General features: G+C 37.8%; 4 protein-coding genes, 2 long non-coding RNA genes and 2 other non-coding genes across 11 annotated transcripts; 2 read left to right on the top strand and 6 right to left on the bottom strand.

Annotated features, from left to right (window-relative positions):
- Window positions 1–6,676: 6,676 nt before the first annotated feature.
- LOC111895093 (small nucleolar RNA R71) lies at window positions 6,677–6,783 on the bottom strand. The gene has a single exon (XR_008229366.1). It is a non-coding gene; the product is annotated as a small nucleolar RNA R71 (small nucleolar RNA).
- A 990-nt stretch (window positions 6,784–7,773) lies between these two features.
- On the top strand, window positions 7,774–11,694 carry LOC128127903 (uncharacterized). The gene is made up of 3 exons (XM_052766636.1): window positions 7,774–8,586; window positions 10,150–10,343; window positions 11,169–11,694. Exons 1-3 carry the CDS (start codon window positions 7,774–7,776, stop codon window positions 11,692–11,694), a joined length of 1,533 nt encoding a protein of 510 aa, XP_052622596.1.
- A 43,105-nt stretch (window positions 11,695–54,799) lies between these two features.
- LOC128126367 (uncharacterized) lies at window positions 54,800–62,020 on the bottom strand. The gene is made up of 2 exons (XR_008224216.1): window positions 61,730–62,020; window positions 54,800–55,282 (listed from the first exon to the last, which is right to left on the bottom strand). It is a non-coding gene; the product is annotated as an uncharacterized LOC128126367 (long non-coding RNA).
- A 10,979-nt stretch (window positions 62,021–72,999) lies between these two features.
- On the bottom strand, window positions 73,000–74,223 carry LOC111895073 (uncharacterized). The gene has a single exon (XM_023891189.1). The coding sequence runs from the start codon at window positions 74,221–74,223 to the stop codon at window positions 73,000–73,002; it is 1,224 nt and encodes a 407-aa protein (XP_023746957.1).
- On the top strand, window positions 73,778–73,884 carry LOC111895092 (small nucleolar RNA R71). The gene has a single exon (XR_002851418.1). It is a non-coding gene; the product is annotated as a small nucleolar RNA R71 (small nucleolar RNA).
- Window positions 74,224–96,982: 22,759 nt separating the features above from the next.
- Window positions 96,983–102,429, bottom strand: LOC122198281 (uncharacterized). 2 transcript variants are annotated; one of them, XR_006192619.2, is made up of 3 exons: window positions 101,634–101,810; window positions 99,626–100,395; window positions 96,983–97,568 (listed from the first exon to the last, which is right to left on the bottom strand). It is a non-coding gene; the product is annotated as an uncharacterized LOC122198281 (long non-coding RNA). The 2 variants fall into 2 exon arrangements; XR_008224214.1 differs by lacking the exon at window positions 96,983–97,568 and having other exon boundaries at window positions 99,378–100,395; window positions 101,634–102,429.
- A 5,075-nt stretch (window positions 102,430–107,504) lies between these two features.
- On the bottom strand, window positions 107,505–115,250 carry LOC111895084 (protein SUPPRESSOR OF npr1-1, CONSTITUTIVE 1). Of its 3 annotated transcripts, none has more exons than XM_042902738.2 (8): window positions 115,033–115,250; window positions 113,580–114,344; window positions 111,292–112,420; window positions 110,877–111,194; window positions 109,893–110,795; window positions 109,191–109,806; window positions 108,688–108,750; window positions 107,505–108,136 (listed from the first exon to the last, which is right to left on the bottom strand). In XM_042902738.2, exons 4-8 carry the CDS (start codon window positions 111,159–111,161, stop codon window positions 108,132–108,134), a joined length of 1,872 nt encoding a protein of 623 aa, XP_042758672.1. In that variant the 5' UTR covers window positions 111,162–111,194; window positions 111,292–112,420; window positions 113,580–114,344; window positions 115,033–115,250; the 3' UTR covers window positions 107,505–108,131. The 3 variants fall into 3 exon arrangements, with proteins under 3 accessions (XP_042758672.1, XP_042758667.1, XP_042758668.1); XM_042902733.2 differs by having other exon boundaries at window positions 108,683–108,750; window positions 115,033–115,249; XM_042902734.2 differs by lacking the exon at window positions 115,033–115,250 and adding an exon at window positions 114,429–114,695 and having other exon boundaries at window positions 108,683–108,750.
- Window positions 111,337–114,154, bottom strand: LOC122195384 (disease resistance protein RUN1-like). Its single transcript, XM_042897244.1, has 2 exons — window positions 113,580–114,154; window positions 111,337–112,420 (listed from the first exon to the last, which is right to left on the bottom strand). Exons 1-2 carry the CDS (start codon window positions 114,152–114,154, stop codon window positions 111,337–111,339), a joined length of 1,659 nt encoding a protein of 552 aa, XP_042753178.1.
- Window positions 115,251–144,179: the final 28,929 nt, after the last annotated feature.

Here is a 144,179-nt window from a genome sequence, read left to right as displayed (position 1 = left end):
AACAAAAGAGTGCAATTGAGACCCAAAATCTGCTCACAACTCGAAACAAAAAACATAAATCGAAAATTCAGCAAAGTCAAGTGAATCCAAACAAGAAATTCAGCAAAGTGCAAGCAAAGAATAACAGGGGATTTGTATTAGTGTGTGATTGTATGTCTCTTACGCGTCAATAACCAAAATAGAGAGAGGAGTGCGTTGAGACCTAAATCTTGCTTACAACTCGAAACAAAACCCATAAATTTCATCAAAGTGAAGCCAAACAAGAAATTTCAGCAAAATGAAGCCAAAGAAGAAAAATAGTCTTTCAATTTTTTGTGGATTGTTTTGGAGAGACGAGGATGAGAGACTATGGAGGTCTCTTGTTGGAAAAAGAAAGGATGAAGGAAGATGGAGATGAGATGGGGGCATACAAACATTTATATATAATAAAAAAACTAACAAATATATTTAAGCAGAGGTAATTAGTCATTTTACATTACTTTAAAGGCCAAGCATTAACAGCATCCAGATTCCAGCACCATAGGTGCAATAAAAAGAAACCACAGGGAGGTCCGAGTTAAAATAAAGTTTTAGGGATAAGGGATCTGTAACTACGTTGTTAATGAAAAAACAAATGATTATGATGTGAGTTATTAGTAAATGAAATTATCTAGCAGGAAAAACTTTGTTGAAAATCCGATTTCATGGACCAAAATCATTCACAAAATATAGCTCTTCTGTTTGTGGATTTTTAGGACAAATTCAAGTAAACATATTGTTTCTTGGTTCTAGACATCAACACAAGACTAAAGAAATTTAGAAGTGAGGTAAATACTACTCCTAGTAACCTTTAATAAGTTCATAAATAGATCCAAGAGCTTGAAATAGAATTAAATTCGTTTAACACAAAAATCTTGTGTTCATAAAGAGATCCAAGAGCTTGAAATAGAATTATATTCGTTCAATACAAAAGAATCCTATGTATGAGAATATTTTCACGCATTTTGAGGTTATATTTTTAGCAAGAGATATAAAGGCCAAGAACCCGTCGACTTAAAACGAACCAAAACAGAAAATGCCGCTAAACCTCGTTTTCCGGCGGTTTAAGGGTCGTCAGAGGCTGCTCCGGCCTCCACGGTGGCTGGGGAAATTCAAGGGGTGTTGCTAGGTAGGGAATGGGACGCAAACATACCTTGGGGTGGATGGAATCGAGCTCTATGGTTGCTTCTTCCTCCTGAAAACCCTAGCCGACACCCATCACTTTCTCTCTCGTTTTCTTTTGTTTTGAGCTTCAAGGGAGAGACATGTTAGCTTCATATCGTCAAAAAGAGGGGTAAGGATCATCTTACTTTCCAAGAATAAAGGGGTGCAGGTCTTAAAATAAGGAAAAAGACGCATATGTATGTGAGGGTCGTTGAAGAGAAAGAGACAGGTGAGAAGTTTCAAAATAAGGCAGAATTGGCCCTTAATGTTTTGTATGATTACAGATTTAACCCTAACCCAATTTCCATCTTAAATTTGCATATTAGGCCCTAGACTTTTTATCCTTTTTATATTGAGTAAATAGCCAAAAGACACTCGGTTTACATAGAAATTCAATTTTGACACCGTGTTTTTTATGTTAATTTTGACTCTGTGTTATTGATTTTTTACTAAATGTAACCATATGATCTATTACAGTCGGTTAGTCGATTACCTGCCCTTAATACCTCTTCGTGGCATCGTCCATGTTATCCCTTTTCCCCTTATTTAACATGTCATCCCCTCATTTATCATCCTACTAAAATCCATGTCACACAAAAAAAACGACAAAAAGTTTCTACTCTCATTAACTAGGGTTTCTACCCTCTGTAACTTCGAAGAAAGGTGAAAGCTTATGATGAGGAAACCATAACCTAAGATAAGGAGAGCACAACCGTCCGATGAAATGGAAAAGGGACCATATTACGACTCTAATTTTAAAGAAAGTGAATTGGAGCTAGAATCGAAGAGGGAATAAGAAAGGGCATTTGTTGTCGATAAAGAATTGGGTGACTGTAATACAGATGAACACATGACTTTTCCATGCTTGAAGGTACCTTTTGATTCCTTCCTTTATGATTTCTTCAATGTTCCTATTTACAATAAGATGGAAATGTTGATGATGAAGTCATTAGAGAGGAAGGTCATTCTGATAATGAAATTGAAGATGACGAGGATGAGGTTGATCAAGATCCAACCAAATTTAGGTTTTCATGACCCTTTTCACCTTTTGGTCATTGGAAGAAAATTAAACCACATTTAGGTGAAAGTATGCTAATCAAATTGAGTTAAGGTTCTGCCTGACTAACTATGTAGTTCACAATGGTTATCCAATTAAGGTGACCAAATCTTCTAGTACAAGGCTTCTAGCAAAATGTAGTTTAAACAATAAAGGCAAGAGATGTACCTTCAAGCTGTAGGCATCCTGGATGAACAAAGAGAAATCATTTCAAATTAAGGGACTTACTAATAAACATACTTGTGTTAGGGAGTACAAGCATGCCACATTGGTTAATCCTGGCTGGATAGCCAAACAGTTCTTGAAAATTTGTATGTTAGACCAAAAATGAAAGCCAGGGAGATGAAAGAAGAAATCGAGAAGAAATTTTTATGAATTATGTCTAAGGGACAATGTTATAGGGCTAAGAAGAAAGCACTAAAGATTTTAACTAGAAAGTTATCAGAGCATTATGCTCGTATATGGCAATATGGAGGAGAGATCATCAGATCAAACCCTGGTAGTACAGCAAAGGTTGGATTTGATATCAAAGAAGATGGTAGCAGTGTTTTTAAAAGATTATATGTATGTTTTTAGGCTATAAAGGATGGGTGGATTAGGGGTTGCAGGAGAGTCATTGGACTAGATGGTTGTTTTCTAAAAGGGTAATGCAAAGGGGAGCTACCCACTACAATAGGTAGGGATGGGAACAACCATGTATACCTAATAGATTGGGTTGTGATTGATGTTGAAAACAAGGACAACTGGGAGTGGTTTATTAATTTGCTTGTGGAAGACCTTAGCTTAGAGCTAGGTGAAGGGCTAACAATAATTTCTGATCAGCATAAGGTATGCTTACTCTTTTTTGTTTGTTTACGCTTTTATCTATGGTTACTCTTTTTTGTATCTTTATAGTTTTTTGTATGAATGTAGGGCTTAGTAGAAGTTGGATGATTGGTGTAAAGCATTATGTCATTAAAGATGACTAGATGACTAAGATTATTCACTAACATTTGTGTAATTCATGCAATAATCCAATAATGTAGTTCTTTTCAGGTGGACTTTGGAGAAAAATTCTACACTTGTAGATTATGGGAAATATATGGGATTGCATGTGTCCATGCATGTGCAACTATGACCCACACACAACAACAACAACAACCTGAAACACGGATCAGTTCGTGGTTTTTCAAAGAGAAGTTTGTAGAGACTTACAAACGCAATATGAGGGATCTAAATGGTAGTAAAATGTGGGCCAGGACACCATATGCCAAACCACTGCCACCACCTGCAAGGAGGATGCCAGGAAGACCTAAAACCAGAAGAAGGAAACATGTCAGAGAAGGATGGAGAGTACAAGAAGATAAAGTCTGTTGGAGGAACAAAGATATGCCAGAACTGTTGGGAGGATGTAACACCGTAAATTTTCCAAAACAAATTTTTCGTTTAAAATTACATAATTCTCATAACACATTTACAAAAATCTCATTTATTTAATTTACAATTCGCAACTCCATAATTGTTTAATTAAAATCTAGCATCCTCAAAAACATAACTCTTTCACTGGTGTGTACAATCAAACTGGTGCCTTTCCGCATTCTTGAGAAAAACCTGAAACACATAACACGGTAAGCACAAAGCTTAGTGAGTTCCCCAAAATACCACATAAAACACATTAGCCACTCGAGGCTATAACTCTGTAACAACCTCCGGTCTATGTGTCTCAGTGGGACCCTCCAGTTCCATGGCCCGTTGGACCCTCTAGTCTGGTCTTAGTGAGGACCCTCCGGTCTCACACCCTGTTGGACCCTCTGGTTCGGTCTCAATATTACATAATATAACATACATATCACACAGACAAATGCACAACTCAAGTAAGGACATAAGACCCTCTGGTCACAGATAATTACCACTCTAGGTAAAGTATAGTGAGAAGGGCTCACCTTGATAGCAAGCAATTATCTTCGTACTCGAATCTCGAACTAGCCACCGCCTCGCACATAGGGTAATTATCTCAATAAATACTTGACACATACTTAAATACACCAAAGGTTGTTCTCCCCTCTCTATAACTCTTGGAATGGATAAAAGACCATTTTACCCCATGATATGTACATAATTAGTTAATTATTTAGCATACATTTTTATTCATTTTTAACTAATTATGTGAATAATATGGACAAAAGGTACTTAAAACTGTTTAAATTTCGTTTTCAGTCCAAAAGACATGCTTGGGAATGAAAGGGAACAAGGGGAAACAATTAGAGACCAAAGAATGAAGATTGAGAGACAAAAGCTTACCTACTCGGCGAGTACACGAGCCTACTCGGCGAGTCCATTAGAATATTCCAGAAGATAGCCACGACTTCTAATTTGAGACGAATAACTACGAGCCTACTCGGCGAGTTGGGTCTGCTACTCGCTGAGTACACCCTGTTTTGAGATAGCTATAAAAACCGAGCCTTTATCCGATAGGACTACTTTTCTGGCGTTTTTTGAAGATCCAGCTGCGATTGAGAACCCTTGAAGGTGCTGAGGAATTCTAATCTTCAACCTTTTGAAGAATTAAAGCAACTAGGTTAATCATTCCACTTAGCTTTAGGAATTGAGTATGTTTAATCTAGCTAAACTTGTTTTTGTGTTTGTTTTTACTGAAACTATGAGCTAAATATGTTTTTGTTTCTGTTTGGGGAATACCAAGGAACTCATATGGTTTAATTCTTAGCTTTTGGTTAATTGTTTATTGGTGATCTATTAAATTAAGTTTGTTAAAGAACCTTATGCATTAATCACAATTATTTTCTGTTAATTGGAAGACAATTAAGTTGCATGAACATCTCTTAGTTGTTAACCTCATATGTCTATGTGAACACTAAATCATATGCTTAGGAATAATGATTATGAAACTAAGATTAATGAGACAATAGTTAGATTAATGTGTGAGCTTGTTTGAGAAACCATCAAACAAGAGGTTAATTGAACCACTAAATTAATTAACCACTACAAATCTTATTTAATCCAAATTATTAATCTAGGGAATTAATTAGCTTAAACACTTGATCACTGCTTGAATTAATTAATTGTCTAAGGGTTAGGAGTAATGAACATGAACCTAACCACTATAATTGGTAGCTAATAACAATTAATCTATCATAAATACAAAATAACCATAGGAGTGAATTGGTTGAACCTAAATAGAAACATCTTTATCAAATTTGGTGAATTAGTTGTTTGCTTTAGTTACTTAGTTAATTAAGTGTTTTATGGTGTGCTTAAGTTTCTAGTCTTGTAAAACTAGAAGAAAAACCTTTACTTTCATTAATTGCTTAGTTAAAACTAGCCATTAGTTTAATTTTCCGTTCCCTGAGTTCGATACCCTACTTACTCAACTATACCACTAAAAGACAGGTTCACTGCCTTTGTGTGCTAAATTTATTAATAAAAAGTAGGAATAAAACATGTGATTTTACACACATTAAGTTTTTGGCGCCGTTGCCGGGGAACGGTTCTAAATAATTAATCTAATCCCTAAGTTTTTCAATCCTTTGTGTGAGTTTACTGGCACAAAGTTAATTTATTGCAATTTAGTAGTTAGAAATTAGGTTTTAGCATCTGTTTTAGTTTTAAAATTAAGCCTAAAATTTCTTCAAAATTACATTGATACTCGACGAGTGCAGTCGCACCTACTCGGCGAGTACAAGTGTATTTGGCAGATTAATTTTCGATTTTTTTTAGTACATTTTTTTGTTCTTTTTACGTTTTTATCTTGTTTATTTCAGGACTTTCATGACCAAAGGATCAAACACCCCGCTGGTACCCCCATTTGAAGATCCTGAATCCGCATTGAAAAGGAACAAAGGAAAGGACGTGGAGAGCTTGAGTACACCAAAGAAGTCACCTTTGTCCAATTTGAAGACTGTTTTTGGGAAAAAGAAGAGCAGCAAATCAGGAGCATCCAACGCTTCTTTAGTAATCGACGAACCGGTTAAGGAAGATATTGAGTACGAGACCGAGGAAGAAGAGGAGCGTACATACGAGCACGAAACCGATTCCAAGGAAGAGTTAGCTATCACAATGGCTAACATTGATGAAATCCCCATGGGAGAATGGAAGAAGAGGATGCACGACAACACTGGCCCGGGACTTGTGCAACCCACAATTCCCGCGACTGCTACTTTCGAGCTAAAGGGTCATATCCTAGCTTTACTTAAAGAAATACCTTTTTATGGAAAAGACCATGAAGATGCCTACAAGCATTTGGACGAAGTCAATGATGTAGCTGATTACTTCGATGTTCCAAATGTGCCCCGCGAGACTCAACTACTTCGTATGCTTCCAGTGACATTCAAAGGTACTGCAAAAGACTGGCTCAAGTCACTTCCCCCCGGATCAGTCACCACTTGGGCCAAGATGAAAGAAGAATTCATTGATCACTTTTGCCCAACTTCCAAGATAGCCAAGTTGAAGAAGGCCATTGCTAACTTTGAACAACAAGCTGGAGAGTCACTATATGAAGCATGGGAGAGGTACAAGAGCTTACTAAGAAACTGCCCACACCATGACCTAAACAGCCAGCAAGAAGTCTCCATCTTCTATGATGGAGTCAATGTCACAACCAGGCAGTTACTAGACTCGCAAGGCCCGCTCACAAAGAAGCCGCCAGGCAGTTACTAGACTCGCAAGGCCCGCTCACAAAGAAGCCGCCCCCGGTGATCAAAGAATAAGAATTTTCTAAACACTCTAGAGAATACCAAAACCCTAGACATGATGTCACTAGGGGAGCCGCCTATGCAGCTACTGAAGACTTATCCGCGGTCATGGCTATGCTAAAAACCATGGATAGGAGGATGGATAAAATGGATCAAACGATCCATGCTATTCAGGTGGGCTGTGAAAACTGCAATGGGCCTCACCTCACTAGAGACTGTGATTTAGATGAGAATGGCAACAAGAAGGTGCAAGTTTGTTACTCAAGTGGAGACCGATATGATGAAGACTGGCGCAAACAAAAGAAAGAGTGGCTCCCTTATGAAGAGTACAAGAAAGCCAAGGAGGAAAGGTTTAGGCAAAAAGGGAGAGGATTCTACCAAAAGGAGGAGCCAGTGCAAGAGAGGAAGCCAAGCTTGGAAGAAATGCTCACCAAATTTGTAGCTGCTTCAGAAAAAAGACATAATGATCATGATGCTGCAATTCAAGAAACAAGGACCATGCTTAGGAACCAGCAAGCATCTATCCACAATATAGAAACTCAGCTTGGACAACTTGCTTAACAAATCAACCAAAGGTCACCCGGCGAACTTCCTAGCAAAACTGAAAATAACCCACGAGGCGCGCACATAAACATAGTCACAACAAGAAGTGGGAAGATAATCACTCCCCTGGCACCTATTCAGACTGAGGCATCCAAGGAATCACAGAAGGAGGAGGCAGAAAAGCAAGCAGAAAAGCAAAACATACAATCTGACAGCCCTACTCGCCGAGTACCACGTATGGACTCGGCGAGTACACCACCAAATCCGAATGAGCAGGTCCCTGAAAAGCTTTACTAGCCTCCAATGCCATACCCAACCCAAGCTAAGAAGGAGAAGCAGGAAGAGGAGTATCAGAAGTTTCTAGATCATATCGATACTCTTCAAATCAACATACCCTTCATTGAAGCCGTTATGCAAATGCCCAAATATGCAAAGTTCCTTAAGGAACTTCTCACTAATAAAAGGAAGATGGAAGAAGTGGAGAAGGTAGTACTCAATGAAAACTGCTCAGCTGCTATGCTTAAGAAGCTACTAAAGAAGAAAGGTGATCCGGGGAGTTTGACTTTACCTTGCCAATTTGGCAACTTGGCCACCATTCATGCCTTAGCCGATTCGGGAGCAAGTGTGAACCTAATGCCATATTCATTCTTTAAGAAGCTAGATCTCCCAGAACCGAGGCCAATCCGCATGGCAATTCACTTGGCAAACAAGACAGTCACCTTCCCAAGAGGCATATGCGAAGACATACTAGTCAAGGTGGACAAATTCGTCTTTCCCATTGATTTTATCATTCTAGACATGGAGGCGGATCCACAAGTGCCAATCATCCTTGGAAGGCCCTTCCTCAACACGACAAGTGTTATAGTAGACATGAGGGACTCGAAGCTCACCTTGCGGGTAGGAGAGGATTCAGTCACATTTAGGGTAGACCAAGCTATGAAGTATTCAAGGAACAGTGACGACACGACATTCTCAATTGATATGCTTGACAAATTATTGGAGGAATGCATAACTGAAGATTCCAGCAAGTTCACAACTGATGATGAAGAATTTGATCCAGAAAAAGACTTAATGGAAATTGAAAGACTGTTGGAAGAAGCAGATTATGAAGAATTGGTGAAGCAAACTGACAGTCCTACTCGCCGAGTAGGACCGATCTACTCGCCGAGTTCCTCTTTAGAAAAGGCAGAAGTCGTGAATACAGCCACAAACTCGCCGAGTACCCTACCTACACTCGGCGAGTCCAACAGTCAGAACCAAAAATCTGAGCTCAAAACTTTACCAGAACATTTGGAGTACGCTTTCCTTGAAGAAGGCAACCAAAAGCCTGTAATCATAGCCGCTGACCTGTCTAATTCTGAAAAGGAAGAGCTCGTGCAAGTGTTGAAGAAGTGGAAACGGGCCATAGCATGGAGCATCACCGACATCAAGGGAATAAGCCCATCTTAGTGCACCCACAAGATCAATCTGGAAGAAGGAGCAAAGCCAGTTGTACATCACCAAATAAGGTTAAACCCAAACATGCAAGAAGTAGTCAAGAAGGAAGTGGTCAAACTCTTAGATGCGGGAATTATCTATTCCATTTCCGACAGTCCATGGGTGCGTCCGGTCCAAGTGGTGCCCAAGAAAGGAGGTATGGCGGTCATAACCAACGAAAAGAACGAGCTAATTCCGACACAAACGGTAACCGGTTGGAGAGTGTGCATCGATTATCGAAAGCTAAACGATGCCACTCGTAAAGACCATTTTCCCTTACCTTTTTATTGATCAAATGTTAGAAAGACTATCGGGCCATAGCTACTATTGCTTTCTAGATGGATTCTCGGGTTATTTTCAAATACTCATAGACCTAATGGACCAAGAAAAGACCACATTTGCTTGCCCAAGTGGGACTTTTGCTTATAGACGCATGGCTTTTGGGCTATGCAATGCACCCGCGACTTTTCAAAGGTGTATGACAGCAATATTCCACGATATGATGGAAAAATTCATGAAAGTTTTTATGGACGACTTTTCCATTTTTGGATCTTCTTTCCATGATTGTCTCACAAATCTTGACTTAATGCTTGCTAGGTGTGAAAAAACCGACTTGGTCCTCAATTGGGAGAAATGTCACTTTATGGTCAAGGAGGGTATAGTTTTGGGCCACAAGGTTTCCAAAATGGGAATTGAAGTGGATCGGGCAAAGATTGACACCATTGCCAAATTACCCCACCAACTAATGTGAAGGGCATTAGAAGTTTTCTAGGACACGCAGGTTTTTACCGGCGTTTCATAAAAGATTTTTCCAAAATAACTAGACCTCTAACACAATTACTACTAAAAGATGCACCATTTACTTTTACTAAAGAATGTTTTGAGGCATTTGAATGTTTAAAGGAAAAATTAACTAATGCCCCGATCATTATTGCACCAAATTGGAACTTACCCTTTGAGATTATGTGTGATGCTAGTGATTTTGCATTAGGAGCTGTCCTTGGTCAAAGGGTTGATAAGCACTTTCGACCCATATATTATGCTAGCAAGACTCTAAATCCAGCCCAAGAGAATTACACCACCACTGAAAAGGAATTATTAGCTGTGGTGTATGCCTTTGACAAATTCCGCCCTTACTTGGTTTTATCCAAAACTACTGTTTTTACTGACCACTCGGCTATCAAGTATTTGTTTGCAAAATAGGATGCCAAGCCAAGACTGATACGATGGGTGCTACTTCTTCAAGAGTTCGACATAGAGATACGAGACAAGAAGGGAATAGAGAATGTAGCAGCTGACCACTTGTCAAGGCTTGAGAACCCGCAATTGCAAGAAGATAAAGTTGGAGACGACTTCTCGGAAGAGTACATTATGTTGACCGTGGGAGAAGAGCCATGGTTCGCAGATATAGCTAATTATTTAGCTACAAAATACATCCCGAAAGATTTTAGCAGTCAACAAAAGAAGAAATTCTTTTCTGAATTAAAATATTACTTTTGGGACGAGCCATACCTCTTCCGGAGCTGTGCGGATGGGATCATACGAAGATGCGTATTCGGGAAGGAAAGCCGGAAAATATTAGAGCATTGTCATAGCGGGCTCACGGGTGGACATCATGGAGCACACTACACTACAAAGAATATCTTTGACATTGGGTTCTATTGGCCCATAATTTTTAAAGATGCATCCCAATTTGTCAAAGAATGTGATGCTTGTCAAAGAGTGGGAAACATTTCATCTCGAAATGAAATGCCACAACATAGTATCCAAGTGTGCGAGGTGTTTGATGTGTGGGGAATCGATTTCATGGGACCATTTCCCATGTCTAAAGGAAACAAATACATATTAGTGGTGGTGGATTATGTATCCAAATGGGCGGAGGCACAAGCGTTACCAACAAATGACGGTCGGGTGGTGGTGCGGTTTTTAAATAAATTATTTTCACAATTTGGAGTCCCGAAAGCCCTTATAAGTGACCGAGGCACACATTTTGCCAATGACCAATTGGAAAAGGTGTTAAAGAAATATGGGGTAACCCATAAGTTTTCCACATCGTACCATCCACAAACTAGTGGACAAACCGAAGTGACAAATCGAGCTTTAAAGTGAATCTTAGAGAAATCGGTGGGGAGCAATCGCAAGGAATGGTCGGATAAGCTAGATGATGCACTTTGGGCTTTTCGTATAGCTTTCAAAACACCTATTGGTACTACACCATATAGGTTAGTTTATGGAAAGCAATGCCATTTGCCGGTGGAACTAGAGCATAAGGCGTTTTGGGCTTTAAAGAGGTGTAACTTCAACATGGAGGAACTAAAGAGCAACCGGTTGATGCAAATGAATGCTCTTGAGGAGCTGAGAAATGATGCATACTCTAGTTCATGGCTTTATAAAGAGAAGACCAAGATGTGGCATGACAAAAGGATTAAAGATAAAGAAATTCATGAAGGCCAAAAAGTGTTGCTCTTCAATTCACGACTAAAGTTTTTCTCGGGAAAACTCAAGTCAAGATGGGATGGTCCTTTTCTAGTGAAGACGGTGTTTCCACATGGTGCTATAGAGCTATTGTCAAGAGATGGCACGCCTTTCAAGGTCAATGGGCATAGGGTCAAAAAGTATGAAGAAGGAGTCCCCCGGAATGAAGGAATGGAAGAGTTGCTGCTGCTGGAAGGGACTGCAACCACGTGGAAGGGGAGGAGTCCAACTAATGACTCCCTAAAAAGAAGCACTTCTCGGGAGGCAACCTGAGTTTCAAGTTTGCATTTTTTTTTCCTTTTCTTTATTTTTATTTTTTTTTCTTTTCTTCATCTACTTTTAAGAACATAACTGCTTGAGGGCAAGCAATGCCTAGAGTGTGGGGTGGATGGCTTAAAAACATGAGAAAACACATTAATTTTTCAAAATTTTCACAATTTTTTCAATCTGCAAGGTTTACTCGCCGAGTAGGCACGTATACTCGGCGAGTACCTGCCCGAGTAGCCCAATAAAACGCGTAACGGCATTTATACTCGGTGAGTAGAACCTTTCTACTCGGCGAGTAGCCACTTTACACGGATGAGATATAAATCTTTAAAAAAGAGGGTTTTCACCCATTTAACCCCCATACTCGCTGTGCACAACGATCTCTCAAGCAGCCCTGTGATTTTTGCGATTTCTTCAATTCTCTTCGATTTTCCACTTAATCTTCATCATTCAAAGAAAAAGGTAACATCTTTACACTCTAAACTCATCAAAGGTTCAATCTTTATCATAGATTTTCCCCTATTTTGCTTGATTTCGGATTTGGGGGTTTCCTCAATTTCTAGGGTTTTAATTGAGCCATGAATTAGGTAATGTTAGGAGGAATTTCTTTTGGATTTATGGTTAGATAACTCATTACAACAAACCCCTATGAAGAATTTGGAGTTTTGGATAGCCTATACATGTCCGACACCAAACAGTTCCCGAAGTTCATCCTACTCGCCGAGTAGGTCGTGTACTCGGCGAGTAGATGACTATTCAGACCCCATTTCTTCGTTTTTAATTACTGGGTATTGTTTGTTTGCGTGTTTTTGATATTTTTATGCAGGTATCATGGCCAGAAGGGGGTAGTCTTCTCATGGAGGGAGCCAAAGTGATATCCCATGGCTTTCATTCCAACAAATCACTTCCAAGTCATCACAAACTAGGGCCAAAAACCGATTAGAGGCGCTCAAACAAAAGGAAATCCATTTACCAAACGCAGTTGACTGGGGGTGGTTGGGAAATGTGGGATTGGAGGAGGAGCTTACACCTTACTTGGTCAAGGAGTGCAGTTTGGGGTATACCACCATCACATGTGATGGTTGGTTACAATATTCAAGATACAAGAGCCTGTATATGTCGAGCTGTGTTGGGAATTCTTTGCTACCATCTCATTCCGAGGTGGTAGTGAGTATTACAACCCCAACACAATTTCTTTTTCTTTGGGCGGGGAGCTGCGACAATGTAGCATTGCTGAGTTTTCTTGGAGACTGGGCATTTATGACCAGAGCACGATGATGTCTGAAGACTTTGAAGCTTTTTTGGAAAACTGTCATAAGGAACTCCCCAAGGCAGTGGTGGCCTCTACATGGTGGAACACGATCGCTAACCGGGTGTATATCCCTTCCACCGCTCAGGAAGGCCACATTCGCTCGCCAATCCATCGCCTCATTCACCGCTTCGTGGCTAGCACCATCAACATGCAGAAGGATTGGGACAAGGTCCCAACCCTTGATATCTTCTATCTATGGAGTATTATTACTCCCGACGCTTTCTGCAATCTCCCCTATTGCATTGCCAAATTCCTTGCTGAAGGGGCGGTTAAGGAAAAAGTCAACTCAAAAATCAATGGAGGCATGTTTGTTACTAGGTTGGCGAAGTCGTTTGGGGTCCTAGATTTGCAACAAGCTAGGGCACTCACGGTTATCCACCCTCCACCATTCAACACTGCACTATATAGGAGGGCACGGATAGCTGAGAAGTTTGGTGATTCATTCTCCATTCCACATGAAGACGAGCCGACAATTCCCGAGGAGTCGGGAAGGCGGGTCCAACAACGTAGTGAGCGGGTACGAGAAGACCCACCGGTTATTCCGGTGGAGGAGGACAATGATGGATGGAACCAATTGGAGTACCGACGCTACTTGGACGACATTGGAAGAGGGGTGAATTATAACAATCAATCTTTTGAATACCTCTTCCAACAGATGAACATTGCTCCAAGAACCGGACCCGGATATCCATACATTATGAGTTGGGACGAGAGAATGAGGAGAAGAGATGGAGAAGGAGGAAGTGGCGCGAGAGGAGCTGACATGGAAGATGAAGAATGAAGAGTTTTCTTTTATGTTTTGTGTGTTTATGATGTTTTGTTATGTTTTGAACAATTGTCAAACACTTGGATGATTTTTATTTTTGTTGGGATGGTTATTACTTTCACTTTTAGTTGTTTATTTTTCAGGGATAGAAGATTAGGAAGCATACTAAATTGTGAGGGTCAAGTAAGGAATGAGAGGTTTTCAAGAAAAGTATGGAGTCTTGTCCTTAGGATTGCGTCCGTGAGAGTCGAGAGTAATGGAGAGTGTTGCTGCTGAAGGAATTAGAGTGAGGATCAGTGAAATTTCTAATTTCAAAACCTGGGTCGAAGGGAATATCAGTTGGATCAGTTTTGGCAATACAACGCCTACTCGCCGAGTGCACAAACTCTACTCGGCGAGTACATGGGATATTACACGATATAGTGCCAAGTCAAGAGATACTCGCCGAGTCCACGTAACTACTCGCCGAGTAGATCTGCAATCTTCGATTTCCAGAACTGCTTTGAGCACTTTCACTGCAGCATTTATCCAATTTTTGTCAAGAATTGTCACTGGAGATTTTCTAAGAAGCTTGTTCCGTGAAATTTTTGAGCTATCAACCACACGAGACGCATGACACCCAAGCCATGGATGAGCTATTCCCATGGCTAAAGTCAAGAGAAGAAGGAGCTGAAGAAGAGAGTATCAACCTATCGACTGCTACACCAGGGGAGTTTGTTCCAATTCTCTCTATATTTGCATTTTTATTTTTTGTATAATATGCAATGAGGGCATTGTATAAAATAAGTGTGGGGTAGGGGGTTGGTCACATATTAGAAAATTTAGAATCTTAATTTAGGCTAATTTTAAAAATTGTTGCATACCAAAAATATTACTTAGGGATTTAATTTAGAAAATTTTGGTAAAAGCAAATTAGGATTCCATGTTAGAATTGTGTTTATGATTGCATGAAAACCCAAATATTCTAGTGCATTTGTGGCTTCCTTATTCTAGTGAAATCAAGGGACAAAAACACGACCCCGCTCAGCCTGAGGGATGCAATATGTTTAGCAGCCTAAACCTGAAATGTATCCAGGAAAATTATTATCGTTAGCCAATAAAGGTTGAGGTTGAGCGCCCCTGCTTAAGCATGTAGGTTTATTGAGTGAAAAAGTGAGGTACATGTAAAAAAAAAAGAGAATTGCAAGAAAAGTTGAAGAATTTTGGAGCAAATAAAGTGAAGATCAAAAGATCAAAATTCCAAGAAATTCAAAAAGTTGAAGATACCAAAAATCAAACAATAAAGGTGGTATATTCAAAGAGATCAAAGATCAAATTATCAAGGAAGTGTAGAATTCAAAAGAACTCCATAGTGGTATCGAAAAGTTGTAATTCAAGATTATGTATGCTTGGGTTGCTCAATTAAAAATACCTTGAGGGTAAGAGGTTTTCTGCGGATGGATTCGGAGGGTTGCATAAATTGAGCATAGTTCGGGGTGAGTGGGCGAATGTTTATGAGGATTGTGAGTATTTGGAGTATGGGGGGTACTTAGGACAATTTTAGACACAAATGCATGCGTTGCTATCTTGGCATAATGGTTGGGTTAGATTGGAATTGTCATATGTGATTTTAATATGTTTAAAATTCATTTTTGCTTGGGGGCAAGCAAAAGTCAAGTGTAGGGTATTTTGATATGTGCATAATTAGTTAATTATTTAGCATACATTTTTATTCATTTTTAACTAATTATGTGAATAATATGGACAAAAGGTACTTAAAACTATTTAAATTTCATTTTCAGTCCAAAAGACATGCTTGGGAATGAAAGGGAACAAGGGGAAGCAATTAGAGACCAAAGAATGAAGATTGAGGGACAAAAGCTTACCTACTCGGCGAGTACACGAGCCTATTCGGCGAGTCCATTAGAATATTCCAGAAGATAGCCATGACTCCTGATTTAAGACGAATAACTACAAGCCTACTCGGCGAGTTGGGTCTGCTACTCGCTGAGTACACCCTGTTTTGAGATAGCTATAAAAACCGAGCCTTTATCCGATAGGACTACTTTTCTGGCGTTTTTTTGAAGATCCAGCTGCGATTGAGAACCCTTGAAGGCGCTGAGGAATTCTAATCTTCAACCTTTTGAAGAATTAAAGCAACTAGGTTAATCATTCCACTTAGCTTTAGGAATTGAGTATGTTTAATCTAGCTAAACTTGTTTTTGTGTTTGTTTTTACTGCAACTATGAGCTAAATACGTTTTTGTTTCTGTTTGGGGAATACCAAGGAACTCCTATGGTTTAATTCTTAGCTTTTGGTTAATTGTTTATTGGTGATCTATTAAATTAAGTTTGTTAAAGAACCTTATGCATTAATCACAATTATTTTCTGTTAATTGGAAGACAATTAAGTTGCATGAACATCTCTTTGTTGTTAACCTCATATGTCTATGTAAACACTAAATCATATGCTTAGGAATAATGATTATGAAACTAAGATTAATGAGACAATAGTTAGATTAATGTGTGAGCTTGTTTGAGAAACCATCAAACAAGAGGTTAATTGAGCCACTAAATTAATTAACCACTACAAATCTTATTTAATCCAAATTATTAATCTAGGGAATTAATTAGCTTAAACACTTGATCACTGCTTGAATTAATTAATTGTCTAAGGGTTAGGAGTAATGAACATGAACCTAACCACTATAATTGGTAGCCAATAACAATTAATCTATCATAAATACAAAATAACCATAGGAGTGAATTGGTTGAACCTAAATAGAAACATCTTTATCAAATTTGGTGAATTAGTTGTTTGCTTTAGTTACTTAGTTAATTAAGTGTTTTATGGTGTGCTTAAGTTTCTAGTCTTGTAAAACTAGAAGAAAAGCCTTTACTTTCATTAATTGCTTAGTTAAAATTAGCTATTAGTTTAATTTTCCGTTCCTTGAGTTCGATACCCTACTTACTCAACTATACCACTAAAAGACAGGTTCACTGCCTTTGTGTGCTAAATTTATTAATAAAAAGTAGGAATAAAACAAGTGCTTTTACACACATCACCCACCATGGTCTCCATTACTCATGTTGACAAAACCCTAAAGTCAATAGAAGTCAAACTCGAGTCAACAGTCCAAATTCGACCTGACTCGCCGAGTGCACCCATGTGACTCGTCGAGTCCCCTCGTTTTCCTCAGAAGTCTCATGGAGGTTGACTCAGCTCGTCGAGTTGACTCCCAACTCGCCGAGTTATCGCATGGCCGTGAACATTGGAACAAACCCTAACTGACACGTCGAGTCAGCTCATGGACTCGACGAGTCTTCTTAACCTGATTTCTCATTCAGACGATTGAAGGCATATCTATCACTCCAAACACTAGATCTACCATCCTAAGGCTCAACTGTCATGTAAAGTTGCACACTTTACGTTTAAACATGGCATATAAGGCTCATAATGCCAAAACATGCTCCAACAAGGGCTAGATGCACAAGAGCTTGCTTCCAGCTTAATAAATCTTGGGTCTATGGACTCACAAGGCCACTTATAGTCCAGATCTGAGGTTCCAACCTCAAGCCATGCACAAATCACTCCATGACACAAGGTAGATAGAAGAAAACCCTAAAAATTCCTTTAAACAAGATCTCATAAGGAAATGATCAAGCAAGCATCTTTTTACCTCCAACTGAAGCAAAACTCTGAAGAATCTCTGGATCCAAAGCCTCCTCTTGATCCAAGCTATGATACTCTCCACTTCTTCCTCTAAAAGGTCACAAAATTCCCAAAATTATGTCTTTTCTCTCTTTTAGCTCAAAAAGGCGACTAGAGTTTCTCTCAGGGAAGTCGGGCAACTCATGAGCCGCAAATGAGGCTATAAGTTCCCTTATATAGGCCCCAACCCCGGGAAATTAGGGTTTCTTTGCCCAGCACCTACTCGGTGAGTCAAATCTCTAACTCGTCGAGTCCATTAATTAACGACATGCGGACAACTCAACTCTACTCAACGAGTTGGGCTCACAACTCGTCGAGTCACTCCATAAATTTAAAAATTTAAACACACAATAATATACCTGAAAGACCGGATGTTACAGAGGAAGGGAATAACAAAAGAACCTGCAAGAATCCAAGTAAGCCCCAACCTCCAAAAAGAAAAGAAAATAAAGGGTAAGCCACTGACTAGGGATATGGCAATGAAAAAACAACAGCATCCACAATTCAAAAGAGTAAAAAATAGTCAACACACTATGGAAATGGATGGGCAAATGGATGGACAAGCAAGGTGTAACCGTAAAAAAGGTAAGCTTTACTATTTTTATCAAATCTTTAGTGTCTACTATTGTTAACACAATTATTGTTTTATTAACAGGGTAAAGCAAAGGCATCTCAATCTGTTGAAGGGATACAAGAAAGTAATAACAAGGACTTTGAAGATGAAGGGCTGCAAGGGTAGTCTGCTACCGAGAAGCCGAAAGCCACATTGTTTGCTCGGACAGCATGAAATCGAAAATTCTGCAATATTCCCTTGAACAGAACATCTTTGGAAATATTGAGAACTCGAACTATCTTGACCAACGACCATACTTCCTCTTCCCTTTTTCCAAGAACTGCATGGAAGCGAATCTTCAACCGCTTATATTCTTCTTTATCTTCAAATTTATCGACAATTTGATATTGTGCTGCCATGAACATCATCTTGTTTATTCAAAAGCCCAACTGATTAAAATCAGTATTCTCCATTGCAAAACTTTTCTTTGGGACTTTTTCGAAGTCATGCATCTCTCCATACAAGACCATAGCATCTATATTCTCATAACTATATAGCTTCGTTGGATCACCTTTTTCCAAACCAGGTGGATCACTTTGACGTAAACGAAGTATACTTTAGATTTTCCTTTGCTTCTCCATTTCTTCTTCAACTGCATCTTTCTTTTCTTCTTTAGTGAGATCAACACTTATACCCTTCCTCTTGCTTTTATCAGTTTCAGTTGGCTTCGGTGGAGGCGGCTTCGAAGAAGAACTTGACCCTCCAATAACAACTCTTTATGTCAAAGACCTTGTTGTTGTTGTTGTTGTAGAAATTATTGGATCAGAACCCTTAAGCATCGAAGAGGAAATCTGAGTAGATTTGACTTTACCAGCAACTTTCGCATCCTCACCAGGTTTCCCTGAACCACCTTCTCCCTTATCTGTTCTCGAACTCATGCCAACATCTTTCCTTTCTCCCCCTTGCACCCTTGTGTGAACAGGTGGGGCATCCATTGGCATTAGGTTAACAAGCTTCGCAAGCGGGGCCAATTCGTTGTGAATTGTAGACTCTAACAAACGAAATTTATGGGTCAAGAATTCCAAAGTTAACAATGAAGATGAAGAAGACCCAGACTTTGAAACTAAGTCTTTCAAATCACCTAACAACTTATCAAGTTTCTTAAAACTCTGAACATCAACCTCTGCTTTCTTCTTAATCTTAGGAGCCAAAGAAATATACCATTCGATCACCTTGGTCACAGCATCAACATTTATGTCCACCTTCGTGTGAAGAGAAGAATAATTGTGAGTCAAATCTGCTACTTCCTTTGCCATATCATTGCAAAGTTCTTCAATATTGAGATTCACATTCGCACAAACTGTCTTTACCTCTTGAACAAAGAGGACATGACATTCCTGGGCAACTACTTTCAACACCTTAAGATCACCGTTAAACGAATCAGACCGAGCTTTTTCCTGCAACTCATTGCACTTATCCATCTGATCAAGTTTGTTTTGTAAACGGAGTTCTTGAGCCTTGAGCATTACATGAACTTCAATCCCAGAGACCATGTGTTCGACCCCCTGCATTAGCCTAAAGCTGTAACAATGAATTAAGCTTCCAGTTGAGGATCTTAAACTGTTTCCAAAACATCAACATGTGATCAGGAATATTCTCTTCTTCTGGATCAATTCAATGTCAGCAAATGACCCCATAAACTCTCCATCATCAGGAACTGTTTTTGGACCTTCGGTAGATTGGGATTGAAACAATGTTGTAATGGGTTGATTGATGATGTGTTTAAATGTAGGTGATTGAGTGGATTGTGGGAAAGAAGTGATAATTGGTGGTTGGAATGGTAGTAAAGAAGTATAAGTATCAATGGTTGACGTTTCGAAGGATGAAGAAATGTAACGTCGTGAATTTTCAAAACAATTTTTCATTTTTAAAACATATCATGTCTCATAAAGTAAACTCAAAACATCAAATGTATCAAAAGTTATCTCAGAAGAAACATATCCCAGAATCTCAAATACATAATGCATAATAGTCTATCAGTGTGTACAGACCATGCTGGCGCCTTCCCGCGATCCTCGCTGGTACTTGAAACACATATCACATAACAAGGTAAGCATAAATGCTTAGTGAGTTTTCCCAAGATACCACATACAACACATAAGCCACTCGAGGCTATAACTCGGTATGACCCTTCGGTCAATGTGTCTCAGTGGGACCCTCTAGTCCCGTAGCTCGTTGGACCCTCCGGTCCAGTCTGAATCATTGGACCCTCTGGTCCGGTCTGATCGAGGACCCTCTGGCCTCATAAATCGTTGGACCCTCTGGCCCAGTCTATATAACTCATAACATACATATAACACATTGCATATAAATATCAAACCTACACATACACATAAGACCCTCCGGTCTGCACATAGATACCACTCAAGGTAAAGTATATAGTGAGAAGACTCACCTCGGGTAATCTCGGAAAGTCTCGAACTCGAAATACTGATCTAGCCTCTGCCTAATCACATAAGTAATTTACCTCTAATTAACAACGATTCTCAAAGGCTAGACTAATCCCTTCCTATAATATCTCAGAAGGGGAAAAGACCATTTTACCCCTCCAATGGTCCAAATGTCCAATTGTTGACCAACCCTCAAAAGTCAACGAAAGTCAACAGAGGGCAGTACGCGGAGCGTACCAGCTCTGTACGCGGGGCGTACCCCGTGGATATCCAGAATCGGGGAACTCGACCCCCTACGTTGTGCGTACTGAGATTACGCCCAACGTAAGTCCCAGTTTCATGCTTTCACGATTTTAGGTATGAATAGGTTAAGACATAAGCTCATATCTCAGATCCATGCAATCTACTGATTCTTAAACCATAAAGTCGAAACCTTTAAGCCTTTGCATGGCTTTAAAGGTAACCAATCACTTCAAACACATAACCTCTTTCCCCCATTAAGCCCTAAACTCATGCATGACTTAATCTTAACATCCAAGATTGGATTTTTATGGATTTATAACACAATATACACTGAAATGGGGTAGATCCATGCCCATGGAGTTCCCTTGCTCAAAAAGTCTCCACCTTTGGGTCTTAAAACCTAAAATTGCTCCTATATGATGCTCATAACAAAAGAGTAGTAAAGTTTGAAGCTTTTTACCTCTGTGAGAAGCTCCCCGCTCTGTTTAGGTCAGATCTAGAAGCCTGGACTCCAAACCTTCCTCTTAAAGATCTTCTCTTCTTGTTCACAAGCACACAATGACACTTTCAAGCCCAAAAACACACACACACACACAAGCTTAGAACGAAGGTTTAGCTCTCTTAGGGTTTCACTCACTAGAAATGGTGGTTGGGATGGAGGCCATAACATTCATTTTATAGTGCTCATGTCTTATTTAGGGTTTTGATTCTGGGCCCTTTACGCCCCTCGTACACTTTGGTACGCCCCTCGTACTGGGTTAAGTCCACATCAAAGGCACACCCATGGGTACGCGCAGCGTACCCTTCAGTACGCCCAACGTACCCACTTGCCATCATTTTCTATTTTGGGATTCTTTTGACAACTTAGAAAAGAAGAAGGATTAAAGAGATATACCAAATGTTCAGGATGTTACAATTCTCCCCCACTAGAATCAGACTTCGCCCTCGAAGTCTCATGCCATAAATAACTTCGGATGTTGCTCCCGCTTCTCCGACTCCGGCTCCCAAGTCAGCTAGGACCCTCTCCGATGTTGCCACTGGACCTGAACCAGAGGCACCTCCTTGTTCCTCAGAACCTTGATCTTCTTATCCAGTATTGTGATTGGCCTCTCGATGTAATTCAGGCTCGCGTCCACCTGAATATCCCCCAATGGTACAACTGCCGCCTCGTCGGTCACATACTTCCTCAACTAGGATACGTGGAATGTCTTATGAATCTGATTCAAGTCCTCAGGTAGCTCCAAACGGTAAGCTACCTTGCCCACCCTAGCGGCCACCCTGAAAGGACCAATGTATCGGGGCCCCAATTTGCCCCTCTTCCTGAATCGAATCACTCCTTTCCAAGGAGATACCTTTAGGAGTACAAAGTCTCCAACCTGGAACTCGAGATCAGATATCTGCCTATCTGCATAACTCTTCTAGTGGATCTGGGCTGTCAGTAACCTCTTTCTGACCTACTGTATCTGCTCAGTCGTCTTAAGCACTATCTTAGTGCTACCCATCACTTGCTGCCCTACCTCTCCCCAACAGATGGGAGTCCGACACCTCCTCCCATATAAAAGCTCAAAGGGAGGCATACCAATACTCGAATGGTGGCTGTTGTTGTATGAAAACTCAGCCAAAGGTAGGTATGTGTCCCAACTTCCACCGAAGTCCATGACGCATGCTCGAAGCATGTCCTCAAGTGTTTGTATTGTCCGCTCACTCTGTTTATCTGTCTGTGGGTGGTAGGCGGTACTGAAGTGCAATCTCGTACCCAACTCCTCATGAAACTTCTTCCAGAATCTGGAAGTGAAACGCACATCTCGGTCTGACACAATCGAGATCGGCACTTCATGCCATGACGCTACCTCTCTCACATATATCTCTTCTAGCCTCTCTGCATAAGAGCTCTCACTAATAGCGAGGAAGTGAGCGCTCTTCCTCAACCGATCCACAATCACCCAAATTGCATCAACACCCCTCGCGGTCCTCGGCAATTTGGAGATGATATCCATAGAAATTTGTTCCTACTTCCACTGGGGAACCTCTAGCGGCTACAACTTTCCAAGCGGATGCTGGTGCTCGGCCTTAACCCGGCGATAGGTCAAGCACCTCTCAACTATCCACACAACATCCTTCTTCATACAAGGCCACCAGTAATCTCTCTTCAGGTCCAAAAACATCTTAGTGGCCCCGGGATGGATCGAGAACTTCGATCTGTGCGCCTCCTCCTTGAATACGCTACGTGCCCCGCACATAAACGACACCCAAATCCGTCCGTGAAAGGTCATAAGCCCTCAGCTATCGGTAACAAACTCAGACACCTGCCCAATCACCCTCTCTCTCTCTCTCTTGCGGTTCTCCGGTCTCACAGCCTCCTCCTGGGCCTCTCGGATGGTATCCAACACCGGAGTCATCACCGTCATCCTCATGCATATATCTCAAATCGGGGCACTCTCCGCCCTACGGCTCAGAGCATAGGCTACCACATTAGCCTTGCTCGGGTGGTATAGGATCTCACAATCATAATCCTTTACCACATCCAACCATCTCCTCTGGCGCATATTTAGGTTGGGCTGATCCATTAGGTACTTCAAACTCTTGTCGTCCGTGTATATGGTACACCGAACCCCATACAAATAATGGTGCTATATTTTGAGGGAGAACACCACTGCCCCCAACTCCAAATCATGGGTGGGATACCTAGTCTCATGAGGCTTAAACTGCCTCGATGCGTATGCTATCACGTGCCCTCACTGCATAAGCACTGCACCCAACCCTGATAAAGACGCATCACAATACACCACGGAATCCTCCATTCCCTCTGGAAGGGCTAACACTGGGGCTTCGCATAATCTCTGGCGAAGTGTCTCAAACGAGGTCTGCTTCTCTGGACCCCAAGTAAAAGCCACGCCCCTTCCGGGTCAATCTGGTGAGGGGGACGACAATCTTGGAGAAATCCATGATAAACCTCTGATAGTAGCCGGCCAACCCTAGAAAACTCTTGATCTCGATGAGGGATCTCGACACCTCCCAACTCATAACAACCTCAATATTGGCCGGATCGACCAATATCCCATTCTGATTAACAAGGTGCCCCAAGAACTGGACCTCTCGTAACAAGAAATCACACTTGGAGAATTTAGAATAAAGCCTCTCCGATCTCAATACTCCAAGGATATCTCTCAGATGTTCCTCATGTTGCTCTCTGGATCGTGAATCCACTAGAATATCGCCGATGAACACAATCACCGATCGGTCCAACATCAGTTTGCACACTCGGTTCATGAGATCCATGAACGCTGCTGGTGCATCGGTGAGCCCAAAAGGCATCACCACAAACTCGTAATGCCCATAGCGAGTCCTAAACGCCGTCTTCGGGATATCCTCATCACGCACCCTCATCTGATGATACCCAGACCTCAATTCAATCTTGGACAACCAAGATGCACTCTGCAACTGATCGAACATATCGTCGATCCTCGGCAGTGGGTAACGGTTCTTGACCGTCAACTTGTTTAACTCCCGGTAATCAATGCACATCCGGTGTGAACCATCCTTTTTCTTGACAAAAAGGATCGACACTCCCCACGACGAGCTACTCGGTCAGATGAATCCCTTCCCCAACAGCTCCTGAAGCTACGAGGATAACTCCTACATCTCTGGTGGTGCAAGGTGATAGGGTGCCTTGGCAATAGGTGCTTCTCCCAGAACCAAATCAATATGGAATTCCACCTGCCTCTCCGGAGGCACACCCGACAACTCCTCGGGAATAACATCCAAGAACTCACGCACTATCGGAACATCATCGAAAACACTCGGCCTCTCTGTGGCAACTTGTGTATCCATCACATTTGCTACAAACCCCCTACAACCTTGTTGTAGACTCCGTCTCGCTCTAGGAGCCAAGAAAAATGTTGACCCAAATCGGGTACCCTCGCCATACATCGAAAGTACTCCCCCACTAGGGTCTCGTATAGTCATGAACTGACGCTCGCAGTCGATAATAGCTCCAAATCGGCTCAACCAGTCCATGCCCACGATGACACAGACATCCCCCATCGCCATCGTTACCAGATCAATCGGGAATTAAACACCGAAAATTTCGAGTACACATCCTCGAATCACATCAGTAGCAAAAACTGCTTGATCGTCAGCTATAGAAACTCACAGAGGTCGACTCAATGCCTCTCATCGGATACTGATGTGCTAACTAAACGCTAAAGACATGAAAGATCGACTAGCACCCGAGTCAAATAACACCGAAGCAGGTACATAATTTACAAGAAAAGTACCTAAGCATACCACAATATAAGCACAATATCTCAAACTCGGTAATAGTAAATAAAAGAATACATACCAGCCACGACAGCGGGCGTTGCGCGGACCTCCTCTGCTGTCAACTGGAAGGCTCTCCTGCAAGCCTTCGGTGCCTCGGCCTTTGCTGGCTGACCTCAGTAGCTCTAAGAGCAGGTGCAGATCCCTGTGCTAATCCCTGCAGTAGCTATGGGCACTCGGCCTTCCGATGGCCATTCTGGTTGCAGTGAAAGCAAACTACAAATCCCTTGGGGAAATCCCTCGCGAAATGCCCCTCCTTGCCACACATGAAGCACACCCCTGCTCTGTATACTCACTCATGGATCTTGCCGCACTTCGCACAAGTGCAACCCTTCTGTCCTCCAGATCTCGAATCAACGGGCTTTGCACACTTGACTGCCCGATGTGACTGCACTAGTCGTCTGTCCCTCCTCTAAGACTCGGCCTCCTCCCTGGCCTAATTCTCCAGCTTAATCTCCCTCTTTCGGGCTTTTGCCTGGAGCTCGGCAAATGTCCGGTATGTCAAGTTCGCCACAAACTCACAAATGTCTCTCCTCAGTATGCTCAGATATCGGCTCATACGTTCCTGCTCGGTAGACACGTGATCAGGGCAAAACAACGCTCTCTCATGAAACATCTGTGTAATCACAGTCACAGACTCCGTCCCCTGCTTGAGGGACAACAAAACTTACGCCAACCGTTCCCTCTCCACCGGGGGAACATACTCATCTCGGAACATGGTGGTGAACCTCTTCCAGGTCACCGCTGTAATCTCTGCAGGAGTGAAATTAGCCGTCACAAACTTCCACCAGTTTGGTTCTGTGTGCTTCCTCCATGAATAACTCTCTGAATCATCCCTCAATATTAGAGATCCACCTCATCGCTGCTATCGGATCCTGAGTCCCGTCAAAATCTGGTGGCTTCATGTTGCTGAACTCTAGGTACAACAACGAGTCAACCCCTGTGGCCTCGCGGCAGCGACAGCTGCAATGGCTGCAGCAGCAGCCTCCTCAGTAACTGCAACATATCTCTCGTCAAACGTCTCAATCAGCGTGGTCTTGATAGACCCAAACATCTCCGGGATGGCCTCCCGGATCGCCGCTGCCACCTCGTGATGAATCATCCGATGAATCTTCTCTTTGCTTACGCCGCTGCCCCCTGGTATGTGGCGTGTCCCAACCATGATGTCTCTGAAACACAAGATAAAAGAAATCAGGGACTCGCTCGAGTATACTCGCACTCGATACTCAACCCTACTTGTTCCTTAGTACCCTAAGGATTCTTACTTGAACTGCTCACCGATTCGGTGTTTCTAGTAGTACGGGCCCTATATGTCACACCCCGAAAACCGAAGGCGGAAACGTTTCCGGGGTTGACTCCACGTTGAGTATCAAATCCAATGTACATAGTAAGTAAAGTAGAACAACCATTACATTACATATAAAAGTTTTACAATTGTTTTCAAAAGTAAAGTTGAACAGTTGTGATACATAGTATATATATATATATATATATATATATATATATATATATATATATATATATATATATATATATATATATATATATATATATATATATGAACAAAATGAAACGGGTCTTCTGAGCACTCCGACTTTGAGCCAAAAGGATCTTCGGTACCTGTTCTAACGTTGACCTGAGAACACAAGCGGTTTTGAAAATCAGCATAACACTGGTGAGTTCATAAGTAGTTTTGTTTTGTGAAAATGTTCATGCTTCCTTTCTGTTTCTGAAAAATGTAACACATGCCAAGAAAATCCCACATTTTCTTAAAAGTTGATTGTTGTTTCACAATTACAAAGTATAGTAGGTTTATACACTAAAACCACATTACTCATGTGAAAAATGTATAGTTTGATTATCCGGTTTGTTAAACTGTTCTGTTTGAGTTCCAATGTATCCCCAGGAAATTCCTATACTTTCCTGATTGTGAGTTATCATTTGTAAAAGATGTAATGTTATTTGTTTTGCTAGACTTTTCTAGTTATGTATATGTTTCCCCAGGAAGGCCCCATGCTTTCCTGAATGTTGGTTTTTTATTGTAAAGATGTATTCTATTAGACCTGGTTATGTACAAGGTTTCCCAGGGAAGTCCCATATTTTCCTGAAAGTTGGTTATCAATGTAAAAGATGTATAAGTTATTCATTATTACTATAAGTAAATCTCTGTTATCCTAATTGCGAGTTCCATAACCATACTAAAGACTGAACCTGTGGCAATATGTAGTCCACAACCTTATGACTTTCGTCACCCTTGAACCATTTCGGTTCGGCTGTAGCTAGCAGCCAGGTGTGGGGTAGTCAGCCCCGTATAGATCTATACACTCAAGTCACGCTCTCTAAGTCCCAGAGATTCTGGTTACAGGTGTAGTCCTCCACTCGCGTATCTCGATGGAGTGTTCGCCGAGGACGTGTCTCCAATCATACAGGAATAACAAATTTACTAGTAATAATATGATAATCCTCTATTCGCGTATCTCTGTGGAATGTTACCGAGGACAAGACTGTGTACAAATTATATTGTTCATGTGTTCTAATGTCATGCTTTTAACTGATAAAATGTGGAAAACCATTTGTAAAATATATAAAACATAACAGTTTATAAAACCCATTTCACAAATAAATGTTTAGGTGATCTGCATGTTCTACTGGTTATCAGTTGTATATATCAGTATTAAAAGCATATGAAATGTGAAACACACACACACGAAAATAAGTTTTGAGTACAAGAAAACCCTTGTACTTTGCTTGTGTCCCCCCCCTGAAAACAGTGAAAAACAGTGAAAAAGGGTAGGGGTATGAACTCACCGGACTCGGAAATGCGACGGTTTTCGATACTAGACGTTGGTTCGAGGCTTGTTTACTCGCGATGTCCCTATGTAAAATGTAATAATGTCCATATATAACTAATTAGATTTACAATCACTAATCATATGGAACATTACACACCAACGAGGTTAAACACCTCAAAACGAGCGTTTGGAGTGACTCGGGTGACATCTACGGACGTATACTGACATTAGGGACTTAGGACTTGTGTTTACTCCCCAAGAGTAAACATATTACGGAGTTTACAGCCACAAAACACACACACACACACACATGATTTTACGGCCGTAAACTCATGTTGGTGTGATTTTGAGGGTTTAATGGCTTGAATGGACATGGGGATTGTTGGAATGGACTTTTAAAATGCCTTGGATTAATTTGTTTGGATTTATACCATTTAAAAGGGAGTTTACGGCCTTAAACTTGGAGTTTACGGCCGTAAACTCTACTAGGGTCAAGAATAATTCATTTGAGGTACAAAGAACAATCACATGTGATTCTAGTTAATTTTCCAAGCCTTGTTATGAATTTAGGGTACCATTTAACATATTTTTAGGAGTTTACGGCCTAGAGGCATGTTCTATGGCCGTAAACTCTTCTATGCTCATGAAAAATTAGTTTTTGACACTTAAAACAATCACATGTGATTCTAGAAATTTATGCAAGCCTTTGGAGTGAATTAGATGCATCTTTTGACATAGTTTCATGAGTTTACGGCCAAGGGTATGTTCCTAGGCCGTAAACTCCTATATGTGGTATTTTTGATGTGTTTAAGGTCTCTAAACTATTTTTAGATGGTTCTAGGATTTACCACAAAGCTATTGTTTAAGTTTCAAGGCATTCTAACATGTAAAAATGAGTTTATCTCCCATGTTTGAGGAGTTTACGGCCCAAGCACATTTCTTGGCCGTAAACTCTTGTTTGTCCCTCAAAATTTATGTTTTAAATGTTTTAAGTCCCAATTTGCAAGCCTTAAGGTCGTATCTAAGTCCCAACAATGATTTGGAAGGGTTAAATGGCTCAAAAACCCCATTTTTAGGTGTTTACGGCCCAAGCTTGATCCTTGGCCGTAAACACATGTTCTAGGTCCTAAAACTCAATTTAAACATCAAATTGAAGGCTAAAGAGGTTAGATAACAAGTTAAGGATGTTACCTCTTTGATTTGGAGTCTTAATTCTTTGTTTTTGGACCTTTGATTTTGGATGAGGAGAGAGGCTGGAAGTGATTATGGAAGAATTGGCCAAAAGCTTCAAATGAAAGCTTTGAATCACTTATATAGTGCTTGGGAATTGGACACGACGGAATTCTACCCGATACCAGCGTTAGGCGGGGCTTCTGGTCATACCCGACCAATTTGTCGTAGCTCGATATGGTCGATTCTAGAATTATTCCGATAACTATAATGGGGTGTTAGAATGATTCCTAATGGCATTAAGACACCCATTAAGTCATTTTAAATCGATATATGTTAATGACTTAATTTAATGATGAAATCGGAAACGGATTTGGAAACAACGTTTGGTTGATCGAATTGGATTACAATTTGAGTTACAAGATGTGATATGAAATTTCGGGTTGTTACATTATCCCCCCGTTAGAGGGAATTTCGTCTCGAAATTCAAGACAAGATACAAGATAAAATATAAATCATGGATCTAGAAAGAGTTGTGGATACTTCTATTTCATCGAGTCTTCCCGCTCCCAAGTGAACTCCGGTCTCCGCTTGGCATTCCAACGAACCTTCACTAACGGGATGTGACTTTGTTTAGTACGCTTGACTTCTCGATCCATGATTTTGATCGGTTCCTCTACGAAGTTGAGGTTTTCATCGATCTCGATCTCGTCTAACGGAATCACTAGGGTTTCATCAGATAGGCATTTCTTGAGATTTGAAACATGGAAGACAGGATGGATGTTACTGAGTTCGTGAGGTAAACGAAGTTTATAGGCTACCGGACCAATCCTGGCGAGGATCTCAAAAGGTCCAATGTACCTCGGATTAAGTTTCCCTCGCTTACCAAAGCGTACAGTGCCTTTCCAGGGCAAGACCTTCAACAGGACACGGTCTCCAACCTGGAATTCCAGTGGTTTCCGACGGTTATCAGCGTAACTCTTCTGGCGATCACGTGAAGCTTTCAGTCGTTCTCGTGTTTGGATGATCTTCTCGGTGGTTTCACGGATGATCTCAGGACTAGTGAGAGCACTGTCGGGGACTCGACTCTTGGCTAGCTGTGTATCTCCCACCTCGGCCCAGCACAGAGGGGATCTGCACTTACGACCGTATAGGGCTTCGAACGGGGCAGCCCTAATGCTGGTGTGATAACTGTTGTTGTACAAGAATTCGATCAAAGGTAGATGTGCGTCCCACGACTTTCCAAAGTCAATGACACATGCCCTAAGCATGTCCTCCAGAGTTTGGATTGTTCTATCACTTTGTCCATCGGTCTGAGGATTATACGTTGTGCTCATGTCTAGTTTGGTTCCAAGAGCTTTCTGGAGAGACTGCCAAAATCAGGAGGTAAACCTGCTATCTCGATCAGAGATAATGGATGCAAGTACACCGTACAGTCGGACTACCTCCTGGATATAAATCCACGCGAGTCTTTCCATCTTGTATGATTCTTTGATTGGAACGAAGTGAGCTGACTTTGTCAAACGATCGACAATCACCCAAATGGTATCGTACCCACTCGAGCACCTGGGTAGTTTGGTGATGAAATCCATGGTAATCATCTCCCATTTCCATTCGGGTATCTCGGGTTGCTGGAGCAGACCCGAGGGTTTCTGGTGCTCAACTTTTACCTTGGCGCAAGTCAGACACTTGCCCACAAACGTAGCTATCTCAGCCTTCATGTTTGGCCACCAATATTGTTTCTTGAGATCTAAGTACATCTTGTCAGAGCCCGGCTGAACAGAGTATTTGGTTCTATGTGCTTCCTCCATGACTAACTCTCTGAATCCTACGGACTTGGGAATCCAGATTCGATCCATAAAATAATGAACTCCGTCACCTCTGATCTCAGGTTTCTTTTCCATTCCTCTTAAGGTTTCGGTCGACGCATTCTCGGGTTTGAGTGCTTCTAATTGAGCTTCTCGGATTTGTATAGGTAGGTTGGAATGGATAGTCATCGTCTGGTTCTTCACCTTGCGGCCTGCACTCTCCTTTCGGCTAAGGGCATCTGCTACCACATTGGCCTTGCCGGGATGGTAACGGATTTCACACTGATAATCACTGAGTAGTTCTACCCATCGTCTTTGCCTCATGTTCAAGTCTTTCTGATCAAAGATGTGTTGCAGGCTCTTGTGATCGGTGAAGATCGTGCACTTGGTTCCGTAGAGGTAATGTCTCCAAATCTTCAACGCAAAGACCACGGCTCCTAGTTCCAAGTCGTGTGTGGTATAGCTGACCTCGTGTGTTTTCAACTGTCTAGAAGCATAGGCAATTACTTTTCCTCTTTGCATAAGCACACATCCTAGGCCTTGATTAGACGCATCGCAGTAGACAACGAAGTCCTCTGTCCCTTCGGGTAGGGACAGAACAGGCGCGCTGCACAAGGCTTTCTTCAGCATCTGAAATGCAGTTTCTTGTTTATCACTCCAACAAAAGGGTACACCTTTCTGTGTTAGAGTGGTTAGAGGTTTTGCGATTCTGGAAAAGTTCTGGATGAATCTCCGATAATAGCCAACGAGACCCAAGAATTGCCGGATTTCTGTGGGTGTCTTCGGTGCTGACCAATTCTCTATCGCCTTTATCTTGGAAGGATCCACATGAATACCCTCCTCGCTTACCACATGACCGAGGAAAGTTACCTTCCGAATCCAGAACTCGCATTTGGAAAATTTCGCGTACAACTTCTCAGATCGCAGGGTCTCCAACACTAGCCTCAAGTGTTGTTTGTGGTCTTCTTCACTTCTGGAGTAGACAAGTATGTCATCAATGAACATAATGACAAACTTGTCTAGATAAGGATGACACACCCGGTTCATCAGGTCCATGAACACTGCCGGTGCGTTGGTTAGACCAAAGGGCATCACTACGAACTCGTAGTGTCCATATCGAGTCCTGAAAGTTGTTTTGGACACATCACTTTCATGAACTCGTAGCTGATGGTACCCTGATCGAAGGTCTATCTTGGAGAAGTAACTGGCTCCCTGGAGTTGATCGAAGAGATCATCTATTCGCGGAAGAGGATATCGGTTTTTAACAGTTAACTTGTTCAGCTCGCGATAATCGATACACATACGAAAGGATCCATCTTTCTTCTTGACAAACAACCGGAGCTCCCCAAGGTGAGGAACTCGGTCTAATGAATCCTTTGCTGAGCAATTCGTTAAGTTGACTGGATAACTCCTGCATCTCTGCTGGAGCTAAGCGATACAGAGACTTCGCTACGGGAGTAGCTCCAGGAATTAGGTCAATATGGAACTCGACCTGGCACTCGGGAGGGATTCCTGGAAGCTCTTCGGGAAACACATCAGGAAAGTGACAGACTTCGGGGATGCTCGCGGGGTCTTTAACTTCCTGCTTCTCGTTGATTACATGGGCCAAGAATGCAATACACTCCTTTCGCAGGAGTTTCTGAGCTTTGATGCAGGAAATGATACGAAGATTGGAACCGAGTTTATCGCCATAGATTACTAGAGTTTGACCCGAAGGAAGGTTGAGACGGATGGATTTTTCGAAACAAAGGATATCCACATGATTGGGACTCAACCAATCCATGCCAATGATAACATCAAAGCTCTTTATGGATACTGGCATAAGATCGATAGGAAACGAATGGTCGTTCAGGGTAAGGGTACAACCTACGAACACCTCGCTAGCGTTTTCCTTCTCTCCGTTATCCATCTCGACGGTAAATATTTCGGTTAAAGGTTGGGAATTATGTTTTAGGTTATGTTTGAATGCATGACTAATAAAGCTCCTCTCAGCACCCGAATCGAAAAGAATATTAGCATATGAGTTGTCGAGAAGGAACGTACCCGAGACAACAGTGGGATCGGCGACCGTTTCCTCCCGTCCCATGGCGAGGACCCTTCCGGTGTTATCAACAGTAGACTTTTTTGGGGCAGTTTCTTTTAAAGTGCCCAGCCTCACCACAATTGTAGCAGGCTTGACCAACGCCTGCTCCCAAAGATTGGTTGGCCGATTGGGCCGGAGCTTTGCAGAATCGGACTGTGTGCCCCTTCTTACCACAATTGGTACAGGAAAGTTCTCGACAGGGGCCAGGGTTGTGATGATACTTGCACTTGTCACATAGAGGAAGATTACCAGCATACCGGCTGGTAGGAGTTGGAGCTGTGGATCCCACAACAGAAGCAGCAGCAACGGGGGTAGTAGCAGCATCGACTGCTACTGTTTGTTGTCTTTTGGAGGAGCCTTGGGAAGATTGACCCTTCTTCTTCTTCCAGAATTTTCTTTTCTCACCACTGTTTTTAGTCAACTCAGGGGCAGCGGTGGCTTCCTCGACATCATCGTTGTGATCAATTATGGCTTGGGCTAAAGTCTTAGCACTATCATATGTGTCCGGGCGAGCAGCTAAGACATGACCTTTTGTTGGATTGGTTAGCCCCCAAATAAACCTCTCAATCTTTTTGCTTTCAGGAGTGACCAAACTAGGGCAGAGAAGGGCAAGATCATCGAATCGGGAAGTGTATGCAGCAATGTCGGAACCTTTCATCTTCAGGTTCCAGAGCTCATGCTCTAGCTTCTGCATTTCACCACGGGGACAGTATTCGGCAAGGAGGAGTTCTTTCATGGCGTTCCAGCCCATGGCATTGGCTACGGGTATGGTCAAGGATTTGACTCGGCTATTCCACCAAGTCAAGGCTTTATTACTGAAGGTACAGGCTGCAAATTTGACCTTATCAGACTCAGCACAGGCACAAATTTCGAAGATGGATTCGATTTTCTCGAACCATCGGGATAGGGAAATGACACCTCCAGTGCCATCAAAGGATGTTGGTTTTGCATTCATGAAATCCTTATAGGAACTTCGATGTCCCTGATTGCTTTCTTGATCTTGAGTACCACCTCCTGAACCACCGGAACGGCCGGTGTTCAATTGGGACATGGCAACTGCCACCGCGGCGGTAACAGCTGTTTGGAATAACACGAGATCAATTTCAGGAGGAGGTGGTGGCGGAGGGTTGTTGGTCTTTGAGCTGGGTCTCTTTCTGGGTGGCATCTTGATCTAATAAGATCAAGAAAAATAGGATGATAAGTCCTCTGAATTGAATCGAGAGATATAACAGATATTTATTCCAAATAAGCGATAAAGCAGGAAAGAGTTATTGAAGCAGGTAAACTATCGCTAATGGAATGATCGAGGATCTATACGTGAATGAGGATTTCTACAAAGTATTGATTCGAGAAATACTGCCATAGTATTTCATGATTCGTTACGACACTGGCTCGATTTTTGTGGTATTAGGGTAAGTTTTAGGCATGCCGCATACCACAGTCACTCCCAAGCACATGTTGGCCGTGTCTCGAATGAATATAGTTGGCCAGGCTATATTGATCCTAGACACGACTACATAACTGCCCAGGTTTAACTGTAGTACACAACACCCATTTACTTATGTTTTGTTCTACTTATAGTTACGGATCTCGACGATTCGGTATACTTATATACTTTTGAAAATACTTATAGCTTGAAGATACTTTTATTTCAGAGCACTTAGGCCCCTTTAGTGTTTATAGTTTTATACCATGTAAGGTTTGGTATACTTTATTCACTATAAACAAGGGCTCTGATACCAATCTGTCACACCCCGAAAACCGAAGGCGGAAACATTTCCGGGGTTGACTCCACGTTGAGTATCAAATCCAATGTACATAGTAAGTAAAGTAGAACAACCATTACATTACATATAAAAGTTTTACAATTGTTTTCAAAAGTAAAGTTGTACAGTTGTGATACATAGTATATATATATATATATATATATATATATATATATATATATATATATATATATATATATATATATATATATATATATGAACAAAATGAAACGGGTCTTCTGAGCACTCCGACTTTGAGCCAAAAGGATCTTCGGTACCTGTTCTAACGTTGACCTGAGAACACAAGCGGTTTTGAAAATCAGCATAACACTGGTGAGTTCATAAGTAGTTTTGTTTTGTGAAAATGTTCATGCTTCCTTTCTGTTTCTGAAAAATGTAACACACGCCAAGAAAATCCCACATTTTCTTAAAAGTTGATTGTTGTTTCACAATTACAAAGTATAGTAGGTTTATACACTGAAAACACATTACTCATGTGAAAAATGTATAGTTTGATTATCCGGTTTGTTAAACTGTTCTGTTTGAGTTCCAATGTATCCCCAGGAAAGTCCTATACTTTCCTGATTGTGAGTTATCATTTGTAAAAGATGTAATGTTATCTGTTTTGCTAGACTTTTCTAGTTATGTATATGTTTCCCCAGGAAGGCCCCATGCTTTCCTGAATATTGGTTTTTTATTGTAAAGATGTATTCTGTTAGACCTGGTTATGTACAAGGTTTCCCAGGAAAGTCCCATATTTTCCTGAAAGTTGGTTATCAATGTAAAAGATGTATAAGTTATTCATTATTACTATAAGTAAATCTCTGTTATCCTAATTGCGAGTTCCATAACCATACTAAAGACTGAACCTGTGGCAATAAGTAGTCCACAACCTTATGACTTTCGTCACCCTTGAACCATTTCGGTTCGGCTGTAGCTAGCAGCCAGGTGTGGGGTAGTCAGCCCCGTATAGATCTATACACTCAAGTCACGCTCTCTAAGTCCCAGAGATTCTGGTTACAGGTGTAGTCCTCCACTCGCGTATCTCGATGGAGTGTTCGCCGAGGACGTGTCTCCAATCATACAGGAATAACAAATTTACTAGTAATAATATGATAATCCTCTATTCGCGTATCTCTGTGGAATGTTACCGAGGACAAGACAGTGTACAAATTATATTGTTCATGTGTTCTAATGTCATGCTTTTAACTGATAAAATGTGGAAAACCATTTGTAAAATATATAAAACATAACAGTTTATAAAACCCATTTCACAAATAAATGTTTAGGTGATCTGCATGTTCTACTGGTTATCAGTTGTATATATCAGTATTAAAAGCATATGAAATGTGAAACACACACACACGAAAATAAGTTTTGAGTACAAGAAAACCCTTGTACTTTGCTTGTGTCCCCCCCCTGAAAACAGTGAAAAACAGTGAAAAAGGGTAGGGGTATGAACTCACCGGACTCGGAAATGCGACGGTTTTCGATACTAGACGTTGGTTCGAGGCTTGTTTACTCGCGATGTCCCTATGTAAAATGTAATAATGTCCATATATAACTAATTAGATTTACAATCACTAATCATATGGAACATTACACACCAACGAGGTTAAACACCTCAAAACGAGCGTTTGGAGTGACTCGGGTGACATCTACGGACGTATACTGACATTAGGGACTTAGGACTTGTGTTTACTCCCCAAGAGTAAACATATTACGGAGTTTACAGCCACAAAACACACACACACACACATGATTTTACGGCCGTAAACTCATGTTGGTGTGATTTTGAGGGTTTAATGGCTTGAATGGACATGGGGATTGTTGGAATGGACTTTTAAAATGCCTTGGATTAATTTGTTTGGATTTATACCATTTAAAAGGGAGTTTACGGCCTTAAACTTGGAGTTTACGGCCGTAAACTCTACTAGGGTCAAGAATAATTCATTTGAGGTACAAAGAACAATCACATGTGATTCTAGTTAATTTTCCAAGCCTTGTTATGAATTTAGGGTACCATTTAACATATTTTTAGGAGTTTACGGCCTAGAGGCATGTTCTATGGCCGTAAACTCTTCTATGCTCATGAAAAATTAGTTTTTGACACTTAAAACAATCACATGTGATTCTAGAAATTTATGCAAGCCTTTGGAGTGAATTAGATGCATCTTTTGACATAGTTTCATGAGTTTACGGCCAAGGGTATGTTCCTAGGCCGTAAACTCCTATATGTGGTATTTTTGATGTGTTTAAGGTCTCTAAACTATTTTTAGATGGTTCTAGGATTTACCACAAAGCTATTGTTTAAGTTTCAAGGCATTCTAACATGTAAAAATGAGTTTATCTCCCATGTTTGAGGAGTTTACGGCCCAAGCACATTTCTTGGCCGTAAACTCTTGTTTGTCCCTCAAAATTTATGTTTTAAATGTTTTAAGTCCCAATTTGCAAGCCTTAAGGTCGTATCTAAGTCCCAACAATGATTTGGAAGGGTTAAATGGCTCAAAAACCCCATTTTTAGGTGTTTACGGCCCAAGCTTGATCCTTGGCCGTAAACACATGTTCTAGGTCCTAAAACTCAATTTAAACATCAAATTGAAGGCTAAAGAGGTTAGATAACAAGTTAAGGATGTTACCTCTTTGATTTGGAGCCTTAATTCTTTGTTTTTGGACCTTTGATTTTGGATGAGGAGAGAGGTTGGAAGTGATTATGGAAGAAATGGACAAAAGCTTCAAATGAAAGCTTTGAATCACTTATATAGTGCTCGGGAATTGGACACGACGGAATTCTACCTGATACCGGCGTTAGGCGAGGCTTTTGGTCATACCCGACCAATTTGTCGTAACTCGATATGGTCGATTCTAGAATTATTCCGATAACTATAATGGGGTGTTAGAATGATTCCTAATGGCATTAAGACGCCCATTAAGTCATTTTAAATCGATATATGTTAATGACTTAATTTAATGATGAAATCGGAAACGGATTTGGAAATAGCGTTTGGTTGATCGAATTGGATTACAATTTGAGTTACAAGATGTGATATGAAATTTCGGGTTGTTACACTATACTACCTTTCACAATACATCGACATTCATCCCAAGTCCTCCTCCTAGGATCCCAGATCACAAGTACTCTATATCTCGCTAAACACAGGCTACCCTCCAGTAGGCCACTCATAAACTCCTCGCTGCTACCTACTCGCTCTCAAAGTATCGTTTAGCAGCAGAGATCTCCTAGGCTAAGGCATCACAAATCAGGCCACTCTAGTCCTAGATATGAATACCTAGCCTACTCAATCATGCATAGTGTTTGGTCAAAAATATGGTTTATACTTTACTTTTACAGGCAAATGTATTTTTCTGTAATATTTTATGAGTTTACGGGCAGGTTTACGGTCAGTGGGTGTTTACAGCCGTAAACAGCTTTACGGTCGTAAACCCATTTACAACCCATGTTCCCTAACTATATATAGGGTGAGGGGTGATAGAGAGTGCACGGTCTAGAGGAGCTAAGTGTGTGCATTTGAAGGTGTTCTAGAGAGAGAAAAAAGAGAGTGTGTGTGTGTGTTAGTGTGTGTGAATCTTGTATCCGGATCTTCACTCATATCAATACATACAAGATTCATCATATCCTTCTTCTCCTTCTCTTCTATTAGACCTGGCATCATCCGTTTGATCGGGATTCCACACCATCAAATGGATCTGATTGATACTCAAGTGTGACAACCCGAAATTTCCATTTTGTACAAACTATATCACTTCAATAGAAGTTATAGCAGTCATAGTTAATTTTCATACTTTTCGCGTAAGTTTGAGTAATTCAGGGTTTACACTTCAGGAAATATTAGGAGAGTGGGTGCACTAGGGTTTTGTGCAACACTGTTATTCCAACACTCTATTATATTAGAGATCATTTCAGGAATAAAAATATTTTCTGCCAAAAATATCTCAGGACTATAAATAGAATTCTGAACCAAATTAGTTCATTATTCGCATTTCCAACTAGAGAAAAGCCATTTTCTCTCTCACAGATCTTCGGGTTTTTATCCCAAATCGTGAGTACCTCTTTCTAGTAGTGTTAGAAAGCTTTATATGTGTTTATAACATGATTTAGAAGGCTAAATCACTAGATCTAGGAGTTTACTCCCCAAGGTGTTCTTGGGCGGTAAACTCCCGAAACCGAGCCTAGATTGTTCCTTGTGTTATGCTACTACCTTAGACTCAATTGTAGGTGTAATAAGGACAAGAAAACAATCAAAGAACACAAACACATGGGAGTTTACGGCCCAAGTGTATCTTAGGCCGTAAACTCCATTGAAATGGAGCAAAGGGTGCTTTTAAGACACCTAAAGCCCTAGACCTTTACATGGAATTGTTTCCCACATAATTGAAGGACAAAACCACATTAAAACCACCTCTTCAAGTGAGTTTACGACCTTGGTAATGCTCCTAGGCCGTAAACACCAAACAATGGCACCAAAGTGTGCCTAGGGTCCTCATTAGCTTTAAACACACGCCTAGAAATTATCCTACTTATGCATGAGGCTTGAAAACAACAAAAACAACACCCCAAGGGAGTTTACAAATGTAAACTCCAAGGGAAATGGCCTTGGGGCCGTAAACTCCTAATTGGAGTGTTTCTAGACCTTAAACCCTTTCAAGAATTGAACCACCAAGTTGGAATAATTCTAGGAATCATTTGGAACTTCAAAACACACAAAACACCCATGGTTGGGAGTTTACGGCCGTAAAATCAAGATTTTACAATCGTAAACTCCATGTGTGATGGTATGTGGGGAGTAAACTCATATATAGGGTCCTTTGGAACCCTAAACACAAGTGCCTTGTCCCACAATAGCTTAGATGCAATCCTTAGGGCTTAAAACAATTATATAAAGTGTTTATTATGTCTAGGATGTCTTAACATTATCAATTAGTGATTTGAGACTAATTGAGTGCATATATGTGTGATTATATGTTCATTAGGATCGTAGTATGTGTACAAGTCCTCGCTTGACACCTAGCAATCCTATACCGTTCAGTTCATCCCAATCACCAACTACAGGTGAGTTCATACCCCTAATCAATGTTTTAAATGATTTTAAATGCTTTAATGGGGGGGGGGGGAATACAAGTAGAAACAAACATGTTATTGAATCATTGATATGTATTTTATAATTGTGTTTGTCATTTAACAGATTTCACATGCTACAAAATGTGATGCATGAAATGGTTTTAAATCTTAAAAACACATTGTTATCAAATGTTTTACCTTTGAAATGTTTATTAAAATGACATCAACTCATTGTTAATTATTGTTCAAAACCCATAAGATTTCTTACAAAACCATTTTACATTCTTGAACTAAACTATGCATATACACTTATATTCTTATATATGTATTGATGTTATAGTTTACATCTTTCATTTAGTTTCCCACACCCTTGAGTAGTAAGAGTGTATAAACCTACATGATCCACCAGTTATATTACAGTAAATTATCATAGGGATAATTTGAAGATATCAAACATTAGTTATATTACAAGGAATCACACAAGAGTCAGTTCATTCATGAGTCTATACTAGTACATTACCTGATACATGAGTACTTACAGATGTTTACCTGATACATGAATATGTTTACATATACTTACCTGTTATATGGACACACACAGATGAATACCATACAGGAACACTTTTACATAGGTGCATTATCCTGTATTCACTTACCTGGATACTTGTACTTAGAACTACGTGGATGATTTATTAGTACTTACTGTGTAAATTATCTTTTCTATCTCGGTTCAATGGGATAGCTCGGCGGGACTTACCATTCCGAACCCCACTGATTAGCACCAGTGGTCGATGACCATCTACGAAGGTCTAAGGTTACTACATATACTAGGTAGATCGATAACCAGGGCTAACCCCTCAACCCACCTGCTGCTGCTACAGAGGACAAGTGGACAATCTTCGATTGTTCATTAGGTTATACCTTTCGCTTATTGCGATGTTGTGTTACTCCTAGTACCCAGCGATGACACTTACATTATTACTTTTCTGGACAATCTTCGGATGTTCGTTAGGTTACATATTTCGCTTAATGCGATGTTGTGTTAGTCCTAGTACCCAGTGACAACACTTACAGTAGTACATTTTCCTGTTTACTTTATTTTGTGATACTTTCACATAAACGATGAGTTAGACTAAGTACTTTAGTACTAAACAATTAAAGGAAAAACTATCATTTTACTTACAAAACATTCGGGTCTTGGTAGAAGACTACATTGTCAAAACAAAACATTCAGGTCTTGGTAGAAGACTACATTGTCATAACTACATTGTCATAGCAAAAAGGGGTGAAAAACGCAGTTTTTCACGAAATCTGCGAAGAGTTTACGGCCGGAGTTTATGGTCGGCGGGTTGCGGCTCGGCGATTTGCAGCTCGGAGTTTGCGACCTCAGCTCGGTGGACGGCTTGGTGGTAGACGGCTCGGAATACGGCTCTGTCGTGTGCAGCTAGGGATTACGACTCAGTAGCCTGTGCGTTTAATAAAAAAGGAAGCGAAATTGAGGGTGCTGGGATCGAACCCGGGTCTTCCCCCTAATCAGTCCAGCGCCTTACCAACTGAGCTACCTTACCACACGATACTTCCTTCGCAAATTTAATTCAAAACCACTCCCTGTCGCATCCAGTTTCGAAATTTTGTCAATTTTAACCCCAAAATTAAATTTCTTTTATTTTTAAATTCCTTTTTCATCCAAAATATAAAAATAATAATAAATAAATAATAGTTTTTAATAACTGACTTTTGACTTAAAAATTTGACTTTGACTTTTAAAATTTGACCTTTGACTTTATACTTTGACTTTCTCGTTTAACTTTTAAATTTTCAAATTTAGCTTTTCAGTTTGACTTTTGAGTTTAACTTTTAAGGTTGACTTTTGAGGTTTATAGTCAAAGGGCATTTTTTTAAATTTAATTTTGATTTTTAAATTTTTGCTTTTAATGGCTTTTGAGGTCTACGAAGAAAATGAAGACATGAAAGAGAGTCGTCAGGAGATGTTAAGACAAAACTTCAACATATTCAATTATATCCCTGGAGAAACCTGGAAGCTCAGTTGCAGCAATTTACTACACTTACTACTGAGATGAATATAGTTAGGATCTTCTTGACTAAATCTGAGATAAACAAAAAGTTGTTGAATTCACTTTCGAAATTGTGGGATATGAACGTGGCTGTCATGAAGAAGACAAAAGATCTCAATCGTCTTAGTCTTGCTGCTGTAACTGAAGAACTTGACGTTTTGAAGTGTGGAAAAACAATAAGTTCTGCAAACATCCCGGTCAATGAAGTTTCATGTACTCCATCTTATGAAGATACGATTAAAATTCTTCGTGAACATAATGATTTGCTAAAAAGGGAAGTCGATGACCTAAAATATGAAGGATATCAACTTGGGAAAGGACAGAAACCCCTGAAGGCTGAATTAGAAGCAAAAACAAAAGACGTTAGGAAGCTTTAGGAAGATTATAGCAATAAATGTGAAAATTATGACTATGTTAAGAAACAACTTGCTGAATTAACTGCTGAGCTTGACACATTAAAAGGGAATTTTGTAACTGCAAAATTTGATTTTAGAAAATTTGATGTCTCAACCAAAGTAGTTGCGAACATGATAGACTATTGTTTGCAATTTTAAAAATAACCAACAAAAAGGTCTAGGGTATCATAGTGTTCCTCCACCTTTCAATCATAACTACACATCCATCCCTATGACACAAGAAGAAATTGACAGGGAGGCACTTGTTCAATATGGAAAACCAGCTGGATTTGTGTCAGGAGGTATTCAGGTTGAAAATACTAATGCTTCTACTTAATGTGCAGGTAAAGTAGCAGAAGATGAGAACAAGGAGAACACCACTTAACAAACCAACATCTCCTTGAACTCTGAATATGTTGCTTCGAACTCAGCTGCTTTTGATCAACCTGCTGTTGAGAAATACAGGCCACCAGTTCCAGTGAAACAGAGTGTCTGTTGTAATTGTGTTTGTGGTAAAAATAAGAGACAAGGCAAGGATATGCCACCAGGGGAAAGAAGAAACAACTTCACGGTGAAGAAAAAGACATGTTTTCACTATGGAACACTTGGACACATTGCCAGAAATTGTCCTAATCGTGCATACATACCCTACTATACACAAGGTTGGCAGAACGCGCAAAGAGGGAGATACTTCAAAAGAAACCCCTCAAGGTCACATTCAGACAATGGTTACTGGAACGCGCAGAAGGCCAAGAATCAAACCCACAAGGCCAAGAATCTGAATCCCAAGGGCAAAAAGGGAATGTCGGCCGAGAAGCCCAATCCAAGAGATGCTCCAGTGAAAGAAAGACCGTTTAGGTCAAACTCATCTCAACGACCGACATCAAGATCAAAAGAAAGTACTGAGCCACCCATTAGATCGAAAAAGGAATGGGTTAAACCCAACTACAAATGGGTTCCGAAGGCTCAATCTCCCAAATCAACTAATGACACTAATATTTCTTCATCTTTTGTTTGTGATAAATAGGATATGTCATGGGAGAGAGTACCCTGCAATGATGACAGAGGTCGACCTAGTTTCAAAATGGATTGGGTTCCAAAGACCAACTGATCCCGCTATGTGTCGGAGCAGCTACGGAGGCATATCATCAGACTTTGATTTGTTAGGAATGGCTGTTCCATGCACATGATTGGAGGCATCTCTCAACTGCTCAACACTCGGAATTTTGTTTGAGAGTATGTGTCCTTTGCGGGAAGGGCAGAAAGGAAGGGATCACATGGGGTTAGAGCTTAATGACAAGAAGAATTTTCGGATCTGTTCTGAGATTATGCGTGTTGTTCTCAGACCTTCTGGATGCAAATTCAATCGGTGATATACGGTTTGAGTTTTCTTCTGTATACTCTTGAGTTTATCTTACACTGATTCATTTTAAAGACAATCTTTTATAGTTTTTGGTTGTCTGTATTGTTTGGGAAGTGATATCAAGAAAGTGATAACGGGCAGTCTAAAACCTGTATAAAGGACTAAATCTGAATTGTCTAGAATCTGTGATCAATGTGCTGGTAGGCACGAAGGATTTGACAGTGTGGATTTAGATAGGATTGTTTAAACTGACCATATGTCGCTCGGGTAGACTGAGCAGTGAGATAAACACGGGAACCCACGAGATACATTAAATTAATACGCATCTAGAACTGTGGTTCGACTTTTCCTTGATGTATGAAATTATGTCCTTATTTCTGGTTCTGATAGGGTGACTGGGGGGTTCTGATAAAGTAGGTTTGTAGGAAATTATTTTCATGCTTTCTATTTGTCAGTCATATGTTACTTCCTCTGCGTGATTGGAAGAGATCCGACCTGGAATGCAACATATGCAACTCTATTTCTATGCAGCTCCTTATCTATGAAATTCTTTCTATATGTTAGCCATATGCTGTCCCCTCTGCGTGATCGGAAGATCCGACCTGGGGCACAACATATGCACCCTACTATCTCTATATCCCTCTATCTCTGTTAGTCATATGTTGTCCCTCTGCGTAATTGAAATAGATCCGACCTGGGACGCAACATATGCATCTATCTCTAAATTTGTCTTCCTCCTTAATAATTGTTTACTCATCTAAAGTAAGGAGTCCTTAGGAAGTTCTTGATAACTAGGGTATATCGGGAAGTGGGGAACACATTCTAGTGCAACTAAAATCGAACCATTTAAAGGTTTCCTGTAGATCTCGCTGCTTAATTTTAGTGGACAACAATACCCGTGGTCGTCATCAACTAAATGGTTTATTTAGAAAAGTTTGTCGACATTCTTCGTGTTTAAGTGGACCACAATACCAACAATTGACCAGATCTATTCATGAAGGTCAAGGTACTGATAAACAAAGTTAAAATTGTCTCACAACTTTGGTCCCAAATATTTTTGTTTTTGTTAAATTTGTTCACAGTTTTCCTCAATGCACAAATTTAGGGGGAGAATTAAAAAAAAAATTCAAAAATCAAACAAAAAACAAAAATAAAAAAAATTCAAAATAAAAAAAATTCAAAATAAAAAATAGTGTTATATTCAGTTTTATTTCTTGTTCAAGAAAATAAAAAATCCAAAATAATTTTTGTTTCTGTTTTATTTTTTTCCAGAAAATATGAAAAACCCAAAAATACTGTGTGCTAAATTTTCTTTTAGTTTTGTTTTGTCTTGAAAAGTTAATTCAGGTGAAGATGAAACTCATGGAGTTTGTGTTAAAGATTTCTGATCCAAGGCTTCATCCATGATCATCGAAGAATTTTCATTCGAATGAGCAAGAAATGAAGATTATTCTTTCAAATTCAATCTTTCAACCCCAGAAGCAAGGTGAAGCTGCACTTGAAGATTATGTGACGGATTGCATTGAAGCCTCCTCAATCAGTCTGCTGCTATCTATGAACCTACTGAAGTGATCCAGAAGATTTGTTCTCTCTAATGTTATCTCTGAAGATTCTCAAGCTGAAAGCGTTGTCTTTCAAGAATAGGTACATCAAGCATCCTCACCCAATGTGCGTTCAATGTCAAATTCTGAAGAAAAGCCCAACTGCTCAAGATGAAGTCATTCATTGAAGATTAATGCTGAATCCAAGCTCTCAATGAAGATTAACAAGAAAAGCCAACTACTTTTTAGGGGGATCTTGTTGGGTCAATGAAGAAAAGAAAGCTATAAACCAAGGGGGAGATTGTTGGGTCAAAAATATGGTTTATACTTTACTTTTCTAGGGTGAGTGGTGATAGAGAGTGCACGGTCTAGAGGAGCTTAAGTGTGTGCATTTGAAGGTGTTCTAGAGAGAGAGAGAGAGAGAGAGAGAAAAGAGAGTGTGTGTGAATCTTGTATCCGGATCTTCAGTCATATCAATACATACAAGATTCATCATATTCTTCTTCTCCTTCTCTTCTATTAGATCTGGCATCATCCGTTTGATCAGGATTCCACATCATCAAACAGAACTGATTGGTACTCAAGCAATTTTGGGACTTACACATAGCGTATCACATAATATCTCATAACACATAATGTAAGGGTATTTTGGGAAATCGCCGTTCGGGCGCTGGCTGATCGTACACACTGCTCCGTTCTGCTTGTCTCAAAATCCTTTACTCTTTTAGAAAACTTGTTTATTTTATGAAAATTTTCTCAAATCCTCAGTTTGAGTTCAGATACGCCCGAAGGTGCATCCGAATCCCTCAAACCAAGGCTCTGATACCAACTTGTAACGTCGTGAATTTTCAAAACAATTTTTCATTTTTAAAACATATCATGTCTCATAAAGTAAACTCAAAACATCAAATGTATCAAAAGTTATCTCAGAAGAAACATATCCCAGAATCTCAAATACATAATGCATAATAGTCTATCAGTGTGTACAGATCATGCTGGCGCATTCCCGTGATCCTCGCTGGTACCTGAAACACATATCAAATAACAAGGTAAGCATAAATGCTTAGTGAGTTCCCCAAAATACCACATACAGTACATAAGCCACTCGAGGCTATAACTCGGTATGAACCTTCGGTCAATGTGTCTCAGCGGGACCCTCCAGTCCTGTAGCTCGTTGGATGCTCCGGTTCGGTCTGGTCTGAATCGTTGGACCCTCTAGTCCGGTCTGATCAAGGACCCTCTGGCCTCATGAAACGTTGGACCCTCTGGCCTGTTCTATATAATGCATAGCATACATATAACACATTGCACATAAATCTCAAACCTACACATACACATAAGACCCTCCGGTCTGCACATAGATACCACTCAAGGTAAAGTATAGTGAGAAGACTCACCTCGGGTAATCTCGGAAAGTCTCGAACTCGAAATACTGATATAGCCTCTGCCTAATCACGTAAGCAATTTACCTCTAATTAACAACGATTCTCAAAGGCTAGACTAATCCCTCCCTATAATATCTTAGAATGGGAAAAGACCATTTTACCCCTCTAATGGTCCAAATGTCCAATTGTTGACCAACCCTCAAAAGTCAAAGAAAGTCAACAGAGGGCAGTACGTGGCGCGTACCAGCTCTGTACGAGGGGCGTACCCCGTGGCTATCCAGGATCGGGGAACTCGACCCCCTACGTTGTGCGTACTGGGATTACACCCAGGGTAAGTCCCAGTTTCATACTTTCACAATTTTTGTTCTGAATAGGTTAAGACATAAGCTCATATCTCAGATCCATAAACTCATGCATGACTTAATATTAACATCCAAGATTGGATTTTTATGGATTTATAGCACAATATACAGTGAAATGGGGTAGATCCATGCCCATGGAGTTCCCTTGCTCAAAAAGTCTCCACCTTTGGGACTTAAGCCCTAAAAATGATCGTATATGATGCTCATAACAAAAGAGTGGTAAAGTTTGAAGCTTTTTACCTATGTGAGAAGCTCCCCACTCTGTTTAGGTCAGATCTAGAAGCCTGGACTCCAAACCTTCCTCTTAAAGATCTTCTCTTTTTCTTCACAAGCACACAATGACACTTTCAAGCCCCAAAACACACACACACACAAGCTTAGAACGAAGGTTTAGCTCTCTTAGGGTTTCACTCACTGGAAATGGTTGCTGGGATGGAGGCCATAACATTCCTTTTATAGTGCTCATGTCTCATTTAGGGTTTTGAGTTTGGGCCCAGTACGCCCCGCATATTGGGTTGAGTCCGCGTCAAAGGCACGCCCATGGGTACGCGTAGTGTACCCTTCAGTACGCCCATCATACCTACTTGCCACCATTTTCTATTTTGGGCTTCTTTTGACAACTTGGAAAAGAAGAAGGATTAAAGAGATATACCAAATTTTCAGGATGTTTAAAGAAATAATAAGAGAAGATGTACCTTAGGCTTGTGTGTTCGACACTCCATTACCCATGTTGACATTTTCATCCATATCAAATATGTTCACAGTGATGCCTAATGTTCGAACCTCCTCATGTAATGACTCAATTTGCGAAACTCTGGGTGGTACGACAACCGTCTGCTTAGGAGTGGATTGTTGTGAGTGATCACCTTGATTAGTGGTTCTTTCCACGTCAGATGTTTTCACAGAGCCACCAAGATTTCCAATCTCCTCAAAAATCAACTTGATTGGAGAATCCCTCATTGGTGATGGAAAGCCCATATCAATATCACGAAGTGGTGATTTATCCTTACCATTTTCCTCAAAATCGGACTTAGGAACTACTTTGTCCAAAGATTCTTCAACCACCTTTCGCTTTTTCTTCTTGGAAATACGTTTCACCATATCTTCAGCTCTTTGCTTTTTAGACGCAGGAGAGACAGAAGTTGGAATTTCACGAATGACCACTCCTTTGCGAGTAAGTTGTGGTTTGCGAGTGAGATTTTGATGAGAGACTCCCTTAGGAGAAAAACTGCTTGATCTTTCTGGTGAATGACGAGGCCCATGAGCCATCTTCTTTAATCGTTTCAATACATCAGATTTCGAAGGCATAGTCTCCTTTGCATGTGTTGAAGTTTCTTCAACAACTGGCTGAACAATCTTCTTTGAAGGTGGATCAGACTTAACATTTTTCTTTGGAGTAGACTTTTCAACTTTCTCAATTGGTTCAGGGATAGGTTTTGAAGGACTAGCCTTAACCACTTTCTTTGATCCTTTTGACTTTTTCGAAGGGCCACCAGTACTTTTGGGTAACAAAATTCCAGTTTCAATCGAAGGATTGATGGTTTTCAAATAAGCGATAAGAACTGGATTCGAAGGATCAACCCTGCATAACATAGCATCCAGAAAATGTGCAACAGATGGAAACATATTCGGATCATCCTCCATTGCCTTCGGAAATTGATACAAAGAAAATTCAGCCTGCTTCTAATCAGTAGGAACAACAATCCCTTTCTTTTCATAAGCATACTTCAAAATTAGGCTCCAATAACGAGCACAAGATATCCCACATACCACATTTGTGTTATCTATGCTCTTGACAAACTCTTCCCACAACTGAGTTGTGTAATTAACAGGCAAATTATAGTAGATACCAGCAACCATGGCATAAATTTCCAACTTAGCCTTATCCAATCCAACTGTGCGACCCGTCAAGCATCGAAGATAAATTCCAAACAAGAAATTCCACATACAAGGAAAATAGGACTTCTTGAAATTACCGATTCTTGTCAAAAGCAGGTTGATGGCCCATCTCGTTAAACATATGTAGCACATGTTCATTCGTAACCTCATAGTAAGGTTCGACAGTATGGATATTCAAGACTTGTGCAAACATCTTCTTTGTAAGCTTGAATTTCTTATCATTGGTTAACTGAAACGTGACCACATTCATCGCCTTGCTATAGACATCAATTGAACTAGCAAGTGATAACCATGATAAAGGCACAGAGAAAGAAGATGACATCGTTGTACACAAAACAGAATGATTTAAAGCAACTATGAGCATCTGCAAATCTTCTGGATACTAAGAAACATCAGGTTGTACACGGTAATTTGTGCTTTGAATCTTCATGAGTGGTTGTGATGTGGCATCATCAGTAGTCTGGGATGGATCAATTGGAGCTTTTGTGGCCACCATTGGGGAAACTTTTGATCGCGTAAAGTTGGAATAAAATCCCCAAACCCCTTCTAAATGTAAATCCCAATTTGAATTTAAGTGGTTGATCATAAAGATCATGACACGTGGTTCCTTGAAAATCGGGTCTGTAGCCATAAAAGTAGCCACATCTGAAAAGTGATGATCACTTTTTGCCTTGAAAACCGCACGACGACTAAACTGTCACATCAATCAGTCTGTTCGTGTGCCCCAATAGGATAAGAACCATCAAAGAACCCTTCGACATGGAGGCTGGGCTCTTTCGCTTTTAGGTTGAAAAGCGAAGTCATTTGCCAGTCTTGCGAAATCTTCAGCCTGAGTTGGTATTACTCTGAACCTCAAGGATTTTGTGAGTGAAAAGTGTGCCAAAGAATAAGATAAGAAGAAATTTAAGAAAATTTTGGTTATGTGATGTCAAATATAATTTGACATAAAGGCAAAAAGATCGTGGGCAAAGATCGCTTTGTTTTCCATCAAGAGAGATGGCTAACAGCTTGTGTGATTTCTCGTGAATTACAATCGAATACTCATAGAGGAGTATCGAAAGGCATCTTTTAATAGGCTTCGTGGGTGGATAAAAATTTCATTACATAACACAGCTAAACATAAGTGTGAGAAATTGTAAATGAAATTACCTGTTTGACCAGTGTAGTCAGTGACAAGTATGCTTTGATAAAATATATCGAGTAACAAGGATTTGAAAAGACATTCAGACAGAAATCATATTCCAAGAAAAATAAGTGTTGGATCTTGTTGTGTAAAAATGTCTTGGGTTTAGAACATTTTATCAAGACCACTCAAAATAAAACAATATGATTTTGAATATCGAAAAATGGTACTGAAACAAGTGTTTTGTTAAAATCTTGAACTAAAAGTTCACCATCAATTCCTTATAGGGTTCGAAATTATGGGTTTCACCTTCATCACGGTCTCATGATCCGGATCATATACACAGATTGTTTACATACCTATAACCTGGTTTGTTTCTACCAGAGATGTATTGGGTATGTGTTAATGTGTGTAACGCTTGGTTCCTAGTACACATTTAAACTATAATTTATTCATTTTTGTTGAGCAACTCGATGAGTTGGAGCCCTAAACTCGTCGAGTAGAGACCAAAAGTGTTGTGGGTTTTAAGTAAGCTACTCGACGAGTTGGACCGTATTTTTGGGATGTTTCATTGTGTGTGATCGTGAAAGAACTTTAGTATGAAAAAGAATCAGTTGAAGAATCGAAATGTACCTCTGCTATGATTGGACCAAGCAATAAACTCTTAACTCAAAATGAGAAGAGTAAGGTAGCTTAGTGACTAATATGAATATAGCCTGATTGGGAAGGAATCAGTGTGATGAGAGATCCATTAAGGCTTCGAAAAACACATTGAGTCATGGAGGCTTGGGTCTACATACTCCAGCATGCTTCTAGGGACACCTAACTAGTGCAAAGTATCGAATTTATACCTTTCCCTAAAGTTGCAAAGCATGAACCATCATAGATCTTCGCTAACAAGTTTCACAAGTAAAGTTAACAAACAAACATAAATATTTTTGGATTTTTGATTTTTGAAATGAAACGAATAAAAATAAGAATATATTTTTGATATTTTTGTTTTTGAATTGAAATGAAAAAAAAAAATCTTTTTGTTGTTTTTGTATTTTTGAAACGAAAAACATACTAGAAAAGCGAAGTGTACAATAGCAATCATCATAATGTTAATGTTGCGAAGCATATGCTGAATCGCTCAGAGGACTTTCAAAAGCGAAGCGGGTTGAACGCTGAACGGGAACAGTAACCTCTGAATCGACAGCTACCCATCATTGTGAGTTATCTTTATAACGAAATTAGTCCTAGAACAGAATTCGCATCTATCATCCCTATGCCCGCAAAATCCTTACAAAAGTTTTCTCATCCAATGGTTTGATGAAAATGTCTGCAAGCTGATTTGTTGTCTTTATATGATGAATTTCTATGTTACCATCCTCAACATGATCTTTAATAAAATGATAGCAAAATGCAATATGTTTTGTTTTCGAACGTTACACATGATTGTGACAATTGCGAAGGGCACTTTGTGAATCACAATACAACGAATTTTTCTTCATGTTGATTGCATAATCACGCAATTAACTTTGAATTTATATGATTTGAGAAGTGCAAGCTGCAGCAGCAACATATATGCTTCTGCTATAGAAATCGAAACGCATGTTTGTTTCTTCAATTGCCAGCTCACAAGCTTCCCATCCAAAAGTTGACATCTGCCACTTGTACTTTTGCGATCTAGTTGCACCCACTAAGGTCTGCATCTGAGAATGCTTGTATGAAAAACCTTGTTTTCGAAGGGTACCACGAGCCCAACGAAATTGTGCCTTTGAGATAGCAAAATATGTTCTTCATAGCAATATGATGAGGTTCTCTAGGATTCGATTGGTGTAATGTGAGATCAATAGATGGTTTGTCTAATGAAGGACTAAGCCTTGTTCCAGCTGCCATTGGTACTCGCAACTTTGAATTATTTGTCATTCCAAACTTTTCAAGCAGATATATTGTATATTTCTCTTGATTTATGAAAATTCCTTCTCTGCTTTGATGAATGTTTAATCCCAGAAAATTGTTTATTTTCCCCATCATGCTCATCTCAAGCTGACTTTTCATCATATTTTCAAATTCTCTAGACAATTGAGCGTCAGTTGAATAAAAAATAATATCATCTACATAAATTTGAACAAGCATGAGATGATTCTCAACTTTCTTTCGAAAGATAGTGGGATCAACAGATCTTTGTTTAAATTTCGAAGACTTTAAGAAATTAGTAAGAGTGGCATACCAGGCATGTGGTGCTTGTTTAAGTCCATAAACAGCTTTGCCTAAAATATAACAATGATCAGGCTATTGAGAATCGACAAAACCTAGTGGTTGTTCAACATATACCATCTCTTCAAGAACTCCATTAAGAAAAACACACTTCACATCCATGTTGGAGAGAATGTTTTGTAATTGTATGAAGTGAAAACTAACACAAGAATCACTTGTTTCTTGCTAATTTGAGGAAGTATTACTTAATCAATAATTTAGTCAACTAATCACTACAAATACATTTAAACACATGAAAACAAAACATACAAGTCGCAAGAAGATGTTAAAATATAAAACATTTTCATAAAGATTCAAGAACAAGTTCATGGAGTTCTTCAACATTCAACCAAATATTTAAGTGATTTTGTAACATCCCAAAATTTAGAACCAAAAATTCTGTTTTTAAATAAGTAATTATAACAAACAGTAGTCTGAAAGCATCAATAGTACCATCCCACATCATAGTTAAAAACCAATGTGTCAATAACGAAACATGTCATATGAAAACAATATCAGAGTACAACTCCCAAAGATCTCATAATGTGGATAATCATAGTGTGATGCGCTATGATCATTCTGGCTCCTTTCCTTTTGAAGAAGAAGTACCTGAAACCAAAACTAAAAAACCGCAAGCACGAAGCTTAGTGAGTTCCCCCAACATACCCCAAACCATACATACATAACAATCAAGCATATATGGGTGCTTGCAACCCCTTCGGTCTCTTTCAAACGGTACTGGGTATATTTCAACCCCTTCGGTCTCTTTCCACCGGTACTGGGTATATTTCAACCCCTTCGGTCTCATTCAACCAGTAATGGGTATATTTCAACCTGTTCGGTCTCTTTCAACCGGTATTGGGTATATTCCAACCCCTTCGGTCTCTTTCAATCGGTATTGGGTATATTCCAACCCCTTCGGTCTCTTTCAACCAATACAGGGTCTATTTCACCCCTTATAACTACCACATAATAACATACATAAACATACTATCAGGCATATCTGGGTTCCTGACCTACCCCTTCGCTATTTCAACCGGTTACGAGGTCTATTTCACCCCCTTACCACTACCACATAATAACATAGCAGTAAACACATAAGTCTCAACAGATAGTGGCACACCAGACAATTATCACAAAGACAATCATCTCTCCTATAAACAACTACTAATAGGCTGGTATTGGTGCCTTCGACCCACTAATACAGGGAAGGTAATCACCTCACACTGTTGAAGTCCCAAACTATCAACATCAAAACAACACTTAATTAATAATTAGGTTCCAATACATAACCATAAGTCCATGTTTGGGGTAAAAAGACTACTTTACCACCAACCTAGATTGATTCAAGCCCAAGGCGCAAACACACACTCTGAAGGCCCAAAATCCAATAATGAACCAAGGCCCAACATATGGCCTAATTTTCCAAATTGGGCCCAAACTCCTCACATGGGTCTTACCCTAAAGCCCATCCAAATATCCTAGTCGATATACTTGTTCTTAGATGGCCCATCAGGAATCCAAACATCTAAGCCCAACAGAAAGCCCAACTCAAAACCTAACATAATTAGGGTTTTCATATATGATGATGATTAGGCTTAATTAAAAACACTTAACCCATTAAGTCCATCGCTCTACTAGGTTAATCATACAATGTGGTCGGGCTTAATTCATAATTCAAATCCAATGGTCCAAAATACGGGTCCCGACAATTCCAAAACTAACATATTCAAAATTAGGGTTTTCTAAACCCTAATTAGGGTTTCCAACCCAATCGCATGCCAATTAGTTCACTGGTTAAGTTTTCAGGTTTATTATTGTTAAATAAGTCGGACACCGCCCACTACCACCTTGGGTAGTGGTGGTCAACGAAGGCTCACGGCAGAAGCCACCACCACGTGATGGTGGTTTTGATTCTAGACCAAAAATAATGACAACGGCTGGTGGTTCTCACACCGTTGGGGTGGTGGTGTGCATTTGTGTAGGATTGCTATTTGGGACGTCACACCGTCGGTCTTTGTCTTCAGCAACCATGTAAATAGTGACAGCGGCACTGGTGGTTCTCGGCTCCGACAGCGGTGGGGGCGGCCGGAGGGATGGAGGCGTAAGGTGGCAGCTGAGATGAGGCTTTAGGGTTAGGGTTTGGTTGAGGCTGCATAACAAATGGTTAAAATCAAGTAGGTGACGGGTTATGACCCCGTCCAATTAAACTTAGGGCCAATACCCACTTTTAGTCCCTCCACCTCTTATTCTTTTCAAATCAACTCCATAAATTACCATTCAGCCCTCAGCATTCCAAAGTCCTTTTAATTTATGTCCAATATTTACCAAACACCCTATGACTTCTGAAAATATTTACATACCAATCCGGAGCTTACACTTTAACCCCCAAAAATCTAAATTATGACATTTAACTCCCTGAAACCATCATCCTGCTAAGTTATTACAAATTTAGGGCTATAATAAAATAAAATATACAGCTCGGGGTTTAGGTTAATTATTTATTCACTTATTCTATTTAATTTCGAGCCAGATGTTACTGATTTCACCAATGTTAACCAAGATTAATTTAGCCTAGCATGGCCAAACTTAAGAAAAAAAAGTAGAAGTTTGGAGTACCAAACATCTAGCAAGAATCAAGAGCAAAAAGATGATGTTTTGATGTTCTTCAAGAGCTCCAAGACCTCCAAAAACTCCAGAGAAATGTCCAATTTTTGGATGTAAAGAAGTGCCAAAAAGATGCACACCAACCTTCCCCATATAACACTAAAAATAAATTTTCGAAATTACCCCTGCAGGTCTGTGCATGGCCAACACAGCTCTGCACGGGTGGTGCCTGATGTGGGCTCATTTGAGTTTTGGGCCTCTAAAGCTTTACCCCACTGGCCTAGATCGAGTCCAATCAGCTTATAGTCCATTATTCTTCAAGTTTTCTTCAATCTAAGCCCAATTTAGCTTTTCCAAATCACCCATAGCTCACGTACTCGCCCGATCAATAATTTTTGCTTGCTCGAATATTCTTCCGTTTTCTTATTCAAAGTCCATCTTCTTCAAGCCTTCTATTATCAACAAGCCCATGATTTGCATCAACTCCACAAGTCTTCTAGTCCATGATTCTTCATTGTCCTCCTAGTCCATTTGCCTCCCAAAATCCCACTCTGCTAGTCTCCTTAAAATCTGTAATTATGCTCATGAAACGAAAGTACCCGAAATAGTCATAAAATAAAAAAATACATGAAGATTAATTAAATTATGAATGAAATATGCTAAAATAAACTATAAAAATAAGTAAATAAAATGACACTATCACAATTCCAACTTATTTGTAAATAAATAGGGCATTAATTAATTCATTTACTATCTCGAGGTTACACTAACAAAATCCTAATTTTGTTTTTAAGGATTATAACTCCTATAAGTACTCACAAGAACCTGATGTCTTAAGATCTGGCTTCAACTGGTCAGCAAGTTTTACGTAACATCACCAGGAAATTTAAAATTGGATATTGATGTTTGTTCAATACCAATGTTTGAGTTACCATTAAGGAGGAGATACCATTATTCAATAGCAATCAAATTTAAAAACATGATTAGAAATTATAACGGAATTAAGGAGAATTTTTACAGGATTAGAGAATTTCCCATGTTTTGTCTATTGTACTTCATGCAAGAACATTTGTGTAAACGTTGCTAAAATAAACAAAATTTTATTCAAAAAAATGTTATGTGTCTTTATTAAGTAACTAACCAATAGTATGTTGTAAATATAAATGACTTCCATTGTTATTTTGTCGACTTGTAAACAAATTAGAAAATACTTCTAGTCATATGGGCATATTAATTGTCGAAACCAAAACATGTAATATGGAGACATGGCGATTCATAACAATTGTCAAAACCAAAACACTTATACATAAAAGTTGGTACAAAATCCATACTGGATGTATCTTTAGTATTGTATCATAAAAGACATTATCTTGGTCAAATCGAAAAAATGCACATATTTTTACTTCTAATTATCTAATAACTTACAATCATAGATTTTTGGAGGATGATCATAACATGATCAATGTGTAGGTTGTCGACCTGACCTATGGCATCATGTGTATCAAATTTGGCAATCCCCCGACGTCCACCTAAATCCTGCTACTACTAACATGTGAATCCTACTACTACTAACATGCTAGGACTAGTGATTAGGTATGTGCCTTCAATTCAATAGTTGAAATGACACCATTAGACCTTACACCTAGAACAATTATATGTTTTTAGTTTCTTGTTTAATGCTTCCAATAAGTAACTCCGGGTGTTATCCACCTCGGTCGGGTAAGCACAACACTAGGTAAGCACATCACTCCCGGTGGGAAACCCTCGTAAGCATATTATAGTGTCCACACACAATTAGGTAAGTATGAATATTTTTCTTCGGCTTTTAAAGATAATTGTAGTCGGCAATAATGTCATTCACAAGAAGTGCCCAAATCACCGATCTCATTCCAAAATCCTACAAGACTTGCATCCAGTTCTATGTTGAATGTGGTATGTGCCCTCTTCGGCCCGAGCCGCATTGTATGTAGAATTATGGAAGTATTATCCGTTTTTAACTTTCATGTTTATAGACTTTTATAGGGCTTGAGATTTACCCCATCATATATCAGTAATGTCCTTGAATTGTGACATAATCCTTAAATCCATGAACTCGTAGTGCTTAAATCTATGATGCCCTAAGCCCTTGATGGGCTCTACAAAGATGGCCTCAAATTTTCGTTCAACAACACAATTAGCTCCTCAATATCATTTGGGGAGGGGTTTGCATTCGGTACATTAAGCAATCATTACATATGCTTAACGATTAGTTTCGATAGTGAAATATTCTCGAGTATATGTGTACATATTCCAACGTCGACCATAACTTCAAAGGACAATGGCAAGTTGTACACGAACTATTTATGGAATCAATATTTTTTCACTACCTATGCAAACCGTTAAGTACTTGTCATTATCGTTTAACGTATTGAATACAAGCCCACCCTTAAATGACATTATGGGACATCCATAGCTTTAAGCACAATGAGGCCATTGCTTTAAGGATCGGGTGTGACAATTCAAGAACACTACTGGTATAAGATGAGGTAAATCTCTAGTCCCATTTGATTATAAGTATAAATACACTAATAAAAATTTCAATAATTCAAAGTACAATATGGTTTGGGTCGAAGTGTACGCCTATGGCCGCATATCACATTCAATATAGAACCTATGATTTGGAACTGAGATCGATAATTAGGGAACTTCTTGTGAATGACATCATTGTGGACTACAATCATCTTTTAATGTTTTAAAGTTTCAGACAAAAAAATTCATACCTACATGATGGTGTGTGGATGCTTCTAACATGCTTAAGAAGGTTTCTCATTTGGAGTATCCGACAATGTGGAAAATACTAAGAGTCATTCACAAGAAGCACTAAACAAAACGTTAAGCACACATGATCGAGTTCTAGGTATAAGGTTCTTTGGACTCACCATAATTGTTGACTTGAAGCTGGACACCGGACCACTACTACTAGTCAGAACATGAAGCAACAAAGGCTTCAGGTGGGCGTCAGGGCAATGTCAAACATCATATGTACGATGCTACAGGTCAAAGTCAACAAACTTAAGTTGATTATGTGGTGAGTACCATCTAAAAATCTGTTATTATAAGTTGCTAGAAGTAAAAACATATACATGCTTCGATTTGACCAAGTTAATGGATATGGTATCATGGATAACACGTTTTGATTTTGACAATTTTGTGAATCATCATATCTCCAAGTTTTATGTTTTGGTTTAGACAATTGGTATGACTATTATTAGAAGTGTGATTCTGTCCCAACAAGCTCAATATTTAACACGAATTCACCACCAACCATCACCGGCACCATGTTGAAGTAGTGTGATTCTTAGACAACATGATAATAGAAGTTTGTGATGGCTTAATTGCACTCTCCGATTCTGGTTTACGAACTTTCTCCATTTCAATTTCTTCATCATCATGGAAGGTAGTGATATTGACATCTATAAGTGCCTCATAATGGTAATTATTGAAACTACAAGTGTCAAGACCTACAAAACTTAAAAATATCTAATATATATGACCATAGGTTGATGAAGAAGATGAAGATCCATCTATTCAGAGAGAACAATCTCTTCATCATCCAAGAAGGCGATGATACTTCACGTTTCTCCTTATCCCGGGCTTTTATTATCATGTTGTCCAAGAATTACGTTCAGCCAAACGTTCTCGGTTATGAAAATTGGTTCCACAAGCTTTCCTCACTTTCCTTACTTGTGCTTAATGTCAGGATCTCGTACACAATTCCTCTACATAAAATCCAAATTATTAACATTCTCTACAACGGCATCCTCATGGCAATAGCAATTATGTGATAGGTTTTTGGATCCTTCATCCAGCATTGGTATAGTTAAGTATTGATAAAGAATAACCATTACACAGCCATGAAGAAAATATCAAACCAATATATTCATTTAACCTAAAACACCTTTGTTTTCATATGACTAACCCATATAAGCATCCTTATAGTTGTAAAAGTAAAATCCATTCACATTTCGGTTAAATAATCCTCAAAAAAACAACAATAAATTCCATGCTTGAAACAACTACAAGATCAATCATTTTGTCATCTAATTGCTTTCATCGAAATGGTTGGCTTATGGCATTGCTAAGAGTTTGGATTTTAAACTACCAATTTTTTTGAAGCTAGCAGAGTATGCTAACAGGAGGAGGAACACGGAAATGGAAAAGATAAAACAAAAGAGCTCCACTATGAGATCATTAAAAACCCCATCGCTTTGAGTTTGAATATGAACAAGTTCACAATTTTGATAGTGGATGATTCACAAAGGTATCTTTTTCCTCTTTGTATTTATCTTTTCCTTACTGGTTTTTGTGTAGTTTGGGTTTGCTTATGGCGTTGCTACCAGTTTGGATTTTAAACCACCGACTTTTTTTGAAGCTATCAGAGTATTATAACAGGAGGAACAGCTATATATATATATATATATAACAGGAGGACTACAAGTGAAATCTCTTGGCAAACGTGTTATTGAGGCAATTATAATATCTGGAACTAATATCGGAAAGCAAACATTTATTCCAAGAATGTCTTTAAGTCCATCTGAAAAAAAAATTCCTTTCAAATTTCAAAGAAGACAATTCCCATTGGCTGTATGTTTTGCAATGACAATTAATAAAAGTCAGGGGCAATCGTTATCAAAGGTTGGTCTGTATCTCAAGGATCCTGTTTTTTCACATGGACAACTGTATGTTGCCTTATCTAGAGTTCAGAGTAGAGAAGGACTGAAATTGTTAATTTTAGATAAGGATGGTAGACTTACAAACAAAACTTCAAATGTTGTGTATAAGGAAGTTTTTAGAAATTTATAAATGCTTCTAACCCATTAAATTCTAAAAATTATGTTTTTTTCTGTTTTTTTGTAACATTTTTTTAAATAATTTATTCTTTATATAGCATTGTAATCCATAATATTCAGTTTGTTTTGATATTTCATTTTCAGACTTTAATAGACGCCACATGGTGTTTTTTGATTCCTCCCTCATTACAAAAAAATATTCATTTGCCATCACACTTCATAAATCATTCACATATTCAAAGATGTATTTTAGTTATCTTCATATTTAACTTTCGATGGATTGATTGCGTTTCTATTTAACATATATTTAAATTTATATACTTTTTTACAAAATTATATTAATTTTAATTTTAAATAATCATTACAAATAATGCTAAACAAACTTAATTCTTATTAATAATATAAATATGTTTTCCAATTTTTGACCCGTGGTTTCCACGGGTTGTAACCTAGTATATATATATATATATATATATATATATATATATATATATATATATATATATATATATATATATATATATATATATATACTGCGAGGTCATACTAAACACCCGATCACTTTGGTAAGAGTATCAACAAGTTCACAATTTTGGCGGTGGATGAAGCAAGATACATGTTTTTTTTTAAAAAAAAAGAGTGCAATTGAGACCCAAACTAGTCATAACTCAAAACAAAAATCATTAATAGGAATAAGGAATTCAGCAACGTAAAGCCAAACTAGGAATTTAGCAAAGTGTACCAACGGATTCATGTTAGTGTGTGATTGTATGTGTCTTACACGATCGATAAGAAAAATAGAGAGAACGGAGTGCAATTGAGACCTAAACTTGCCACAACTCAAAACAAAAACCTTAAATCTAAATTTGATCAAAGTGAAGCCAAACAAGAAATTTCAACAAAATGAAGCCAGAGAAGAAAATTAGGGTTTCAATTTGAGTAAACCATTAACCTATCAAAGTAACCAAGCCAAGCACACAAATGAGGAAGTAATTATATGCACAAAGCAGATTGATTACACTTTGTCTTAGCCTCTTAGGTAAGACAACTATATGCACAACAGCACAAATAAAAGTCTTGGGTGTAAGATTTGAAAAAAACACCTAAATCAATTTTATACCTAGAAGCATAAACCAAATCCCGCTTATTTGCATATAAACAGAGCATTAACTGATTGATTTGACTATCTAGAGGCTGCACTAGTAAAATCCTAATCTTGATTTCAAGGACTATAACTATTGCAAAATGGGAACATCACCACGAAATTTAGAATTACTACAACTGGATCTTGAAGTTTTTGTTCATTATCAGTGTTTGAGTTACCATTAAGGAGCAGATAGCATTACTCAGAAAGAATCAAACGTAAAAAAAACGATTAGAAAATATAAAGGAATTAAGGAGCATTTTTACGGGATTGGAGAATTTCCGAATGTTTTGTTTATTAGACCTCACGCAGGAACATGCTGGACTGTGTAATATCCTAATTATATGTAAAACTAAACCAAAGTAGCTAAAATAAACAAAATTTAATCAGCTATTAACGAAAAAACAGCTGACTATGATGTGAGTTATTAGTAAATGAAATTATGTAAAAACAAGCAAAACTAACTTGTAAGGATGAGCAATCACAGAGGAAAAATGAACAGAGACAAACTTGGAAGACATGATCTAGGCTATGTTTTAACAGTAAAACTTAGTTGAAAATCAAATTTCATGGACCAAAATCATTCACGGAGTAAAGCTCTTCTGTTTGTGGGTTTTTAGGACAAATTGAAGTAAAAATGTTGTTTTCTAGACATCAACACAAGACTAAAGAAAGTTAAGTAAGGTAAATACTAGTCCTAGCAACCTTTAATAAGTTCAGAAATTAATAGATCCAAGAGAATAGAACTAAATTCGTTCAACACAAAAAAATAATAATAATAAACAAAATCCCACAATATGTGTTTATGAGAAGATTTTCATGCGTTTGGAGGTTATATTCTTGGTTCTAGCTGTCCACACTTGATCTCGGGTATTAAAGGGACTAAAACACATCTTTAGAAAGAGATATAAAGGCCAAGAACCCGCTCAACTCAACTGAAAACGAACCTAAACAGAAAATCCGGTTTTCCGGCGGTTTAAGGGTCGTCGGAGGCTGCTCCGGCCTCCACAGTGGCAATGGAAATTTAATGGGACGCAAACATACCTTGGGGGTGGATGGAATCGACCTCTATGGTTGCTTCTTCCTCCTGAAAACCCTAGCCGACACCCATCACTTTCTCTCTCGTTTTCTTCGGTTATGAGGTTCAAGGGAACAAGTTGGGGCTATCGCTGACACGGAGGTTTAAGCTAACAACAACTAAGTAGGACGTCATAGAATAATATATAACTATTTGTCGTTTAAAAAAATGAGGTTGAAGGGAGAAAGCTTAGCTTCATATGGTCAAGAAGGGAGGCATTTAGGGTAGGGATCAACTTACTTTCCAAGAATCGCGGGTTGCAGGTCTTAAAATGAGGAAGAAGACGCATATGTATGTCTGCGTCGCTGAAGAGAAAGAGACAGGAGAGAAGTTTGAAAGTTTGGCAGAATTGGCTCTTGATGTTTCGTATGATTACAAATTTAACCCTAACCCGTTTTCCATCTTAAATTTTGATTTCCAAAATTTGCATATTAGGCCATCGACTTTTATTTCCTCTTTATATTTAGGGGTTGTAAAAAACGTTCGACGTTAGCTAGTCGGTAGACAAGGGTCAAGGGATTAATCGGCTAGGCGAAGATTTATCGGGGACCATTAATTGCTAATTTGTTGAATTTTAAAAAATTAAGTATGACTAATATCATATCAAAGTTCGTGAATACCACTAATATGATAACAAAATAATACCACTAATATGATAACAAAATAAGTTAATATGATTAATACAACACTAATCATGTCTCAAATAGTTTCCATTAAAATAAAACTTTTTCAAAATCTCAAAATTTCATTGTTTTATAATGTTTCAAGCATTATGTATGCATTGCCAAGCCAGCCCATAACAAAATGTTAGACCGGCTGACACAACCGAATTGGTTGTTGATTAATCGCTAAGCGCCCTCTAATCGGTCGAGTAACGCCTAAGGATTAATCGGGACCTAATCAGGATTTTTACAACAATGATATTTAGGGATTTTCTAGTATATGCGGCACATATAAGAAGCATTGATTGAAGTATAGGTGAAATAAATTAAGAGCAGTTTATTATATATTTTTATTTGTCGTTCAAAAAAAAGTGATAAACATTAATTATGTATAATATTACCATAATTAAATGTATTTTACATTTAATTATGGTAATATTATACATAATTAATGTTTATCACATTTAATTATGGTAATATTTGTTATAATTAATACTTCAATTGATGTTTCTTATATGTGCCTTTAGGACACATATTAGAAAATCTCTTATATTTAATAAATCTTGTTTTATTTCAAATATTATTATTAGATGAATATCAAAATTTATTAAATTCTTTCATTTTATCATTTACCTTTTATTTTACACTTTTTAAACTATTAATTCTCGTAAATCAATATTTTTAACATTTATTTATTTATTTAATTTATTCTTATAATTGTATAATCATCATTTACATTTGTCAAACCCTTATAAAAAAATAGTAAAATGAAAAACAGGGCGTTACATAATGGTTAATGATTTTTTTGATCTTGTGATAGATGTATTTGATTTATTTCTTTTTATAGTTTATTTTAGCATATTTTGTTTTAATTTTGGTTAATCAATATCATATTTTTCTTTTTATTATTTTTTATGGTGCTTTCTAGTCTATGTTTATTTTTCAAATTTCCGGAAGACCATGCAGAGCAGGAATGATCATAAGAACTGTAGGAATTTATTTGGACTTGAAGATTTGAATAATATTGGGCTTGGTGTTTGTTGAAGAATGAAGACTATTAGGCTTGTGGATCTATGAATATTTGAATAATATTGGGCTAATGGATGGTAAAAGGGTGATATGGGCTCATTATGGATCATATATTAGGCATTTTAGGCCACATACCCGGTTATGAAGGTTGATGTAAAAGAAACAACGAAGATCTAGTGGAAAGGGACATGTCATGGAAGTCAAAAGTGGCGTTGCTCCCTGATTAATTTAATATGCTTATATTTTATGCAAGTTAATTTATAAAAGTAATTTATTTTACTAGACTATTAAACACACTAGGCAGTGTACCTAATCATGCAATAGTATAGCAATGGTAAGAATGAGCGTCGAACACAAGAAACGGTGTTTAGCTTGCTTTATTTTACTATTGACTAATTAATAATTAAATTAAAAGAGGGGTTGTTTTCCTAGTTTTGCAAGACTACATACTTGATTTACTAAACTAACTCAAAAATTCACTTAATAAAACTAGCACTAAAACTAAGCAAGTAACAAGTATGAATTACCAAGGTGAGAAAAAGACTTTCGTTCAACTTCGAATTTGTTGTTATTATGGTTGTTTCATAGAAGTGCAATGAATTTAGGTTCTTTGGCTACCGATTCCTAAGATGACCAAATTTGTATTCACCAATTTAATCCTTTAGCAAACTAGCTTATTTATTCGGTGATCAAGCGGACAAACTTACAAGTTCACTAGTGTTCGGTTCGAGTTTCTTAGACTTATAATTAATTGACCAATTAAATTTATTGATTCAATTTTATATATGATTTATCGTCATATATTGGCTCCTATACCTTTTTACCCACTTTTCTAATTAACCCTAGGTTTTAATCAAAACTCTAGTCCTACAATTTTGCAAATCACAGGATCATAAGATTCAAATTCAATTAAGAAAAATAGTCATTCTAACCTAATCAAATTCAGCAATAAGCAGATAAAAAGCAGTTATCAAAAGTACTTGAGGTTCTTTAATAAGCAAAAGTCAACAAATAACCAAATAACTAAATCCTAACTATGAAATCAACCATGTTTAGTCAACTCATCCTAGCTAAAGTCATGAGCGTTTAGCTCATGATTTCAGCAAACAAAGTCATAAAATCGAGATTCAAAAGTAAAGACATAGCTATTCCTAATGAAAAAACGAAAAGTAGATTTTAGTTGCCTTTGATCTCCTCCTAATGATTTTGATTGAATTCCTTACTTCCAATGCTTAATTCCAGTGCCTTTGCCTCAAAAAATTTCGAATTCTCCAGAGCCAAAAGTTCCCATTCGGAGGTTTATGTGAGATATTTATACTTTTCCCGAAAGCAAGGCACCACATTGTGGTGTGTCCACCACGTCGTGGTGATTGTGTTTATCCCATAATCTCCAAGTCATCGAATCTGATCGGGAATCTTCAAGACGCCACGTCGTGGTAGGATTACCATGACGTGTTGGGTGTATTTTTCTTCATTTTATTGCTTTGGTTCAATCTTCCATCTTCTAGCTTCCTTAATCCAACTTCCAACTTCCTTTTTGCTCCAAACAAGTCTTTTAGTCCCTACAACACAATTCATAGCAAATTAAGTATCTTCTGTTCTATTAAGGGCATAAAAGTAATTAAAATATTAATGTATGTTGTATAAATATGTGTATAAATATGCACATATTAAAATACCCTACACTAGACTTTTGCTTGCCCCCAAGCAAAACTGAATTTTAGCATACCAACATCACATCAAACAATCCTAATCGAACCCAACCATTATGCCAAAACCGCAATGCATGCATTTGTGTCTAAAATTTTTCCTAAGGACCCCCCAATCCTAAATACTTAAAATCCTCATAAACACTCGCCCACTTCTTTTGAACAATGCTCATTTTATGCAACCCTCCGAATCCATCCTCAGAAAACTTTCTTACCCTCAAGGTATTTTTGGTCAAGCAACCCAAGCATACATAATCTAGAAAATTACAAATTTTGATACCACATTGGAGCTCTTTAGGAATTCTTCAACTCTTTGAATATTTGATATTTGTTTTCTTTGAATTCACAATCTTCTTTGATTTGATTTTTGGTATCTTCAACTTTTGAATTTCTTCAGAATTTTGATCTTTGATCTTCATAATTTGACTTGAACGCTCCAAAATTCTTACAACTTTTCTTGTAATTCTCTCTCTTTTTTTTCAATTTTTTTACATGTACCTCACTCTCTCTCTCTCTCTCTCTCTCTCTCTCTCTCAAAACCTACATGCTTAAGCAAGGGTTCTCCACTTCAACCTTTATTGGTTAAGATATTAGTCTAATGTGCAATGACTACTTAAGCTTTCCTAGATACATTTCAGGTTTAGACTGCTAAACATATTGCATCCCTCAAACTAAGCGAGGTTGTGTTTTTGTCCCATGATTTCACTAGAATAGGAAGGCCACAAATACACTAGAACGTGTATAGGCTTAACTAAACATTTAGGTCCTCATAGAATCATCAAATGCAATACTAGCATGAATCCTAATTACTTTTTACCATAATTTTCTAAATTAAATCCAAGCAATTTTATGCAATTTTTTTATATTATGCCTAAAATTAATATACTAATTCAACTAATATAATCAACCCCCTACCCCACACATATTTCATGCAATGCCCTCATTGCATGGTATGCAAAACATAAAATTAAAAAGAGGGAGAAAAAGGAACAAACTCCCCTGGGATAGAAGATGCACTCGACTCATGGAAAGAAACATCAAACTTGTTGGATCATATGGACTCGGAATCGGACAAGAAAAAGGCAGCCTCCTAAATTGTTGAAAAACTCCCCCACGTCAAAGGAAAGTGTAAACAATGTCGTGGCAGCCGGGATAATTCTTCAACGAAGTGTGATAAGGAAATTCTATGTATGAGAATAGCTCATCCATACCATGATAATAAATATAACGCCACTTGAATCACGGAGACTACTGGAAGTACGAGATCAGGCTCGGAAAATGACTCGAAAAGCACCACGTCGTGGTGGATATCACCACGTTGTGGTAAACCAAACAAAACACTTTTTGGTTTTTAAAACTACGACACCACGTCGTGGTGTCAGATACCTCGTCGTGGTGGCCTTGAAAAGTGAGATTCGAAAGGCGAATAGAGCTGCAACTTTAACTAAAATGACACCATCTCTTCCATACAACTTTAGGACATGACCTTCACTCAATGACTCAATTAGACCCCCGAAAAATGCTCTCAAATCACGCTTCTCTCGACGTTCTGTTATACCTTCACTCTAACGAACTTTCTTGTGCCAAATATACCCTTACTTGACTCTTAAATATAACCTGGAACTAGGACAAGGAAAATAGTAATAAAAGTAGGAAAAACATCCAAACAACCAAATCATCCACAAATTGTTTAACAAAACATAAAACAAACCAAAGAAAACCATAATAAAGGACTAGTCTAAAACAAGACAAAAAACCAAAGAAAAGGATAAAAACTCAATCTTCTTCATCACCACCAGCTCCACCACCACTGCCTCCAGCTCCACCCAACTGCTCTTGCCAATTTTCGTCCCACGTTGGAACATGTGGGTACGCAGAAGGAAAATGCTCAGGACGAGATACACATATAGAGCTCATCAAATGATCTAGTCTCATGTTGGTGTAGTTTGTAGCTCTAGACATGTAGTCCTCATATCGACTCCTTGCCACATTGTAGGGATCCATGGGCATCTCATCTTCTTCCGGCACCACTGGCTCATCTGCTCCGACTTCATTACCCTGTTGCCTTCCACGGCTTGGAACCCGGTGCCGTGGAGTATCATCAGGAATGCTTAAACCAGCCATTCCTTGATCAACAACAATTCGAGCCCTCTTATAAAGAAGAGTGGAAAAGGGCTTTTGGGGCTCCACTGTAAGCATAGAAGCCTCCCGCTTCTCAAAAATACCAAAAGATCGTACGAGTCGGGTAATCCACATACCGCCATAATGCGGGGACCCACGCATGTCCTTGGCTGCCCAAACTGTAAGGAACTCAGCCAGGTGAAAAGGTAAATCAGTATAAACCTCATTTAAGGTGTGAACCCACAAAAAGAAAACATCCACAGTGGGACATTTATCCCCCTCATGACGTTTATTTACGGTATTAGTGATCAGGCGGTGAATTGGCGACCGGATGTCGCTTTCCTGTGCAGTACCCTTGTGGTAAACCCCATTAGCAATAGAATGCCAATGGTCCTCTGCTTTGAACCCTTCGATGTTCCTAATGGACGCTGCTATAAATTGTTGGTACAATGGTGTGTGGACTTCAGCCGGAAGGTAGATGCCAACCCATAGTGCACAATCAGCTAGGATTAAGGAATGCCTTTCCCCTCCAAGGCAAAAAGTAAGATTATCATCCGCATATATCCCGTCTTTTCTTGCGAAAGATACTGTGGCAAGAAACTCATACACCAACTCCTTCTAAACCACCTCTTGAATCTCAAAAATACGTCTCCATCCCAAACACATAAACTGCCCATGAACTCCATTAAATACCTTTTCAAGGTAAGGCTCCATAGCCTCCATAAAACCCGAACTTCCAATCCAGTGCCAATCAACCTCAGCTGGAACATGCACCTTTCTTTTCTTGAGTAAGTCAAGCTTAACAGTCCAACACGCATGTATCTCGGGTGAAACATTCCGTGGAAAAGAATACCATGGAAACTCGTGAGTAACGGGTTGACTTCTTCTGGACTTGCTAGTTATTCCTGCAAAATAACAATAAAAGAACAACCAAACAACCCATGTGCATTATTATAATCGAAACAGAAGAACAAAACTGTCATAGCAGTCACCAGAACGAGGACCACGACGAGCTCGTCGCTGCGTCGGCACTGTGACGTGAACTGCTCAAATCGATCTAATTTCAACACCATATTAACTAAATCCAAGTTCAGGGTTTGTTCAGTGGATGAAATGGAGTAGAATGGTAGCAAAATCAGGGACTAAAACATGCAAAATTTGGTCCGATTTTTGCAAAAATCGGAACCCTAGGTTCAAAATTATCGGCCCTAGGTTCAAATAGATGCTCTATACTACCTTAATAGATGATTAAGAGCACTAAAGTCACTAGAAAAACATACCTTGTTTGAGAAAAATGCAAGAAATCGGATGGAAGGATGGAGAATGCTTCGTGGGAGAGGCTGGCGCGACGAGAAAGTGAGTGTGAAGTAAAAAAGAAAAATGTTTTTGACTTTGGATGAAAACCTAAAAATAACGGTTGTAAGTTTAGTTGCCATGAGGTGGAAAATCCACCACCTCGTGGTGTCGAGGTTTTGCCAATCTTAATTTCGTGTGCAAAAATATCACCACCTCGTGGTGGGTAAATTTTTTTCTTATTTTAAAAACTCTTAAAAATACTCACCCCACATTCGTTTTATGCCACACCCCATGACGAATTCATAGATAAATCAGAAGAATGAGATAATAAAGACCTAAATAAAACTAAAAACAAATGAAAGAAAAGGAAAGAAAATGCAAACTCAAAACCACAGGTTGCCTCCTGCAAGCGCTTCTTTTTGAGGAGTCATGAGCCGAACTCCTTCCCACGTTACATTGTTTCAGCTCGTGTGAATTTGACGATTTCACCCTCCCTTTCTTCACTTGGCATTCCTTCCTTGTAATGCTTCACTCAATGCCTATTAACCTTGAAAGGGGTCCCGTATCTTGAAATAAGCTCGATAGCTCCATGTGGGAAAACTTGTTTGACAACAAATGGCCGGTCCCACCTTGTTTGCAATTTACCCGGAAAAAGTTTCAACCTTGAATTGAAAAGTGTCACCTTTTGTTCTTCAAGGGCATTCATTTGCATCAACCGGTTGGCACGAAGTTCATCTAGCTCAAAATTACATATCTTCAAAGCCCAAAATGCTTTATGCTCTATTGCAACTGGCAAGTGGTAACTCTTCCCATAAACCATCCTATATGGTGTAGTACCAATAGGTGTTTTGAAAGCTGTTCTAAACGCCCAAAGTGCATCATCAAGCTTATCCGACCACTCGTTTCTATTACTTCCAACCAATATTTCTAATATTCTCTTCAATGCCCGATTTGTAACTTCAGTTTGCCCACTTGTTCAAGGAGGATAGGATGTTGAAAATCTATGGTGGACACAATATTTTTGCAACGCCTTAGCTAGCTGATCATTTGCGAAGTGGGTGCCTCGATCACTAATTAGAGCCTTTGGAACTCCAAATCTTGATAATAACTTTTTGAGGAAACGTACCACTACTCGAGCATCATTCGTGGGTAATGCTTGTGCCTCCATCCATTTGGATACATAATCGAATACTACATATATGTATTTATTTCCCTTTGACATTGGGAAAGGTCCCATGAAGTCAATTCCCCAAATATCAAATATTTCACAAACTTGAATGCTATTTTGGGTCATCTCATTTCGTGATGAAATGTTTCCTGAACTTTGGCATGAATCGCATTCTTTGACAAATTTTGTAGCATCTTTAAAAATAGTAGGACAATAAAAACCCGAATAAAAAACCTTCTTTGTGGTATATTGCACTCCATGATGTCCTCCGGTGGGCCCGCTATGACAATGCTTCAAGATTTCACGACTTTCCTTCCCGAATGCACATCTTCTTATCATACCATCAGCACAGCTACGAAATAGGTATGGCTCATCCCAAAAGTAATACTTAATTTTTGAAAAGAATTTCTTCTTTTGTTGGAGGGTCAAGTCGTTTGGAATGTATTCACTTGCTAAATAGTTAGCTATATCTGCAAACCATGGAATCTCTCCTGCTATAACCAATAAATATTCTTCGGGAAATTCATCTCCAATCTTGTTTTATTCTATCTCCTCCAAGTGCGGGTTTTGCAATCTCAATAGACGATCGACAGCCACGTTCTCCATCCCCTTTTTATCTGGTATTTCAATGTCAAATTCTTGTAGCAGCAACACCTAACGGATCAACCTTGGCTTAGCATCTTGTTTAGCAAAAAGATACTTAAGAGCAGAATGGTCGATAAAAACTATGGTTTTTGACAAAACCAAATATGAGCGAAATTTATCAAATGCAAAAACCACTGCTAGTAGCTCCTTTTCTGTAGTAGTGTAGTTCTCTTGTGTTGGGTTCAAGGTCTTACTTGCATAGTAGATATGTTGAAAATGCTTGTCAATTCTTTGTCCCAAAACAGCTCCCATCGCAAATTCACTAGCATCACACATAAGCTCAAAAGGAAGACTCCAATTTGGAGCTATCATAATAGGTGTAGTAGGCAACTTTTCCTTCAACAAATGAAATGCATCAAGACATTCTTTAGAAAAGTTGAATGGGGCATCCTTCAAAAGAAGTTGAGTCAAGCGCCTTGTGATCTTCGAAAAGTCTTTAATAAAGCGCCTATAAAATCCCGCATGGCCTAGAAAGCTTCTTACCCCCTTGACATTTGTTAGAGGTGGTAATTTGGCTATAGTATCAACCTTCGCTCTATCCACCTCTATCCCCATCCTTGAGACCTTGTGACCTAACACAATTCCTTCCTTCACCATAAAATGACACTTCTCCCAATTGAGAACAAGGTTGGTCTTCTCACATCTTGCTAGCATTAGATCCAAGTTGGACAAACAATCTTTAAAAGAGGACCTGAAAACCGAGAAGTCATCCATGAAAACCTCCATAAACTTCTCGATCATATCATGAAAGATAGCCATCATGTACCTTTGGAAAGTGGCTGGTGCATTGCATAACCCAAAAGGCATGTGTCTATATGAAAATGTTCCACTTGGGCATGTAAAAATGGCCTTCTCTTGATCTTTTGGGTCAATTGGAATTTGAAAGTACCCCGAGAAACCATCAAGGAAACAATAATAAAGATGACCGGACAACCTCTCGAGCATTTGATCGATGAATGGTAGCGGAAAATGATCCTTGCATGCTTCATCATTAAGCCTTCAATAGTCAATACAAACGCACTATCCGGTAACTGTCCTTGTTGGGATCAACTCGTTAGCTTCATTGGTGACCACTGTCATTCCTCCTTTCTTTGGCACAACATGTACTAGACTCACCCATGTGCTATCAGATATTGAGTAAATGATACCAGCATCTAATAGTTTCACCACCTCTTTTTTAACTACTTCTTGCATGTTTGGGTTGAGTCTTCTTTGGCGTTGTACTATGGGTTTAGCTTCTTCTTCTAAATTGATTTTATGAGAACAATAGGCTGGACTAATCCCCTTGATATTAGTGATATTCCATGCAATGTCACTTTGTCTCTTCTTTAGAACTTTAACTAGGCTTTCTTTCTCGTGTTTTGCTAGGTCAGAAGCAATGATTACTGGCTTTTGTTGTTCTTCTTCTAAGAATGCATACTCCAGATGTTCGGGAAGGGCTTTCAGCTCGAGTTTTGGTTTTGCGTCAGCCACCACGACGTGGTGATCCTGCCATGTCGTGGTGTCGTGATTTTTAATTCCAGATCGCGAATAAAAACTTTGCCACGTCGTGGCATCCTCACCACGTCGTGTTGTCTCTTCTATCTCTTTTATTGCTTCATTGTACTCGCCTTCTTCCAATAACTTCTCCAATTCTTGTAGGTCGAGTTTGGCATCAAAATTTCCTTCATCTAGCACCATAAATCCCTCATTTTCTTTTTCTTTCCAACCTGCTAGCTCTTTTTCCAGTACTTCATCCAACACATCAACTAAAAACGCCGTATCATCACTCATCCTTGAATGTTTGATAGCCCGATTAACACCAAAAGTCACCGCTTCTTCTCCAACACGTAACGTAAGCTTGGATTCCCTTATATCAACTAAAGCTCGGGCGGTGCTCAAGAATGGCCTTCCAAGAATGATCGGGACTTGCTCATCTTCCTCCATATCCAAAACAATAAAATCCGCGGGGAAAACAAACTTGTCAACTTTCACTTAGCAGGTCCTCACAAATACCCCTTGGAAATGTCATAGTTTTATTGGCCAAATGAATAACCATGTGGACCGGTCTTGGTTCGGGAAGGTCGAGCTTCTTGAAAAACGAATAGGGCATTAAGTTAACACTTGCTCCCAAGTCATCTAGAGCATGACTAGTTGCAAGATTTCCAAATTGGCATGGCAAGGTTATACTTCCTGGATCCCCCTTCTTCTTTGGTATCATGTTTAACATAGCAGCAGAACAAGTTTCATTCAACACTACCTTAGATAGCCCCTCCATCTTCTTGCGGTTTGTTAACAAGTCCTTGAGAAATTTGGCATATTTAGGCATTTCAGCTAAAGCCTCAAGGAATGGAATGTTGATTTCAAGAGATTTTATGTGATCTAAGAACCTCCGGTAATCTTCAACATGCTTCTCTTGAATTGCTCTGCATGGGAAGGGAAGTGGTGGACGATATGGCTTCACCGGTTCGGTATTTTTCTTCTCAGTGTATTGCCACGTCGTCGTGGATTCACGACGTCGTGGTGATTGCCCAGACTCATTTTTTTTATTTTCTTCTTGTCCTTCCTGTTCCACTTCTGGTTTGTTTCTGTCAATAGGGGTTAAGTGAGTGATAATTTTCCCGCTTCTAGTGGTGATGGCTTGAATGTGAGCTCCTCTCGGGTTTTTGTTTAGTATTTCCCGGAAGTGCTCCCGGTGATCTTTCATTTAATTGGCTCGCTAGTTGCCCGAGTTGCTTCTCTATAGTGAGGATTGAAGCTTGTTGATTTCTAACCAGTGCTTGTGTATTTCTCATTGTCTCTTGTTGTTCCCTCATGAATACTTGTTGTTCTTTTATTGCTGCTTCATCTCCTTCGTGCCTTTTTTCGGAAGCGGCTATAAATCGGGTAATCATATTTTCCAAGTCAGATTTCTTTTCAGCTTGTGGTTCCTCTTTTTTTTGTTCATATCTCTCTTCCTTAGCCTTTTCGTATTCTTCATAAGGTATCCAATTTTTCTTGGGTTTTCTCCAATTGTCATCAAAACGATCACTGCTCGAGTAGAAAGCTTGAACCATCCGGTTTCCATTTTCATCAAGGTCACAATCTCTAGTCAAATGAGGCCCGTTACAATTTTCACACCCAACCCGAATAACATGGATTGTTTGATCCATCTTAGTCATTCGCCTATCCATGTTGTCCAACATTGCCAAAACTGCCGCCATATCCTCCGAAGCAGCATTAACCGATCCCTTTGCTAATTCATTCCTTGGATTATGGTATTCTCTAGAGTGCTTAGAGAATTCTTCAATTAGCTGTTTTATCATCGGGGGTGCCTTCTTTGTAAGTGGTCCTTGAGAATCAAGGAGCTGCCTAGTTGTCACATTTACTCCATCATGGAAAATGGAGACTTCTTGTTGACTGTTCAGATCATGATGTGGGCAGTTCCTCAACAAACTCTTGTATCTTTCCCATGCCTCATAAAGTGACTCTCCAGATTGTTGCTCAAAGTTGGCTATGGCTTTCTTCAACTTCGCTATCTTTGAGGGTGGGCAAAATTGATCAATGAATTCTTCTTTCATCTTGTCGGAGTAGTAATGGATCTGGGAGGAAGTGATTTTAGCCAATCTCTCACGTCCCCCTTGAATGTAACGGGTAACATACGAAGCAAATACAGTTTTGCGAGCCACATTTGGAACATTGAAGTAGTCGGCTATGTCGTTGACCTCTTCTAGATGTTTGTACGCATCTTCGTAATCCTTACCGTAGAATGGGAGTTCCTTAAGTTGTGCGAGTATGTGGCCCTTAAGCTTCAAGTTGGCATTTGTCGGAAGCGTGGGTTGCACGAGTCCTGGGCCGGTATCTTCACGCATCTTCTTCTTCCACTAGTCCATGGGAACTTCGTCAATGTTAGCCATGGTGTTGTCGGCTTCGTCTTCTAGGTCACTTTCGTTATCAAATGTAAGATCTTTTTCGTCTCCTTCTGTTTCGTATTCAGTGTCCTCCTTCTTCGGGTCTTCGTCCGCCAAAGAGATGCTGGCTTGTCCTGATTTACTGCTCTTTTTCTTGGTAAACACAGATTTGAGATTCTTCAAAGGTGAGTTCTTTGATGTTGCGGTTTCTCCAACGGTTTTGCCTTTGTTCTTCCTTCAAGTAGCTTCCGGGTCTTCAAGTGGTGCAATCAAAGGTGTATTTCCTCCTCTGGTCATAAATGATCTGCAAATAAACAAAGAAAATACGTAAAAGAAAAAAAAAACGAAAAATAAAATTCCTACAGTAGCTATACCACGACATGGTAGAAATTACCACGATGTGGTGAACCTAAAATACAAAAAATACTAAAATAAAAATTAAAAACTAAACTCTAGCAGAAAATAGTCCTAAAAATAGCAATATAAAGTAATTAAAACCGAACCTTTCCCCAACAACAGCGCCAAAGACTTGATGTGTAATTTAATATCCTTATATTTTATTCAAGTTAATTTATAAAAGTAATTTACTTTATTGGACTATTAAACCCACTAGGCAGCGTATCTAATTGTGCAATAGTATAGCAATGGTAAGAATGAGTGTCGAACACAAGGAACGGTGTTTAGATTGCTTTATTTTACTATTGACTAATTAATAATTAAATTAAAAGAGGGGTTGTTTTCCTAGTTTTGCAAGACTAGATACTTGATTTACTAAACTAACTCAAAAATTCACTTGATAAAACTAGCACTAAAAATAAGCAAGTAACAAGTATGAATTACTGAGATGATAAAGAGACTTTCGTTCAACTTCGGATTTGTTGTTATTATAGTTGTTTCATAGAAGTGCAATGGATTTAGTTTCTTTGGCTAACGATTCCCAAGATGACGAAATTGGTATTCACCAATTTAATCCTTTAGCAAACTAGCTTATTTATGATGGGTTTTGATCCTAAGAACATCCTATGTGCTCATACAAACCCTAATGCTTGGATCTAGGTTTCTCTATTGTACATGCAAGTTATCCAAGACTATAAACCCTAATTCTAGCATACAAGTAATCATATTAACGTAAGAATGGGTTTAAGATATTACCTTGATTGTTATGTAGCAATAACAATCTCAAATCCTTCTTCTATTGACTTTAGAAAGCTTAGAGTCACAAATGTCACTCCTCTAATGGTTCACAAACACCAAGAGCAAGAGGATGAAGAGGAGAGAGGATGGAGGCTGCCCTAAAACGTGTGAAACCCTAGAAGAAGTCTTGGCCACGTTTTTGGTTCATAAGGGATGTATATATAGTTAGGCTATTAGGGTTATCTAACAAGGAAACCCTAATTTGGATGCTTAAGCCCTAATCAACCCATGGATCCCTTTCCTTAAGGCCTTGGACGATTTCCTCATGGGTTTCCCCATGGAATTCGTCCATTCCTTAATATAAGGCAATCCATGTCCCAAATTGCAATTATCTTATAATTACAATTCCAGTCCCTTAAGTTTAATTAATCTCTTTTAGTCACAAAACTAATTACCAATTAATTATTGACTAATATTAATTAAACAATATGATTTCTCCTTTAATATATTATTCTCATAATATATTAATAAATCATATTTAATCCTTTCTCTCCATAATTCATCCTATCAAGTTGCTTTTGTGAAGGCAACCCAAAAGGACCATGCACCATCGGGTCAAGTACATACCAAAATAGTTATGGACTTAGACACTAATCCAACAATTTATTCGGTGATCAAGCGGACAAACTTACAAGTTCACTAGTGTTCGGTTCGAGTTGCTTAGACTTATAATTAATTGACCAATTAAATTTATTGATTCAATTTTATATATGATTTATCGTCATATATTGGCTCCTATACCTTTTTACCCTCTTTTCTACTTAACCCTAGGTTTTAATCAAAACTCTAGTCCTACAATTTTGCAAATCACAAGATCATAAGATTCAAATTCAATTAAGAAAAATAGTCATTCTAACCTAATCAAATCATATTCATAAGCACTCATGAACGTTGCAGCAAACATTTGCTTATGTCTAATGCTCTTTAGACAATCCACACACCAATTCACGACAATCTTCATTCATACCTACTTCCAACATATGAACGACTGTGGCCCGTTCGAATAATTTGACTGTTCTTAACCAATTAAATTATTCAGGAAGTCAAAACATGCAAAGTGAAACACAAGGATAATACTAATCCCATATGGCCTCAAACCTTTGAGCATAAATAAAACACCTTTTATTTATCACCATATCGATTACTCATTATTTGTTGTTTCGGTTAATCAAGTTCTTACTTGAATTATTACACTTGTCCCATGCTCCTAGCATGCACACAATGTTTACCTATGGTTCTTACTATGTGAAATAGATCAAATTGAGCACATTTTCAATCATTCTCATTTCACAACTCCAAATCCTTTTTCGTAAGTGTAAGAGTATAAAATTCTTGCCACTTATAGAATATGCTAGATTCTAACATTTTATGCAATGATCCATTTTGTAATGTCATTGCACTAAAGTCACAAAGACTATTGCCAATGAAATTACAAAGTCTTCTATAGGAGATTGTTACAACACAATTCCTTAGATATGATGTCTCTCACTCAAAGTACATTCCTTTGAACATCCTTTTGCATAAAAGTTTCTAATCTAGACATAGATTTTCAATATTCAATTCCCAATATGGACACGTTTCCATATTTTCCATATGACAACTTATTCTTAATAGAATCTTATCTATTCATAATAATGTCGATATGGTCCATCCAATATGGAAACATCTCCATATTTTCCAATACTATACTTCCAACTACTCACAAGCGACCAATCCTCGACGAACTTTGGATTGTCCTTTGATAGTTGTTTAATTATCTTAGTCAAAACCAATTCTTGTCCTTTTTCCCTCTAAATGCGCTAGACATTTGGAAAATTTTAGAATGGTCAAATATTATAGCATTTGCAATCGATCCTATACCCGAAGCGTATGGGACACAATGCATAATGTCTTACATAAATATTTGATACTTCATCAATCTTCTGCCATAATATTTTATTTGCTATGTTCTCAAAATTCGAATTGTGAAGAGGAATGTTGTAATCATAATCGAAATTTTAAGAACACACTATGTACCCTTGACTAAATTTATTAACATTCCACAACCTAAGCCTTTAGATTTGAAATGAAGTATAATATTCTCTCCCTTAATTATAGCAAAACAACTATTCAACCCTTACAACTTTGCAAAGTATGAATCTTGTTTTCTATAATTAATATTGCTAACTTGCAATACTTGCCATAATAATCATACTCTATCATAACATTTATGCTCCCACTTTCATGATGATTATTATAAACATAACACTTATGCTCCCACTAGCTTTGACATGTATTCAGAAACAGCTTAACTTTTAGAAAAACAATACTTCTTGAATTTCTTAAGTTCATGTTTTTAATACCTAATGCTTTGATAATACTTTATCTAAGCTTATACACCTTTCCCTTAGATAGCTCGTATGTTTATCTAAACAATTCAGACTAATTGCCAAACCTCACAATTCGAATCATGGAAAGGGATATCGTAACCATAATCGAATTCGAGAACACAATTTCCACAATCACTATCCTTTTAAAATATCTCTTAGGGAAAGCATTTCCTCACATTCATTTTCATGAAGGAGGGAATCTTATGACACTTATATTTTAATGGTGTATGTATTCCTATCCATGTGAATTTGTCAAAACCAAAGTTCACGACAAATTCAAACTCATATGGACCGAACTTTCTTAGTCTTGATTTCTTGCCTTATGGTAGCACAACTGCCCACCATGTCTTCCAAGTAGTTAAGTAGCTCGCCCTTTCCTATCAATGTGCTTTCCATTGATCAAGGTCCTTGCCTTTTATGCATTCAAACGAGAACTCATAGGACTCACATGCATAATTAACTCAATTAGAATGGCATAGAAACAAAATAGTGTCAACACGATAGGTTGTAAACCTCGACTCGTGTGCTATTGATGATCGATAAGGTCTATTTGGATTTGTTCTTGAACCCTTTCAAGACTATTAAGACTCCCACTGACTCCTTGACATATAGGATTCTCTTGTCAATAAACATTTCTTGACAAATATTCAAGAGTTAGTGTAGCTTTTATCAAAACACTTCATAAATTGGTCCTAGTTGGTCTTTGTCTTATCCAAGACATCACAACTTTCCACATTTGATGAATGTTATAAACCTTCTTAATACTTATCACTCAATGTCACAATCTTAACTCTAAGACTTGTTTTGGAACGAAGTATGATTGACTTCTTGATTTAACCATTTCTTCAATTCTTGATTCCTCTTCTTAGACATACAATTGTACTAAGACTCACTTAGAGGATCAATTGAGATATGATTCTTAATCATTAAGACCTATCATAAAGCATAAAAGGTACTCTCCCTTCTTCTTAGAATGGAGAAACTTCTATCTTTCTGCCTACTTGATTCTTCTTATTCGTTCTGTTATTGATTTAAACGTTTTCAATCAATTCAGAATTACACTTAATCTTATAAGTATAATCATATTTACTAAACCGTTAGTAAATCATGACGAATGTCTTTGTTACTCTTATGGTGGACATGATCAACACGCAACTTTGTGTACTCGATCTCCTAGTCCTTCACTTGACACTTTGTCAATGAATTAGTCTAATTTCCAAATATGAAATTTCTCATTCATCGTGCAACCAAGTTGCATGATTCCAAGTTTCTGTCCAATTGAAACTTGGGCGATGAGAAACTCTCCCTATTTGGTAGATTCTCGACATTTCCATAAATAAGAATCATATCCATTCGTTGTAGAAATATGTAAACATCAGTTTTCATAACGATTTCATTGCAAGGAAATAAACAAATAAATAAATAAGTCAAACCAAAATTTGTTTTATTTATAAAAGCAGCGGAAAACATTTGTCCTTACAATGTAAAATCCATTGAAAACTATGTAGTCAAATATTCCTAACAATTCTATTATAAATATCTAAGCTCAAAATCTAATCTTCAAGTCCATGCGATCGAAATCCATTTCTTTGTGATTAGACTCATCAAGCTTCCTTTCTTTTCACTGATCCTGCAAAACATTCAAATGCAATCTTATCACATCATGTATTAAGAATCAACGAATAGGAACTTAATGGAGTTATATAGTGGATTTTACCTGAAGCACAGCCATACTCTTTGACTCTCCCATCTTTGGAATCTTCAGGCTCTTAGGGCAGACTTCTATCCAACTCCCTTTCTTTTGGCAGCAAACGCATGTCGCTTCTCCTAGAATGTCCTCGGAAGCATGGTCGGTTGACTTTCCCAACAAATACGCTCCATTGCTTCGCCAAATCATTTCTGATTCAGCAGCAATGAGCATGTAAGTTAGGTCAATGAGGTTATCGTCATGATCCATCATATAATACTTTCTTTTGAACTCATTATACGATTCAGGGAGTGACTGCAAAACCTAGTTCACAGCTAACTCATCCGGGGATGACACACCCAACATTATCAACCTATCAATGTGTGATTTCATTCCTAGAACGTGGGCACACACGGGTTTACCATCTTCATGTTTCATTTCCAATAGGCTTTAGTGATATTGAACCTTTCAATTCTTCGATCTTGTGGGTTAGGGAGAACAATTGGAGGAGGTGGAGGAAGTGAAGCATGATTTCTTGTTCCTCGATCGAATCGTGGAATACCATCTTCATGTGGAATGCTTGTTCCACAGGATTTGGGAAGACCATAGTTGTCGAACTTTGACATCTACAAAATGGGAGAAAACGAATTCAAGTTAGTTGATTGATTGAGTCCTTAGTAAATCACCCAAATGAGATACTAAGGCTAGGACCCAACACAATATTCTACAACTCGGGAGAGGGATGTCGTAACCCAAATTGCCGAACATTTGAAGGTAAGTGAATGACGATTCACTAATTTCCACCATGAAAAACAAAAAAGGAAATTTAAGTTTTAAATCTATGAAAACTCCTAGATCCTATGAGATTCATTGAACATTTCAATGGCATGTTTAAATCTCGATATGCCCCTCTAGTTTGTGACTGGGATGCCGAGGATCACAAAGCGGGTGTGAATAACCATGCAAACTACATGGTGCCCCCACATGTTACAGTCACCTATTCAATGTGCTGGTAAACCACACACGCTCCACCGAACTATGACAAACATTGAGTCACCCTTTTCTACCTTTGCTTAGAACCATTTAGTGTGCCGGTAAACCACAAAAATCGAATTTTTTCAACATACAAGGCATCAATACAATAGAAACCAATCTAGGCTCTGATACCACTAATGGGTTTTGGTCCTAAGAACATCCTATGTGCTCATACAAACCCTAATGCTTGGATCTAGGTTTCTCTATTGTACATGCAAGTTATCCAAGACTATAAACCCTAATTCTAGCATACAAGTAATCATATTAACATAAGAATGGGTTTAAGATATTACCTTGATTGTTATGTAGCAATAACAATCTCAAATCCTTCTTCTATTGACTTTAGAAAGCTTAGAGTCACAAATGTCACTCCTCTAATGGTTCACAAACACCAAGAGCAAGAGGATGAAGAGGAGAGAGGATGGAGGCTGCCCTAAAACGTGTGAAACGCTAGAAGAAGTCTTGGCCACGTTTTTGGGTCATAAGGGATGTATATATAGTTAGGCTATTAGGGTTATCTAACAAGGAAACCCTAATTTGGATGCTTAAGCCCTAAGCAACCCATGGATCCCTTTCCTTAAGGCCTTGGACGATTTCCTCATGGGTTTCCCCATGTAATTCGTCCATTCCTTAATATAAGGCAATCCATGTCCCAAATTGCAATTATCTTATAATTACAATTCCAGTCCCTTAAGTTTAATTAATCTCTTTTAGTCACAAAACTAATTACCAATTAATTATTGACTAATATTAATTAAACAATATGATTTCTCCTTTAATATATTATTCTCATAATATATTAATAAATCATATTTAATCATTTCTCTCCATAATTCATCCTATCAAGTTGCTTTGGTGAAGGCAACCCAAAAGGATCATGCACTATCGGGTCAAGTACATACCAAAATAGTTATGGACTTAGACACTAATCCAACAATTTATTCGGTGATCAAGCGGATAAACTTACAAGTTCACTAGTGTTCGGTTCGAGTTGCTTAGACTTATAATTAATTGACCAATTAAATTTATTAATTCAATTTTATATATGATTTATCGTCATATATTGGCTCCTATACCTTTTTACCCTCTTTAGTTGCCTTTGATCTCCTCCTTCTAATGATTGTGATTGAATTCCTTGCTTCCAATGCTTAATTCCAGTGCCTTTGCCTCAAAAAGCTTCGAATTCTCCAGAGTCCCATTCGGAGGTTTATGTGAGATATTTATTCTTTTCCCGAAAGCAGGGCACCGCGTCGTGGTGATTGTGTTTATCCCGTAATCTCCAAATCATCGAATATGATCGGGAATCTTCAAGACGCCACGTCGTGGTAGGATCACCACGACGTGTTGGGTGTATTTTTCTTCATTTTATTGCTTTGGTTCAATCTTCCATCTTCTAGCTTCCTTAATCCAACTTCCAACTTTCTTTTTGCTCCAAACAAGTCTTTTAGTCCCTACAACACAATTCATAGCAAATTAAGTATCTTTTGTTCTATTAAGGGCATAAAAGTAATTAAAATATTAATGTATGTTGTATAAATATGTGTATAAATATGCACATATCAATCCCTAACCGAGTGAACCCATAAGGGATAATTTCATCAATTTAGATTTGGTTGTTATTTATGGAAGTTGGGTGGGATTCGTTTGAGAGTTTTGGATCAGAACTTTTATGTTTTCTCTGGAGCTTTTAGGAGCTTGGTTAAATCATGAAGAACATCAACTTCATCTCATTTCATATTGATTTTGTTTGGTATTTCTAAACTATTTCCTTTATGGTTAAACTTAGCCGTGTTAGGTAATAAATACTTGGTTGATGTTGGTATAATTCATTGATAGCTAGTTGTTTTGAAGGTATTTATGAACTTGTGGTTAATATCTATGAAAGTAATTTCTAGTAAAACATCTATTGTATTCATATATATATATATATATATATATATATATATATATATATATATATATATATATATATATATATATATTTAATCATAGGTTTAGATGTGTGAATGTTTTATTAGCTGGTTAATTTCTTGATTAAGTAATGAATTTTCAAATTAACAAGCAACAAATTATTTATGTGCTTGTGTTCATTTTATTTATGTCATGAAAATATTTTCTCCAAAATGGTAATGGAAACATTTTGATTCTTTTTAGATTTGGTGACTCTTAAACCATAATGATAGTTGATTTTTCACAAATTGCATGTTTCATTGAATTGTGACCTAGACTAAGAAAATTTGTTATAAACTTCTAAGACTATTGTATTAATTAAGAAAGGTCTAATAGCCAAATTAGATTAAGTCACAAGTATTGCACCATAACACATATTGATAAACTAGCTAGATACCCATGTGATGAAGTCCAATATCAACCATCTCACATTTATCGATCTAAAGCTAACATTTTATTGTTTAATTGCAACTTTATAGTCCTAGTACAACTTAGATTTTAAACAAGAAAATATCCCCCCCCCCCCCCCCTTTTTCTTTTATATTCGTATTAAAAGTATTTTTACAAAGTGATTTTTATAGAGTTTATAAATTGAACCAATCATCGTGGATTCGGTCCATTTACCAACATATGCTACCTAGTTTGTGAATTTATGGTTATTTATTTGTTGGCGACAACCACCATCTTACTCATATTCTCTCCGAATAATTGAGCATTTGATTTGTATCCATATAAGTGATTAATCAAAGAGATTACTGTGTTACATTTACATAAATGTTCATACACTTTTAATTTGGTGTTTCTATTTGTCATCTTGTTTTTTATCCAACATAGGGTTTTAGTAGTAGTCGATTGACTATCTAAATCTGGTAAGGTTTTTTAGTTTGAAACGTCAATTCTACAGTAATGATGACATATATATATATATATATATATATATATATATATATATATATATATATATATATATATATTCATTAAAGAAAATTTTAGATGATAGCGGCCCATCGGGCAGGAGCAATCATGCGCCCACGTGGAAAGCAAATGCCTTTGAGGCAGCTTTCCAGCCCAAAGTATCGGTTGGCATAGCGGCGGGAAAGTCGTTTCGCGACAAAACGGTATGTCGACAACCTAAGTGGTGAACACACCACCACCAACATCCTTTCTATCCTTTCCGGGCCAATCACGATCCAGGAAACAAAGGACACCTCCGCCAATAAACCGTTGGAAATAGTGTCCAAGGCTATTAATTTTTTTGGTAATAAATCTAATAATAACATGGTCTTTTTAGGTCAGCCTCATGACCAAATAACATTAAGGAAATAGAGAAATAAGTTATTAAATTATTAAAAAATTAATAAATTAATTAGAAGTGTTAACCACAAAAAAACGATCTCCGGAACCCTCATCTCACCGATTCTGGTCTCTCATTATTGGTTCGACTTACTCCCATGCTAAATTAAAGTAGGACGTGGGCTTGAAATTAGTTCGAATTTAGTCGTGCACATTTTGAATCAAATTCCGAGTCGAGTTGACTTTAAATTTATTGGTCAGATTGCATAAACAATTTTACATAAAGTACGAAAACTGTCATTCTTATTACTTACCTAAGCACATTGTGTAACAACCCAAAAATACGAGCCAAAAATTTCATTTTTAAAACATATTCTTAGCAAACCTTAGAAATAAAACGTTCACTGATCATATCATTTCATAAAAGTTATCGCATGTCTTGAAAACATTTCATAAGAACATAATAAAGTCAGAGTACAAATTCTCAGGAGGATCTCATAATGCGGAATACAAGGCGTGTGTGTGATGGGCCGCTACCGCGCCAGCTCCTTCCCCTTCGAAGAAGAGGTACCTGAAACCAAAACTGAAAACTGTAAGCACGAAGCTTAGTGAGTTCCCCCAACATACCATATACCATACAATCACATATCATACATACTGCCGGACAATTCTGGGGTGCCCGACCTACCCGGTACGGCCATTCTGGGGTGCCGACCTACCCGCGTCAAGACGTTCTGGGGTGCTGACTACCCATCGGTCCCGACAACCGATCCTCGGGGACTATTTCACCCCCTACTGCTACTATCACATATATCGTAACATAACATATTATCAGACATATCTGGGGTGTCTAGCCTACCCTTCAGTCCTAACAACCGAACTCTACCACTATCACATATAACATATCATGTCAGCATATAACATATCAGGTAGTAGCAAAACTAGATGATATCACAAAGACAATCAGCTAACATACAACTCCTACTGGTGGGCCGACATTGTGGCCGTAGACCCACCGCTACTGGAAGGTAACTCACCTCAAAAGTAACTACTGAAGTCTGTTTGCTAAGCGCCTGACTGCTGAATCAGAAATCCTCTGGCTATAAATCATAAACATAGGTTAGCCTCTCATTCACACCCTTAGGCCAGATGACTGACCCTCCCTTCGACCAAGGTCAACTCCTTAGTCAAGGTCAACTTCCAGTTGACTAGACTCGCCGAGTCATGGCACTGACTCGCCTAGTCCTTCTCCACTACCCCGGTTCCACTCTACAAGTCCCTTCTTCCCACTCACTGAATCGTCCTTAACTCACTACTCAGGACGATAGAACCGGCTCGCGATCCGACTCGCCGAGTCCATGAACAACTCGCCGAGTCCATGAGAAACTCGCCGAGTCCATGCGAGCAGATTTCCCACTCGCTTCCAGATCCTTATCCGAACATCCTTTATGAGGATCTAGGGTTTCTGGGACTAACAGAACACGTTAGATTGCTAATCCTATGTGCAAACACGAAGGGTTGGACTTCTGACACTTAAACCCTTCGTACACAATAACAGTTCATGCAACTCGCCGAGTTTGAAGAACAACTCGTCGAGTACCAGGTAATCTTCATAGGGACTCGCCGAGTTGTTCATCCAACTCGCCGAGTCTAAGGCCATATTCATAGAACTCGCCGAGTTCTGCCTTGGGACTCGCCGAGTCCCTTGACCCATTTCCCATATGAGCCAAATCTGAGACATGCAACTCTTCAAAACCACAGATCTATGATCCTAGGGCATGCTTAACACGTAAAGTTGCAAACTTTACGTGCATGCATGGCCCTATAAGCTCAAAATGCAATTCCAAGCTCTTTAAGAGGTCATGCACTCCATGGGGGTCCTCAATCACTTCAACCACAACAACTTTATGCTTCTAACACGTCCATAAAGTCTAGATCTGAAGTCCTTTCGGGTTATTAAGCACAAACACATGGAGTTTGGTGTTTTAGGGCTTGAAAACCACCAAATTGGGACAAAATGGGATCTAATGAACTAAAGATCAAGGTAGAGACTTTACTACCTGAATGAAAGCTTCTCCCAAAGTAGATTTCGGATCTACTCCCTCTCTTGCACTCTTCAAACCCTTCATTTCTTCTTTTAAGCTCCAATTCCCTTCACCAAGCAAGAACTCACTCACAAGCACAATATGGGGGACTTGGGACTCTCACTACAGCTCTCTAGAAATGTTAAGGACAAGGGGCCGAGTTAATGTGCTTAAATAGGGTGACAATGCTCGGGTTAGGGTTTTTGCCCAAACAAGGCCTACTCGCCGAGTCGGGAGACCGACTCGCCGAGTCCATGGCTCGGACCCCGTATCCCATCCCACTCCTACTCGGCGAGTTGGTCCTTCAACTCGTCGAGTCCAAGGCAAAAAATGCAAGAATTAAGAATTTAAAATTACAAGAATTACGTACCGGGAACCAGGTGCTACACATTGGTTATTCCTTATCCAGCTCGTGTTGTTCTAGAAAAAATTGTTGTTTTGAAGCGTTAGGCTAAAAGGAAACAACTTGCATTATCTCCTTTCAGAAGCTGAACCGAAAAAGTCAAAGTCCTCAAAAGGGTGCTACATCAAAACCGAAGAAATCTGAGAAGCATGTTAATAAAAAGTAAAAAGTGATTCCTAATCCAAAAACAGAGTCTGATCAGGAGATTTTCGAAACCCAACCCTATAAACCTATTCCAATTGAAACTACACCTCTGACTTCCAAACCAATTTTGACTACATTTTGTGGCTTCTAAGCAAATTTCCAATGTCAAATCTTCTAAAGAGGAGACAAGTAATGTTAACACCTTTGTTAACATTTATGAAGTGGAAATAAACATTTCACAAACTGAGTTGATTCATCTTGAAGTTGATATTTATTTACCTCCAACTCCACCATGAACATCACTCCAGAATCAACAATTATTTCTTCAGTCTACTCTGAGATTTTGAAGATTCCATTGAATGAGGGTTTGGAATCCAGTCTACAGTTGCAACCCAAACTTCTGATAAAGCAGATGATATCCATGAAGAATATCATATTGATCTTGGGGAAGTTATATTCATTGTTGCTCCAATTCGGATTCCTGATGATCATATGATAATTTGGATGGAAATGCTCTGATGTCAATCTAGATTCTAGCAGTTTAAGATTTTCAATCGGAAGCTCAACTTGATGATAAAACTGTCAACAAATGTTTTTCAATCTTCCAAACCTTCTTCTACATTGACTCCACTTATCGAAACTACTAACTCTGAATTATTTGAGAAGCTAGATGAGAAGGATAAGAAGTTTGACGACTTGCTTCTTATGTTGGATAGAAAGTTTGAAGAGGTTTTGAGTAATCTTGACAAGAAGTTTAAGCTTTTAATGGAGTCTATTGATAAGTTTCGTACTCCACTGGCTGGTGCCTCCAACAAAAGGATTGATGACCTTGGCACAAAGTGTGATCACAATTTCATAAAAGTAAATGATCGTTACAAGACTCTGATACGGTGAAGACGTTATTGGAAGATGTTCGGGGTTTAAACACAGATTATTCTTAGGGTTTTAAAAAGAGAGAGGAGTCTTTGTCGAAACAACTACAAGTGTCTTTGGAAATGAAAAAAGAACTTGAGCATCAGGCCATAATTTAGGATACTCAAGCTCATAGGGTTGTGTTTCAAGACAATATGGTCAAAACCGTTGAGAATGCTAAAGATGCAATCGGAGTTCAGATACAGCCACTTGTCAATATAGTTTGGAGGATACCATGGAATGCTCCAAGAGTAAATTTGCAAGCCTTGTCATAAGGGAGAGAAAGTTTCAGACATGCATTCTTAGTGCCAACTAGGTTTCAACAAAGACCAGTCATGACATGAGGTCTTTCAAAAAGTGTTTTTTTTTTCTCCAAGACGAAGTGGTTCTTCTGCTCCGAGACCAAATAAGGGTGTTGGCAAACAAAAAGTTATGGAGCTGAGCAAGGAGGAAAGGAAGATGTTATTACTAGAGAAATTTGAAAGGCTCAAACAACAATTTTCTTTGGCGAGAAGTAGAATGGAGAAAACTATGGAGATGGGTTCTACAGATAAAATGTGGTACGTAGAAACGATAAGAGAAATAGCATTCAAGGACATTGAGTTTTTCAACAAAGTTCCTCCAATAAGCTATTCCGTTGACGATTCTTTAGAGAAACAACTTGATCTTCCAATGACTCTGAAATATTTTACGTACAAACTTTTGGTAAAAGAAAATGAAGTGAGCATAGAAGATTTTAATGAAAGATAAATCTAATTTCATGGTGTGTTAGGTAAACATGAAAAGGATGTATAGAGTTTAAAGAAGATTGTGAAAATATTGGATATATTGAAGGATGTGCTTTTTAAAGATACTTTTCAGAATTACAAGGTTATAAGTGGAAAGAATGAAGAATTTGAATTCACAATTGCATATTTTCCTGTAATGAATCCGAATGGCATTGTGAATTTGGTCAAGTTTTTCAATTCAATGGATATGAAAGCCATCTCTACAATCAATCAAAGCATCTATACCACTGCCTACAAGTATCATTGATCTTTCTTGCAATTTTATTACGCTCAAATGGATTTGTCTAATATTGTTTTGCCAGAGGAATTCAAGAAGACTGTTGCTACCCAGATACAAAGTTGAAGAATATCTCAAAGAACAAAGATGGTTATGTTGTACTTAAATCACAGGGAACAGTTTATCTGTTTAAGAAGCAAAATGGTCAGATTACTAGAGCTTTCTTTAGGGTAAATGATAACGAGAGATTTCTAACGACTACTATTTTCAGAATCTCATTGTTCGTGTTACTACATGTGATGCTAGCTCTGAGAAGGACATAAAAGAAGTCATTGATCATCTGACTAGGTGACCAGCGATTCGGAAAGCCCTTTTGAGTACTACTCATTTTTGTAAATAACTTCGGAAGATCCGAGACTTGTCAGAAAGGGGAGAATGTAGAGTTCACATTATGTTATAACCAGTCCGAAGCCTAAAGAAGTTTCTTAAGTATCCTTTGTAGAAGTCATACAGAAGTGAAGCGTGTGTTTTTGTACCAAAGTATTACGTAGAGCATATTGTTCTCCTTTGGTATAAAGTTATAGCGTAACACTACTTTGTATGCTCCTAACCATGGCGTAGGTTAATGTGAGCTGTTAGTTATGCACATCATGTGTGTATGTGTAAGTGTCTGTGTCTATTTATGATGGGTCATTCGCTACACCTTATTAAGTCTATATATAGAGGCTAGTCATCGCAATGGTTAATGGTTATTATGATTTTGCTCATATCCTATCCGGATATTTGAACATTTGTTTTGTAACCTTGCTAGCCATTGTAATGGTTAGCATTTCTATTCGTCATCTTGCTTTTTATTCAACATGCGGTTTTATTGGTAGTCAATCGACTATTTAAATTTGATCAGTTTTTTAGATTGAAACATCATTCTATAGCAACAAGGGCAGATATATTCATTAAAGAAACAGAATCCTGCAGTCAATCATAACGGCTAATGACAAGATCTTTATTATCCATTTTTGGGAACTATTCTTATTACAAGGAATGATTTTAAAATGAAGTAGAGCTTATCATCTATAGACAGATCATAGGTGGTCAATATGAGGTGGTAAACAAAATATTAATTACAAACTTACCTACAATGCTTCATACAAGGAAAATCAAAAATTGGTGACCCTTTTACAGTTTTGCAGTGAATCAGTAAGGTAGTATACATGTTACAACTTATAACTTCCCAACACTACCAGCATTCATCCCATTTTTCATACATTGCAACTAAATCTAGCAAAAGAAGATCAAACAAACCCTTTGGTAATTCCATTACAATTAGCTATGTACTTGGAGATGGAAGTCAAACCAGAAGTCGTAAGTCCTAATGGGAGTGCATTCCATGATTTTAGACTACATGGGAAGATCCGGAAACAATTAACAATAAGTTTCCATCTTTCCACCTTGAAGACAAGGTGGCTCTTTAAGAGTGGGGTATTAATAAGCCACCACTCAAGTATAAGTATGCTAAAGAGGGCAAGAAGGGAGATTCAGATAGATGAAAGGCAATTCTAGTATTAATTCCATTAGGAAAAGAAGTTATTTAGTAGTGGTTGAGAATTTTTAGAATTGTTAATATTCGAAAGTCCAACCTCTCAAATTGAAATTTCATAATCAATTCATTCTCATTTTCAATCTGTTTTCTTGTTTGGGTGAGCTTATTCCTTAATTTAAGTTCAAGCCATAGCATAATTGTGGGTTGTTGTTTGTGGTTTTTGTTTATTGCTTGTGACTCTTCAAATTATTTATAGGCTATTCAAATTTTTATTTGGTTTATTGTTTGTGAATTTTCAAATTTATAACATATTCTTCAAATTATCGATTGGGATTACTGTTTGTGAATCTTCAATTTTTTGTTCCTGAATCTTCAGATTTATTGATTTTGTTATCGTTTGTGAATCTTTATTTATGGGTCATAATTTTGTAAGATATTCTTTAACTTTTGATTTTCGTTATACCAGAAAAATAGTAGTGTCATCAGTGGTAGGAGCAGATTTATGAGATCACATAACAGCTACGAGAATATAGAAAGCATATAAAAGTAATTGAAGTAGTTTATCTAAATGAACTTATGATAAAATACTAAATGCACAACAAACGTGCTAAGTTATCAGAATGGTTAATCGATCTAAATGAATTATATACTTTTCTTGAACAAGGGTGTTCCAAAAAATAACTAAAAGGAAGAAAAGTGTAAGATAGTACCTACAATTCAGGAAGATTCTAAACTCAATTTCATTCTCCTGACCTATTTACATTAAAGTTTCCGATACTAACCCTTATCAATAAAGTTTGTTAACGCCTTTGAATTTTACCCCCGCGATGGGAGCCTAGCAGTTGAGGAGTGAAAATGACCATATTACCCTTCTATATAAAACTAACATACCTCAAAATTACTACTTGGTTAACAGCATAATTACATGAAATATATGTTTGACACACCCATATCTTGTACCGCATACTCATTATCATTCGATACCATTTCTTGTTAATTTTGACAACATTTGTTACTACAAGAAAATACATATATTTTGAAGCCAATAACAACATAATTACTACTTGGTTAACAGAATAATTACATGAACTATATTTTTCATATCAATATCACTTCAACAAATAATCTTCAAGGCATCAAAGCTTCCAATACAAGTGGATTTTGTATAAACCTTATTCCTTAACTTCATCAAACAACCCAACAATAATAGAAAAGGATTTTACCTTACATTTTTTGAGTTTAATTCATCAAATAGAAAAATACTAAGGTAAGAATGATGAACTTTTTTCAACATAAGATCATCAAACCTGAGTTAAACATTTTGAAATTTGCATTAATAAATCAAAAGGGCCAAAAAGAGCTACAAAGTAAAATTAATGAAACTCCACAACTATCCAATTTCAGCAAATTAGTGAAACTCTAGCTTAAATCCGAGCCTTAGATGCAAACGAGGTCCACTTTAGTACTCATAATTGCAATAACAAAAGGCATAAGTGTTGGTTATTTTATATCACTAATGGTATTTAAGTGTAATGGAGTTAATTTATTGATCAATGTCACTTTGACAATTATTGAACAAATCGATATGGTGCGGAGTGCACATTGTTTAATTTTGTCTTTGTTGAGAGTATACTGTTATTTAGGGGCAAAGTCCCTGAACCAACGGGGATCCGGGGACAGCGCCCCTGTGAGCGGGGTCCAAGGGGTGGCAGCCCCTGGCGGGGTTCAAGGGGCAGAGCCCCTGGATGGGATCGATATTCTAGACCCAGATTTAAGTTGGTTTATGACCGTTTGTGGATAGTTTTAGGACATAAAACTATCATATGGCAGTTTTAAGACATGAAGTTTTTCTGTTATATGATCATATCTGAAATCTGTTGTTGGTACACTTCTTCTTCATAACATCAAAACATTCTCTCTTCTGTTTTCTCTCAATTTTGAGTCTTATCCGATTAAAGATTGAGAGTATCACCCAAATACTTTAACCTGAAAGTGTTATACACGATTCTCAGATTTCCAAGTGCCATTAAACCCATAATTCTAACAATAAGATCATACCTTTGATTGCTCGGTTAATTAATCAATTGTTTGAGCTTCAATCCAATTAACAAAAATAGCCAATCATGTCGCTGGCATTGTCTACTTCAACCTTCATGATCTCCCTCCTCTCAAATTTCTATACTTATAAGAGCTTTAGATGAAATTATATGTATTTATAAAATGTATTTTTCGGAAAACAATACATGTATTATACACTTTTCTGGAACATGGGTGTTACAAAAAATAACTAAATGGAAGAAAAATACAAGATAGTACCTACAATTTGAGAAGTAGGTGATCTCCCCGGGTTTCTAAACTCAATATCAGTCTCCTGACATATTTATACTAATATTTCATAAACTAACTGAAAAGACCCACACTCTCATATTTGACAATTGTTACTCCAAAACATGTTACATGCATATTCATAAAAACAATATTTTACATTGATAAAGTGATTACAAATGACTGGATACAAACCGACTATTACAAAGTGTTATATATTACACAACTACCCAGGATACTATACTTTTATACATACATGATCCCTAAATACAAAAGTAATAATATATATATATATATATATATATATATATATATATATATATATTCTGAACCTTCCAACAGTATACAATTATACTGGTTACTTATCTCCTGCATTTGTTAAACATTGAGAGGAGTAAGTGGCGATGCTTAGTGAGTTCAATAATAGATACAATATAACGTTATGCCCTATATATATATTCCAATATGGCGGAAGCAAAGAGGAACAAGGAACAACAAAGGCATATGTGAATCATGTGACAAGCTTTCCATACTTGATATACATCAATAAAGCTTCGGCCCAAATGGCACAGAGGACATACACTTTCTGATTAAACATTTTGGTAGATTTCAGGCTTTCATCTCTGTCTAAACTTCTGCCAATGTCATAAAATAGAAGTTATTCTCTTACGAGACATGCTCTACATGGCCAGAGGCTACATACCAGTACCACTTTGAATCTAAGTCCTTTCACTGATCACATGGTCAAAAGTATAACTTTGCTACCAATATAGAATGAAATAACAACATGAGATAATAACACGGAAAAGCACATAGCACATATAACACATAACATATAATTGTTCCTATATATTGAACTCACCGTGAATTAATCGGGGGTTAAAATAATAATTTGTGCAGCACTTCGTTATAATAAATAGCTTTCTTCGCTGAAAACTAGGAGCTTTACTGAAATGTCGGGTCCTGCGAGGGTTTAGATTCAAACCGAAAAGATAAATTTCTCTGGCTCTTTGGGCACTTCGGGATGTGTTTCAGGTGTTGGTGTAACGACCCAATTTTCACGTCCAAAAATTTCATTTTTGATTAAGTGATTTGCAAAACATTTGTAACAAAATATCATCCGATCATATCATTTAATAAAAATGTGTCTCGTATCTGAAAACCGAATCGCAAAACATAATGATGTTAGAGTACAAATCTCAGAATGTCTCATAGTGCGGAAAACAAAGAGCCTGTGTATGATGTGCCGCTACCACGCCAGCTACTTCCCCTTTGCTGAAGAGGTACCCGAAACCAAAACTGAAAACTGTAAGCACGAAGCTTAGTGAGTTCCCTCATCGTACCACATACCCTACAATCACATCACATACATACTGCCAGACATTTCTGGGGTGCCCGACCTACCCGATATGGCCATTCTGGGGTGTCGACCTACCCATGCGGCCATTCTAGGGTGCCATCCTACCCGTGTCAAGCCATTCTGGGGCGCTGACCTACCCATGTCGAGCTATTCTAGGATGTTAACTACCCTTCGGTCCTAACAACCGAACCTCGGGGACTATTTCACCCCTACTACTACTATCACATATATCATAGCATAATCTATTGTCAGACATATCTGGGGTGTCCGACCTACCCTTCGGTCCTAACAACCGAATCTCAGGGACTTTTCCCCTCCCACTACCTCTATCTCATATAACATATCATGCTAGCAGCTAAACATATCATAACATACTGTTAGGCATATCTGGGGTGCCTAACCTACCCTTCGGTCCTAACAACCGAACTCTATCACTATCACATATCATATCACGCTAGCATGTAACACATCAGGTAGTAGCAACACAGATGAATATCACAAAGACAAACATCTAACATACGATCCCTACTGGTGGGCCGACATTGTGGTCGTAGACCCACCGCTACCGGAAGGTAACTCACCTCATAGTAGCTGCTGAACTGTGTGGGAATCCTCTGACTGCTGTCGCTGCTGCTCCGGAAATCCTCCGGCTAAAATTCCCACAAAACACTTAGTCATACACTGCTAACTGTTCTTAGGGTAAAATGACCATTTTACCCTGACCAAGTCAAAGTCAAAGTCAACTTCTAGTTGACCTGACTCGCCGAGTTGGCTCGCCAACTAGCCGAGTCCCTATCCTTCCATTAGACCTCGTACCTGTCTCTACTCGTCGAGTTAGGCGATGACTCGATGAGTTTTCCTTCTAAATGAACATCGACTGAATCCTCATCCGACTTGCCGAGTTGTATGAACAACTCGTCGAGTTCATCATCAACTGATACATAGGTCCTGTCCTTGACTCGCCGAGTTGTATGAGCAACTCGTCGAGTTCATCTTCATCCTTAAGAAGATTGCCTTGGACTCGCCGAGTCTGTTCATGCACTCACCGAGTCCTATGAATTTCCAGAACACTGGCTTAGTCCAGAACGTTGGCTCACTCCCTGGGACCCCCTTAAAACCTTTCCACACTCAACTGGGTCCTTATGACCCTCAACTGATATGGGACAGAACCTTGGACTCGCAGAGTCCAAGAATGGACTCGTCGAGTTGGTCACAACCATTCACTGAATCTTCGATTTCTGACGTACAACCTTTGATCAAAAGATAGATCTATACTTCTACAATCGATCTAGCACGTAAAGTTACAACCTTTACGTGCTTGCATGAGACTTTGAGCTTAAAAGGTCCTTAAACAAGCCCTCTCAAAGCATGGGGCCTTCTTTGAGTGCAAGAGCCACTCCTTTTTGTCTTGTAACCCCTCTAAGGGGCTAGATCCGAAACATCAACTCCAAAACATGCTTGCAATCATGGTTGGTGACAAAAATGGCTTAGAAAAGCCCTAAAACTTCACAAAATGGGATCTAGCAAATGAAAGAGCAAGGTACAAGCTTTTTACCTTCAATGAGCTGAAAATGGTGCACAAACTCGGATCCCTTTAGCCTCCTCTTGTTCCTTCAAGCTTTTCCTTCCCTCCTTGGATCACAAAAGCACCAAAGTCACTCCAAATGCCTTAGATTGCTTCAATAACAGCTAGGGTTTGCTATGGGGGTCTTCTGGGAGCAAATGGGATTAAGGAGGCCGAGTTAAGGTGTTTAAATAGTGTGCAAACCCTCGGATTAGGGTTTTTGCCCAAACAAGGTCTACTTGCCGAGTCCGGGAACCCACTCGCCGAGTCCATCGCTTAAGTCTCGTGTCCCTTCACGCTTCTACTCGGCGAGTTGGACCTTCAACTCGTCGAGTCCAAGGCCAAAATGCAAAGTATTTAACAAAAGAATACGTACCAAGAACCAGGTGCTACGGTTGGGAATGATCATGGGGCTTCGGGGGAAGTCGAAATAGTAAAAATATGAGTTTAGGGGTGAAAAATGCCAAATTTCTAAAGTTAGCCGGGAGGTTTCGCACCCTCTATATATAGGTGTGAGCCTCGGATCCGAAGCAAGGAGAAGCAAGCACGTGGCTCGCATGCGAGGGAGGAAAGGCCAGGCGTCAGCAGCGAAGCGAGACAGGTGGCGAGCATGTAAAGCGGGCAGGTGGCGGGTGTGAGGGCGATACACACGTCGGCGCTGGAGACAGCTCGCTTCGGACGTGGCGTGGCTAGGACACGCATCGGACTCCGGTTGGACCTCCGCTTCGGATGACTCATCAGATCGGACACGCAGCGCTTCGCATGCGAGGGTGACGTGGCCGATTACTGTTCATGCGAAATTCCTCGGTTTTGGTGATTTTCTCGGTTTTTGTGCCTTGAACTTCAAAAATCCATAACTTTCGCATACGAGCTCCTTTTTGACGTTCTTTATATGCACGCGTAGGTGAAATTATGCTCTACAACTTTCGTTTAGACTCCGTTGGCTAATTTTGAATTTATTTTTAATATTATTATTTTTAACAGATCGGGACAGGAAAATCCGTTAAAAATTCATAACTTCTTCATCTGACGTCCGTTTTCGTTAGTCATTTTACTGTTGTACTACTATTGACGAGACCTTCGATTCTCATTTAGGTTGTGTCGGCTAAATATCGCTCGATCTTTATTTCGAGTTTTTAGCTGTATACTGCTATTCCGAAACTTAGAAAAATCATAATTTCCTCATACGAAGTCACATTTGGACGTTCTTTTTATGAAAATTCTCATTTAACAAATACTACATCTTTCATTTAGATCAACAAGGCTAAAAAAGTAGTTTATCAAAAAACTCACTCTTTACGTCATTCGGTGTCGTGCCGGTTTTGTCGCGGATCTTCGATTGGTTATAACTTCTTCGTTATAACTTGGATTTCGATGAGGTTTTTGCCTAAATATTTCTAACGAGATTCTTTACAACTTTCAATAACAAAATTCTACTTATTTCAAATTTTTTATTTTCGTTAAATTTCAATATTTGCCTTTTGATTGGAATCTCATAAGACTTCCAATATTTTCCGAGTGATTCTAAACATATTTTTACTTCATTTCTAGTAAAAACTATCTGTTAAAACTCAATACTCAATGTCACATAATATTTCATAATATTATTTACTTTTAACATTTTACAAAACACGATTTCAAAACGTGTATGTTACACTAACCCTAATATTAGACCCTTATCAATAAAGTAATCAACAATAAAATATCGTTCTCAACTAATAATATAAAACGATACAGTTCATATAACCGCTATTTCAGTTTGTCACATAAGAGGAAATGTAGATTTTATGCTTTTTCTTTATCCTTACCAATGAAATATATGCCTATTTAATGATATTGAGGAAACTTATTGAAATGCATAAGGAGAAGATGATATTAACATTTCATGAGTTAATGAAACAAAACTAAAGGCATATGAAAATATGGGTAAGAAAATGGTTACCTTCCATTAACATCATTTCCTATTAACTTAGCAACTTCTATAAGCACATTCACTTCTTTTATGTGCATTTATCTTCGCCTCCATCAAGTGTTTATGCTTAGGCGTTGCATCTCCAAAGCTACTTTGTTGCTTCCTGACATGTGTGGGCTCAACATGATAAAATATTGTGATGACAATATGGTTGGATGTGATACGCTGCTCAAGGATCAACACCAATTCATCCAAACACCATGTTGAAGAAGCGTAATTCTTAGACAACACGATAATAGAAGCCTGAGAGGCCTTAATTGCACTCTGCAATTCCGGTTTCAGATCTTCCCTTTTTTCAATCTCTTCATCATCCAAGAAGGTACTAATATTTCGTGTTTCTCCTTATCTTGCGATTTTAAAATCGTGTTGTCTGAGAACTATGCTCATCCACATGTTATCAGTTATGAAAGTTGGTTTCACCGGTTTTCCTCACTAGTGCTTCAATTTTAGGATCCTGTACACAATGCCTCTACACAAAATCAAAATTATTAATATTTATAATATGCAACTTAATCTCATCAAATAATTTAAACCTCAATAAGAATAGTACTGATATTAAACTGGTTTATATGATCGGATTCAATAACAATAAATCAACCAAAAGCTTCAAATATTTGATTTGAATAAATTACAGATTTTACACAAAAGATACATACCTTACTCTCTTGCCTACTACCCTCTTATACTATCTAACATAAACTAAATACCATAAAATGCCCCTAAAGCCCTTGTAGGCTTGGACTAATAAGATTCTCTATATTATGTTGATTTCCCATCTTGCCCCTTTCTATAACGTTGTACGTGAGTGAATGCGTAGCAAATACCTTTGAACAAAGTAAAACTTTTAAGCGATTAAAATACATTACACATGCACCTCCAAACTTATAAAAGTTTTAAGTGATTAAAATACATTACACATGCACCTCCAAACTTCGCCATATGAACTAATACTCCTAAAAAAAATTAGAAGTTCATTCTATGAACTCTAATTTGGTTCAATGCTTTAACCTTTAGTGCTTCTTCTTTCTTTAACACCTAGATCGAAATGAATCACAACGACATTTTTTTCTTTACACGTTTTTGTGTAGTTTTGGGTTAATTTGGGTTGGCTTATGACAACAGGAGGATGAACATGGAAATGATAAAACAAAAGAGCTCCAATATGAGATCATTAAACACCCCCATCACTTTGTGTTTGAATATGAACAAGTTCACGATTTTAAAGGTGGATGAAGATACTTGTTATTAAACAAAAGAGTGTAATTGAGACCCAAAACCTGCTCACAACTCAAAACAAAAATCGTAAATCGAAATTTAAGCAAAGTGAATCCAAACAAGAAATTCAGCAAAGTGTAACAAGGTATTCGTATTAGTGTGTGATTGTATGTGTTTTACGTGATCAATAACCAAGATAGAGAGAGAGGAGAATGCAATGCTCACAACCCGAAACAAAAACCATAAATCTAAATTTTATTAAATTGAAGCCGAACAAGACATTTCAGCAAAAAAGAAGCCAAAGTAGAAAATTAGGGTTTCAATTTTTTTAGTGGATTGTTTTGAAGAGATGAGGATGATAGAATATGGATGTCTCTTAGTGTAGTTTGTCTTTATATAATTTATTTAACATTTTATATGTTACAAATATAAATTATTTCACATATTACCTGCTCTTTCTCCCTCGTAGTTTAACATTTGAACATATGATACTTACCTATTTTGTTATGAACTTATGGTACTTTTCCTATATATAATTTTCCCATAATTATTTTCTTTATAATTAACCTTTAGTTGAATACTTCCCAGTCAACCGATCGAGTTGCCCTAATGAGCTCCATAACATTGTTTTTTTAGTGTAAGCGGTGTATACGTTAGGGCTTTATGATTTGCGCTTTGATTTTAGCAGATTTTATTAAATTTTGAATTGGAACATCTTTCCCTATGTTTGAAAGTTTAACCACATGAAAAGGTTGAAGCTTTATTGATTGAGTATTCAATTTTTGTTTTCTACCAAACTACAAGATTGCTATTATCTGCTATATTATTCTTTTTCCCTCAAAACAATACATGTATTTTACACTTGAATATGGGTGTTACAAAAAATAACTAAAAGGAAGAAAAATACAAGATAGTACCTACAATTTGAGAAGTAGGTGATCTCCCCGGGTTTCTAAAGTCAATATTAGTCTCCTGACATATTTATACTAGTACTTCATAAATTAACCCTAATCCAAGACCCTTATCAATAAAGTAATAACAATAAAATATAGCTATCAACTAATAATATAAAGCGATACAGTTCATATAACCAATATTTCAGTTTGTGAAATAAGAGGAAACTTATTGAAATAAAGCGAAACGTAGATTTTATTTTGTGCATCTTCTTCATCCTTCACAATGAAATAAATGCGTATTTATTGATATTTAGGAAACTTATTGAAATGCATAAGGAGAAGATGATATTTACATTTCATGAGTTAATCAAACAAAACTAAAGGCATAAGAAAATATGGGTAAGAAAGTGGTTACCATCCATTATCATCATTTCCTATTAATTTAGCATCTTCTATAAGCGCATTCACTTCTTTCATGTGCATTTGTCTCCACCACCATCCAGACTACCGAGAGTCGATAGAGGCGACCGTCTCAGGGCCCATCTTTTAAAGGGGTCCAAAAAAAATTTGGACTTCATTATATATATATATATATATATATATATATATATATATATATATATATATATATATATATATATAATCGAAAATGTTATATTTTGAAGCTAGTACATGTAATTTCCTATCAATTATTGAGTTATGATAAAAAAAACTTGATGAAATTTATGTATTTTAAGGGCCTTTTTGCCCCTCTCGCCCCAGACCCAAAATATGTTTGGAACGGCCATGTCATTATCATGTGTTTATGCTTAGCCACTGCATTTCCAAAGCTACTTTGTTGTTTCCTGACACGTGTGGGCTCCACGTGATAAAAGATTGGGTTGACAATACGGTTGGATGCCATACACTGCTCAAGGATCAGCTCCAATTCATCCCGACACCATGTTGAAAGTAGCGTAATTCTTAGACAACACAATAATAGAAGCCTGAGATGCCTTAATTGCACTCTCCAAATCCGGTTTCGAATCTTCCCCTTTTTCAATCTCTTCATCATCCAAGAAGGTACTGATATTCCGTGTTTCTCCTTATCTCGGACTTTTATCATCGTGTTGTCTAAGAACTACGCTATCGGTTATGAAAGTTGGTTTCACTGGCTTTCCTCATTAGATCCCGTGAAAAGTTCCTCTACATAAAATCCAAATTATTAACATTTATAATATGCAACTTATATCTCAACAAACAATTTAAACCTCAACAATAAAACTAAAGAAATTATAATGCATCACATATGCACCTCCAAACTTTGCCATGTGAATTCATACGCCTAAAAATGTTTAAAAATGTCTTAATATGCCAATTTTATCCCCATTCTTCTAGTTTCAAGTCGACTTTGGAGCTATTATATAGTGCTAAACTCGGTTTCTTTGTGTTCAAGGGAAGCATGGGAATCAATCTTAGGCATCTAAAATTGGAAACGAAACACAACAGAAGCTGCTGAATTTTCTTATTTCAAGCAGAAACAGTCTGATAATTCTCTGTAACAGCAGATTATGATAACAGGACTGGAGGAACATGGAAAAGATAAAACAAAAGAAATCCTATATGGGGTCACATTGTGTATGAATATGAACAAGTTCATAATTTTGAGGATACATGAAGATACATGTTATTAAACAAAAGAGTGCAATTGAGACACAAAACCTGCTCACAAGTCACAACTCAAAACAAATATCAGAAATAGAAATTTCAGCAAAGTGTAACAGGGGATTCGTATTTGTGTGTGATTGTAATTTGTATGCCTCTTACAAAAATAGAGAGAGAAGAGTGCAATTGAGACCTAAAACTTGCTCACAACTCAAAACAAAAACCATAAATCAAAATTTTCATTAAAGCAAAGCCAAACAAGAAATTTCAGCAAAGTGAAGCCAAAGAAGAAAATTTGGGTTTCAGTTATTTTAGAGGGATAAGAATGAGAGAATATGAAGGTCTCATGTTGCAAAAAGAAAGTATGGAGGAAGATGATGATGATGATGGAATGATGGAGATGAGGGGCAAATTAGACATTTTAAATACTAATGGCATCCAAACACAGATATGAGATGCTTACTACTGAAACCAATATACACACACTACGCATCATCCAACCATGTTGAGTGTCAAGTAGCTACAAAAGGATTAGGTTAGATTGTGTGACAAAGATGATTTAAGTGACAAATGACATATAGACTTTTCTGACCAATTTCTTAAATCTATAAAGAAATCCCCTCGCAATTTTGTACTCCAAAACATAAACCTAATCCAGCTTATTTTCAAATGAACAGAGCAGTATTTATTTGGTTCAGGATCTAGACTCTGCACTAACAATATCTTGAATTCGATTCAAGGAAAAGTAACTTGTAAGGATGAGCAGAGTTCGCATTTACCTGAAGCGGCGATCATAGAGGGAAAATGAACAGAGACGAGGTCGAGAAATATAGCACGGAAACGGTGAGTCGACGAGGAATGAAGGGAGGGAGACGGCGAGAATATTGTGGTTTTCTTTTGCGTTGGGATCGAAGGTTTAGGGTTCTTTACCAAAAAAAAAAAAATCATATTCACACAAAAATCTTCCGTGTAACTTATGGTTTATTTTTTTTAAATATATTTTTCTGGTTTTTCTTTTTTTTTTTAGATTTTGCTATTTTTTTTTTTTTACAAATAATATTCTAACTAGCAAAGCTTCTTACATAAAGAAACAATTTTTTAATCTAAGCAAGCAAGCAACTTTTTAAGAGGGTGTTTAGTAGGGGTGAGCATTGTGCTGTTTGGTGCGGTTTTTGTTAAAACCAAACTGAAAACCGCAACTTCGGTTTTTTGAAATTTAGAAACTGCACCGTTCGGTTTTTATGTGGTTCTGTTTTTGCGGTTCGGTTTTTTTTTTGCGGTTTTTTGTGGTTCTGTTTTTTTTTCTTTTTTTTTTGTGGTTTTTTTTTACCTTTTTACTAAAACTCAGATAACTCAACGAGTTACTTTGACTCGAATGAAGAGTATTAATCATTTCTTAAGAAAATTTATATAGAAATGAACCAATACCACCACATATTGGTTTGAACTAAAATGACATAACCACTCATCCAACATGTTTTAATACTTGAATATAATATGCATAAAATATAATATTTGTTTTACATGTACATATGATAACATCAATTAATATATTTATTAAAATGATATTATCATCACTAGTACTCTTTATATTCAAATTTTAAATAATATAATAAAGATTATTTGTTCTTGTCAATATCTCTATATATGCTTAAAAATATATAATCATCCTCTCATAAGATAGATATTTATATTTGTAAAAATTTTAATTGTCGTGAGTTCTTCGTTCTTATAAATATCAATACTTAATATATATATATATATATATATATATATATATATATATATATATATATTCGGTGCAGTTCAATTTTTTGCGGTTTTTGTAAGACTAGAAACTGCACCGTCGATTTTCATTTCGGTTTCAGTTTGCGGTTCGGTTTTTGCTCACCCATTACGATTGCTTTAAAAATAACTTTTGGACTTTTTATTTTCCAAAAAAATTAAAAAAATTCAAAAGATGTTTGGCGAGTGGAGAAGTTCTTTTTAAAACAACTTTTGGGCAAGAGAAAAAAGATTGATTCCAAAAGTCATAAGTCATAAAGTGTGACTTTTGTGCATTTTAAAAACAACTTTTTTCTTTTGCCCCTTCAAATACTTTTTAAACCATTACTTTTGAAAAAAGTTTTTTTACAAAAAGTTCTTTTATAAAAAGAATTTTAGAGCTAAAAAAATTATCTCAAACACCTCCTAAATCTAAACCAACAAACATTATTTTAAACTAAAAAAATTCATAAGTAAACATCATATTAAACTAAAAAAATTATAAATACAATATTTTAAGTACAAAACCAACCGGTATTTGTTACAAAAGTTAAAAACAAATAAATAACATTTAAAATAACTTGATGTGATAACTACTATGTGCCAAAAAGAAGATAAAAAATAACATCGTTGGAGTCACCGATAGAAAAAGTAATCAAAGGTGTGCTGGTTGCAACGTCATTTTTTTAGGGGCCGTTTGGCAGGATCTGAATTTTTAAGATCTGAATTTCTAAGAGGGTCTGAATTTTTAAGATTTGAAACTTTAACATGCTGTTTGGTTGAAACATCTGAATTGTTGTACTGAATGATGAAAATGACCATTTTACCCCTATGTATTATTTTTGCTACATTCAACATTTCTGTTTTATAAAATAACTAAACCAACTTCTTGAATAATTATAAAAAAAAATATAAACATCATAAAAAATACAAATTAAATATAAAACCAAATCAAACAACAAGCCAAAAACAATCTAACCATAAATAATAAACAAGAAACTATACAAACTCAATTAATAATCAATAAACAAATGAAATAATAAATAATAAATCATAAACAATTGGAACAATGTTTTTTTTAAACAACAAAAATATGATTATGAAAAATAGCAACCACTATGTGTAAAAAAAATCAATACAACATCCAACTTAATAATGGCTTTCAAAAGATTTTTCGCAACATTACACACGAAATACCATGAGATCTAGATTCAAGAGTGAGTAACACGAATTCACTATATTTTGTGATCGATTATACATATAATAGAAACCAACTTTAGCAATGATTCTCAATAATAGAAACCAACTATTTCCTGCACAAAAAACAAACACCATGATTCATATTCAAGAATAAAAATTAATACCAAATGATATGTTTAATGATTGAATACCTGGTTAGCTCCATGCTTAAGTTGTTGAAAAAAATAGCAAACCATGTTGTGATTCCTATGAATATTGCATAAATTGTAATATCTCTAACCTAATTGAACAACAAACAACAACATATACACAAATATTTACCTGTAAGTGGAGAGAAATAAAGTCTCAAACAAAGCAAATTTGTCGGCTCCTAATTATCACATATAATCCCCACAAAATCAGTAACAACAATTTTGGTTTCTAACCCCTAAACAACGGAAATCATATGAAAAATACCCTAGGCTGTTGTTTTGATTTCCCTATAATATAAGTGCGATCAAAATTACCCAAATCAAATTTAAATATTGCACAATCGACCCCAGCCATACACATACACGGAGCAAATGAATATGTAACAGAAGGTATTGAAGCATGAACAACAGGGAGATAAGGGAAGTTGGCGGGGATGGTGGAGTCGGTGTCACTGGTGGGGCCGACGGCGGCGATTTCGTTGGCGGAGTTTGACGGGATGTTATCCGTGGAAAGCGGATTAAGAAAATCAATTTCAGAAAGCGATTACCTGACAATGTTGTCGGCGAGTTTGACGGTGCGAGAGGGAGGCGCAGACAGCGGTGTTGGAGGAGGCGGAGGTGCTGGTGGAGGCAGCGACTAAAGGGTTACTGGTGGAGGCGGCGACTGAAGGGTTGCAGGTCGTCGGAGATGGCTTGGGGAAGCCGTATCGTGAAATAGAAAAGAGAGGAGGAACATGTCTAGGGTAAAATAGGAACGCGCGTTTCATTTTTTTTTTTTCAGATACAATCTTAGATCTGAAAAATTAAGAGGCAAAAAAATAAGATCCAACCAAACACTCTAAATCTGAACTTTTAAGAGGTTGCCTCTTAATTTTTCAATTAAGAGGCTACCAAACAACCCCTTACTTTGGGAGAAGAAAGATGGTAAGAAAATAAGGCACCATGTTTTTTTATTTAATTGCTAAAAACCTTATATGGTAATATTTAAAAGTACACCCATCATGTAGATAAGTTTTTTAAAAACACTCGTACGGTCAAAAACTCGCTTATTTTGAATTTCTTTCTATTTATTTTTGGGTAAATTACATGGATGGTTGTTGTGGTTTAGGGTAATCTGCATGTTTAGTCCCTATCAACTTTTTTTTTAACTCGAACTGTCCCTACTTTATACTTTTGTTGCACGTTTGGTCCTTATCAGATGTATAAAGACTACTTTGCCCTCATCTTATAGAATTCTATATTAATGATTTATTTATTTTTTATTAATATATATATTAAATATAAAAATGTTAAAAAAGAATCCTAAACCTAACCCCACTTCCCAGTTCCCTCGTTCATGTTTTCTCCTACCTCCCGTCTTTTTCATTCATTGCCTCTGACTCCTACTATCGTCGGCCACCAACAACTATTGCCCCCTGCCACCAGATTCCGATGATGGTTGTTTTTCCATCGTGTGCTTCCTTCAAAGCCCACCAACTGAACCATAAAAATCTCAAAATCTCAGAGGATACTGACGATGTTTGCCAAAGAACGAGGAGACGAAGCATGCACTCGAACCAAACAAGACGATAAAAACTTGAGCCATTAACCTCTTTCCCCATCTTAGACTTAAATTTGGAAACATGTTATCGAACCAGACACGACAAATACAATAGAGCTAGGTTGCAGTAGGATTGTGGTTCACCTTTGCCCTTTACCCTCGTCGGCGCCCAAACCAAGCCTATAATTATTATATCCCGACATGTTATCATTGATGAGTCGGTTTTCCCATTTGGATCTATGACACCTCACACCAACCCCTTATATGACTTTCTTGATGATCGAAATGCAACATCATCCCTTTTTCGCCAAATACAAATGCTCCAGACACATCAACCCATCCTATGGCTAGAAGGTCTCGTCTTGGTACTTTCAAACCCATTCATCGACTTAATATTCATGTAGATTCCTCCTCTTCATTTCCCCATAATTACTTACAAGCTTTTAAAGATCCAAATTGGAATGATGCTATGAAGGAGGAATATAATGATCTTATCTCAAATAGGACATGGACTCTAGTTCCACGACCTCCGGGTGCAAATATTATTAACTGTATATGGATTTTCAAAAAGAAACAACATGTAAATGGGTCCTTAGCTCGATACAAGGCTAGACTAGTTGTTAACGGTCGTAGCTAACGATCGGGTATTCATTGTGACGAGACTTTTAGTCCTGTTGTTAATAATCCAAATTGTTCTCACCTTGGCTGCTTCACAGAATCGGGCAATCCGTCAACTTGATGTGAAGAATGTGTTTCTTCACAGGGATCTCCTTGAGACAGTTTATATGCATCAACTGTCTGGTTTTCAGAATCGGCAACATCTAGATCAAGTGTGTTTATTACAGAGATCTTTATATGGCCTTAAATAGGCACCTCGAGCATGGTTTCAGCGGTTTGCTCAATATATTAAAAAACTAGGGTTTTCTAATAGTCGATGCGACTCATCTTTGTTCATTTATCGATGCGGAACTCATACTGCATATTTACTTTTTGTATGTGGATGATATTGATCTCACAGCTTCTTCCATTGAGTTATTACAATATATTATTTTGACTCTTGGTAATGAGTTCTCCGTGACAGATCTGGGCAATTTGAATTACTTTCTTGACATTGTTGTCACACTAGACAAATCCAGTATGTTTTTGTCTCAGAAAAATATGCTCTTGAGATTCTAGACTGTGCTCACATGCTTCAATATAAGCCTTCTCGCACTCCCACTGATATAGCTACGAAGCTTGGTTCTATCGGTTCCCCGTTAGTGATCCAACTTTGTATCGCAGTCTAGCTGGTGGTCTCCAATATCTCACGTTTACTCGCCCTGACATTGCATATGTTGTTCATCATATATGTTTGTACATGCATGACCCTCGGGAACCACATTTTTCTACACTCAAGCGTATTTTATGATATATTCGTGGTACTATTGATCATGGTTTACAACTATATGATTCCCCTGCTCGTGGTCTTATTGCTTATTCGGATGCTGATTGTACTGGTTGTCCTACTACTAGACAATCCACTTCAAGATATTGTGTGTTTCTCAATTTGAGATCCCTTGGCCTTCCAAACGACAAGGTATGATCTCTCGTTCTAGTGTTGAGGCTGAATATAGAGGGGTAGCAAATGTCGTTGCCGAGACATGTTGGATTCCCAATCTTGTGCATGAACTTCTTCAGCCTCCACCTCGTGCCACCATTGTTTATTTTGATAATGTGAGTGCGGTATACTTGTCTACTAATCTGGTTCAACATCAGCGAACCAAGCATATAGAGATTGACATTAACTTTGTCAGAGACAAAGTTGCCTTGGGTTAAGTTCATGTGCTTCATGTTCCATCATCTTCTCAGATATCTTCACAAAGGGCTTACCATTTACATTATTTATTGATTTCAGATCCAGTATGAACATCCGTGAACCTCCCGTTCTGACTGTCGGGGGGGGGGGGGGGGGGGGCTATTAATGTATATTTATTTGTGTATATTTTATTTTAAGTCCACTTTGATTATTTCCTGTAAAGCCCATATGTAAACATATTTATATTAATGATATGAGATATGCATGGGAAAAATACTCTTCATATTTAGTTGTTCCTTAAAATTTTAATATTAGTCTCAAATTTAAGCATTTTTAGATCATTTGGTGAGTCCTCTCCACGAACACAAAACAAATACGTTTACAATGTGTTTCATTCTTCAAAAAAAAAAAAAAAACAAAAAAACAAAAACAAAAACAAAAGAAAAACGATTTAAATAACTGAATTAAAGATGAAACAAAAGCACAAATCAATACCTTCTTGTATACTCTCACTCAAATATACATGGTCTAACATAAATTCAAGGCAACTCAACACTGAGTTTGGGTGTTGGTTCAAGATGGGGTTTTGTGGTGGGAATGGTGGATGACAAAGAAAAATTCAAATACTTGAGGAGCAAACCATCTTACTTGTGGAAATTTTGGATAGAACTCATCGAGTTGCAGTAGCATTAGGTTACCCATTTGACGAATGAATCTATTTTCAAATGAGACAGCCGCTCTTTTTCAAGCATTTTCATGTGAAGGATGAGACCTTGAAGATTCCCCCTTACCCTATGAATAAAAGAAAAGTAAGAAAATTTTTAAATTTAATGTCTTATAAGGAGAGTTCTATTTAGGCAGGCACAGCCAAAATTTTGAAATTCCTAATCAACTAAAAATAATTGATAACTGCCAAATATATCATGTATTTGGCATAAAAAGAAAAAATATAATAAAAAAAAAAAAACAAAAAAACACTGAATTCAGAGCCCTAAATGAAGGAATTAGGGCTTGGTATGTCCATAAAAGGTTAGGCCTGTTTAAAGTTGTACAACATTCCATTGCATTCCATATGCTCCCACTCGGCTACAGAATATTTTACAGTTGCTTGACATGCTCCACATGAGTACGCAAGGATGAGAGCTTCATGCCCCATCTAAGATCTAATCAGACACAAGTACATTTAAATATTGCTATTTTCAAGCATCCATTGAAATGTTATAACTACTTCTATTTTGTTACATCCTAGCCCAATCAAAATATAATAGATAACATATTTGGCTGTGTATACCTTTTATTCATGTGATGAGAGAAAGGTTTGGGCGTTAGAAAGTATACCTCACCTAAGCGACCAATTATGTCCGGCTTCCTTGGAGATAAAGCTCTAAACCACATTCCCTTTTTTTCTGAACAGTTAAAACAGATAAAAAGTAATGTGTTAATTTATACACACACATCCATTTGGACAAAGTAAATCCAATGGGTCCTAAAATATTTATATGATCTAACATGTCAAAATATTTGATCAAGTAAAATAACAAAGCGGCCCATTTAGATGGATCATTGCTTGGGTCTATTCATTTTATAAACTAAAAGTAGAACTTTTATTTTTTATATTTTATAAAAACAAAATCCTATCTTATTATAAGTCAATCAAATCAATAATACATGGGTGGATTTGGGTCATATGATCCATTTGTTTAAAAGATTTATATTATGATCCATCTATTATAATAAATGGGTCATTATCAATCTATTAAGAGAACTGGGATATAACTGGGTCATTGGTCGGATCATTACACATAAGATACAACAAATAATTTTTTTTAATAAAAATAACATTTACCTTGAAAGCTGGGACCATCTGGAACGAATTTTCGATGATAGGGAAACAAGTGAATGCCATCAGCAAAAAACCGCATATTGTCTAGGATGTATTCTCCTGTTATTGTTTGAAAAGGAGAGAGATCTCCACCAATTATGTGATTCCATGACTTGTAATAACCCAATACATCTTCTTTTTCTTCTCCATCATCATACACAAGACTCACCCCACACTCCTTTACAAGTTCATCATCTGGCTCTGTAACAGTGATAGTAATGTGGTCACCAGCTTCCATCTCATTCATCCCAAACATCCAATGACTTAACATCACCCAATAATTTCCATCTACAATAACTCTGTCCATGTGACGCTCGTATATCCACATTCGGTTCTTTGTTATATTACTAATTGTGATCATTGGTGAACGTGGGAACTGAGGATCATATGAAAATTCCAACCACTCATCTATAGATTTCAATGTCTGTACATAGCAGAAGTTGAGTGCTGTAAGGTTTTTTGGAGATGATGATGGGATGGTAAATGATATTGATGTCCCAAGACTTCTATACCTAAACCAACTCGGCATCTTCTCCTCTTCATACCACGTGCTGAATATTCCAAATTCATAACACATTGTCTGCCACATACAATCACATTAATTAATCACCATAATAATTATTTTATACATATTCACATAAATAAAGATAAATAACTACATAACACCTGGATTTTAGATTCCGGAGAGTTAGTTTGCACGCCTCTCTCCTTAAAGAAGTCTACATTAGTCCATCCCAAGCTACGTAATACCTTTTCCTCGACACATACCATTGCTTCTATTTTGAGCATACCTTCAATTTCATATGACCAAGGTGTATAACCTACCCTCCAGTTTGATGATAACTCTAGTGGAGACATTTCGGGATCAAATACAACTTTTTCTACAAACTGCTGTTGATCAGAATAGAGCAATAACCTGCTTAGTGTACGTGGAGGATGCTCAACTGACTTCAGTTTTTCACAGTTATTCATGCTAAGTATCTCAAGCCTAGGAAGGGTTCTCACACAACTAGGCATGGAATTTATAGGATTGCCATCTAAATATAATTCCTTTAACATGGATAGGCAACTCAAGTCCATGGGAAAGGATTCATCAGACAAATTGTTATTTGCAAGCGACAAACTTACTAAAGACCATGATAAAGAACTTGAAAACAACTTCAAATCACTTGGTATAGCACGCACAAAGGTAGAGGAAGAGGTTCCTTTGTATATGCCAATGTCACTATCCTTGCACATTTCCAGTGATTCGATATCCATATTCTTGATTCGAGATTCACCTAGATTGCATCCATCTAGCAACACAGTTTTAACCTTTTTTAACATTCCTATGATTTTTGTAAGATTTTCAAGCTTGTCGCAAGAGCTGAGATCCACGAAGAAAAGTTCAACACATTGATCAATTGATTCACAAACCTCAAGCAAACTAATGCAGTTTCTAACTATTAACGTCTCAAGTGCAGGGAGTTGGTCAAAGTCACCAACACTACGAAGTTGTTTACAAAAACTTAAATTAAGAATTTTCAATGATCCAAGCAACTTTTTGTCTTTTAAGCATGACCCGTCCACCTACATAAAATGGAAATAAGTTAGAACAGTAACGACTTTCATAAACTCAACATGGAAAAATGATAAACAAAGATAACTTACCTTTTGCCTCTTCTCAAGTCGTGGATTACTATAAGAACCGACAAATGATTCAATACTGCTGTATGACATGTCAAGAGCAACAAGATTCTCCATGGGCAAGTCTAAAGGTATAGAATTTAAATGAAAACCATGCATAGACAAGCCTCTTAATTCCTCTGGAAAGTTCGCATAGGATCCATTCATATGCACATAATTAAGTTGTAGTAGCATCAAATTATCCATATTAATCAATGCATCTGTCTTTAGCTCAAATGATGCATCCTTCTCTTTCTCAAGCATTCGCATGTCAAGGACAAGGCCTACAAGATTTCCTGTTCCCTAAGAAGTAAGAACAAACACAATCCAAATAAAAGAATCAGAAAATACAAAATACTTTGGATATACACACTATTTGCAAGCTTACATGGCCTCTTACCTTTTTTTGTTTTAACACTTTGAATGACTCCTCATGACACCATAATCAACTTCGCTTCCATGGTTTGTCAAGTGATTCTTGACGTATTAAGCATCTTCCCATATCTTGAATTAACTGATGCATGTTTAATTCGTTGTTCCATCCAATAGTAAGAAGGAATCTGTCAATGAGATTTGTGATCCCAGATTTCGTGTTTATATCACATGCCTTTAAAATTGTTTCACTAACATCTCTATCTATTCCAACAAAATAACAAGCTATGTGCTTAAACAACTCCTTATCATTGTTAGATGGCAAAGAATCAAAGCTCATTCTCAGGACATTATTTATAGGGGAACTTGTTTCTTTCTTTAGAACTTCTATACACCCTTCCCAATAGGCTACATCTCTATTGTGTAGAGACTTGCCCAAAACTTCAAGAGCCAATGGATGTCCTTGACAATAATTCACAAGCTTATATAACACCTCTTCATAACCTGTCTTAGGATAGTTGCACATGAATGCATGGACACACAAAAGTTGTCGTGATTCAGTCTCATGTAAGCTTTGAAGCAATACCTCTGTCTTCTTGGGTTTTATATTTGATTTGAAAAGTGCACAACTCTCTGTCAACCATGCGTCCTTTGTTGTTATAATGATTTTGCTTCCCGGGTGAAAACCTTTGCTTCCAAGCAATGCATCCAACTGATCAAGAGTACTGATATCGTCAAGAACAAGAAATACCTGTTTATGAGCTACTGCATTCTCTATCTTTGAGGTGTATGCTAAAACATCATGAACTTTAGTTAAACTTATTTTTGAAATGTCACCACATAGTTGTTCTTGTAAATCAAGCAACCCATTAAACTTTCCATCACATTTCCTACTAATATCTTCAATATAGCTGCTTGTATGGAATTCACGACAATGTAACCCATAGACATATTTAGCTAAAGTTGTCTTTCCGATCCCACCCATACCCAAAATAATGAGTATGTCTGCCCTATGAGAGGATCCATTTTTCAACCATGAAGTGACAAAGTCAATATGATAGTCCATCCCAATAAGTAGTGGTTGAGCGCTCCTTAGGGGTACTTTTAATCTACGGTAGATGTCCTTCACAATTTCTCCAATAAACTCTGTCTCGAACCTGAAAAATAATTTAATAATAACTTCAAAACAAAATCTACAAAAGTAACTAATAGATTAGGAAATTTTAATTTATCCAAAGATCCAAATCAATTATATAAAAGCTATTAATTTTAATTAGGCTCTTTGCATCAAAACCATATTGTGTTTTCACTTTCTAACAATATAAGCATCTAGAGTGTATGGTCATAAATATATGTATAATAAGACCAAAGCCGCATACCAATGTAAGACAAGATTTCACTAACGGGCCATTTAACTTGATAAGGATCCTAAACCACTGCCACACACACGTAAGCCATATTTTGGATAAGCCTAATGAGCCTAAGCCTTGGATAGTCCCCAGAAGAAAAAGATACAAGGAAGGACATGTAGTGAAATGTGTGTGTGTGTGTGAGAGAGAGAGAGAGAGAGAGAGAGAGAGAGAGAGAGAGAGAGATTGTTTAGTGAGTAGATTTTGCATAATGTCAATTGTCTAGAATTTTCCTTGGAGAATTATTGTTCATCAGCTTCAATCTTAAACTGGAGGAATCCACAAATTGAATTTCCTTGTTGATTGTTTTGAGTCACTTGCTTTCAATTAATACACAGATCTCTTGTTTTGAGTTGAGAATTTCAAATATCAAGCTCTACCATAACTTCACTATGTTTCTATAAAACTATCAAACTTAACTATCTATGAGGTGCGTCTAAAAAAAGTAGGTTATCTTTTACTACTTACAGGTTATCTTTCTAGAATGGTATTTTATGTTTATTTTTTACGATTACGTCTAAAAAAGGGCCAGTTATGGTATTGTATTTTTAATAGCTGACCCATAGCAAACGGTTAAAATTGATTTTCAATAGAAGCATATAAAAAGAATGACATGGTTTATTTAAACGGACTAACCTATGATAAATTACTAAATGCATAACAAATGTGAAAAAAACTACCAGCATGTTGACTCTAAACAAACTCATTTATCATTTATGAGATCACATAATTGAAAACATAGATTCAACTTTGTGCATCTTCTTTATTCTAATACATCAAATATACATGTCTATTTAATGATATTAAAAAAACTTATTGAAATGCATAGGGAGAACACAATATTGATATTTTATGCGTTAATTAAACAAAATTAAAGACATGAAGAAACGGGTAAGAAAGTAGCTACCTTCCATTGACATCATTTCCTTTTAAATTAGCAACATCTACAAGTGCTTTATTCCATTGTTCCATCTTTTGAGCCCATTGACTTCTTTTATTTGCATTTCTCTCTGCCTCCATTGTCTGTTTATGCTTAGCCATTGCATCTCCAAAGCTACTTTGTTGCTTCCTGACATGTGTGGGCTCCACATGATAAAATATAGGGATGACAATATGGTTGGATGTGATACGCTGCTCAAGGATCAACACCAATTCATCCAAACACCATGTTGAAGAAGCATAATTCTTAGACATCACAATAATAGAAGCCCGAGATGCCTTAATTGCACTCTCCAATTCCGGTTTAAGATCTTCCCCTGTGTCAATTTCTTCATCATCCAAGAAGGTAGTGATATTGGCCTCTATAAGTGCCTCATAAAGGTAATTGGTGAAACTAAGACGAGTGTCAAGACCTCTAAAACTTAAAAATACGTCATATCTATAACCATCAATTGATGAACTATGGCCATGAGTTGATGGACTATGGGCATGAGTTGACGAAGAAGATGAAGATTCTTCTGGAAGTTCAGATAGAACAACCATTATGAGTTGTGGGTTATTAACTCTTCACCCTTCCCATGATTTTGTGTATCTATTTAAATAAATTTCACCTTATTTACAGGGTGTATCTCAGTAAGTTTGGAAACATCTCCATACGTTATCTGTTATCAAAGTTGGTTTCAACTGCTTTCCTCACTTGTGCTTCAATGTCAGGATCTAGTACCTAATGCCTCTGCATAAAATCCAAAATATTAATATCTACTATATGCAACTTAAATTTCATCAAATTATTTGAATTCTAATTGTGTTAATATACCACTTTTAATTCTCAAACATCAAGTTTCGAGTTGATTTTGGAGCTATATACCGCGTAATGTGTATGTGTGTTTTAACCCTTGATTTCGATCTGATTAACCCACATAAACATCCCTACTATTGTCTAAACAAAATCCATTTGATGTTCACCTAACCAAATCAACACCAAATACCATTTTGTAAACAACTACAAGATTCATTAGTACCCCCAACAAGGGAAATTGCAATACATATAGGAAATTTCAAGCTTGCACTAGATACCAACAAACAACTAAAAGATCTAAACAAAAAAAAAAGTTAGTTTCTTGACATGGTTGTTCATAGATCCCAGAAATTAGCAGCACAAATCTTTTCAGCTTCGAAATTCTTTATCACTAGATTTATTATCAGCATACATCAAAAGGATTCCAACTAAAAAGTCATCTCCTTTCTAAGGTTCGAATTTCAAACACTCAGAAGTAACTGAACGACAGTAATTGAAACAGACAAAATTCAATATCTGTTAACGAAATAAACAAATGATTATGATGTGATTTATGATTAATAAGATGAAATTGTCTAACAACATGTGAAACTAAATTGTAAACATGTCCCTTCATAGTTACCTGCCTACAGGAAGACAAGGAGACCTGACACAGTGAGGAGGTTGAGCAAGATGACCGCTGAAAATTACAGAGGTTTTTTGGCAGGAAACCGGCGAGTCAACGAGGGAGGAAGGGAGACTGCCGGAGAGAAGTTTGCCTTATGAATCGACGGTGTTCTTTTTTATGAAGGTAAATTGGGGCGAATTCTAACAAAAATTTTAAAGTCAGCGGGGAAACGGTCAAACCGCTAATCAACACCAGAGACTGAACAACTAAATTGTTAACATGTCCCTTCGTAGTTACATGCCTTGCGCTCGAAGCTGTTCAGGGTTTTGATTTTTTTTTTTTTTTTTTTTGTAACTAATGTTATTTATGCAACAATATAGTATAGATTAAAGAGTAAATTACTGAAATCGTTCCTTTGGTTTGGTCAAAATTATACGTTTGGTCCCTAACTTTTTTTTTACACTCGAATCGTCCCTATGGTTTGATTTTGTTGCGTTTTTCGTCCCTATGGTTTGATTTTGTTGCATTTTTCGTCCCTTACATACATAAAGTTATGGACCAAACATGCAATTTTTACCAAACCATAGGGACGAAAAACGCAACAAAATAAACCACAGGGACTACCCGAGTGCAAAAAAAAAAAATTAGAGACCAAACATGCAATTTTGACCAAACCATAGGGACGATTTCAGTAATTTACTCTAAATTAAATAATAATTATATTTCTGTGTACTAATTACAAAAATCACCAAATTGTTTATAGCAATTAAATTAAATATCCATTTTTTTTTGTAAGTTTATCAAAATTACGATTTCACTTAGTTTGTGAATCATGACCGGGATGTTAAATGATCATTGTTATTGAACCCCAATGTCTTATGATCTTAAATTTGAACAAATCATTTTCACAAAAATCTCGAATCCTCCATAGACGTTAACATCTTTATGTAATTACAAAAACCACCAAATCTATTGAAACACTTAAATGAAATATCTTTTTTTTTTTTATAAGTTTAACCAAATGACTATAGGGGTCACCACTTTTAGTTAGTTCGTGAATCGTGAACATGATGTCGAATGATCATCATTATTGAAACCTAATTTCTTACGGTCTTAAATTTAACCTAATTATTTTCGCAAAAAGCTAAATCATCAAAACTTTTGACGATCATGACTTTTCTCAAATGCATCAACTTTCACATGGTTATAGTATTACAACAAATAAGTATTCATACCAAATGGCTTTTGGTCTAGTGATAAGGAATGACTCTCTCACATAATAATATGTTATGGGTTCAACCCTCTAAATTGAAATTCTTTATGACCTGTAACAAACTCCGCTCATTTAGTTTGTCTGCTACCGGAATTCTCCGCAATGATGCTCACCAAACCCAACATCGGACGTTCATTAATATATATATTCTATTTGTCTTTTTAAAAAAAAGAATAACCTAGTTTTTATTGAAATTTATATGTTTAATACGTAAACCTCGTCATATATTATTTTATCAAAATATTCCTAAACAATTTCAATTTTAACTCTTAAGTTCTACCAAGATGTCAAATTTAGTCCATCCTCATTTGCTTTATTTTATTTTAAATCCAAACTGATCCTTTTTTGTTTAAATGCAATTGTTTTAGTAATCCATTTTATTATTATTTTTATTTAGGTTAAGGGGAGTGGTAACACTCCTAGGACCTTGTTACATCAGATTTTTGAGTGTTATCTTATTTTTCTCCATTTAACATCTAATCTTAGCATTTGCTAGGAAGTGGTAACACATCTAGCACTCCATTTTTTTATTTTCTTTTCTCTAATTTAATTAAATTATTTTATTTTACTACACAAACATATTTTATGCACAAATATTACTCAAATTTTATTTTAATATAATATAAATCAATTACATGAAAATAAATATAATATTTAAGTGTTGGGTCCTTTTGGTTCTTCTAAATCAATGTTTGATGTTTGGGACCAAATTTGTAGGAAATTATCAAATGAGGGTTAAAACAATTTTATTGAAATCAAAGTTTTGAGAAGGGGACTATATTTTAAACAACTTTGTAGTGAGGGTAGGAATCATTTATTTAGAAATGAAGTTTTGGAATGAGAAATGGCTTACTTGCATACACATGAGCATGAAAATCGAGAACCAATGGGATGCAGACTTTTCTTTCTCTCTCCATTCGCCAAAGGGTTAACGAATTGAAAATAACGAGTCCTCTAGAGAGCTTTTAGGGGTCGTGTTTAACATTGCTAGCGAGGTTAGTGACTTAGCGAGTCCGGTGGTGACCCCCACCCCTCTTAGCCTTATATTATATTAATACTTAATTATTTAATTTATTTACAAAAAAAGTATTTCCACTAAAATAGCCTAAAATATTTTTGGCCCAAATTGAGGATGTTATAATGTATGTGTCTATGTGTGTCATGTGTGATTTTGCAATAGGTATTAAATTCATAAATTGGTTTATAAAAACTGAACTTTTACACACTAGTTGATATACCTATAACCAAGTCGTGCAATAGTATAGCTAAGATAAGATTAGGTATCGACCATAAGGGAAACGGGTATGGTTTTGATTCAGGAAAGAAAACTATTAATAAAACTATTAAACATACAAGTAAAGATGGGGTTTGTTTAAATTCAATTAAAACTAGCATACAAAACTAAAAACTCAATTAATGTAGAATATTTAAAATATTTTCACTTAGACTCGAATTTACTTTTTTTCTATATGGTTGATTCCTTAGAATTGCAATGGTTTATATCGTTAATTACTGATTTCTATAATGATCAATTATCTTAGTCCCATTAACTAATATTATTAATTATAATATTATTAATTTAATGTTCGAATTATAAGAGATTCGATCTAGTGATTAATCTCCATGGTCATGATAATTAATCTAAGCACATAATGGTCATCTAATGCAACCTTACACTTTATACTTCATTAACTCATTACGTAATCCTAGGGGTGGCAATCGGGCGATCGTGTCATGTCCAACACGACATGACTAGACAAAGTTTTATGTAATATGAACACGACATGACATGATATGATGTTTCTTAACTAACACGAAAATGAATTGTTTCAAAAACGAAAAACACGATACGACACGATAAAGATAACATAAAATAACAATTACTTTATTCGCTTAATACTTAATCATACATAACACGACAAACATGACCTACAAATACTAAATCGTGTCAATTTCGTGTCGAATTTTGAACATGAACATGACACGACACGACGTCGTGTTCTTTACACTTGAAACTAGCATGCTTTTAAATTTATAAACCTAACTAACTTAACTAATTTATGCACCTATAGGGAGTGTACCTAGTCGGATTATAGAATAGCTTAAGTAAATCGGGTGTAGAACACAGGGAACGAAATTTAATTAATAAAATAATTATTAAAAGTTCAACTAAGAAACAAACTAAATGTAGGGGGTTTTTACTGATTTTTCAAGATCAGACGAACTTAAATCAAACAACTGAACTAAGCAAATTCAATATTAAAAAACACTTTCGTTAGATCTGAATCCCCCCTTTCCCATATGGGTTGTAACATCCGTAAAAATCAAGCCAATTTAAAACTTTCTAAATCGTACAAAAACCGATAGTTATTATAAACATATTTTCAAAATGGTATAATATCAGAGTATCCTAGAATCAAATCATAAAACATATGAGGTGTGTAACGACCCAATTTTTACAAAGAAAATTTTCATTTTCAATTAATCAAACCAACCTCATAAACCATAGATTCCCAAAACATTTGTTTTCCAAATCACACTTATTACATCATTGTTTTTCTTTTTGAAAACATCAGAGGGTCCCAAACATACTAAAAAGAGAGATAGAGTGCACGTCATGTCATCACGCCTTGCCCTTGCCCTTGAGCTCAGAAGTACCTGAAACAAATCAACAACCTGTAAGCGAAGTGCTTAGTGAGTTTCCTAGACCATACCACACACAATCACATACACATATCTTGATAGCAGATAAAGCTATAAACATACCATAGAAACCATGTAATACGATTCAGCAAGAATGCCATGGGCTACCCCACATGGTCTTATATCCAATGTCATAGGCTACCCCACATGGTCTTTACCTAGGAATGCCATGGGCTACCCCACATGGTCTTATATCCAATGCCACGGGCTCCTCCCGGGGTCTTTCATGCCAATATAATATCACATAACATATCGATTAATAAAATAATGGCACACACATAACATGTTCACATAATGGGCCAGCCTTGGTGCCTTAGACCCATAGGTATGGTGAGAAGAATCACCTGACACGAATGCTGAACTGACACTTTGCGACCAAATATGCCCCATGTGCCGCTCCAACTCAACTACCTAAAAGTGTCATACCATAACTAGTCATTACTCCCCAAAAGTCAACCTTTGTCAAATTCAGTCAAGGTCAAGTCAACAGTCCATGTTGACACTAACTCGCCGAGTACATCTAGCGACTCGCCGAGTTTCTCGTGATATAGCCCACTCGCCGAGTCACCGGTGTGGCTCGTCGAGTTCCTAAGGTTTAATCGAAATTCTATGGCCACCAGTCAAGTTTTCCCCTCTTGAGACTCGACAAGATCACATGCATCATCAGCTGGGGAAAACCTTAACCGAATCGCCGAGTTGTTCCTTCAACTCGTCGAGTCTACGACAATCTTCATCGGACTCGCCGAGTTGTTCATCCAACTCGTCGGGTCCAGGCCTATCTTCATATGACTCGCCGAGTCAACCTTGCGACTCGCTGAGTCCCTACAATCCTTAAGCCATACATACTCTTTTCAGCCATGCAGTGGCTCCAAATTACAGATCCAAGCTTCTAAGGCCTGCTTTTCACCTAAAGTTGCAATCTTTACGTGCATGCATGGCTAAAAAGGCTCTTAATGTCAAATCCAAACTCACAATGGGGTTTCACACTCAAGGAAGGCTTCATTCAAGGCCAAGCTCAGAGCTTTATGAATCTAGAACCCAAGGAGGGTCCAGATCTGAAGTTACAACTTCAGATGTAGCTCATATCCACATAAACCTCTCAATCAAGCCATAAAAACCCTAAATCTCAACCAAAAGAGGTCTAGAAGGAAAATGAAGTGAAGGTGGCAACTTAATACCTTCAATAATGTTAATCTGAGGTAGACCTCTGATTCCTTTCTCCTAGCCTCTTGCTCTCCAAGCTCTTCTGCTCAAAGATACACTAACCAAGGCTTAAAACACACAAGGAAGAAGCACCACACGGATTAGGGTTTTCTTAGAATCTCAAAGGACTGTAAAGAATCCAAGGGAGGCTTATGATTCCTTAAATAGGGTGCACAATCCTGGGATTTAGGGTTTCATCTGCCAGCTCCTACTCATCGAGTCCCCTCTTGGACTCGGCGAGTAGGTCATTAAACTTCACGGACCAACCCGCTACTACTTGCGAGTAGGGAGACTAACTTGTCGAGTAGATCTAAAAACTCAAAGGATTCGATATTATTAATACCCGAGAATCGAGACGTTACAAGGTGCGCGATCACGCCTTCGCCTTCCTGTGATCATCAAAAGTACCTAAAACAATAATCGATAAATGTAAGCTCGAAGGCTTAGTGAGTTAACCCCGAAATACCAATGTCGTATAGATATAACCATATCATATAAACATATAAGCAAACAACATGCATATAGAGTCTACAATAAGACTGAATTGCCCCTACCGGGCCTACAATCTCACTGGCCCACTCTCAGAACCTTCAGCATGTCTGGTCCACCCACCCGAGCCTTCAGCCTGTCTGGACCGTTCTTTGGGCCTTCGGCCTAACTGATATGCCCCAAGGGTATGCAGTCTATCCGGTCCTCCCTGGGTCTGTTGGCCTTCAACACAAAGCAGGACCGCCTCGACCCAACCAATCACAATATGTCGACATATAAACGATCATGATCAAGTAGGCACATGATACAGGAAACAACAATCATACAAATCACTACTGCCTACTAATCCTCAAACCACATACAGTCCCGCTACCAGCTAACCCCCATAGAATGCGTAACCATAAGTAACCAGAGGTGAGATAGCCACCCGAACAGATAGTCCTACTCTAAAGCCACAACCAAACAAGGAACATGCAAGAGAGCCTAGACCAAGGGTTCTCAGGCTATCCTACGTGCCCACCGATAGTCCCTAAGGGCACTCCATGGATGATAACCAGCAAGCACAGATAATATATAGATTTAAATATCAATAACATAGCAACCATCCTATAACCATGATACTGATCTAAACGATCTCTAACATAGCAACCATCCTATAACCAGGATACTGATCTAACCAATCACTAGCATAGCAACCATCTTATAACCAGGATACTGATATAACCGATCTCTAACATAGCAACCATCCTATAACCAGGATACCGATCTAACCAGTCACTAGCTTAGCAACCATCCTAAAACTAGGATACATATCATAAAGCATAACATGAAATGAACTCAAATACAAATCTGAAAAGGGCCTACATTGGTGTCTTCGACCCTGTTGGTATAGTGAGGACAACTCACCTAGCACTACTGAAGTCACGCGGATGAAACTCCAGCTGCTAGTTGACAGATTCCCGAACTAGTGGCGTGTAGCGGCGGTGTAGAGGGTGACAGCAGCAGCAGCGGCTAACGGCAACGTCGTCGATGACAACCACCATGACCGGCTGCCATGGTGGTTCTTCATGGCTCCTATTCGATAGAAACCACACACACGCAATTTGATCGCAAACCACGAACCAAAGTCACTAATATGAGATGAAATACTGAGAACACACCCATCCTTGCGATACACGGCTGAAACATATTGGGTTTTGAGCATTCTAACACTCCTAAGTGTACATGCAACCCTAAATACCTTGGATCTATGTTTTCTCTATTATACATGAAAATATGAACATCCAAGGTATTATACTAATCTAGCATACAAAACAATGAATATAACAAGATAGAATACATACCTCTTTGATGTAGAATGTCTTCATGAAGCTTGAGTGCCTAGTGCCCCAAGTGTGACACCTCAAATGGTTCACACAACATCAATTGCACTTGGAAGACTTAGAGAGAAACACCACACTTCATGAAAATCGGCTAGCCCTTCTCTTCTTTTTTTAGTGGCCGATTTTTCCAAGAGTATGATCTTTATATAGTGTTACAATTAGTGTAAACCCTAATTATCATGACTTTCCATTTTCCTTGGATCCATGGGTTCAAATACACCATGGAGCATCTTATGGGTTTTAGCCCAACTTGATAATCCATGGAGCATTAGCCCACTATACAAGTATGGATGATTTACACAGTCAACCCATATATTTAATTAGTCTTCTTTTGATCACTTAATTAATTCTAGATTAATTATTGATCAATACTAATTAAATAATCTTATTAATATATTATAAGTTATAATATATTAGCAAACCTTAAGTGTTATTTCTCTCATTATAGTCTATCCAAATGCATGATGCCATGCAACCCATATGGACCATGCCGGGTTGGGTCAAGTCTTACCAATTATAGTTATGGACTTAGACATTAATCCAACAGTCTCCCACTTGGATAAGTCTAAAACTATTATTGCGTATGACTTCAAGAACCAACTAGCAATCGTAGCTCTTAAAAGCTTCCGTCGAACTCTGACCTCGCTGATGATCTCTAACCTTTGTCAATGACTTGTCCATTAGATAAGGGATCATATATTCCTCCATTCTAGATATCATATGGACTGAGACATGGATTATAAATCATTCTCTCTGTCCATTTGTTGTTTCCCGATTTCTGATTTATGACGACTGACTGATTGAACAAATCAAATTAGTCCTGGCTTGGGCAAGCACTCATATGTATCATCATTAAATCATCGAGGGGCCCACAGATATCGCTTTTATCCCGAAGGTAAAAGGAATGGATAAACTTCGACTCATATGGCTTGTTCTACTACTTGTTGAATCATACACAAAAACACATTTTAAAACATCGAGTTACCAATGCGTTTTCACGCAATCAATGTACAACCAACTCATAGTAACAACTCATATCTCTAGGTTTGAAGAATATAAGATATTATTGTCTCATGATCACTCGTGATAAAATCCATGAAGTGATTCAAATGAGCGCGGGTTGAATCCAATACTTAGAACTTATGAGCACTCATGAGCGTTGTAGCACAACTTTGTCCACCGACTTGGACCTCTACAAGCCAACCCATGACAGTCTTGATTCATATCTACTTCCAACATATGACTGACTGTGGATGGTTTGAATAGCTTAGTCATTCCGGAAGAATAACCTAGTTATTATGGAAGTCAAAACATGCAAAGTGAAACACAAGAATAAATGAATCAAATATGGTATCAAACCCTATGAATATAAATAGACCACTTCTATTTATCACCATACTGATTTCTCATTATTCATTGTTTCGGTTTTATCAAATTTATACTTGAATTAAAACACTAGGTATCCCATGCTCCAAGCATCTACACTATTTTTTCCTAAACAATAGCTTTTCCATACACCAAGTATGCACTCTATGTTTATCTATGATCCTTACTTTGTGAAATAAACCAATTGACCAAACTTTCAATGATTCTAATTTCACACTCCCAAATCGAAATCTGTTAGATTTTAAACTTAAATGCACCACCCTCTTGCAATGAGTGTGTACAAAGTCACAAAGACTTGTCAACAACCATTACAGGGTATTCCAATGAAGACCTACTCCATGGACACAAAGCCTTATGTTCAAAGTATGCATTGCTTTGAACATGCTTCTTGCACTAAGTTCTTTCTAATCTTACACAGATTGCTTCTATCTATAGAGACAACTCTATATTCCCATTTTGACTACTACTTCTGAACAAAAGTTGCCTTTTTTCAAACTATGTCAAATTGGCCCTTCCAAAATTCACACTATACTTCCAACTGTCCTTGAGCAACCAATCTTTGGTAAACCTTAGATTGTCCTCGACATTTGGTTAATCACTTTAGTCATATCCAATTCTAGACATTTTCCTCCTTAATGCCCCAAGGCATTTGGAAAATTCAGAAAGAATAAATATTATAGCACAAGTAATCGATCTTGTACCCAAAGTAAATGGGACACGATTCATGATGTTTCACATAAAGACATGGTTCTAGACTAGTCTTTTGCCATAATAATTTTTTGTTTTCCATATTCTCAAAATTTTACTATGAAAAGGGATGTCGTAATCATAATCGAATTTTGAGAACGCAATATATAGAATTTTCTTAAGTTGAACCAATCCAACATGAAATTCATATATATATATATATATATATATATTCTTGACTAAAGGTGATTACATTCTCAATATAAGCTCTTTAGAATGATTATAAACTCAATCTAAGCTTTTCATAATTGAAATGAAGTATAATTTCCTCTCCCTTAATTATAGCAAAACAACTTTTTCAACCCTGCAACCTCACGAATTGAAACTTTTGTTTTCTATAATTAACATTGCTAACTTGCAATACTTATCATAATTATCATGCTCCCACTAACATGATGATTATTAGCATAACACTTATGCTCCCACTAGCTTTGACATGTACTCAGAAATCAGCTATTGACTTTTTTACCAAAGTTCAGATTTCTGATACTAGATTGCTTTGATAAGACTTTACCAAAATCATACACCTTATCTTAGATAGCTTACAGGTGTGTCTAAACAATTTCAGAACTATGAAAAGGGATTCCATAATCATAGTCTTAATTGTTTAGACCTTTGCTATTTCTCATAAGTCCATGTTAGTGTGCCTACTAATAACTTTGAGAATGCAAAGATTACTATCTATTTAAAATCTACTTAGTGAAAGTGTTTCCGCACCATCATTTTTCATGAATCGGAGAGAAACATTATGACACTTAGATTTTTATGGTGTATGAGTTCCTACCCATATGAATTTGTCAAAACGATAATCACAAGACAAGGTTAGTGACAAATCCAAACTCATACGGATTGAACTTGCGTAATCTTAAGTTCTTGCCAATTTGGCAGCACAAGGGCCTGCCATAGCTTCCAAGTAGCTGTGCAACCAATTGAGGACTCTAAGAACTCATATGCAAAGCCAACTTTAACTGGAATGTGCACAGAAATGTCAATACGATAGGTTATAAACCTCAAGTCGTGTGCTAGTGAAGAACTTCAGGTTTTTTTTCCTTGATTAGTTCTTGAGACTTTCAAGACCTTTAAAACTCCCACTGTTCTCTTGACATATAAGACTCCCTTGTCAAACATCCAAGAGATAGTTTGGATTATAATCAAGACAAACACTTCACACAATTGGCCTTAGTTGGTCTTTGTTTTGTCCAAAACATCACAACTTACCAATTTCAAATGTACAAGAGTAGAAAACTTTTACTCTTACATTTGACACGTGTTTTTAAACCTTTCTTTAAGATATGTCACTCAAGTTACAATCTTGGAGTATGACTCTAAGAATTGTTTTGGAACGAAGTATGACTCATCTTCTTGATTTGACCACTTCAACAATTCCCAGCTCCTCTTCTTAGCTATCAGAATGCACTTAGAGGATGAATTGTGATAAGGTCTCTTAATCATTAAGATGATCATATAACATGATACTAAAGTACTGTCCCATCTTTTCATATTTAAGAAACTTTTATCCTTCTGCCTAATTTGATTCTTCTCATTCGTTCTGCCATACATCGAAAATTTTCCAAAGTATCAGAATTACACTTAAGCCTGTAAGTATAACCATATTTACTAAAATTTAGTAAATCATGACGAATAGTCTTATCGATTATTTGTGGTGGGCTTGATCAGTGCACAAGAATGTGTACTTGATCTCTTAGTCCTTTACATGACTCACACATCCATGTGAACAAGTAATTAGTCTTAAATTTCCAATGCTTGAAAGTTCTCATTCATCATAGTATACAACTTGCATGATTCCAAGTTACGGTCCAAATGAAACTTGGGTGATGAGAATCTTTCCTTATTTGGTAAATTTAGACATTACCACAAATGAAAGAATCAATTTCATATTTCCAGTCTTGCTATTAACGGAATCTTATAAGCAACAAAAATTTTCACAGATGCCATTGTAAGGATATTTTAAAATAAATAAAATCAGAAATTTTCTTTTTATTTTAAAACTTTGCGGAAGAACTTATCCTTACAATCCATATGAAAACTTGTTATCTATTCCTAAGCAATATCTCATAACTCCTAAGAAGTAGCTCAAGAATCCGATCTTCAAACTATGCGATAGAAATCCATCTACGCGATCAGATTCAACATATTCTTTCTTTAAGTTTCTTCAGTTCTCTTTGATTCTTAAAACATCAACATGTGACGCAGTTACATCATGTATCAAGAATCTGAGAATAGAAAATTAATAGAGTTAGACAATGGACTTTACCTGAAATAAAGTCAAACCCATTAACTTTACCATCCTTAGGTAAGTTTGGTAGTTTCGTAACCAAAGCCCCTTCCTTTGGCAATAGAAACACATGGACCCTTAGGTAATAGTACATGGGACTATCATATACTTAGCATTTATCTTTACCATTTGGTCAACCAAGTGGACTATGGCCAATCCCTTTCCATTGGGAAGAGAATGCTTTTCTGGATTTCCTATGTCACTATTGTCCCTGTCCATAAAGTTTTGGAATGTTGATCTTAGCAAATAGATAAGATCATTAAGGGTCTTGTCATAGTATGTTTCATAGGAGTCCCAAAGGAACTCACTATGTGACTTAGAAAGTGATTGAACATCCAACTTTCTCAAGACTTTGACACCCAACTCTCCAGGCTTGTCAATATGTGACTTCATCTCCAAGATGTGATCACATCTAGACCTTGCCTTGCCAATAGGGCTTGAGTGACCTTGAACTTGTGGGTTAGGGAGAATAATTGGAGGAGGTGGAGGAAGTGAAGTTCCAAGAGATTTGGGAAGATCATAGATGTCTAAACTAGACATCTTTTGGGAGATATTCAAGTTTAGGTGATTTAAAAGTCCTTAATATAACACCCAATATGAAATATTAAGGCTAGGACCCAACAACCTATTTATAACTGGAAGAGGGATGCCGTAATCCAAGTTATAAAATAGTTGAAGGTACGTAAATGACGATTTACCAATTTCCACCATGAAAAACGAAATATAATTAGGTTTTAATTGGATTTGAAACTCCTAGATCTTTTGAGATTCATTGAACTTTTCAATGACATGTTTCAATCTCGAGTGTGCCCTTCAGGTTTTGTGACTGGGATGCCGAGGATCACAAAACAAGGTGTGAAGTAACCATGCAAATTACTTGGTACTCTTAAATGTTTATCACCCAACCGATGTGCCGGTAAACCACACACGCTCCACCGGCCTATGATTAAACTTTAAGAAACCCTTTGCCTACCTTGTTAAATCAAGCTAGTGTGCCGGTAAACCACACACGCTCCACCAACCGACTTAAGCAAAGTGCCAAGTGTAATTTCATGGGTTAGCACCTTATTCACATTTTCCTAAGTAACTAAGATTGGGAATTATAAGTGTTTAGTTACTTAGTATTTATCATTAATACTTTTAATGAAGGGAGAACTTATAGTCTTTGTCCTACCCGTTCGGCTAACGACCCTCCACCAGTCAAGGAAGCGGTGGGTGAGAGTGGACACCCATTAAACTGCCATTTTATAGGCAGTAACCTTATACCCCCCTTATACACCGGCTTCGTGAATGAGGCCTACTTGCGGTAAGACTGACTTTACTCTTATACATACATATTATTAACTTATAATATTATAAAGTATAAGGGTTGAATTTTAACTTTTAAAATTCTAAGGGCAAACTTGGAATTAAAGTATTCATAAGTGAAAACTTTTCAAATTCCAAAACTTTGAGGGCAAGTTTTGAAACTATTCAAAACTAATTAATTCCATAACTTATGTGTTTAAAGTAGTTTTAATTAAAAGACTCTTCAAGTTCCATAACTTGAGGACAAGTTATGGAAGACTTTAAACTAATAAAGAATGTAACTTTCCTTTATTTTGTAACTTATGGAACTAATTAAGGCTACACTTTTATTTATTTATTATTTAATGAAGAGACTCTTGAACCTCCATAACTTGAGGACAAGTTATGGAGTCATAAAACCATTTAATTAGAACTAGACTCTTCATTTTGTAACCTTTGCCAACTTTTATGAGTTTTATGATTCTTAAATGTGACTTTTCATATAACCTGAGGACAAGTTACAAAAACACACTTTGGAATCAACTCTTAGATTAAAATGGATTGAAAACAACTATTCCACACAACTTTTCTATTAATCTAAGCAACTCATATAAACATGATAATTGGAATCAAACTTTTTCATGTAATTAGCATAACACTTAAACTAATACAAAACATGAATCTATTGACAATTATCTTTGAAATTGGATTAGTATGAACATTACCACATCAAAAATAAGTTTATAAGTCCAAAAACAGCTTAGGGTAATGTTCCTAGTCCATTTCTAGCCAAAAAAGTCGAATATATGCTGTCTGGAGCTCCTACTCGTCGAGTGCATGAACCTACTCGATGAGTAGGATGATTTTACTCATGGACTCGGTGAGTTCATCAGTGGACTCGGCGAATTCAGTGCCCAGAAAGCCAGAAAATCGATTTTTTCAGCATTTTTTAGCAATTTGCATCAAGTATAATTGAAAACAAGCCTAGGCTCTGATACCACTGTTGGGTTTTGAGCATTCTAACACTCCTAAGTGTACATGCAACCCTAAATACCTTGGATCTATGTTTTCTCTATTATACATGCAAATATGAACATCCAAGGTATTATACTAATCTAGCATACAAAACAATGAATATAACAAGATAGAATACATACCTCTTTGATGTAGAATGTCTTCATGAAGCTTGAGTGCCTAGTGCCCCAAGTGTGACACCTCAAATGGTTCACACAACATAAATTTCACTTGGAAGACTTAGAGAGAAACACCACACTTCATGAAAATCGGCTAGCCCTTCTCTTCTTTTTTTTAGTGGCCGATTTTTCCAAGTGTATGATCTTTATATAGTGTTACAATTAGTGTAAACCCTAATTGTCATGACTTTCCATTTTCCTTGGATCCATGGGTTCAAATACACCATGGAGCATCTTATGGGTTTTATCCCAACTTGATAATCCATGGAGCATTAGCCCCCTATACAAGTATGGATGATTTACACAATCAACCCATATATTTAATTAGTCTTCTTTTGATCACTTAATTAATTCTCGATTAATTATTGATCAATACTAATTAAATAATCTTATTAATATATTATAACTTATAATATATTAACAAACCTTAAGTGTTATTTTTCTCATTATAGTCTATCCAAATGCATGATGCCATGCAACCCAAATGGACCATGCCGGGTTGGGTCAAGTCTTACCAATTATAGTTATGGACTTAGACATTAATCCAACAAAACACACACACGACAGCCACCCTTGGGGTGATGGGTGTTGACCGGAGTAGAAAAGAACTACACAGGCGGCAACGACGGACGACGAATATTGATAATGGCTGAAACAACATAGAAGAAGAAGCGATCGGTGCTGCCATGGTCTTTTCGGAACAGTCCAGCAGCAACAGACGGTGGTCGATCGTCGGTCTCAACGGTTCAAGACATCCGATAGCAAGGATGTGGTGGCGTCCGGTGGTTGACGACCTCAACAGAGGTGGTGGTGCGGCACCGGAAGACGAGAGAGTGAGGATGGCGGTTGAAACCAACTTCCCAAGGGTTAGGGTTCCTTAGGGTTTATATACCCGACACTCCATCAAAGTTTTCGCCATAATGCCAAGATCAGTCCTCCCTTTCTCTTTTTCTTACAAACCAAGGCCGTAATTTACCCTTTCTACCCTAACTTCGGAAATCCCTTTCAAATCCAATCTGAAATTTACCTAACAGCCCCTACCTCTACAAATTATTTCCAAATGAAGTCCTTATGTTACCAAATGGCCCATCGCCTATAAAACCTTTTCATTTTAGGTACACATGATACTAAACAACCCCCTGTCTTCTAAAAATCTTTACAAAATAAGTCTCGAATTTATAATTTAACCCTCGAAACTCTAATCGCGTCATTCGACTCCCCAAAACCAACACCCCGATAAATATTATGGACTTTAGGGCTAGTATTCATCCATTAATTTTATTTATTTATTTAATAAATGGGGTGTTACAACTCTCCCCCACTTAAATTAGATTTCATCCTCGAAATCATTCCTTACTAATCCTTACACGCCCGCGAACTTGAATTTCATGGCCACAACCACAAGCATAGCCCAGCCTTTCCAAAGCAACCGTAACCAACCCTCAAAGGGTTCTGAAACTTGATGATAGTTGAATTCCTTGAAATATGATTACATTTATTCGATCCGAAATCTGATGTCTCGAGGTGGTCTGGCTCCCTAATAGACCTCCCACACTGAATCATTGTCGAATTCATTACACTTATCTCCCAAATGACTAATCAACTTCTTGATATTCCAGGGTTCCTACAAGAAGACAGAGTCACAGACCCAATTTCCCCGCAACATACTTATACTTGGCAGGAAACTCATCCGGTATACCAGATTCCTGCCCGGTTGCTGAACCTATGAGCAATCTTACAGCCTCTTCGCGTGACCTCTGAAGGAAACTTCAACTAGTAATAATTGCCCTAGCTATATTGCCCTCCATGGCTCCATCAATCTTTCTGATCCATTCGATCATAATGACCTGGCAACCTGTCGCCATTAAATCAAATACAAAAAGTGAACGCTACCAGAACACCTATAGTCTTACATCATGCCCAGTCCCCAACGACCTACTGTTTCCTAATTCCAATCATGTCGTGGTCTACCCACAATCTTACGAACTGATCCACCCTGGTCTAATCATCTGAAAGAATCCGTGACTACTATAGTTACCCCCGCATTCTTTCAACACTTTCTCCCTAACATGACTGCAACTCGATACCTTACTTTCAATCTATCAATCTAAAACCCGCAGAGTCGAGCACACACTCGATCGAACACCCAAATTAAGCTTGATTCATGAATAGAACGCATAAATGATTCCCCAAATTCTGATATCAAGCACCAAGCAAACGCAATTAACATGCTAGGAAGTTTTTACCGAACTTTAAACTCACATAACCTTCAAACCAAACAACCACTTGGGCCTCCTTTCTCCCTAACGGAAACACGAAACTTATCCCAGTTTCAAAACAGATCTTGCTTTTGCATTCCGGGAAGATTCCCCCCCACTTATATTCGATTAAGTCTTCACAATACATGAAAGTTTGAGAATTACCAATCCTTCTCTCTTTCCAACGATTGATCTGATTATAGCCAATCCCAAATGATCACACGCTTCTAAGAACTAGATGAACACTTTCTGAATCCCAGGGAAACCAACAGTCCCTAATGCTTGAATGATCCCACACTCAAATCTTTGAAGACCTAAAGATAGGTGCTCCAACTACTATCTCAACAACGAGCTACTTCCCTTGGCGCTCTCATCCGCCAATCAATAACGGTTACTAAAACCACTGAATCCGGATGATCCTGAGTAACCATCTTGTGGGACCCTATCCACAGACCTCCCACATAATACCCCTCTTCCCAAGGTGCTCTAAACAAATATCGCGCTCTCGAGCTCTAGAAATCATATCATTTAGGGTCTCGCACCTTGACTCGCTCACCAGCTCAGTCGTCCACAACTAAACTGTAGTAGCTGAAGCAACCTCTTCCCTAAACCGGTCTACCAACTACCCCCAAGACATAGTCTCCAATATTGAAAGCCCAAAAGATCGCCCGATCAATCCTTGTCGCCTGATAAAAGAGATCCAAGGTGAACTGAACCTCACAAGATGCTTATGCCACATCGACCCACCCGTGGTCACCATCGCTGGAATACTGTTGCCAACCCACTGCGACCCACTAACCCCGAGTTGGAATATAACCTGATCCAAGGGCCACAAGCCTGCTCACACCTTCGAAATCGGAAAACTAGAAGGGGTCAATCCTGGCCCTAGGAAACGACATTCCAATTCATCGATTAACCATTCGAATTCCAGCTGCAAAGCTCCAGTCGGTCATAATCATCACTCCCTGCCGGAGTCCCCGCAATTTGAATCCTAATCTCGAACAAAACCCCCGAAGCCTCAAGTCCAAAAACTCATGTGCTAGCCTCTCCCGCTCAACCCATGGGATGTAACGAGTATAGAACATCTCCCTGATCCCAAATAACTGCAGCCCTCTGTTCATCAGAATGTGTTCCAGTAACAAGTCTCGATACTGAAAAGCTCGACCAGCTCCTTCCCCTGCCGTCGTTACAACTGTTGCAGCTGTTGTGGCAGCCGTCTCAGCAAGGGCTGCATAGCGCTCGTCAAAATGCTCAACCATAGCGGTCTTAATAGACCCAAACATCTCCGACAACTATCCCTGGACAATCTCGATCACCTCCTCCCGGATGATCTCACAAACACGACCCTCTGAAAATACTAGCCTATCCTGGCTGCCACCTCCCGATCCTGATCCAGATCCGATCTCAAAACGTCGCGTAACCACCATTCTGATAATACACCAGAGAGATGTCGGATAATCCATATAATAACAGGGAACCAACTTCCAACTAAACCCTAGGGGTTGTGACTTCCTTGCTACGCATATGGGCCCTGTGCTTTCAGTAGTACGGGCCCATACTACCTTCCACACCTACCCAGATTTATCTCAAGTATCATCACAACGCCCCAACAATATCCACAAGCATGAAGAGCTCTCAATCCTTACTCCTAGAGGAATACTAAATATCTCATATCTGGCCTCTCGGCCTCGTACGACCCACCCATGAAACTTCCACCAACCCTGTAGCACTCGTGTATGCTAGCCATACATAACGTTGGACCCTATAGATTTTCGAATACCTGATCCTACCCTAAGCCCTTCGTCAAACAAGAACAGGAAATAAGGCCAAACCAAACATTCTCAAGCTATAAGATCTTAATTATGTACAATTGTGATGCATACACTAAGAAACTATAACAATGATGTCAATTTCATATAAGGAAAAACCTAGGCTATCAGGCATCATATAATCAGATAATTGTATCATGTAATTCCTAAAGATCCCTATCCTAGTACTAACATGTTGTTCTAACATATCACAAAACCAAATAATCCGTAAGGTATTTTGAGATCTATCCGTGAGCTCTGGCTGATCGTACACTTGCATCCTCCTTAAAAATCAAAGTTAAGTCAAGGTCTACGTTCTCGATCCCAAGCCAACAATTAAACAAGAACATGACAAGATATCGAGCCCATGCCCTTAACCGAACTCTTTTATTATAATTTCTTTTTCAAAAAAATTTTGCAAAAACTCTCAGATCCTAGTTTGAGACTGGATTCGCACAAGTGTTTATCCAATTCACTCAAACCAGGGCTCAGATACCAGCTTGCAACAACCGTAAAAATCAAGCCAAATTAAAACTTTTTAAATCGAACAAAAACCGATAGTAATTACAAATATATTTTCAAAATGGAATGATATCAGAGTATCCCAGAATCAAATCATAAAACATAGGAGGTGCACAATCACACATTCGCCTTCTCGCGATCATCAAAATTACCTGAAACAATAATCGATAAATGTAAGCTCGAAGGCTTAGTGAGTTACCCCCAAAATACCAATACGATACATATATAACCATATCATATAAACATATAAGCAAACAACATGCATATAGGGTCTACAATAAGACTGAATTGCCTCTACCGGGCCTGCAGTCTCACTAGCCCACTCTCAGAACCTTCAGCATGTCTGGTCCGCCCACCCGGGCCTTCAACCTATCTGGACCGTTCTCTGGGCCTTCGACCTAATTGATATGCCCCTAGGGAATGTAGTCTATCTGGTCCGCCCTGGGTCTGTTGGCCTTCAGCACAAAGCAGGACTACCTCATCTAACCAAACACAATATGTCGACATATAAATGATCATGATCAAGTAGGCACATAATACATGCAGCAACAATCACACAACTCACTACTGCCTACTAATCCTCAATCCACATACAGTCCCGCTACTAGCTAACCCCCATAGAATGCATAACCATAAGTAACCAGAGGTGAGATAGCCACCCGAACAGATAGCCCTACTCTAGAGCCACAACCAAACAAGGAACATGCAAGAGAGCCTAGACCAAGGGTTCTCAGGCTATCCTACGTGACCACCGATAGTCCCTAAGGGCATTCCATGGATGATAACCAGCAAGCACAGATAACATACAGATTTACAAATCACTAACATAACAACCATCCTATAACCACGATACTAATCTAATCGATCTCTAACATAACAACCATCCTATAACCAGGATACTGATCTAACCAATCACTAGCATAGCAAACATCCTATAACCAAGATACCGATCTAACCGATCTCTAACATAGCAACCATCCTATAACCAGGATACCGATCTAACCCATCACTAGCATAGAAAACATCCTATAACCAGGATACATATCATAAAGCATAACATGCAATAAACTCATATACAAATCCGAAAAGGGCCGACATTGGTGCGTTTCACCTTGTTGGTATAGTGAGGACAACTCACTTGGCATTGATGAAGTCCCGCGGATGAAACTCCAGCTGCTAGTTGATAGATTCCTGAACTAGTGGCGTGTGGCGGCGGTGTAAAGGGTGACAGCAGCAACAGTAGCCACCATGGTCGGTTGCCATGGTGGTTCTTCATGACTCCCATTCGATATAAACCACACATACTCAATTTCATCACAAACCATGAACCAAATTCACTAACACGAGATAAAATACCGAGAACACACTCATCCTTGCGATACACGGCTGAAACACACACACGACAACCACCCTTGGGGGCAGCGGATGTTAATCGGAGTAGAAAAGAACTACACAGGCGGTAGCGACGGACGAAGAATATCGAAAATGTCTGAAACATCATAGAAGAAGAAGCGATCGGTACTGCCATGGTCTTTTTGGAACAGTCCAACATCAGCATCAACAGACGGTGGTCGTTCGTCGGTCTCAACGGTTCAAGACATCGGGCAGTGACGTTGTGGTGGCGTCCTGTGGTTGACGACCTCAACAGAGGTGGTGGTGCGGCGTCGGAAGACAAGAGAGTAAGGATGGCGGCTGGAACCAATGTCCCTAGGGTTAGGGTTCCTTAGGGTATATATACCCGAGACTCCATCAAAATTTTCGCCATAATGCAATGATCAGTCCTCCCTTTCTCTTTTTCTTACAAACCAAGGCCATAATTTACCCTTTCTACCATGACCTCGGAAATCCCTTTCAAATCCAATCTGAAATTTACCTAATAGTACCTCCCTCTACAAATTATTTCCAAATGAAATCCTTATGCTACCAAATAGCTCCTCCCCTATAAAACCTTTTCAATTTAGGTCACATGATACCAAACACCCCCTGTCTTCTAAAAATCTTTAAAAATAAGTCTCAAATTTACACTTTAACCCCCAATACTCTAATCATGTCATTCGACTCCCCGAAACCAACACCCCAATAAATATTATGGACTTTAGGGCTACTAGTCATCCATTAATTCTATTTATTTATTTATTTATTTAATAAACGGGGTGTTACATGGGTATTTCTTAATTAAGTACTATTATTGGTTACCAAAGTATTATGAAACTAGTTATTATGATTAAATACCTAATTATTACCAATTTATGACTACTACGTTATGATCAAACACAAGTAAACACAAAATCTATATTAAGATGAATTTGGCTATGTACGATAAATGTAACGTCCCGTTTATTAAATAAATAAATGGATAAAATTAATAAACGAATAGTGGCCCAAATCCGTAATAAGTTACTAGTGTGTGTCATAAGGAGCTAAATGACATAATTCCTAGAAATTGGGGTCTTTGTTGTAATAAAGTTTGTGAAGCAAGGGCCAAAGAGTAAAATGGGGACTTAAATTGTAATGATTAGATAAGGAAGTGTTGAATATGTCATAAGTTAGATTTTTGGGGGCTAAGTGTGACAACCCGAAATTTATATCTTGTACAGTTATTCGAATCAATCAATGTCAGGCTCCTTTGTGCTATCTTCTAACATTGTTTAGAGTCAATTAGAGTGTTCTAAGCCTTGTACCTTCAAAGTTAGGGTTTAGAAATGGGTTCCACAAGTTCACCACTGCCAAAAATGGCCAAACACTCCAACATGAGGAGTGTACGACCGTATACCCCCCTTCTGGCCGTACACTCTCATGGATAAATGAGAGTCTTAGCCTTCATTCAACCCTTTTCACACTCCTAAGCCAAGAACTCGTTTTTCTCTCAATTACCATCCGATTTTTCATCTAGATCTTCAAGATTGTAAGTATTTCATCCATGAAATCATTTCATTTTAGTAGATCTTCAAGTGTTCTTCAATTTCACCAAGAACACCTACTAAGTTCTTGGACCTCAAACACCCCTAAAGGCTTCTATATCATAAGTACTCCTTCCTAGGCTTGTTACTTACTAGTTATGCCCCTTAGAAATCGTCCAAACCATGATCATCAAGGAGTGTACGGCCGTACACACCCCATGTGGCCGTACACCCCTTTGTTTAGTGCTTATTGGCCTCAAACTCATGTTCTATGCTAGCACATGATCAAGAACACTCATAGGATGCACGATATAGCCTTGAAACATAATTTTTGATTATTTCTTCATGAAGTGTACAGCCGTACACTCCCTGGCCATACACACCAGTCCGTACACCCAACTGGCCGTACACACACTTATGCGGTCGTACACCCATTATATACAACCCTTTGCACTTCTAACACTTCAAATTAAGTGTTTCCTATGTCCTAGGATGTTTTCCCTACTTGATTAGTTGTATAAACACTAATTATATCTATATACGTGTCATTATATGTTTATTAGGATCCATTGTGCTCAAGTCTTTGCTTGACACTTAGCATCCTACAAACCGATCACTGCAGGTGAGTTCATACCCCTTAATCTACCTTTTAAATGAATTTAAATTCTTTTATAGGGGGGATACAAGTTGAAAACATTATAGTTATTATATCAATCACATGTGATTAATAACTATCAATCAAGTGGATTTCATATACTTCAAAACTGTTTACCAAACAAACTCTTTAAAACATTTTATAAACTGACATCAAGTCATCTATTATTATTCAAATGGTTAAAACTACTTTTTATGTCAAACTCTTTTATGATAAAACTATTTATTAAACTCTTTTAAACTTATATATTGTCAAATTCATGTCTATATAGATATAGTTATATAAGTAAGGTTGAAAGGACTTAGGACTGATAACTCGCTTTATTTCCCGTTCCTTGTTTGGTTGTGGACTTAGAGTATTCGGTTGTTTGTTCGAGTGTCGTTTGAACCTTATTTATATATTGTGTATATGTATATAGATATAAAAGCTTTTATCGCAGTTCAACACCTTTGGGTAGCAAAGGTGTACAAACACACTCAGTCATTCAAACAACATTACTAGTAAACTATAATAGGTATAGTTTAGGAGATTACTACCCACTATTTCTAGTACAATGAAACATACAAGAGTCAGTTCATTCATGAGTCTATACAAACTTACTATTATGAGAAACAGAAAGAACATACTACGATGAGAAACTAAGAGAACATACATTATACTATACAAGAGAACATACTATACACTAGTACAGAGAGAACATACAATACACTAGAACATACTATACAAACACTAGAATACTATAACATTAATGTGAGCCACTACCACTACTTCATGGCATGGCAATCTACTGTCGTGTCACGTTTTGTAACCAGAGTCTCCTGGAGGGAGAGCGTGAACTTGTGTATAGATCTATACGGGATTGGCCGTCCTTCACCTTGCTGCTAGCTATAGTGGGACCTGCAGGTCTACGGGTGATGAATGTCATACCATTTCGACGTCTTCGAGTGTCGTGTCTTACTGGTCGATCACGTATGGTTACAATCATATCACATTTTACCTTAATTAACAAACTAGTTTAAGGTAGTTAGTACATTAGTAGTTACTTACATACAATACTACAATACGTTATTATCTTCCCATTGCATTCACATTGTGATCTTCTCACATAAATGGTAAAGTAAAACTATATTTTCGGTAAAGATAGTCATACTTGGGAAAGATACACACTTTTACAAACAAACAACATGTAGAACATTTGGGCCTTGGTAGAAGGCTACTTCTTAGTAGAAAATATAGGATTTTCTAGGAGATACAAACAATTACTACAAACACTTACAAATTTTTACATCAAAAATTTACAAAAATTTTCATACAAACAACGAAACTAAAATACTTATGAACTCACCAGCTTAAATGCTGATCCTCTCTTTCAAAATAACTTTTATTCTCAGGTCATCAGTAGACAGGTACCCAAGCTAGGTTTTGAGAAGACGGAGCTTTCAAGAATCGTCTTTGTTTTGAGTATTCATTTTTGGTTCCTTATAAATTTGTGCAAAACACACTTGTATTGAATTATATTATTAATGCAATGGATGATGTTGTTGCTTTTTTACTATTATGCATTGTTGTGATACTGTACACGACGTCCTCCGCCCCCTGAATGTTTCCGCCAATTCGGTTTGGGGGTGTGACAGCTAAGTGTAATTCCAGGATTAAAAGTTAATTTCCGGATTAGTTTTGCAAAAGATTCTCAAAGCGGAGGGTTGTTTGTGTAAATTATGGATCTAAGTTGAAGGAAATTGAGGGGGAGGGACTGTAATTGTAATTATGGCTAAAGGATGATCATAGACAGGATATATATAACCCATGATCCTCGGTAAGCCTAACCCTAAAACTATACACAACCGCCACCCTCCATATACCTCCCAACACCTCCGGCCGCTGCAGTGCCTTTGAGGCTACCGTGGACCACCACCAATGTTCTTGCTTCCGATGAAGACAAGAACCGATGTGGCTGCTGCTGTGGAGTTGCGTATCATCCCTTCTCCAGCTCGCGATTTGTGATGCCACCCGGTCTTGCTGACGTGTAGTGGTTGGTATTACAAGAAAAGCCATCACAACTAGCGTGAGGTGGTGGGTGTCACCTCCAACCACCGCCTGCCGCCACGAGGGTGGCTGAGTGTGTGTGTGTGTGTGATCATTTGTATATTATGTTGTGTAATTGTATTTTGGTTGGAATAATTAAGAAAATTCATCACAGACACCGTGAGGTAGTGGCCGCCACCGTGAGCCGTCGTTAACTACAACTACCCGAGTTGGTAGTTGGTCGTACCCGACTAAATTAACAATTAATTAACTTAAAAAATTAATAAATTGACTAATTTGAACACGATTGGGTTGGAAACCCTAATTAGGGTTTAGAAAACCTTAATTTTGGATATGTTAATTTGGAATTCTCTGGACCCGCATGTTTGGACCATTGGATTGGAATTATGAATTCAATCCATCCACATTGTATGTTTGACCTAGTAGAGTAATGGACTTAATGGATTAAGTCCTTAATGGGTTAAGTAAGAACACCTAACCCTAATCGTCATTTTCTATGATAACCCTAAATTTGCTTGGGCCTTGAGTTGGGCCGTTCTATTGGGCTTTGGTGATTGGGCTATTGATGGGCCATCCAAGAACAAGTATATGGACTAGAATATTTGGATGGGCTTTAAGGTAAGGCCCATGTGAGGGGTTTGGGCCCAATTTTCCATAGATGGGCCATAATTGGGCCTTGATGATTATGAGATATTGGACCATCGGAATGCCAAGTGTTGGGACTAGAATAAATAGTTGGGCCTTAGGGTAAGACCATGTAAAGGTTTGGGCCCTATTTGGAAAATTGGGCCATAAGTTGGGCTTTGGTTCATTGGTTGACTTTTGGGCCTTTGGAGTGTGAGTTAGGCTTTGGGATTGGAACCCAATTATTAATTGGGTGTTGTTTTGATGTTGACAGTTTGGGAATTTGTCATCGAACAGCTAGGGCTTTGTCTGTAGGACTTCAACAGTGTGAGGGAGTTATCCTCACTATATCAAAAGGGTCTAAGGCACCAAGTTGGCCCTTTATGGATTTGTATCCTGGTTTATTGCATGATGATATGATTAGTGATATGTTAGATCTGCATCCTGGTAGATAGGATGGTGCTATGCTTATTGATCTGTATCTTGGATATAAGATGATGCTATAATTAGTGATTTATTAGATTTGTATGACTGTTTGCACATGCTAGTTAGCTTTTGATATCTATGTGTTAATTGTGTGATTGCAGTTGGGTTGAGGCGATCTTGCTTTGTGTGGAGGGCTAATAGACCTAGGGCGGCCCGGATAGGCTGAAGGCCTGGTGCGGGTGGTCCAATCAGGCTGAAGGCCTAGAGAACGATCCATGCAGGATGAAGGCCCGGTAAAGGCAGTCCAAACATGTTGAAGGTTCTGAGAGTGGGCTAGATAGACTGAAGGCCCGGTGAGAGCGGTCCAGTCATAGTGTAAACTCTATATGCATTCTGTTTGAGACGATATTGTTCTAGTTTGTATGGTGTTAGTATTTTGGGGGTAACTCACTAAGCCATCGAGCTTACATTTATGAGTTTTCTTTCAGGTACTTCTGATGATCGCAGGAAGGCGAAGGCGTGACCGTACACTTCCTCACATTTTATGATTTGGATTTCTGGGATACTCTGATATGGAATTATTTTGAAAACTTTTTGTAATAAATAATGGTTTCAAATTGTTTGAAAAGTTTTAAATTTTTGTGAATTTTTATGGATGTGACAAGTTGGTATTAGAGCCTTGGTTTGAGTGAATTGGAGGAACACTCGTGTGAACCCAGTCTCAAACTAAGGAAAAGATTTTTAATGGTTTTCAAAATACTAAAGGAGGATGCGAAGTGTACGATCAGCCGGAGCCAGTAAGTAGATTCCAAAATACCAAACAATTATATGATATTGTGATTTGATAGAACAGTATTCTAGTGATAGGCTAGGGATCTTTAGGAATTTCATGATAGAATTGCCTGATTATATGAAGCCTGATAGCCTAGGACCTTTACTTTTATGAAATTGACATCATTACTGTAGTTGCTTTATGTATACATCATAGTTGTACATAACTAAGATTCTATAGCCTGAGAATATTTGGTTTAGCTTTAGTCCCTGTTCCTTGTTTGGTTGTGGGCTTAGAGTAGGAGCGAGTATTCGAATGTCTATAGGGTCCAGTGTTATGTATGGCTAGCATACACGAGTGCTGCAAGGTTGGTGGAAGTTTCATGGATGAGTTGTGCAAGGTCAGGCAGCCAGTAGCGTTATTGCACGAGGTAGCGGTGGTTTCCTTGGTTGAGTGCAGTTCATAGCGGGTCGGCATGAGGAAGGATTAGCCACTCTCGAGAGAGTGAGTTAAGGGTTTTGAGCATTCTAACACTCTTATGGTGTACATGCAACCCTAGAAACCTTGGATCTATGTTTTCTCTAAGATACATGCAAATAATAATTTTCCAAGGTTTACATCCTAACTAGCATGTTATGGGGTACTTGAATCATAAAACACTAGTGGAATTACATACCTTTTAGTAGTGATTGATTTCTTGGAGTTTGAGAGCCTAGCACCAATAATGCGGATGCCTCAAATGGAATTCACAAATCACCACAAATTTTGGAAGCTTGAGAGAATAGTAACACACTTCTAGAAATCGCCCACAGCTTAGTTCTCACACAAACTAGTGCCAAAGACCCCTTTATATAGTGTGGTGGATTAAGGTTACATTCATGTAAACCCTAATACCCATGACCTTTTCTTTCCATGAGATCAATGGGTTAAAGCTCCATGGACTTTCCATGCAAGCCTAGCCCATTCTAAATAAGAAATAGCCCACACTATATAAATACAAGAGCCCATATTTAATTAGTCACCTTTTTTATCACCAAATTAGTTGTAAATTAATTCTAGATCAATACTAATTAAATAATATGATTTTATATTAATATATTAAAACTTATAATATATTAATAAATCATAAACATACTATTCTCAAAAGATTATCCATAAATTATGCGGTTGAAGTGCAACCCAAATGGAGCATGCCAAGTCGGGTCAAGTACATCTCAAATATAGTTATGGACGTAGACACCTTATGCAACAGTGAGGATAGGGAGAAGATGCACACAAGGTACTGGAAGTCTGAGATTGAGGATTTCAAGGGAGCATATGTCTGATTTTATTGCATCTTAGTGCTAGTCAGCTACTCTGATCGAATGCTGCTTGCTTTCGGCTTTGTAGGACCCATGTTGATGGGAGCTAACCATCAAATGAATACATTAAAATTACATGCTATGAGGGTTAATTAATCTTAGGATAAAGGACTTGGACCTATTGCACAACTCTTGTCTGAGTGTAACTGTTATATGGCTGAGTCCTTTAGCCAAAGGATTATTTAAGCCTGATTTCATGTAACTGTATTCGTGAAGTAGTTAGCTTGCGTCTGTAGTGATTCTTCAGCAGCTGATGGCAAAGGAGGTGTGGTGAGTCCTAGGATATCCTAGGGAGCATTTAGTGCAGTTATTTCACTATTGAGCAGGTTTCAAAAGTACTTTATGACTAGGACTTAGAGGACCTGAGATGATTCTTGAGGAAAGGATGGATAGGTGTGGAAGGTAGTATTGGGTCCGTACTACTGAAAGCACATGATCTATACTCGAATCAAGGAAGATCTTAGGGATTCTAAGGGCTGGTCAGGGAAGGTAGCATGGTTGGATACCATGGTTCGCGACAGTGGTTATGTTCTTGTCAATCTTTTGGTTGTGGTTGCTCAGACATGAGGATGGTCCTATTATTTGGTGTGAGCCCACTGGTGTTATCGATTTTGGTTGTCAGGTGCAGACCTAGTGAGTTTCGATTAAGGCTTCATGGGTTTTGCTCGAGGCCGGGATGTGAGTCGCAAGACTCAGGAAGGGAGTGATGATTATGATTAGCTTGAGTTTTGAAGCTGGAAGTAGAATGGTTGATTGATGGATTGGAATGTCATTTTCTAGGGCAATGATTGTGCCCTTTCAGTTTTCCAAATTCGAAGGAGTGAGCAGGCTTGTGACCTGAGGGTCAGCTGGTCGCAGGGGTTGGTGACAGTATTTTAGTGCTAGTGAGCGCGAGAAGGTCAATGTGGCATGAGTATCTTGTGAGGCGTACGCAATTACAGTCCCTACCCATAGGAGCTAAGGTCCGGTTCGCCTTAGATCTCTTGTATCAGGCTGCAAGGATTGATTGTGTGATCTATTGCGCTTTCGGGATTAGAGACTATCGCCTAGTTCCCGAGTTTATCAAAAGAAAAGAAGAGAAGTGAAAACAAAGTCACGAGAGAAAAGAAAAGAAAGGAAAGGAAAAAAAATTCTTTTGTGTTCCAGAGTTGGGGAGAAGTGGAAGGAAAATGAATCATTTTGTTCTTTCTTTTCAAGTCCTCCCAAATTAGAAGGAAAGTGATCCTTCCATTTCCTCCCTTTATTGAAACTTGGGAACACCAATTTCATTTATTTTCTTCTCATTTACACCCATTTCCTTTCATTTCTCTCATTAAGTTGAACTCGGGAATGGGGTGTATGTCTTTGTAACATCCAGATTTCCAGGTATATTATATTTAATAATTTATTTTGAGAATCATTGATCTACTCGACGAGTTGGTGCCATAACTCGTCGAGTAGCAGCGGGGTGGCCACGTGAGTTTAATGAACTACTCGACGAGTCCAAGAGTAGACTCTCCGAGTAGGCGCTGTAAGCGGAAACCCTAGATCCCTGGGTTTGGGGCCTATTTAAAGGCACTTATAGCCTCATTTGCGGCCACACCTCCCAGAGAAGAAACCCTAATCGTCCCTTGAGCTTGTGAGAGGGTCTTGAGCCTTACTTGAGAGTTTTGAGTGTTCTTTTGGTGAAGGAAGGAGGATTACAAGCTAGGATTGAGAAGAGGCTGATAGATCTACTGCTTATTTGTCCAAGAGCTTCTATTGGAGGTATCAAGTCCGAACCTTTCCCTTTTATTTGTGTAGATCTCATTTTGAAATTAGGGCTTTCCTTTCATTTTGGGACTTTGAGGGC

The sequence above is a fragment of the Lactuca sativa genome, chromosome 1, assembly GCF_002870075.4.
Source record: "Lactuca sativa cultivar Salinas chromosome 1, Lsat_Salinas_v11, whole genome shotgun sequence".
Lineage (NCBI taxonomy): Eukaryota > Viridiplantae > Streptophyta > Magnoliopsida > Asterales > Asteraceae > Lactuca > Lactuca sativa.
Note: the sequence above shows the minus strand (reverse complement) of the source record. Positions and strands in the feature narration are given on the sequence as shown.

Coding starts and splice junctions, on each gene's coding strand:
- LOC111895073 (XM_023891189.1), bottom strand. CDS start 74,223: ATGCGTGAAGATACCGGCCCAGGACTCGTGCAACCCACGCTTCCGACA.
- LOC128127903 (XM_052766636.1), top strand. CDS start 7,774: ATGCCATACCCAACCCAAGCTAAGAAGGAGAAGCAGGAAGAGGAGTAT. Junction 8,587..10,149: donor AAGCAGATTATGAAGAATTG/GTGAAGCAAACT, acceptor TTTGCAAAATAG/GATGCCAAGCCAAGACTGAT. Junction 10,344..11,168: donor ACCGTGGGAGAAGAGCCATG/GTTCGCAGATAT, acceptor TACACCATATAG/GTTAGTTTATGGAAAGCAAT.
- LOC111895084 (XM_042902733.2), bottom strand. CDS start 111,161: ATGCGAATGCTTGAGAAAGAGAAGGATGCATCATTTGAGCTAAAGACA. Junction 109,807..109,892: donor CTCCGGAATCTAAAATCCAG/GTGTTATGTAGT, acceptor TGTATGTGGCAG/ACAATGTGTTATGAATTTGG. Junction 108,751..109,190: donor AGATGGTCCCAGCTTTCAAG/GTAAATGTTATT, acceptor TTAACTGTTCAG/AAAAAAAGGGAATGTGGTTT.
- LOC122195384 (XM_042897244.1), bottom strand. CDS start 114,154: ATGGTTGTTCTATCTGAACTTCCAGAAGAATCTTCATCTTCTTCGTCA. Junction 112,421..113,579: donor GGAAATGATGTCAATGGAAG/GTAGCTACTTTC, acceptor ATTATTTTTCAG/GTTCGAGACAGAGTTTATTG.